Source organism: Bombina bombina, chromosome 1, assembly GCF_027579735.1.
Source record: "Bombina bombina isolate aBomBom1 chromosome 1, aBomBom1.pri, whole genome shotgun sequence".
Taxonomy (NCBI): Eukaryota; Metazoa; Chordata; class Amphibia; order Anura; family Bombinatoridae; genus Bombina; species Bombina bombina.
The window spans coordinates 1,119,293,011-1,119,437,189 of NC_069499.1; positions in this window are offsets into that span (position 1 = coordinate 1,119,293,011).

Sequence of the window (144,179 nt, forward strand, 5' to 3'; positions counted from 1 at the left end):
ATTCAACTCTCTCTGATTTGGTGGTTACACCATCAACGTTTAATTCAGGGTGCCTCTTTTGTTCATCCTACCTGGACTGTGATCACAACAGATGCAAGTCTTTCAGGTTGGGGAGCTGTCTGGATATCTGACAACACAAGGGGTTTGGAAACCTCAAGAGGCGAGGTTACCAATCAATATTTTAGAACTCTGTGCTATTTTCAGGGCTCTTCAGATTTGGCCTCTGTTAAAAAGAGAACCATTCATTTGTTTTCAGACGGACAATATCACAACTGTGGCATATGTCAATCATCAGGGTGGGACTTGCAGTCCCCTAGCTATGAAAGAAGTATCTCGGATACTTTCTTGAGCAGAATCCAGCTCTTGTCTAATTTCTGCAGTGCATATCCCAGGTGTAGACAATTGGGAAGCGGATTATCTCAGCCGTCAGACCTTACATCCGGGGAGTGGTCTCTCCATCCAGATGTATTTTGTCAGATTGTACAGATGTGGGGTCTTCCAGAAATAGATCTGATGGCTTCTTATCTAAACAAGAAACTTCCCAGGTACCTGTCCAGGTCCAGGGATCCTCAGGCGGAGATGGTGGATGCTTTAGCAGTTCCTTGGTTTTACCAACCTGTTAATATCTTTCTGCCTCTAGTTCTTCTTCCAAGAGTGATCTCCAAGATCATTATGGAACATTCGTATGTGTTTCTGATAGCACCAGCGTGGCCTCACAGGTTTTGGTATGCGGATCTTGTTCGGATGTCCAGTTGCCAGCCTTGGCCACTTCCTCTAAGACCAGACCTTCTGTCTCAAGGGCCGTTTTTCCATCAGGATCTCAAATCATTAAATTTGAAGGTATGGAAATTGAACGCTTAGTGCTTAGTCATAGAGGTTTCTCTGACTCAGTGATTAATACTATGCTACAGGCTCGTAAGTCTGTTTTAAGGAAGATTTATTATCGAGTTTGGAAGACCTATATTTCATGGTATTCTTCTCATAAATTCTCCTGGCATTCTTTTAGAATTCCTAGAATTTTACAGTTTACTCAGGATGGTTTGGATAAAGGTTTGTCTGCAAGTACTTTGAAGGGACACATCTCTGCTCTTTCTGTTTTTTCATAGAAAGATTGCTAAGCTTCCTGATATTCACTGTTTTGTCCAGCCTTTGGTTCGTATCAAGCCTGTTATTAAATCAATCTCTCCTCCTTGGAGTCTTAATTTGGTTTTGAAGACTTTGCAGGCTCCTCCTTTTGAGTCTATGGTTTTAAAGACTTTGCAGGATCCTCCTTTTGAGCCTATGCATTATTTGGATATTAACCCCTTAAGGACAAGGCCATTTTTCAATTTCTTACCCTTAAGGACCAGGGCTATTTTTACATTTCTGTGGTGTTTGTGTTTAGCTGTAATTTTCCTCTTACTCATTTACTGTACCCACACATATTATATACAATTTTTCTTGCCATTAAATTGACTTTTTAAAGATACCATTATTTTCATCATATCTTATAACTTACTTTAAATTTTTTTATAAAACATGATGAAAAAATGGAAAAAAACACACTTTTTCTAACTTTGACCCCCACAATCTGTTACACATCTACAACCACCAAAAAACAACCATGCTAAATAGCTTCTAAATTTTGTCCTGAGTTTAGAAATACACAAGGTTTACATGTTCTTTGCTTTTTTTCCAAGTTATAGGGCAATAAATACAAGTAGCACTTTGCTATTTCCAAACCATTTTTTTTTCAAAATTAGCGATAGTTACGTTGTAACACGGATATCTGTCAGGAATCCCTGAATATCCCTTGACATGTATATATATTTTTTTTAGTAGACAACCCAAAGTATTGATCTAGGCCCATTTTGGTATATTTCATGCCACCATTTCACCGCCAAATGCAATCAAATAAAAAAAATCGCTAACTTTTTCATAAACTTTAGGTTTCTCACTGAAATTATTTACAAACAACTTGTGCAATTATGACACAAATGGTTGTAAAATAGCAGACATATATGGCTTTGGCGTTGCTTTTTGGTAATTAGAATGCAGCTGCGCACCACACTTGTATTATGTCCAGCAGTGAAGGGGTTAATTAGGTAACTTGTAGGGAGCTTGCAGGGTTAATTTTAACTTTAGTGTAGTGTAGTAGACAACCCAAAGTATTGATCTAGTCCCATTTTGGTATATTTCATGCCACCATTTCACCTCCAAATGAGATCAAATAAAAAAAATCGTTCACTTTTTCACTAACTTTAGGTTTTTCACTGAAATTATTTACAAACAGCTTGTGCAATTATGGCACATATGGTTGTAAATGCTTCTCTGGGATCCCCTTTGTTCAGAAATAGCAGACATATATGGCTTTGGCATTGCTTTTTGGTAATTAGAAGGCCACTGAATGTAGCTGCGCACCACACTTGTATTATGCCCAGCATTTAGGGTAGAGATCAGCCTCCCACCTGACACATCCCACCCCTTTATCCCTCCCTGACCACTCTCAAACAGCTCTCTTCCCTCCCCCACCTCACTATTGTCACCGCCATCTTTAGTACTGGCAGACTACTTGTTTTGTTTTTTAAATTATATATTTTTTTGCAGTGTAGGATCCCCCCTTACCACCCAACCACCCTGAGCACCCCCAAAGAGCTCTCTAACCCTTCCCCCACTAACTTTTTGCCACCTTTTTGGGTACTGGCAGCTGTCTACCAGTACCCACTTTGCAAACAAATTTGTTTTTTTATAAAAAGAAACCCCACTTTTTCTGTAGTGTAGCTGCCCCCCCTCAGTACCCACCCCCACCCCCTCCCAGATCCCTTTCCAAATATTATTTCCCCCCTCTGCACCCACCATCTTCCAGTGCTCCCACCACGCTCTTCCAGAGACTATCTGAATTGAAGATCGCTTGTGCGTGCACGCGCGTGCGCGCACATGTCACGCCTGCCGCGCATGCTTCTGCGCGCACCCGGGAGTGATTTCCTACACCTGGCTGGAAACTCAACATCGATGGGCCGCCCACCCGCCTCCCTGCAATGGCTCCCACCCACCAACGATCTGCACCATTGCTGGCCGATGCAGAGAAGGCCACAGAGTACATCGCTCCAGTTTGGGTATGACGTACCCTGTACGACGTGTGTCATTAAGGGGTTAAACTACTTTCTTGGAAAGTGTTGTTTCTTTTGGCTATTTCTTCAGCTAGAAGAGTTTCCGAATTGCCTGCTCTCTCTTGTGAGTCTCCTTTTCTGATTTTCCTTCAGGATAAGGCTGTTTTGCGGACTTCTTTTACATTTCTTTCTGAGGTTGTGAATTCTAACAACATTAGTAGGGAAATTGTTGTTCCTTTCTTGTGTCCTAATCCCAAGAATGCTCTTGAAAGATCTTTGCATGCTTTGGATGTTGTAAGAGCTTTGAAATATTATGTTGAAGCTACTAAATATTTCAGGAAGACTTCTAGTCTATTTGTTGTCTTCTCTGGTTCTAGGAAGGGTCAGAAAGCTTCTGCTATTTCTTTGGCATCTTGGTTAAAGCTTTTGCTTCATAAAGCTTATTTGGAGGTGGGACATTCCCCACCTCAGAGGATCACAGCTCATTCTACTAGATCAGTCTCCACTTCTTGGGCTTTTAAGAATGAAGCTTCAGTTGATCAAATTTGCAAATCAGTAATTTGGTCTTCTTTGCATACTTTTATTGTTTTTACCATTTTAATGTATTTGCTTCTTCAGAAGCAGTCTTTGGTAGAAAAAGTTCTTCAGGCAGCTGTTTCAGTTTGATTCTACTGCTTTTGATTTAAGTTTTTTTGAGAAAAACTTAACTATTGTGTGGATTTAATTTCTCAGTGGAAATAGATGTTGTTATTGTATCCCTCCCTCTCTAGTGACTCTTCTGTGGACTTCCACATCTTGGGTATTTCCATCCCATACGTCACTAGCTCATAGACTCTTGCCAATTACATGAAAGACAACATAATTTATGTAAGAACTTACCTGATAAATTAATTTCTTTCATATTGGCAAGAGTCCATGAGGCCCACCCTTTTTATGGTGGTTATGATTTTTTGTAAAAAAGCACAATTATTTTTCCAGTTCCTCTTTTTTGTATGCTTTTCTACTCCTGATTTTATCACCCCACTACTTGGCTATTCGTTAAGACAAAATCCAAGATCTTTTTAATAGGTAGGAGCCTGCTGCTACACTAATTGTCTTCAGAGTACAGTACATGTTGCCTTTGAACTTAAAACATATGTTAATACTGCTCTCTCTTCTGTAACTCCACATATCAACCTACTTCTTTCAAGGGACTCTCAGATGACCTCTGGTGGTGTAGGGAGCATGTTTGTGACATCAAACTCACAATCCAAGATCAGTTCAGTTGTTGCTAGACATTGGACCTCTAATGATCATCTGAGAAACCCCACAGTGGATAGTTGGTATTAACCCCTATACATGGTTACAATTCGGTACCTTTGTTCGATTTGTGACAGTCTACTATTTTCTATGCAACACACAAGGTTAATACTTCTGATTGTGGTTGACTATGGGTTATTGTTTTCCTACATGTGGAGGGAAAGCAGTTATTATTACCTTATATCTGGCCCACAAAAGGTTAAAAAATTAAATGAGTGACCTTGACACATGCAGATAGACACAACTTATCACGACCCTTAACCCCATTTGAATCACAATGTTATCTACCATTCCCGACAACGGGTATCCTTTCCATATCCTATAAACTATTGCTCTCACACCGTTCAATACACCCCCCATCTTACAGCGCGAGCTGGGAGATGGAACTTAATGACCACCAGCCAATCAAAACGTGGACAATAATATATCTCCCTTCCACACACTCTGTGGACTTTTCTTTTTAACTACTTTCCTCAGCTAAACTGTGTGCTTAGACTTAAACTCCTCACTATCATGGTCAATACGGCCTAAAGGTATATCCCATATTATTGGAAACGACCAACCCTGCCAACAACACAGGGTGACCACCGCCATAGAACTAGAACAGTACCACTATTTGAAGCTGCACAAAATAGAGGATTACCTGTCAATCCTTCTTATTTGGGACAAATATATTCACTCCTCACAATCCTCCACTGATGGGACTGTCCAATCAGCAAAGCCCTACTTCCCCAGCGATAACAGTATAGAGTTATACATAGTATCCTAGACCTCTTTTTGAATTTATACTTACCAATTTTTATTCCTTATCTTTACTATCTGCACATAGTAATTTAGACTACCTGATTTACAATTTGTTGCACTGTGCAGCTGCATAAATGTTTTTAAATTTGTTATCTGTTTAACTGTTTATATGTTTACGCCAAACTGTATAAGAACTGCAGGGCAACTCCTAGATTGGAGTTACTATTATTAACCGCCAGGGGGCACTACTACCATTTCAGGAACTATGGGACGCGACATAACCAACTCTTAGATTTTACCCACAATTACTTGCTCTCTGGCGAAGCATATTTTGTTATATTCAATGTAACTGTCTATTAGTGCTCTGCTAATGTGAAATGTATGTTTAAACTTCGCATAATAAAGCTCTTTTGAAACAAAAAAAAATGATTTATAATGCAACATAAACAATTTTCCAGATTTATATAACAGCAATACATATAAGCAACCCATTGTTGCAATAAAACAATAGATTTGCAGGTTGGCCGAACAAAAGAGGCCCCTTGAACTAAACGCTGGTGATTTAACCACCACGACAGAGAGTGTCGAACATTGGGATTTAAGGATATTAATTGTGATATCTTTGTATAATCCCGGCACCATTGATTCAGCATACAAAGCTGGAGAGGTCTCATGTGAAAACGAGCAAAAGGAATCGCGTCCGATGCTGCAGTCATGAGGCCTAAAACTGCCATGCACATAGCCACTGAAGGCAATGACTGAGACTGAAGGTGCAGATATGCTGCAACCAATTTCCAACGTCTCTTGTCTGTTAGAGACAGAGTCATGGACACTGAATCCATCTGGAAACCTAAAAAGGTGACCCTTGTTTGAGGAATCAAGAAACTTTTTGGTAAAAGAAACAACACTGTGAGATTCTGCAGAACGTAAAGACTGAGCTAGTACCAAGATATCGTCCAAATAAGGAAACACTGCAATACCCTGTTCTCTGATTACAGAGAGTAGGGCACCCAGAACCTTTGAAAAGATTCTTGGAGCTGTTGCTAGGCCAAATGGAAGAGCAACAAATTGGTAATGCTTGTCTAGAAAAGAGAATCTCAGGAACTGATAATGTTCTGGATGAATCGAAATATGAAGGTAAGCATCCTGCAAGTCTATTGTAGACATATAATTTCCTTGCTGAACAAAAGGCAGAATAGTCCTTATAGTCACCATCTTGAAAGTTGGTACTCTTACATAACGATTCAAAATTTTCAGATCCAGAACTGGTCTGAAAGAATTTTCTTTCTTTAGGATAATGAATAGATTTGAATAAAACCCCAGACCTTGTTCCTGAAAAGGAACCGGCATGATTACCCCTGAAACCTCCAGGTCTGAAACACACTTCAGGAAAGCCTGAGCTTTTACTGGATTTACTGGGATGCATGAGAGAAAAAATCTTCTCACAGGAGGTCTTACTCTGAATCCTATTCGGTACCCCTGAGAGACAATGCTCTGAATCCATTGATTTTAGACAGAATTTGCCCAAACATCCATGAAAAACCTGGAATGAGGGCCGCACCTTCATGCGGACTTAGGGGCTGACTTTGGTTTCTTAAAAGGCTTGTATTTATTCCAATTTGAGGAAGGCTTCCAACTGGAAACAGTTTCCTTGGGGGAAGGATTAGGTTCCCCCCCCCCCCAGTAACAGTTGAAATAATAGAATCCAACTGAGAACCAAATAAATAATTACCTTGGAAAGAAAGAGATAGTAATCTAGACTTAGATGTCATATCAGCATTCCAAGATTTAAGCCACAAAGCTCTTCTAGCTAAAATAGCTAAAGACATGGATCTAACATCAATTTTGATAATATCAAAAATTGCATCACAAATAAAATGATTAGCATGTTGTAGTAAACGAACAATGCTATATAAGTCAAAATCCAATTCTTGCTGCGCTAAATTCTCCAACCAAAAAGTTGAAGCAGCTGCAACATCAGCCAAAGAAATTGCAGACCTAAGAAGATGACCTGAATATAAATAGGCTTTCCTTAGATAAGATTCAAGTTTCCTATCTAAAGGATCTTTAAAGGAAGTACTATCTTCCATAGGAATAGTGGTTCGTTTAGCAAGAGTAGAAATAGCCCCATCAACTTTGGGGATCTTTTCCCAAAACTCTATTGAAATTGCTGGTAAAGGATACAATTTTTTAAACCTTGCAGAAGGATTAAAAGGAGTACCCGGTTTATTCCATTCCTTAGAAATCATATCAGAAATACAGGGAGTGCAGAATTATTAGGCAAATGAGTATTTTGACCACATCATCCTCTTTATGCATGTTGTCTTACTCCAAGCTGTATAGGCTCGAAAGCCTACTACCAATTAAGCATATTAGGTGATGTGCATCTCTGTAATGAGAAGGGGTGTGGTCTAATGACATCAACACCCTATATCAGGTGTGCATAATTATTAGGCAACTTCCTTTCCTTTGGCAAAATGGGTCAAAAGAAGGACTTGATAGGCTCAGAAAAGTCAAAAATAGTGAGATATCTTGCAGAGGGATGCAGCACTCTTAAAATTGCAAAGCTTCTGAAGCGTGATCATCGAACAATCAAGCGTTTCATTCAAAATAGTCAACAGGGTCGCAAGAAGCGTGTGGAAAAACCAAGGCGCAAAATAACTGCCCATGAACTGAGAAAAGTCAAGCGTGCAGCTGCCAAGATGCCACTTGCCACCAGTTTGGCCATATTTCAGAGCTGCAACATCACTGGAGTGCCCAAAAGCACAAGGTGTGCAATACTCAGAGACATGGCCAAGGTAAGAAAGGCTGAAAGACGACCACCACTGAACAAGACACACAAGCTGAAACGTCAAGACTGGGCCAAGAAATATCTCAAGACTGATTTTTCTAAGGTTTTATGGACTGATGAAATGAGAGTGAGTCTTGATGGGCCAGATGGATGGGCCCGTGGCTGGATTGGTAAAGGGCAGAGAGCTCCAGTCCGACTCAGACGCCAGCAAGGTGGAGGTGGAGTACTGGTTTGGGCTGGTATCATCATAGATGAGCTTGTGGGGCCTTTTCGGGTTGAGGATGGAGTCAAGCTCAACTTCCAGTCCTACTGCCAGTTTCTGGAAGACACCTTCTTCAAGCAGTGGTACAGGAAGAAGTCTGCATCCTTCAAGAAAAACATGATTTTCATGCAGGACAATGCTCCATCACACGCGTCCAAGTACTCCACAGCGTGGCTGGCAAGAAAGGGTATAAAAGAAGAAAATCTAATGACATGGCCTCCTTGTTCACCTGATCTGAACCCCATTGAGAACCTGTGGCCCATCATCAAATGTGAGATTTACAAGGGGGGAAAACAGTACACCTCTCTGAACAGTGTCTGGGAGGCTGTGGTTGCTGCTGCACGCAATGTTGATGGTGAACAGATCAAAACACTGACATAATCCATGGATGGCAGGCTTTTGAGTGTCCTTGCAAAGAAAGGTGGCTATATTGGTCACTGATTTGTTTTTGTTTTGTTTTTGAATATCAGAAATGTATATTTGTGAATGTTGAGATGTTATATTGGTTTCACTGGTAAAAATAAATAATTGAAATGGGTATATATTTGTTTTTTGTTAAGTTGCCTAATAATTATGCACAGTAATAGTCACCTGCACACAAAGATATCCCCCTAAAATAGCTATAACTAAAAACAAACTAAAAAATACTTCCAAAACTATTCAGCTTTGATATTAATGAGTTTTTTGGGTACATTGAGAACATGGTTGTTGTTCAATAATAAAATTAATCCTCAAAAATACAACTTGCCTAATAATTCTGCACTCCCTGTAGTATCAGGAATAGGAAAAAGCTCTGGAGTAACCACAGGAGGTTTAAAAACAGAATTTAAACGTTTACTGGTTCTTATATCAAGAGGACTAGCTTGCTAAATATATAAAGTAATTAACACTTCTTTTAACAAAGAATGCATATACTCCATTTTAAATAAATAAGTAGATTTGTCAGTGTCAATATCTGAGGAAGGATCTTCTGAATCAGATAGATCCTCATCAGAGGTGGATAATTCATTATGTTTTCGGTCATTTGAAATTTCATCAACTTTATGAGAAGTTTTAAAAGACCTCTTACGCTTATTAGAAGGTGGAAATGCAGACAAAGCCTTCTGAATAGAATCAGTAACAAATTCTTTAAAATTCATAGGTATATCATGTACATTAGAAGTTGAAGGAACTGCAACCGGCAATGTACTATTACTGATGGACACACTATCTGCATGTAAAAGTTTATCACAACAACTAATACAAATGACATTAGGAGAAATAATCTCCACAATTTTACAACAAATGCACTTAGCTTTGGTAGAACCGATGTCAGGCAGCAAAGTTCCAACAGATACTTCTGAGGCAGGATCAGATTGAGACATCTTGCAGAATGTAAAAGAAAAAACAACATATAAAGCAAAATTATCAATTTCCTTATATGACTGTTTCAGGAATGGGAAAAAATGCAAATAGCATAGCCCTCTGACATAGAAAAAGGCAAGAGGCAAACAGCAATGGGGTAAATAAATAATAAAAACAATTTGGCGCCAAGTATGACGCACAACGTAACTTAAAATTTTTTTGGCGACAACCATGTCCAGAAATGACACACTTGCGTCACTAACGACGCAACCCTGTGTGAAACCTCTGCGTCAATTACGACGCCGGAAATGACAAATTTGCGTCAACGGACGCGTCTTTCGTGCCAAAAAATTCTCACACCAAGAATGACGCAATAAAGTGTAGCATTTGGCGCACCCACGAGCCTAAGTCAGCCCGCAATTTGAAACAAAGTAGTCAATTGAAAAAAAGACAAACCCCAGGTAAGAAAAATATTTCTTAATATTAACTTTCCCCAAATATGAAACTGGCAATCTGCAAAAGGAAATACATGAACCTGACTCATGGCAAATATAAGTACAATACATATATTTAGAACTTTATATAAAAGCATAAAGTGCCAAAACTATAGCTGAGGTGTCTTAAGTAAAAAAAACATACTTACCCAAAGACACCCATCCACATATAGCAGATAGCTAAACCAGTACTGAAACAGTTATCAGTAGAGGTAATGGTATATGAGAGTATATCGTCGATCTGAAAAGGGAGGTAGGAGATGAATCTCTACGACAGATAACAGAGAACCTATGAAAAAGACCCCTGTTAGGAAAATCATTGCATGCAATAGGTGATACTCTCCACATCCCTCTGACATTCGCTGTACTCTGAGAGGAATCGGGCTTCAAAATGCTGAGAAGCGCATGTCAACGTAGAAATCTTAGCACAAACTTACTTCATTACCTTCATTAGGAGGAAAAGTTTGTAAAACTGAATTGTGGGTGTGGTGAGGGGTGTATTTATAGGCATTTTGAGGTTTGGGAAACTTTGCCCCTCCTGGTAGGATTGTATATCCCATACGTCACTAGCTCATGGACTCTTGCCAATTACATGAAAGAAATATCTTTGTAACAATACTGCACCAAGCAGCACACAACAGCATTATAAAGAGTCCCAAACAGATCCATAACTTCTTTTCTTTGCTGCCTTTCAGACAGCAGTTCACGTATTATTTGTTTTTTTACTTACTATTTTAATTATCAGTGTGGCGTTAGTCATTTAGTCATTATTGTGAGTGGGCCCATGTGTGTGTGGCCAGTAGCCAGGCCCTTCCCCTAAAATAAAATCCAGATTTTCTTAACCTGAGGCCGGGATTTTCGGCTGCTTGGTTTCATGAGGATTGCGGCATACCTCCAGCCCCTAGCACATACTTCTACACCAGCCAAAAACAGGACATATCAAGAACTTGTACAGCTTAGGATTTACTTGCTGTTGCATTAAACACACAAGTTCAAACCTCACCCAGGGCAGTTTTTAATGATCATTAATAAAGACTTTTTATTGCGGCCTATCTCATAAGGTCATATTCTCTTGCAGCCTTTCCCTTGCCTCTCTTTCTATCCAGATCAGTTCAGTTTGTGAGAAAGCCTTTTACTAGCTAACCTTTTAATATTTAATACAAATTAAAAACACTTGTATTATGGTTTTATGCCCAGCATTGGGATTTAAATTACATTTACAATTGTTTTTGTTCTTTCTTTCTATCTCACCCCTCTTGGGTGTGCTTGACTTTTCCTTTAGGGCCTTTAGTTTTAAAGTTTTTATTATTTTATCCTTAGAGATTCCTGTTTCTCTCTAAAGGAAAGAACCATTACCCTGATAACTAATGACTTCCTTTTCCTAATGTTTCATATTGAAATTGAATTGAAACTCCCCAGCCTACTTCTAAAGATTTATACACCTATATTAATACCACCATAGCAAACGCATTAAAACAGGATCAACCCCCTCAATTTATTGAGACGAATCCAAACCCCAGACCGATACGCTCTAGATCTGTCAATCATATATAAGACTCTTCCAGCTCAGATTCTGAGTCCCATAACCCTCGTAAATGCCATTGGAAGGTTTAAGCCCGCCCAGTTACTCATAAAGGCAAAGCAGAGGACGAGTTAGTGGACCCTGCTGGGAACCATATTTTTAGCCCAAAGCATATTAAAAATCCTAGGTCCTCTGACTGGTCCCTGGATCCTCATCTCTCCTGTTATTTACAGAGGTGTCTTCGCAGACCCCTTGGTCGCTGGGATTGTAACAAGCTACAGGCAGTGTCGCAGACCCTCCCTTCCTGGAAGGTAATCGCTGGTGCCCAAGTTCAACCCAAAATTTGCTACTTTACTCATGAGAAAGGGTAAGGATCCAAGGAAGAGTTCTCAGAGGGTTGCAAGATAAATTGCTTGACATATTTGGCCCTTCGGCCCAAATTCTTCACCTCGCCTCCGGCTCCTTGGATCTTTGGGAATGGGCTTTTCAAACTTTTTGTTTCCTGGGTAATACAGATGTTGCCCTTTCTAGTGAACGCAGGAGGTCAGCCCTCCTGCGCATCAATCCTAGACTGGCTGTTTTGGCTGTTGAGGAGGGTCTTCTTTTTGGGGAACCTTTATTGCAGATCATGAGGCATTATGTCTCTACCTTTACTTCAATCGAAAATATCCAAGTTTCCCTCAGGAAAGTTTTCAACCCCACTCGTGTTTTTAGTAGGGCCAGCAGATCCAGGGGTAGTCTGCCTGGCCAACAAAAATTTCTGGTACAACAACATCGCAAAATGCATGGTTACCAGCATTACCCCTTTCAAAATCCTAGGACACTCTTACCTCCCCATATCCGAGCAACCAGAGCAAGACCTACTCCTCGAAGAGCCGCCTTACCTGCAGGACCAGCTACCACCTAGAGTGAGTATATCTATTTATCCCTTTCCTTTTATGGCCAGGCTCACCCATTTTTCCAAATATATGAGACCTGATCTCTCAAGATCCTTGGATGTCACAGACAGTACTAGGCTTCAACCTTTCCCTCAAATCCTCTGAAAATTTCCAAAGAGGCTTCTGCCCTTATCCAGTCAGAGGTTCAAAGAGTGCTATAGAACCAGTTTCAGATCCGGACCAGGGTTTTATCAGCAATCTTTTCAGAGTAGAGATGTCCTGGTGGCTCCTTCACATGGAGTTTTGGAATGACAAGGCTATTTTTGGTTCATCTCCAGACTTGTAATGTCCTCAGAGGCCAGTCTTTTGGGCTGGGGTGCTGCCTCCAGGTCAACAGCAACAGGGGGCACTTGGACATCTCAAGTTTGCTGCCATCACATCAACTGTTTAGAGCTTTTGGCGGGCTCCTTTCCAAACTGCTTTTCCAAACAGTCTAGGGATTGCTGTATTCTTCTCCGGATAGACAACATATCGGCTGTCCAAAAGATCAACTGCCTGGGTGGTACCAAATCCAAGGTCGACCTTACCTTTGACCTCTTCTGGTTTTGTATTTTCCCCAACATCTCCCCCCAGGCTTAGTAGATTCCCAGTATCTACAACACTGTGGCGACTAGTTCTCCCATTTTTGTAAAGACTCCAGAACTGGCGCCATTTCTGCCCAGCCTTTCTGTTGATTCTGAATTTTTTCACTCTTCTGTGGACCTGTTTGCCTCCTGTACCAACCATCAACTTCCTTGCTATTTCGATTGGCTTCATGGACCCTGGGAGAGAGGCCACAGATGCCTTTTCGTCAGTCTTGGCCTTGGAATGGAGCATATTTTTTTCCTCCATTCACTCTCATTACCAGGACCCTTTGGATGGTCCAGAGAACAGGTGTTGTCTGACAATACTTACCCCGTTTTGGCCATTGCAACCCTGGTTTCCTATACTGTTGGAGATGACCATCTCCCCTCAACTCCTGCTTCCTCAGCAGGAAGGCTGATCCCTCATTGGGAGATTTCCCAATTGATGTTAGCCCTGTGGGTAGACACCCTTTGGTGTGTCGTATTTTTAAAGCTATTTGTTTGAAGGTCCCTCCGCTTCCACGTTATTCATGTCTTTTGGATGTTTCCATCTTCCCTAATTTTTTATGTGGCTTGGCCCCCAATGATAGTCTTTCCCTCAAATAGTTGTCCGCTAAACTAGCTATGCTGCTTTGTTTAGACTCCTTTCGTAGAATTTCCGACATTTGCACACTGGATGTGGATGGTTTATCCTTTTCTCCGGAGGGAGTCTCTTTTGTGGTTTCTCGTCAAACTAAATCCATGTCCTCCTCTATATTTTATCTTTATTTCCCTGGGAACTCTCAACTTTGTGTGGCTCTTTGCCTAAAGACCTACTTACTTAAAACTGAGACCTCCCACGCTGTTTGGCAAGGTCAATTTCTCATCTCCTATGTTCCCCTTTTAGGGCAGTTTCTTCTCCCACACTAGCTAGGTGGTTCGTTGGTTTATGTCCTCTACGGGAATTGATTTGTCTTTTGGAGCTCACTCTGTGAGAGCGGCTGCAACTTCCAGAGATTTTTTGGATGGTGGTCAGCTCCAGGATATTTTGAAGACTGCTGATCTTATGTGGTTACTTTCTCTATTTTTTTTAAAAAACCTATTCAACATGCCGCAAATGTTCTTCTTTCTGTGCATTAAAAATGCACAATATGAAGCCTCCTGTCTTGCAATAAAATTCTGATTAGTTTAACCTTGGTGTCTAAATAATATAGATTTTATTAAAGACAGGAGGCAAATATTTTTCCCTCCCTTTTGTCTCCCTCCCTAAACAAAAAAATAAATAAATTAAGTATTTTTCGCAATGTTGATATGTCTTTGTTATATCTTTTATTTTCATATTTCTGGGTCAGTTGTTATTTTCTTTGTTTTCTCTTTCTAGTGTAACAGTCTCGTTGGAGTTTTCCTTTCCTGTCATGGGACCCATTTTGTTTGTTGACGGCTGGAGTTCACAGTCTTCATGTTTAGTTCCAGTGTCCACTCTTCAAAGAAAAGAAGAAGTTATGGATCTGTTTGGGACTCTTTATTATGCTGCGGTGTGCTGATTGGTGCAGTATTGCTACACAGTTATTTATTTCTTTACAGTTTTTTCTTTGCTGCTGTTTGGAATCAGTAAAGATTTGATGCAAAATATTCACCTCCTGTCTTTAATAAAATCTAGATTGTTTAGTCACCAAGGTTAGGTTATCATAATCCAAATTCTTATAATAGATTTCATATAATAATCCATAAACCACCAGAGTATCTGCAAAGCATGTAATGGCAGGAAGGCATATCTCCATCTAAATGACCAGTAGCTGGCACAGGCTATGCACAGGTCCCGAATCTGGTACTGAAAACAGAGTATGACAGGGGTTTAGTGCAACACATCTCATCATGAGCCTGGTCATTGATATGATGCTCACTGCCAGCTAAGCAAAGGGAGAAACTTAATAGCTGTTCTTGAGCTGCCCTCTGCTGGCTAACAGGGAAACTGTGTGATTATGAACAGAATATTGTGTGTATACTTTATATATGTTTATATTACTACAGATTACTAGTCAGTGAATCAGGAGACAAAAAGCTACTAGTTCACTCAATGTTAAATATGAGAACATTTCTCACTTGCCATTTGTTGGTATACTACTCACATCTGTATCCTGATTAACCAGTATCTTTGTTCTGCATTGAATAAATTATGTTTTGCTGAATAGTATATATAGGACAAAGCTCCCTGGCACTAGGGTCATTTTTCTTGTATTTAAAAGTCCCAATAAACTGACCCCAGATGATTTGGGACATCATGGGCAAGATTACATATGCGGCGTTGCCTGCAAAAACCGGTGATGCCGGTTTTTACGCGGTTTTGGTATCACATATACGGAGCCTATATTTCACCTGTCTCCCTCAATTTTTACTCCCATAAGCTAACATAAAACCGCGTTGCAAATCAGTATCACATATTCATTGCAAGGACTTACGCAGTGAAGATGGAAAAATTATACTCACGTCGCCACACATAGGCAGGCACAGCAAGGCAAGGCAGGCACGTTTGAGTATGAAAGTACCGTAACTCCCGTAAATGGCTAAAAATATTAACTAACACCTAATGCATGCGCAATATCTATCTACCTGTCAACCGCCAACCCCCACTGCAATAACTAATAAAGTATATTAACCCTTAATCCCCCATTAACCCACATTGCAATAAACCTAATAAATGTATTAACCCCTAATCTGCCATTAACCCACATTGCAATAAACCTAATAAATGTATTAACCCCTAATCCACCATTCACCCACATCGCAATTAACCTTATTAATCTAATAACCCCTAAACTACCAAACTCCCACATCGCAATATACCTACTTTAATTACTAAGCCCCCTAATTTAACACCCCATAAATTAACCCCAAATTACATCAAATAATAAACTACTAAATTACAATTAAAATAAAAAATCCTAACAGTACTTAAAAACAAACAAACCTAAGATTAAATTAAAATAATCTAAAATAAAAAATAAAAAAGTCTAACATTAAAGAAAATAATAAACCAAATTATCAAAAATAAAAAATTTAAACCTAATCCCTATGAAAATAAAAAAGTCCCCCAAAATAAAAACACCCCCTAATCTAATACTAAACTACCAATAGCCCTTAAAAAAATTTTTTGTAGGACATTGCCCTAAGTTAAACAGCTCTTTTGCATTAAAAAAATACTAAGTCTCCCCTCTAACAGTAAAAACCCCCAAAATAAAAAAAACTAACACTAAAAAATCCTAAACTACCCATTGCCCCTAAAGGGGCATTTGTATGGGCATTGCCCTTAAAAGGGCATTCAGTTCTTTTACTGTCCTTAAAAGGGCATTAAGCTCTTTTACAAGTGTCCAAAATCCCTTATCTAAAAAATAAAAACAAAAATAAAACAAATACTAACTCTAAGCCCCAAATAGTTAATCACCATTCCTGAAGTCCAGTGAAGAAGATCCTCTTCCAGGCAGCGGTGAAGTCTTCCTGGAACCGGCGACATCTTCCATCTTCATCCAGGCCCAAGCCGACGTGGAACGGAGATGACCTCGGAACTGAAGACCGGCGACCGCGGAGACATGGAGCGTGGAGGATTCTCTTTGTGCAATCACCGCCGTACACTGAATATTGAATTCAAGTTACGTGTTTAAATATGGCGTCACTTGCATTCCTATAGTCTGATTTGAATCTTCAAATTCAAATCAGCCAATAGGAGGAAAGCTACTGAAATCCTATTGAACAGTCAATAGGATTTCAGTAGCTCTCATCCTAAGAGAGTCTAACTTCAAAGTTTAACACAAATCCAGGTAAAATAGCTCACTGTGCAAATTCAACAAACCACATGAAGTTGCTAATATCCAAAAGACTTTATTTCCACATTTTAAAAACAAAGCGGTCAGTGATCAGAACATCTAAAATTCAACAGGTAAGGTGGACAGGTTCAAACTCATGTGTTGAATTTAAGATGTGCTGACCGCTGAACGCTTTGTTTTTAAAATGGGGAAATAAAGCCTTTTGGATATTAGCAACTTCATGTGTTTTTTTTAATCTGCACAGTGAGATACTTTACCTGGATTTGTGTTTATCCTGTTATCTCCTGGAGGGTCTAATAATTTTGTGGCACTTGCACATTTTGGACTAGATTACAAGTGGTGCTCTAACATTAGTGCGCAATTTAAGAATATTGTGGGTGCACTAATTTGCTTATGTATTACAAGTTGAAAGTAACCGTGTTCACTCGAGCATTATTGAATTTAACATGCATGGGTTTAGAGTGACTTAAATCCTCACATAAAGGGTTAAAAAAAGTTGCACCAAACACAACATAAATACATTAAAATAAACAGTTATACTCATATAAACACTATCTAATAAAAATTAGTCATAAATATTCATATTTTTTTTATAAGAATTCAAAGGTATATAGTATATGGCCATGTATTTGACTGCAAAGGACTATAAAAAATAAATATATATACAGTATATATATATATATATATATATATATATATATATATATATATATAAATAAATAAAACAGTCTCACTACTGCAAATCTGCTTCTCATCCCATGTCACTCTCCCTCTTGCTCATACTAGCTGCTGGCGACATCTCCCCTAATCCTGGCCCCTCACAACCTCCTAGCCTTTCACTTCCTTGTGTGCCTTTCAATAGACTTCATAAACTAAACTCTGGTAACCTTAATAGCATTCCTCTTACATCTAAAACCCCCTCCCTCTTCACTTGTGCACTCTGGAACTCTCGCTCTGTTTGCAACAAGCTCACTTCTATCCATGATCTCTTTATCTCCCACTCTCTTAACCTTCTGGCTCTTACAGAAACCTGGCTCTCTGCTTCAGACACAGCAACCACTGCTGCACTGTCACATGGGGGTCTCCATTTCAGCCACACTCCTAGGTCTGGCAATAGACAAGGAGGTGGTGTCTGTATTTTACTTTCCTCTCGTTGCACCTTCCAACAAATACAGCCCTTCTCTTCACTCACATTTTCTTCATTTGAAGCACACATGATTCGGTTATTCTCTCCCCTCTCTATACGTGTTGCAGTCATATACTGCCCCCCTGGCTCCCCAACTCAATTTTTAGATCACTTTGCTGCCTGGCTTCCTTATTTCCTTTCCTCAGACACCCCTGCCCTCATTCTCGGTGACTTTAACATCACTCTTGACAATCGCACTGCCTCCTCTGCAAAACAACTTCTTCAACTCACTTCCTCTTTCGGCCAGTCACAATGGACTGACTCTCCCACTCACAAAGATGGTCATTCCCTTGATCTGACTTTCACCTATCGATGCACTCTTTCAAATTTAACAAACTCCCCTTTTCCTCTCTCTGACCATCATCTCCTAACTTGCAACATCACTTCCCTACCTACAACTCCCCCTCCCTCTACCCCTCACACCAAACTTCACAGAAGCACTAAGTCACTAGATCTGCATCAGCTCACTAGCTCTCTCAAACCTCTCCTTTCATCCATCACCTCTTTTTCCTGCCCTGACCAATCTATCTGCCAGTATAATTCCACCCTTACATCGGTAATTGACACTCTGGCCCCTCCAACCTTAGCTCAGAAACCACACTCTCATCCTCAGCCCTGTCATACTCCTCTGACACGATACCTACGCCGATGCTCCCGTACTGCTGAGCGACATTGGAGGAAATCATCCTGAACTCCTACTATTCTGCCCTTAATCTTTATAAGCAACAATATTTTTCTAATCTCATCTCTACTCTTTCCTCTAACCCTAAACATCTGTTCTCCACATTCAACACTCTTCTCCGCCCACCCCCACCTCCTAACACAACCTCTCTCTCAGCTCAAGATTTTGCCAGCCACTTCAACAACAAAATTGACTCCATCAGAAGTGAAATCAGCTCTCAACATACTTCCAATCTCCCACCCCCCCAAAAGCTCACGATCACCCAAAACCCAAATATCCAAAAATGCAGCTCTTTTGCCCCTGATAATGAGGATGAAGTTTCTGCCCTTATACTGTCCTCCCACCTCACTACCTGTCCCCTTGACCCCATCCCCTCACAGCTACTCCCCTCCCTCTCTTCAACCCTCACCCCCATACTCACACACATTTTCAACCTCTCCCTCAGCACTGGTATATTTCCCTCATCTCTAAAACATGCACTGGTCCCACCTATCCTCAAAAAACCTTCCCTCAATCCAACCTCCCCTTCCAACTACCGCCCTATTTCCCTACTCCCTCTTGCCTCAAAGTTTACGCACGTCTATCCCATTTCCTTACACTAAACTCACTTCTTGACCCACTGCAATCTAGATTTCATTCCCATCACTCTACAGAGACAGCAATTGTCAAGGTTACCAATGACCTACTTACAGCAAAATCCAAAGGCCACTTCTCTCTGCTTATCCTCCTTGACCTGTCTGCAGCCTTTGACACTGTTGACCATCCTCTTCTGCTCCAAACCCTCCAATCCTTTGGCATCTGTGACACAGCTCTCTCGTGGTTCTCTTCCTATCTGACTAACCGTACATTTAGTGTAACCTTCTCCGGAGCATCCTCTGCCCCGTTACCACTTTCTGTTGGGGTACCTCCAGGCTCTGTCCTTGGTCCCCTTCTCTTTTCAATCTACACATCGTCACTAGAATCCTTAATAAAGTCCCATGGGTTTCAATACCATTTGTATGCCGATGACACCCAAATCTACCTCTCTGCACCAGACCTACCTCCTTCCTTACTAACCCGTGTCACTAACTGTCTTTCTCACATCTCATCTTGGATGTCCTCTCACTACCTTAAGCTAAATCTCTCCAAAACTGAACTCCTTATTTTTCCCCCTTCTTTCATTGTCTCCACCCCCAAAATTTATATAACTGTTGATAATTCCATCATTACCCCTACCCCGCACACCCGATGTCTTGGGGTCACACTTGACTCAGATCTTTCCTTCACTCCTCACATTCAGTCCTTGGCTAAAGCCTGCCGCTTCCACCTTAAAAACATCGCTAAAATTAGACATTAATCCACTCTCTCATCCTTTCCCGCCTCGACTACTGCAACTCCGTCCTCTCTGGTCTACCTAGCTGCCGCATAGCTCCTTTACAATCCATTATGAATGCCTCTGCTAGGCTCATCTTCCTTACTCGTCGCTCTTCATCTGCTGCACCTCTCTGCCAATCCCTTCACTGGCTTCCTCTTGCCTCTAGGATTAAACATTAAATCCTCACCCTGACATATAAAGCTCTCAACTGCACTGCTCCCCCCTACATCTCAGAACTTGTCTCTAGATACTCTCCCTCCCGTCCCCTTTGATCAGCTCAGGATCTCCTCCTCTCCTCCTCTCTTGTTACTTCCTCACATTCCCGTTTACAGGACTTTTCCAGACTGGCCCCCATCTTGTGGAATTCCCTGCCTCGCTCCATAAGACTCTCCCCTAGTTTTAACAGCTTCAAGCACTCCCTAAAAACTCTACTATTCAGGGATGCATACAACCAACACTAACCTTTCCTAACTCCATTGCTTTCCTCTTGAACCCCTTAGAATGTAAGCCTATGGGCCCAGCTGTTTACAGATCGCTTCATAAGAGCCGACTACAACAATGAAACTCTCGGCAGGGCCCTCTACCCACTTGACCCCTACAAAAACTATCCTGTATACTGACTATGTTTACAGCGCTGAGGAATCTGTTGGCACTCTAAAAATACCTGATAATAATATATATATATATATATATATATATATATATACAGTGTATATATATATATATATACACAGTATATATATATATATATATATATATATATATATACATATATAATTATATATATATATATGATGTGATGTGTGTATGTGTGTCTAAATAATAATTCCATAATAATATTTAGTAATGTGTTTTACTGTGTATTTACTGTAAGTATTTCAAATTGCAATGTTCTTCACATACAGGACAATGTTATAGCTGAATATACCTATACATATTAGCTATTCCTGTAGATATATAGGTATAGGTATATATTTAAATATTTTACATTAATATTATCATATATATATATATAGCAATATATATTTAATAATAAAAATAAAACACAATCTCTATGTGAAGAACATAGGAATGTAAAATATGCGTAACATGCTTCTGGTTTCGCACTTTAGGTCTAACATGGTGTCGGGTTAGCACACATGCAGGATTAGTTATCTTAAGGCGTGCTCTATATTCTATGGATCATTTAGAATTTTTTAGAACAGCTATAATAATTTTTTATAATAATAATTAATATTTTTTTAATATTTCCATAATGCGGCTTAAGATAACTAATTTTGCATGTGGTAACTCAACACCATGTTAGACCTAAAGCACAAAGCCCGAAGTGCATTACGCATATTTTACATTCCTATATTCTTGACATAGAATTTTTTGTTTTTTTATTATTAAATATACATTTTTGTATATATCTTATAATGTTAATGTAAAAGATCAATATTTACCTATATATCTGTAGGAATAATAATAATAATAATAATAATATAGATATATTCAGAAATATGTACTGAATATAAAAAATATTATATTAATAACGCCTTTTCAGCTTAGTGCGCAAGCGATGTATTAGGTTTTATTCTTCTGCATTCTCCATTAAAGTCTATAGGGGGAAAGTTAGCACAATATCCGAGGTCCTGAAGTTAGAGCGAGTTGGGTTTTGCTCACATGCAAAAAAAAATATCTTTAAACTTGTAAATGGCGAGCTAACCCGCGCGTGCAAAAAGATTACTTCTATAGGGCTCTTATATTCAAGCAAGAGCCCTAAATAGCACGCCACTTTCAATCTAGCCCTTATTTTATTTTTTATAACTTATTTATTTATATTTGCTTTGATTAATTAATTGTTCACCAACCCTGTAAATTAAAAGATTTCAACCTCACACCTCATTTGAAAAGGTGAAATCTAGGTTTCACTACAGGTATCTGAAGAAAATTGCTCATATGCAATGAATTCTGGTGAAATGCTTGTGGAATGCCGCTCACTGGCGACAGCCGCTAGCAGGGGATGTCAATCATCCCGATCGTATTGGATCAGGATGATTTCAGTCTGCCACGTAAAAGTTGGCGGAGAAGTTAAGAACCAACGACCACTGCTTCTTAAAGGGACAGTCTGCAATAAAAATTTTATTGTTTTAAAAAATGCATAATCCCTTTATTACCCATTCCCCAGTTTTGCATAACTAACACCGTTATATTAATATACGTTTTACCTCTGTAGTTACCTTGTATCTAAGCATCTTTTGACAGCCCCCTGATCACATGACTGTGACTATATAAAATCTATTGAGTTGCAGTTAGCATTGTGTTGTGCTAACTCTTAAATAACTCCCTGTGCCTGAACACAGTGTTATCTATATGGCCCACAATCTCTTGGTGTGAAAAGCAATTTAAAAGCATGTGACAAGAGGCAGCCCTCAAGGGCTTAGACATTAGCATATGAGCCTACCTAGGTTTTGTTTCATCTAAGAATACCAAGAAAAAAAAGCAAATTTGATCATAAAAGTAAATTGGAAAGTTGATTAAAATTACAATTCCTATCTGAATAATGCAAGTTTCATTTTGACTAGACTGTCCCTTTAAGTTCCTTTTCAGGTGGACCTGAAACAATGTGACTCCGAAGCTGCATTGCTTAATAAATGGACCCCTAAGTCTCTGTTCTTTTTGTTTCTGTTTGTTGGCTTTCGACAAAAAAAAGTGAACCTGTGCAAATTATGATTTGGGAATATGAATGCTCTTAGTATTTATATATAAAATTTTAGAACCCTTTTAAATGTTTTTTTTCTCTTGGTTTGGGCCACAAAAATATGATAATGATAAAAGCGAAAACAGAAAACATTTAAAACAACCAGGGTGTCTCATGGATACACAACAAGACTACAAAGCTGTATTTCTGCTCCCCCTGGGTGAAGCTAAAAACCCACCTGGGGTTACTTGGGACCTAGGACCAGCTATTCCCTATTCCCACGGCAAAAGGGCCTTACTCTGTCCTAGCAACAAGCCTGGCTAAGTAAGTAACATAACAACCTATAACCTAAAAGGGGACTTTTGTAGATAAGTGTGGAAGAGGCTGGAATATTAGACCGCAGGAGTCAATTAAAACACCTTCCTAGCATGTTAGTATTGGATGTGAAATAAGAGAGATTTAACTAGAGCGAAGCACAGTCTCAAGCAGAGACATGGGGGTCAATTTATCAAGCTCCGTACGGAGTTGATTGCCCCGTGAAGGCTCGCCGGAAACAGACCACTGCTCCATAACCAGTCCACCTGCTCTGAGGCGGCAGACAGAAATCAACCCGATCGAATACGATCGGGTTGATTGACACCCCCTGCTAGCGGCCGATTGCCCGCAAATTGGCAGAGGGCGATATTGCACCAGCAGTTCACAAGAACTGCTGGTGCAATGATAAATGCCGACAGCGTATGCTGTCAGCATTTATCGCTGTGCAGCAGACATGATACTCTACATCGTATCATGTCCGCTCGCACTATAATAAATTGACCCTATAGGGTTAGATGACAAGTGGATCGCTAAATTATCGAGCTCCCGCAAACAGGTAAATTTGTCCATTTTCAGGAGCAAGATAAGTAACCAGCCATTACAAGTGGCTGGTTATTGCTTCCGCAAGCTCACGGTAGCAATTAGAGCTTATAAAATTAACCAGAGATTGGATCTCTGGTTAATTTTATAAATCTGCCCCAAATGGTTCCAAAATACTATCTAGTGTAGTTTATTAAAAAATAAAGATGGCAGCAAGTTGGGGGAAGTAACGGCACTTAAATATTAACACATACATATATATATATATATATATATATATATATATACACATATTAACACATACATATATATATATATATATACACATATTAACACATACATATGTATATATATATACACATATTAACACATACATATATATATATATATATACACATATTAACACATACATATGTATATATATATATACATATTAACACATACATATATATATATATATATATATATATATATACACACACATTAACACATACATATATATATATATATATATATATATATATATACACATATTAACACATACATATATATATATACACATATTAACAGATACATATATATATATATATATATATATATATATATACACATATTAACACATACATATATATATATATATACACATATTAACACATACATATATATATATATATATATATATATAATATACACATATTAACACATACATATATATATATATATATATATATATATACACATATTAACACATACATATATATATATAATATATATACACATATTAACACATACATATATATATATATACACATATTATCACATACATATATATATATATATACACATATTAGCACATACATATATATCTATATATACACATATTAACACATACATATATATATATACACATATTAACACATACATATATATATATATATATATATATACACATATTAACACATACATATATATATATATATATATATATATACACATATTAACACATACATATAATATGAATATGAAATGAATTATATCTTGAGGTATATAGTCAGAAAGAAACTTTCTTGTTCCCAGTTTGATATCTGCTCGGCAGTTTGCCTTATATTTCTACAAGGTGCCGACTGCAGTAAGAAATAGCAGTCTGACTATAGCTTCCCAAGATATATACTGCATCTATAGCATTGTGAGTACAATGAGATACCCTTGTCTAATATTTAATAGAAGCTACGTCTTTTATTAATATATCCTGTTCATGCTTGAACACTTACCCCTGACCGGTCAGGTTTGTTAATTATTATGTTTTATGTTTCTATTACACACACTACTTGGTCATTTGTGTATTTACCTATTGCTAAGTACATTCCTAAGATAATTTTGTCCTAGGATTCAACTGTCAGAGATTGATCTCTCTTGAAACCACTACAGCTTTCATTTTGGATACACAGTATCATATATTTTTTTGAGCTTAATAAAACTTTTTTAAAAGAGTGCTGATTTCCCTGTCTTTTATCCTGGCTTCTATTTTATCCAGGATTTTCTCTTTCTTACTAAACCATGAAACTTATTTAAGGGTCTGCACCACAAACTCAATTGTAGCCATACTAGTATTTATTTTGGAACTATATGGCCCTTTTCTAGAAGCTCATAGCAATTGCGTCCCCTCCGTATCTTTTCTTCTATTTTTCAATTTCATTACCTATGTTACTGGGTTCTAGGACCAAATCATAGGTTTCCGGAGAGGTGACCCTATAGTGCTAATAATTAATTTCTCAAAGAGTTAACAACTCTTGGGTGTATCCGTTTTCTGGAGTGACAGCAAGAGACATAACAATCTTTGACACAAAAGCCCTATCTTGTCATATACACCTGCACAATGGCATTTACACTGTCTGATGAGAATTGGGAAGCTGAATTAACAGCGTCATTGTCAATGTCAGGCCTGGAAGAGAGCCAATTTGAGAATAATGCACCAGTTAACATATATGGGGCATTTAAAAACTATAAAAAACTTTTAGTTAAACAGGTCAAACTCAGGGCTGAGACATCAAGCCTAGAAAACTATATAAAAAATAACATCATACCTAGGGGGCTACGATTGAGACTAGACCCCGGAACTAACCTAAGGGAAGATGAAGGAGGGGAAGCATTTATGGAAGACTGGAATTCCAGTCTAACTGAGTGCTCCATCATTTTGATGGGAAAAATGGTTAAACGTAACAAAGAAAGACTGGATAAGACAATCACACAGGCAGAGGAATGCCTAAAGATGGTTAACACCTTTTCCAGCAACCCAAACTTTGCTAAACTTAATGAAGAAATTAAAGATCAGATTGCCAGACTACAGAATGACATAAAATTGAGGAAAGGTAGGAAACTGTCCAGAGACAATGATGACTATAAGAATAACAAGGTCTATAATTACTTGACAGCAAGGGGCACGTATGACTCTGGCACAGATGCGTCTGATATAGAATCAGAACATCAAAGACCTATCACAGAAAAGTCACACTCTTCTTTTTTAGGGGAAGGAGGAGAGGAGGCAGGAAGAGAAGGTGGAGTAGGGACAAATTCAGACTCACGAGAGAGGAGATATCCCTCCAGACAACGGAGACAAGAACAGAATCAAGGGAATTACACGAGGGGCAGACCCCGGCGATTCCGGGGACGCAGGGGATATTAAAGACAGCAGAAGAAGGGCTTCAGATAATTAATTTATCAACATTTAAGTTAAACCTCGCTCACATAGAGGTACTTAAGAAAGGCCTTTCCTTCTGCCCAACTAATCACCTTGACAAATTTAATTTCACAAAAGATCTCCATCTTTTTGCCCGTAAAATTGTGTTATCACAAATAATGAAGGGCAAAAGTAAACACCTAGTAGACGATGTCTCCATTACCCAGGATGACAAGTCCACAGTAGAAGATCTCCAAAGCCTCCTAGAAGAAAATGAAGGCAGCCAATATACTCCTACCCAAGTTAAGGATATCCCTTACCTTAACAAAACTACTTCCAATTTTAAAGCAAAATCTAACTACATGCCGCAACTCTCAATGGTGCCAGCAGTCAATATCTTTGTTAAACAGGTTGAGAAAGAGGTTAACCAAATGTCCTTTACAGGAGTAGTTGATGATAACCTAACAAAATCTGAACGTAAAGCACTCAATGACCTTATAAATGCAAAAGGATTTGTGATCAAGCCCGCGGACAAAGGTGGAAACCTAGTCCTTTGGGATGAGAACATGTACGTCCTGGAAGCAAAACGTCAACTTCTGAACAAGAAACATTACAAATCATTGACGTACAATCCAACATCTTCCCTACAATTTAAGCTTTTTAACATATTAAAAAAGGCTAAAAGTGAAGGCCTAATTACAAACTCAGAAAAGAAATATCTCTATTGTGAGTACCCAATAACACCTGTTTTTTTATTGTATCCCCAAAATACACAAAAATGCCAATCATCCACCAGGCCACCCAATAATTGCAGGCATTGGTAGCCTAACCGAAAATCTTGGTAATTATGTAGACTTTTTTCTTAGGCCATTCCTAAGTACACTACCATCAAATATTTTATATACGGCTGATTTTCTAAGGAAAATAGACAATCTTACAGTCTCACCAGGAGCCATCATGGCTTGTTTGGACGTGGAAGGATTATATTCATCTATCCCCCACAATGTTGGTCTAAAAGCATGTAATCACTTTCTTATGATGAGAGGTACACAATCACAACAGCACACGGATTTTGTCATGGAACTCTTAGAGTTCATATTGACAAATAACGTTTTTCTATTTGATAACAAGGTGTATGTACAGCAGCAAGGGACTGCCATGGGGGCAACTTGTGCCCCCACCTATGCCTGCTTACACTTGGGAGCCTGGGAGATGGAGGATGTCTATCAGAGCCCTATCTTTGAGGAAAACATCCACATATGGTTAAGATATGTGGATGACATTTTCCTCATATGGGAGGGCTCTGAAACAGGCCTTTTAGAGTTTGTTGAAACTCTAAATAAAAATGATAAAAACATCTTTCTCAGACTACAAAGTAGCAAGGAGGAAATATCCTTTTTGGATATTACAATTAAACTAAAACAAGGCTCTATTGTGACTGAGAATTTCCGTAAAACTACTGCAACTAATAGTTTGCTACTCGCCACAAGTCACCATCCTGACCATCTCAAGAAGGGGATACCAAAGGGGCAGTTCCTGAGACTACGTCGGAACTGCTCCACAAAAATTAAATATTACGAGCATGCCATGGAGATGCAAAAACGGTTTCTAGACAGAGGGTACTCCAAAAGAGTAGTGAATAGAGCTCTTAATGAAGCAGCTCATTCAGATCAAGAACAACTTTTAATACCGAAACAAAAGGATGTACAAAGTACAATCAGGTTGATAACAGATTACAACTGTCATTGGACAGCCCTGAGAGTGGTATTCTAAAGAAACTGGCATATTCTAACGAGTGATGAAGGGGTATCTAAGGAGGTAGGAGACCACCCCAACATCACTGCCAGAAGAGCCCCTAACCTCAGAGACAAGTTCGTGAGAAGCCAATACGTGTCACTCAAAAAACAAACATACTGGCTCACTACACACAGATCTACTGGGAATCACCCTTGTGGAAGATGTGTGGCCTGCAAGTATATGTCAAAAACTAAAACATTTTCAACACACACAGGCAAACTATACAAACTAAAACACCACATTACCTGTAGCACTGAAGGTGTTATCTACCTCCTCTCCTGCAGCTGCCCACGTTTTTAATATAAAAATCCCAAAAGTAATGTGGCTAAACACTTTGAAGAAATTCATGCCTGTAACCCTGACTCTCTCTCATTTGTTGGTATTGACAGAGGCATTACCAACAATAGAGGGGGTGATAACGATAGGGTTCTCCTCCAGAAAGAATGTAGGTGGATTACTATCCTACAAACCCAGATGCCTAATGGACTAAATGACAGAATAGACATGGCCTGCTTCCTATAAGGAACAGTTACTGTTATAACAGTACTCCTTTATTTCAGACATGTGCAAATTGCATTATAAAGTAACAATATTACTTAATTCAACAGTGATAAATTTTTAGCTATGTATATAATTAATTTGGTTTGTCACAAGTATTTAGAAGTTTTTCCTAAGCACTATAAATTTAGGGCTCCCATTGCCATAGGTACTTTTACACCTATAATAATGTCCGTTACTTTTATAAGTACATAAATGACCAAAATTAACCGGTGTGTATATATGTATCTTTCCATTAGGGCTTATTAGCCCGGTTTTGACAGGCTTGCATCACAATCATGTAAGCTATAGAGAGTTAAGTATTTACGCATTTATTCTCTCTAAATATGATTGGTTCTTAAGAAATTTGGAAAGAAGAGGCGTGTAACCTAGGAAGCTTAAAAGGGAGATGAGACGCTCCCTACGTCATCACACCCTGACGAAGCCCGACACACCCAACGGGTGAAACGCGCGTCGGCATTGGACGAGCCGACACGGTGCATGTGGTCAGTGTGAACGCCACTGAACGGAGATACAAGACAAGCATCGCATCTAGGAAAAGTTTGGAGGTCCCGGGAAAACCACTAATGACCATATAACAAGCATCAGCCTGAGGACTTGACAGGAGACAGGTCGTATGCAGCTATAACTTGGCCTGACAAATAGGCATATTGATGTTAGACTTGGATATCGTTACCCTGCAGAGAGGGTGGAAACAGAAGCCACTCTACATATAAGAGTCTGTTATTTCTATCTATCGCTTACAGCATACTAACATCTAGCATACTTGATCTGCAACTCTACATAATGCTTGTCATTTTTTCATGACTTTTCACCTTATGCATATATGACCTTAAGCTAAGGACCTCTGCAATGACTTTTCAAGCATCATGCTACTACTTGCTTATTACTAATCATTGCTGAGCATACTCCATCTCTGCTTTTTGATGCTTGCTTGTTTATGTACAGACATATGTAAATATTTTGAGGCACATTATCAGTAACTACTTAGATCCCATCACTATACCTGCCCGGCATTAAGCCTTATCTGATAAGGTGCCGTACGCAGCAGGGTGTAGTAGTTTGATAATTGTTCCTCACTAATATATCTCAGTAATACTTTGTACAATTATTACATTGCTTTTGCTCAAACTTGTATCATATATACCTGAATTATATCTTGAGGTATATAGTCAGAAAGAAACTTTCTTGTTCCCAGTTTGATATCTGCTCGGCAGTTTGCCTTATATTTCTACAAGGTGCCGACTGCAGTAAGAAATAGCAGTCTGACTATAGCTTCCCAAGATATATACTGCATCTATAGCATTGTGAGTACAATGAGATACCCTTGTCTAATATTTAATAGAAGCTACGTCTTTTATTAATATATCCTGTTCATGCTTGAACACTTACCCCTGACCGGTCAGGTTTGTTAATTATTATGTTTTATGTTTCTATTACACACACTACTTGGTCATTTGTGTATTTACCTATTGCTAAGTACATTCCTAAGATAATTTTGTCCTAGGATTCAACTGTCAGAGATTGATCTCTCTTGAAACCACTACAGCTTTCATTTTGGATACACAGTATCATATATTTTTTTGAGCTTAATAAAACTTTTTTAAAAGAGTGCTGATTTCCCTGTCTTTTATCCTGGCTTCTATTTTATCCAGGATTTTCTCTTTCTTACTAAACCATGAAACTTATTTAAGGGTCTGCACCACAAACTCAATTGTAGCCATACTAGTATTTATTTTGGAACTATATGGCCCTTTTCTAGAAGCTCATAGCAATTGCGTCCCCTCCGTATCTTTTCTTCTATTTTTCAATATATATATATATACACATATTAACACATACATATATATATATATATATATACACATATTATCACATACATATATATCTATATATACACATATTAACACATACATATATATATATATATACACATATTAACACATACATATATATATATATATACACATATTAGCACATACATATATATCTATATATACACATATTAACACATACATATATATATATATATACACATATTAACACATACATATATATATATATATACACATATTAACACATACATATATATATATATATACACATATTAACACATACATATATATATATATATACACATATTAACACATACATATACATATATATATATATACACATATTAACACATACATATATATATATATATACACATATTAACACATACATATACATATATATATATATACACATATTAACACATACATATACATATATATATATATACACATATTAACACATACATATACATATATATATATATACACATATTAACACATACATATATATATATATACACATATTAACACATACATATATATATATATATACACATATTAACACATACATATATATATATATATACACATATTAACACATACATATATATATATATATATATACACATATTAACACATACATATACATATATATAATATATATACACATATTAACACATACATATATATATATATACACATATTAACACATACATATATATATATATACACATATTAACACATACATATATATATATATATACACATATTAACACATACATATATATATATATATACACATATTATCACATACATATATATCTATATATACACATATTAGCACATACATATATATATATATATACACATATTATCACATACATATATATATATATATATACACATATTAACACATACATATATATATATATACACATATTAACACATACATATATATATATATATACACATATTAACACATACATATATATATATATATACACATATTAGCACATACATATATATATATATATACACATATTATCACATACATATATATATATATACACATATTAACACATACATATATATATATATACACATATTAACACATACATATACATATATATAATATATATACACATATTAACACATACATATATATATATATACACATATTAACACATACATATATATATATATACACATATTAACACATACATATATATATATATATATATACACATATTAACACATACATATATATATATATATATACACATATTAACACATACATATATATATATATATATACACATATTAACACATACATATACATATATATAATATATATACACATATTAACACATACATATATATATATATACACATATTAACACATACATATATATATATATACACATATTAACACATACATATATATATATATATATATACACATATTAACACATACATATATATATATATACACATATTAACACATACATATATATATATATATATACACATATTAACACATACATATATATATATATATACACATATTAACACATACATATATATATACACATATTAACACATACATATATATATATATACACATATTAACACATACATATATATATACACATATTAACACATACATATATATATATATACACATATTAACACATACATATATATATATATACACATATTAACACATACATATATATATATATACACATATTAACACATACATATATATATACACATATTAACACATACATATATATATATATACACATATTAACACATACATATATATATATATACACATATTAACACATACATATATATATATATACACATATTAACACATACATATATATATATATATACACATATTAACACATACATATATATGTTTATCAGCATATAGATATATGTTTGATTGCTGCCATCTCTATGCTACTTACCCCCTTCACTGACACTGCGGTTCTGATGCCGTATCTGATCAGAATGAGGCTCCCATAGGAGCCTATGGAAATACCGCTCTTGTGAGTATTACAAAGTGGAGCGCTAATATCGCTTTCATGTAATCTAGCCCACAGTTTCCTCCAGCATTCTTTACTACTTAACCTTGGCTTTATGAAGTGGCTCCAAAAATGCATTTTATGGTGTCCCAAGTTAAAGGGATATAAAACCCAAAAAAGAATATTTTGTGGTTCACACAGAGCATACAATTTTTAAAAAGTTTCCGATTTACTTCTGTTATCAGATTTGCTTTATTCCCATTATATACTTTGTTGAAGAGATACCTAGCTTGGCATCTGGAGCACTACATGGCAGGAAATAGTGCTGCCCTCTAGTGCTCTTGAAAATGTATAATATTTTGGAAAACTGCTGCCATATAGTGCTCCAGAAGTGGGCCGGCTCTTAAGCATTACGTCCCTGCTTTTAAACAAAAGATACCAAGAAAACAAATAAAAAAAAGTTCTATCTGAATCATGAATGAAAAATGTTGGGTTTCATATCCCTTTAAATAAATCCACATGGGGTTCTTACATGCATGGCAATAACAACGCTTCAACAACAGTAAGCAGGCGTCAAATCCCAAAAAATCCTTAGAAAACTCTACGGCAACAAGATTGTGTTTTGCTTTGTATTGGTGAGAGCCTTTAACAATATAAGTATCTACCATATATCATTAGGAAAAAAACACTGGAGAGACAGCTAACTTTTTGGGCATATCCCCGTTTTTCTCTAACACCCCACATCCCCTCACTTTAACCCCTTATAACTGCTTTGTGCAGCTACTTTTATAAAAATAAAGATGCTACCATTTTTTATTTTAATAAAAGAACCTCACACTTTATTTTGGGGGCAATTGGGGGACATTTTTTTTTTCATTAACCAGAGATCTGAACTCTGGTTAATGAATTGGAGTACAACATGCTACAGAGAGCTTGTGGTTGCATTAACCAGCCACTTGTAATGGCTGGTTATTAATGTGCGCCCATAAACAGGCAAAATTAGCGCTCCACTTGTAATCTAGCCCAATATCTTCTAACAGTGGACTTAATTTTCATGTGTTTTAAATTATTAATATGTAAATATGAGTGGTTGCTCACACTATTAATCAGGCTAGTAATCACAAATAACAATGTGCTGATAGTCACAAAATGTATTCAATAAGACGTAAAAAAGAGAAACGAGCAATTAACATTAAGGGGTCTATTTAACAAGGGCTGAATGGCCCCTGTTCTCCTTGTTTCCACATGAGCCTTCAAGCTCACTGGAAACAGGAGTTAAGAAGCAGCAATCTTAAGACCGCTGCTCCTTAACTTATACGTCGCCACTGAGGCGGCGTATAGCAATCCGCCCGATCATGTACGATCGGGCTGATTGACACTCCCTGCCAGCGGCCATCTGCAGGGGACGGTATTGCACCAGCAGTTCACAAGAACTGCTGGTGCAATGATAAATGCCGACAGCCTATGCTGTCTGCATTTATCAATGTGCGGCGGACATGGTTTGCTATAGCGGATCATGTCCGTCCGCACAATGATAAATGGACCCCTAATACTTAATTGCTAAAGAGTGACCAAGACTGCACTAAAGTACAAAAAAGTTATTTGTCTGCTTAGACATACTTAATACACCATAGTGATAAAACATAAAATCATACAAAAACATATGAAAGAGTGTCTCTTCAGTTCACTTCAGTGGCAAAATACCCAGATGCCTAGAAAGCAAGGGAGCACATAAGTGCAATCGCACACTCCAAGTCTTGGAGTCCAAGATACGTATCCCTTCTGGCTTGTAGGGTAATGGTTAAAGGAGGCACAACATTTCCATTTGCTGTATTCCAGGGTACTCTGGCATGCACACAGAGGTGGAAACCAACAGCATTTACCTCTTCAAGGTTACATGTACTCTTATCATAGAAGCAGGTATAGCACACTTTCCTTCTGGTTGTAGCTACTAATCCACTTAACACTTGCTCACCACAGATGCAATATACCTTCAAAGTGGGTACTTGACCGGCTTTCCATTCACCAATTGCAGCCACTGATAGGTATAGCGAAATAGGTAGCTCCGTCACACGCTGCCGCTCCACAACATGTGCCAAACAATTGCCAGAATGACACGTTTCACCCTTCTCACCCTTCTCACTTTGAGGCTGGCAGGGGCTTTGTCAGATGTCTTACTGTGTTGCTGAGCGGTTCTTTATCCCAATACTCAGTCACGCCTCTATTATGTTTAAAGGAGCCACACACTAAGAACCATGTAAGAGCAATTACATATTTGTAAGCATTGTATCAATGTTCTCTACCAGATCAGCACGGCATCCAATTAAATATTTTGCACAATAGCATCAATGTTACCATTTACTACTAGGTTGATACATAGTACAGCCATCTTACATTTTCAATTTATGCATTGTAAACCAGCACAACAATTGCTTGGTATAATTGATCATTTTGACTTATATACAAATTAAATCAAATGTAAATTTAGACAGAGGGGTTATTTATCCTATTTGCATATTGCACTATAGGAATAAACACATATTCAATTTTTTCATTTAACCCTTTTTGGAGCTAGGGTTTGCAATAGATACATCAAACGGGTCTCATTTTGTAGCAATATTTTATCTAAATTGCCACCTCTTCTTTTAGACTTCATATGCTCAATTCCAGTAACCCTCAATTCTGAGTGGTCTGCATTATGATATTTCCTAAAGTGTCTTGCTACAGGACTATCACATTCTTTACTTTTAATATCGCTTCTGTGTTCACTGACCCATTTTACCCACGTAGAACCTTTGGGCAAGAGCAGCATAAGAGGGAAAAGACACCAGAAGTGTTACAGGTGATCCATTGTTTTATTTTAAACACCTTATTTGGATCAGTACAGAAAGTTTTTGTTTTCACAAAATTACAACAATATGTTTACCCCACGGATGACATCCTGTTCTCTGTTGTCTTTTTTCAAACCAATTTTGTGCTGGTTTACTGCGCTCAAACTCTGAATGTACTAAGTTGTCTTTTGGGGTTGGTGCCAGCCTAGCTGTCATCAATGGAGTTTCAGATACAATATCTTTTAATGTTTTATCGGCTGACAAGATGTTTATGCATTATTGATTTGACTTTGTTCTAATGATTGTTATAGGAGGTAATAAGTCTGGTCTGATCTTGATCCTCTCTTGGCTCCCTTTGCTTTTTAAACAGTAAGGGGCTGAATTGTCAAGCTCCGAATGGCGCTTGATGGCCCTGTTTCCGTAATTATGAAGCAGCGGTCAAAAGACTGCTGCTCCATAACTTGTCTGCCTGCTCTGAGGCTGCGGTCTTCAATCCGCCCGATCCTATACGATCGGGCTGATTGACACCCCCTGCTAGCGGGCGATTGGCCGCGAATCTGCAGGGGGCGGCATTGCACAAGCAGTTCACCAGAACTGCTGGTGCAATGATAAATGTTGGCATTTATCGATGTGCGGCGGACATGATACTCTACATCGTATCATGTCCATCCGCACTTTAGTAAATCAGCCCCCATGTCTTGTCTTTTGGTCATTCTTGCTCTAGTCCAAGCTCTTCTAATTTGTCGCTTTGCATAACCTCTATCTCTAAGCTGCTGAGCCATTTCTTCAGCTTGCCTTTCAAAAGCAGTCTCAGTTGAGCAGTTCCTCTTAAGACATAGGAACTGTCCAACTGGTGATTTGGAGGTTGCCCACAAAGCAGCATTCAAATAACTGCTTTAATAACCTTTTGTAAATTAAATTGTTAATAGTCTATTCAATATTAAACTCTCATGATTCAGGTAGAGCATGCAATATTAAGCAACTTTCTAATTTACTCCTATTATCAATTTGTCTTTGTTCTTTTGCTATCTTTATTTGTATGTAAGCATATGAGCCTGCCCATTTTTGGTTAAGCACCTGGGTAGTGCTTGCTGATTGGTGGCTACATTTAGACACCAATCAGAAAGTGCTACCCAGGTGCTGAATTAAAAAATAGGCCCGCTCCTATGCTTATATTCTTTCTTTTTCTACTACAAATAGCAAGAGAACAAAGAAAAATTGATAATAGGAGTAAATTAGAAAGTTGCTTAAAATTGCATGCTCTATTTAAATCCTGAAAGTTTAATTTTGACTACGCTATCCCTTTAAGCAAAAAATTTAATCCATTACTGTGTCTGCTGCATGTAATGTGCTTAAAAAATAACTTGAAATTACAGCCTTTATTATGCAGCATTCTGATGCAAACGCAATGATTTCTACAAAATCACAGGGCTATTATTCATTCGTGTCTACAAAAATATTAGGCCTAGATTACGAGTTTTGCGTTAAAGGCTATGCGGGGCTAACGATCAGTTTTCTTTCACCGCTCACTTACATGCAGCGCTGGTATTACGAGTTTTCAGAAACTCGTCGTTAAAAGACAAGAAGTGAGCGTTGAGCAGAATTTTGCTCATTACTGCACTTCAATACCAGCGCTGCTTAAGTCAGTGGTGAGCTGGTCGTACGTGCTCGTGCATGTTTTCCCCATAGGAATCAACGGGGATAGCCGGGTGTGAAAAAGTATAACACCTGTTAAAAAGCAGCGTAAAGCTCCTTAACGCAGCCCCATTGATTCCTATGGGGAAATAAAAATTATGTCTACACCTAACACCCTAACATGAACCCCGAGTCTAAACACCCCTAATCTTACACTTATTAACACCTAATCTTCCACCCCTGACATCTTTGCGACCTACATTATATTTATTAACCCCTAATCTGCCGCCCCCAACGTCGCAGCCACTCGTGCATGTTTTCCCCATAGGAATCAACGGGGATAGCCGGGTGTGAAAAAGTATAACACCTGTTAAAAAGCAGCGTAAAGCTCCTTAACGCAGCCCCATTGATTCCTATGGGGAAATAAAAATTATGTCTACACCTAACACCCTAACATGAACCCCGAGTCTAAACACCCCTAATCTTACACTTATTAACACCTAATCTTCCACCCCTGACATCTTCGCGACCTACATTATATTTATTAACCCCTAATCTGCCGCCCCCAACGTCGCAGCCACTATAATAAACATATTAACCCCTAAACCGCCGCACTCCCGCCTCGCAAACATTAGTTGAATATTATTAACACCTAATCTGCCGTCCCTAACATCGCCGCCACCTACCTACATTTATTATCCCCTAATCTGCCTTCCCCAAATTCGCCGCCACTATACTAAATGTATTAACCCCAAAATCTAAGTCTAACCCTAACCCTAACACCCCCTAACTTAAATATAATTAAAATAAATGTAAATAAAAATTCCTATCATTATTAAATAATTCCTATTTAAAACTAAATACTTACCTATAAAATAAACCCTAAGATAGCTACAATATAACTAATAGTTACATTGTATCTATCTTAGGGTTTATTTTTATTTTACAGGCAAGTTTGTATTTATTTTAACTAGGTAGAATAGTTATTAAATAGTTATTAACTATTTAATAATAACTACCTAGCTATAAAAAAAATACAAAAGTACCTGTAAAATAAAACCTAACCTAAGTTACACTAACACCTAACACTACACTAAAATTAAATAAATTAACTAAATTAAATACAATTACCTAAATTAAATTAAATTAAAGTACAAAAAAAACACTAAATTCCAGAAAATAATAAACAAATTACAGATATTTAAACTAATTACACCTAATATAATAGCTCTATCAAAATAAAAAAGCCCCCCCAAAATAAAAAAAAAACCCTAGCCTAAACTAAACTACAAAAAACCCTAGCCTAAACTAAACTACCAATAGCCCTTGAAAGGATCTTTTGCGGGCATTGCCCCAAAGTAATCAGCTCTTTTACCTGTAAAAAAAATACAAACAACCCTGCAACAGTAAATCCACCACCCACACAACCAACCCCCCAAATAAAATACTATCTAAAAAAAAACTAAGCTCCCCATTGCCCAGAAAAGAGCATTTGGATGGGCATTGCCCTTAAAAGGGCAGTTAGCTCTTTTGCAGCCCAAAGCCCTAACCTAAAAAATAAACCCACCCAATACACTCTTAAAAAATCTAACACTAACCCCCTGAAGTTCGACTTACCAGGAGAAGTCTTCATCCAAGCAGGGCCGAAGTCCTCAACGAAGCCGGGAGAAGTCTTCATCCAAGCCGGGCGAAGTGGTCCTCCAGACGGGCAGAAGTCTTCATCCAGACGGCATCTTCTATCTTCATCCATCCGGCGCAGAGAGGGTCCATCTTCAAGACATCCGACGCGAAGCATCCTCTTCATCCAACGACTAAAGATGAATGAAGGTACCTTTAAGTGACGTCATCCAAGATGGCGTCCCTTAGATTCCAATTGGCTGATAGAATTCTATCAGCCAATCGGAATTAACGTAGAAAAAATCCTATTGGCTGATGCCATCAGCCAATAAGATTGAAGTTCAATCCTATTGGCTGATGCAATCAACCAATAGGATTGAGCTTGCATTCTATTGGCTGATTGAACTAGCCAATAGAATGCAAGCTCAATCCTATTGGCTGATTGGATCAGCCAATAGGATTGAACTTCAGCCAATCGGAATCTAAGGGACGCCATCTTAGATGACGTCACTTAAAGGTACCTTCATTCTGTGTTAGTCGTCGGATGAAGAGGATGCTCTGCGTTGGATGTCTTGAAGATGGACCAGCTCTGCGCCAGATGGATGAAGATGGAAGATGCCGTCTGGATGAAGACTTCTGCCCGTCTGGAGGACCACTTCGCCCGGCTTGGATGAAGACTTCTCCCAGCTGCGTTGAGGACTTCGGCCCGGCTTGGATGAAGACTTGTCCCCGTAAGTCGATCTTCAGGGGGTTAGTGTATTGGGTAGGTTTATTTTTTAGGTTAGGGCTTTGGGCTGCAAAAGAGCTATGCCCATCCAAATGCCCTTTTCAGGGCAATGGGGAGCTTAGTTTTTTTTAGATAGTATTTTATTTGGGGGGTTGGTTGTGTGGGTGGTGGGTTTTACTGTTGGGGGGTTGTTTGTATTTTTTTTTACAGGTAAAACAGCTGATTACTTTGGGGCAATGCCCCGCAAAAGGCCCTTTCAAGGGCTATTGGTAGTTTAGTTTAGGCTAGGTTTTTTTTTATTTTGATAGGGCTATTAGATTAGGTGTAATTAGTTTAAATATCTGTAATTTGTTTATTATTTTCTGTAATTTAGTGTTTTGTTTTGTTTTGTTTTGTACTTTAGCTAATTTAATTTAATTTAGATAATGGTATTTAATTTAGTTAATTTATTTAAATGTAGTGTAGTGTTAGGTGTTAGTGTAACTTAGGTTAGGTTTTATTTTACAGGTACTTTTGTATTTATTTTAGCTAGGTAGTTATTAAATAGTTAATAACTATTTAATAACTATTGTACATAGTTAAAATAAATACAAACTTGCCTTTAAAATAAAAATAAACCCTAAGATAGCTACAATGTAACTATTAGTTATATTGTAGCTAGCTTAGGGTTTATTTTACAGGTAAGTATTTAGTTTTAAATAGGAATAATTTAGTTATTTATAGGAATTTTTATTTAGATTTTTTTAAATTCTATTTAAGTTAGGGGGTGTTAGGGTTAGACTTAGGTTTAGGGGTTAATACATTTAGTATAGTGGGGGCGACATTGGGGACGGCAGATTAGGGGTTAATAAATGTAGGTAGGTGGCGGCGATGTTGGGGATGGCAGATTAGGGGTTAATAAATGTAGGTAGGTGGCGGCGATGTTAGGAACGGCAGATTAGGGGTTAATAATATGTAACTAATGTTTGCAAGATGGGAGTGCGGCAGTTTAGGGGTTAATATGTTTATTATAGTGTCTGCAACGTTAGGGGTGGCAGATTAGGGGTTAATAATGGTAGGTAGTTTGCGGCGACATTGGGGGCGGCTGATTAGGGGTTAATAAATATAATGTAGGTGTCAGCAATGTTGGGGGCAGCAGATTAGGGGTTCATAAATATAATGTAGGTGGCGGCGGTGTCCGGAGCGGCAGATTAGGGGTTACAAATTTTATTATACTGTTTGCCTCGGGCCTCGGTTTAGGGGTTAATAGGTCATTTATGGGTGTTAGTGTACTTTTTAGCACTTTAGTTATGAGTTTTATGTTACGGCGTTGTACCATAAAACTCTTAACTACTGACTTTTAAATGCGTTAGGACTCTTGGAGGTAGAGGGTGTTAACCGCTCACTTTTTGGCCTCCCAGGACAGACTCGTAATATCAGCGCTATGGAAGTCCCCTAGAAAAAAGACTTTACGAAGTTTACGTAAGTCGTTTTGCGGTAAGTCCAAAAAAGTGTGCGGTGACCCTAAACCTTCAAGACTCGTAATACCAGCGGGCGTAAAAAAGCAGTGTTAGGACCTCTTACCGCTGCTTTTTTACCCTAACGCACAACTCGTAATCTAGCCATTCGTTTTTAAAGGGACAGTCTAGGCCAAAATAAACTTTCATGATTCAGATAGAGCATGTAATTTTAAACAATTTTCCAATTTACTTTTATCACCAATTTTGCTTTGTTCTCTTGGTATTCTTAGTTGAAAGCTTAACCTATTAGGTTCATATGCTAATTTCTTAAACCTTGAAGCCCACCTCTTTCAGATTGCATTTTAACAGTTTTTCACCACTAGAGGGTGTTAGTTCACGTATTGCATACAGATAACACTGTGCTCGTGCACGTGAAGTTATCTGTGAGCAGGCACTGATTGGCTAGACTGCAAGTCTGTCAAAAGAACTGAAAAAAGGGGCAGTTTGCAGAGGCTTAGATACAAGATAATCACAGAGGTTAAAAGTATATTATTTTAACTGTGTTGGTTATACAAAACTGGGGAATGGGTAATAAAGGGATTATCTATCTTTTAAAACAATAAAAAATCTGGTGTAGACTGTCCCTTTAATGTATACACTTTAATAAAATGTTATTGTGTGTACATGGTATTCTGTTAAATTGCTTTTCATTTATTTATTTAGTTTGAGAAATAAAAATGGTTTATCTTCTTATTAAACTTAATAATTATGTACTAAGCATTAAAGGGACATTAAAGTAATTTTATTGCAGTTACTGCATCTCCATTTTAATATTAGTTTCTTTTTCCTGTGTTGAAAAATTAAACTATTTTATTTCTTATGTTTGTGGGGTTTTTCAATGTCCACTAGCAGAGCTGAGGCGGGTGTTCAAGTTACACAGACCATTAGTAGAGCTGAGGGGGCTAATGTTGCATAGACCACTAGTAGAGCTGAGGGCGCTCATGTTGCATAGACCACTAGTAGAGCTGAGGGTGCTCATGTTGCAAAGACCACTAGTAGTGCTGAGGGTGCTCATGTTGCATAGACCACTAGTAGTGCTGAGGGTGCTCATGTTGCATAGACCACTAGTAGTGCTGAGGGTGCTCATGTTGCATAGAACACTAGTAGAGCTGAGGGTGCTCATGTTGCATAGACCACTAGTAGAGCTGAGGGTGCTCATGTTGCATAGACCACTAGTAGAGCTGAGGGTGCTCATGTTGCATAGACCACTAGTAGAGCTGAGGGTGCTCATGTTACATAGACCACTAGTAGTGCTGATGGAGCTAATGTTGCATAGACAACTAGTAGAGCTGAGGGTGCTCATGTTGCATAGACCACTAGTAGAGCTGAGGGTGCTCATGTTCATAGACCACTAGCAGTGCTGAGGGGGCTAATGTTACATAGACCACTAGTAGATCTGAGGGTGGTCATGTAGCATAGACCACTAGCAGAGCTGAGTGTGCTCATGTTGCATAGACCACTAATAGAGCTGAGGGTGCTCATGTTACATAGACCACTAGTAGAGCTGAGGGGGCTCATGTTGCATAGACCACTAGTAGAGCTGAGGGTGCTCATGTAGCATAGACCCCTAGCAGAGCTGAGGGGGCTCATATTGCATAGACCACTAGTAGAGCTGAGGGGGCTCATGTTGCCTAGACCACTAGTAGAGCTAAGTGTGCTCATGTTGCATAGACCTCTAGTAGAGCTGAGGGTGCTCGTGTTATATAGACTACTAGTAGAGCTGTGGGTGCTCATGTTGCATAGACCATTAGTATGGCTGAGGGGGCTCATGTTGCATAGACCATTAGTATGGCTGAGGGGGCTCATGTTGCATTGACCACTAGTAGAGCTGAGGGTGTTCAAGTTCCATAGACCACTAGCAGACCTGAGGGTGCTCATGTTGCATATACCATTAGTATGGCTGAGGGGGCTCATGTTGCATAGACCATTAGTATGGCTGAGGGGGCTCATGATGCATTGACCACTAGTAGAGCTGAGGGTGTTCAAGTTACATAGACCACTAGCAGAGCTGAGTGTACTCATGTTGCATAGACCACTAGTAGCGCTGATGGTGCTCATGTTGTATAGACCTCTAGTAGAGCTGAGGGTGTTTGTGTTAGATAGATCACTAGTAGAGCTGAGGGGACTCCTGTTGCATAGACCACTAGTAGAGCTGAGGGGGCTCATGTTGCATAGACCATTAGTAGTGCTGAGGGTGCTCATGTTGCATAGACTACTAGTAGAGCTGAGGGTGCTCATGTTGCATAGACCACTAGTAGAGCTGAGGGGGCTCATGTTGCATAGACCACTAGTAGAACTAAGGGTGCTCATGTTGCATAGACCACTAGTAGAGCTGAGGGGGCTAATGTTGTATAGCCCACTAGTAGAGCTAAGGTGTGCTCATGTTGCATAGACCACTAGTACAGCTGTGGGGGCTCATGTTGCATTGACCATTATTAGTGCTGAGGGTGCTCATGTTGCATAGACCACTAGTTGTCAGGTTCCTTACCTGCACTGGGTCAGAGGGTGTTAGTTCACGTATTGCATATAGATAACACTGTGCTCGTGCATGTGAAGTTATCTGTGAGCAGGCACTGATTGGCTAGACTGCAAGTCTGTCAAAAGAACTGAAAAAAGGGGCAGTTTGCAGAGGCTTAGATACAAGATAATCACAGAGGTTAAAAGTATATTATTATAACTGTGTTGGTTATACAAAACTGGGGAATGGGTAATAAAGGGATTATCTATCTTTTAAAACAATAAAAATTCTGGTGTAGACTGTCCCTTTAATGTATACACTTTAATAAAATGTTATTGTGTGTACATGGTATTCTGTTAAATTGCTTTTCATTTATTTATTTAGTTTGAGAAATAAAAATGGTTTATCTTCTTATTAAACTTAATAATTATGTACTAAGCATTAAAGGGACATTAAAGTAATTTTATTGCAGTTACTGCATCTCCATTTTAATATTAGTTTCTTTTTCCTGTGTTGAAAAATTAAACTATTTTATTTCTTATGTTTGTGGGGTTTTTCAATGTCCACTAGCAGAGCTGAGGCGGGTGTTCAAGTTACACAGACCATTAGTAGAGCTGAGGGGGCTAATGTTGCATAGACCACTAGTAGAGCTGAGGGCGCTCATGTTGCATAGACCCCTAGTAGAGCTGAGGGTGCTCATGTTGCAAAGACCACTAGTAGTGCTGAGGGTGCTCATGTTGCATAGACCACTAGTAGTGCTGAGGGTGCTCATGTTGCATAGACCACTAGTAGTGCTGAGGGTGCTCATGTTGCATAGAACACTAGTAGAGCTGAGGGTGCTCATGTTGCATAGACCACTAGTAGAGCTGAGGGTGCTCATGTTGCATAGACCACTAGTAGAGCTGAGGGTGCTCATGTTGCATAGACCACTAGTAGAGCTGAGGGTGCTCATGTTACATAGACCACTAGTAGTGCTGATGGAGCTAATGTTGCATAGATCACTAGTAGAGCTGAGGGTGCTCATGTTGCATAGACCACTAGTAGAGCTGAGGGTGCTCATGTTCATAGACCACTAGCAGTGCTGAGGGGGCTAATGTTACATAGACCACTAGTAGAGCTGATGGTGCTCATGTAGCATAGACCACTAGCAGAGCTGAGTGTGCTCATGTTGCATAGACCACTAATAGAGCTGAGGGTGCTCATGTTACATAGACCACTAGTAGAGCTGAGGGGGCTCATTTTGCATAGACCACTAGTAGAGCTGAGGGTGCTCATGTAGCATAGACCACTAGCAGAGCTGAGGGGGCTCATATTGCATAGACCACTAGTAGAGCTGAGGGGGCTCATATTGCCTAGACCACTAGTAGAGCTAAGTGTGCTCATGTTGCATAGACCTCTAGTAGAGCTGAGGGTGCTCGTGTTATATAGACTACTAGTAGAGCTGTGGGTGCTCATGTTGCATAGACCATTAGTATGGCTGAGGGGGCTCATGTTGCATTGACCACTAGTAGAGCTGAGGGTGTTCAAGTTACATAGACCACTAGCAGACCTGAGGGTGCTCATGTTGCATATACCATTAATATGGCTGAGGGGGCTCATGTTGCATAGACCATTAGTATGGCTGAGGGGGCTCATGTTGCATTGACCACTAGTAGAGCTGAGGGTGTTCAAGTTACATAGACCACTAGCAGAGCTGAGTGTACTCATGTTGCATAGACCACTAGTAACGCTGATGGTGCTCATGTTATATAGACCTCTAGTAGAGCTGAGGGTGTTTGTGTTATATAGATCACTAGTAGAGCTGAGGGGACTCCTGTTGCATAGACCACTAGTAGAGCTGAGGGGGCTCATGTTGCATAGACCATTAGTAGTGCTGAGGGTGCTCATGTTGCATAGACTACTAGTAGAGCTGAGGGTGCTCATGTTGCATAGACTACTAGTAGAGCTGAGGGGGCTCATGTTGCATAGACCACTAGTAGAACTAAGGGTGCTCATGTTGCATAGACCACTAGTAGAGCTGAGGGGGCTAATGTTGTATAGCCCACTAGTAGAGCTAAGGTGTGCTCATGTTACATAGACCACTAGTAGAGCTGATGGTGCTCATGTAGCATAGACCACTAGCAGAGCTGAGTGTGCTCATGTTGCATAGACCACTAATAGAGCTGAGGGTGCTCATGTTACATAGACCACTAGTAGAGCTGAGGGGGCTCATTTTGCATAGACCACTAGTAGAGCTGAGGGTGCTCATGTAGCATAGACCACTAGCAGAGCTGAGGGGGCTCATATTGCATAGACCACTAGTAGAGCTGAGGGGGCTCATGTTGCCTAGACCACTAGTAGAGCTAAGTGTGCTCATGTTGCATAGACCTCTAGTAGAGCTGAGGGTGCTCGTGTTATATAGACTACTAGTAGAGCTGTGGGTGCTCATGTTGCATAGACCATTAGTATGGCTGAGGGGGCTCATGTTGCATTGACCACTAGTAGAGCTGAGGGTGTTCAAGTTACATAGACCACTAGCAGACCTGAGGGTGCTCATGTTGCATATACCATTAATATGGCTGAGGGGGCTCATGTTGCATAGACCATTAGTATGGCTGAGGGGGCTCATGTTGCATTGACCACTAGTAGAGCTGAGGGTGTTCAAGTTACATAGACCACTAGCAGAGCTGAGTGTACTCATGTTGCATAGACCACTAGTAGCGCTGATGGTGCTCATGTTATATAGACCTCTAGTAGAGCTGAGGGTGTTTGTGTTATATAGATCACTAGTAGAGCTGAGGGGACTCCTGTTGCATAGACCACTAGTAGAGCTGAGGGGGCTCATGTTGCATAGACCATTAGTAGTGCTGAGGGTGCTCATGTTGCATAGACTACTAGTAGAGCTGAGGGTGCTCATGTTGCATAGACTACTAGTAGAGCTGAGGGGGCTCATGTTGCATAGACCACTAGTAGAACTAAGGGTGCTCATGTTGCATAGACCACTAGTAGAGCTGAGGGGGCTAATGTTGTATAGCCCACTAGTAGAGCTAAGGTGTGCTCATGTTGCATAGACCACTAGTACAGCTGTGGGGGCTCATGTTGCATTGACCATTATTAGTGCTGAGGGTGCTCATGTTGCATAGACCACTAGTTGTCAGGTTCCTTACCTGCACCGGGTCAGGAAGACCCGGTCTCGGTGAACACCGAGAGTGCTGTGCTCCTTCTCAGAGTTCCACTAGTAGAACTGAGGGTGCTTATGTTGCATAGACCACTAGTAGAGCTAAGGGGGATAATGCTGCATAGACCACTAGTAGAGCTAAGGGTGCTCATGTTGCATAGACCACTAGTAGAGCTGAGTTTGCTCATGTTGCATAGACCACTAGTAGTGCTAAGGTTGCTTATGTTACATAGACCATTATAAGTGCTGAGGGTGATCATGCTGCATAGACCACTAGTAGAGCTGAGGGGGCTTATGTTCCATAGACCACTAGTAGTGTTAAGGTTGCTCATGTTACATAGACCACTAGAATTGCTGAGGGGGCTCATGTTGCAAAGACTACTAGTAGAGCTGAGGGTGCTCATGTTGCATAGATCTCTAATAGTGCTAAGGGTGCTCATGTTGCATAGACCACTAGTAGAGCTGAGGGGGCTCATATTGCTTAGGCCACTAGTAGAGCTGAGGGGGCTCATGTTGCCTAGACTACTACTAGAGCTAAGGGTGCTCATGTTGCATAGACCTCTAGTAGAGCTGAGGGTGCTCGTGTTATATAGACTACTAGTAAAGCTGTGGGTGCTCATGTTGCAAAGACCACAGTAGCAGAGCTGAGGGTGTTCAAGTTACCTAGGTCACTAGAAGTACTGAGGGTGCTTATGTTGCATAGACCACCAGTAGAACTGAGGGGGCTCATGTTACATACACCACTAGTAGAGCTGAGGATGTTCATGTTGCGTAGACCACTAGTAGTGCTAAGGGTGATCATGTTGCAAAGACTACACTAGTAGAGCTGAGGGTGTTCAAGTTACATAGGCCACTAGAAGAGCTGAGGGTGCTCATGTTTCATAGACAACTAGTAGAGCTGAGTGTGCTCATGTTGCATAGACCACTAGTAGAGCTAAGGGTGCTCATGTTCCATAGGCCACTAGTAGACCTCAGAGTGCTCATGTTGCATAGACCAGTACTAGAGCTGAGTGTGCTCAGGTCGCAAAGACCCCAAGTAGTGCTAAGGGTGCTCATGTTACATAAACCATAAGTAGGGCTGAGTGTGCTCCTGTTACATAGACCACTAGTAGAGCTAAGTGTGCTCATGTTACATAGACAACTAGTAGAACTAAGGGTGCTGATGTTGCATGGACCACTAGTAGGGCTAAGGGTGCTCATGATGCATAGACCACTAGTAGAGCTTAGGGAGCTCATGTTGCATAGACCACTAGTAGAGATGAGGGTGCTCATGTTGCATAAACCACTAGTAGAGCTGAGAGTGCTCATGCTGCAAAGACCAGTAGTAGAGTTGAGGGTGCTCATGTTGCATAGACCACTAGTAGAGCTGAGGGCGCTCATGTTCCATAGGCCACTAGTAGAGCTCAGAGTGCTCATGCTGCATAGACCAGTACTAGAGCTGAGGTCCTCATGTCGCAAAGACCCCAAGTAGTGCTAAGGGTGCTCATGTTACATAAACCATAAGTAGGGCTGAGTGTGCTCCTGTTACATAGACCACTAGTAGAGCTGAGTGTGTTCATGTTACATAGACCACTAGTAGAGCTGAGTGTGCTCATGTTACATAGACAACTAGTAGAGCTAAGGGTGCTGATGTTGCATAGACCACTAGTAGGGCTAAGGGTGCTCATGTTGCATAGACTACTAGTAGAGCTTAGGGTGCTCATGTCGCATAGACCACTAGTAGAGATGAGGTTGCTCATGTTGCATAAACCACTAGTAGAGCTGAGAGTGCTCATGCTGCAAATACCAGTAGTAGAGCTGAGGGTGCTCATGTTGCATAGACCAGTACTAGAGCTTAGGGGGTTCATGTTCCATAGACCACTGGTATAGCTGAAGGTGCTCATGTTGAAAAGACCAGTACTAGAGCTGAGGGGACTCATGTTGCATAGACCACTAGTAGAGCTGAGGGTGCTCATGTTGCATAGACCAGTACTAGAGCTGAGGGGGCTCATGTTGCATAGACTACTAGTAGAGCTTAGGGTGCTCATGTTGCATAGACCACTAATAGAGCTTAGGGTGCTTATGTTGCATAGACCACTAGTAGAGCTGAGAGTGCTCATGCTGCAAAGAGCAGTAGTAGAGCTGAGGGTGCTCATGTTGCATAGACCACTAGTAGAGCTGAGGGCGCTCATGTTCCATAGGCCACTAGTAGAGCTCAGAGTGCTCATGTTGCATAGACCAGTACTAGAGCTGAGGTCCTCATGTCGCAAAGACCCCAAGTAGTGCTAAGGGTGCTCATGTTACATAAACCATAAGTAGGGCTGAGTGTGCTCCTGTTACATAGACCACTAGTAGAGCTGAGTGTGTTCATGTTACATAGACCACTAGTAGAGCTGAGTGTGCTCATGTTACATAGACAACTAGTAGAGCTAAGGGTGCTGATGTTGCATAGACCACTAGTAGGGCTAAGGGTGCTCATGTTGCATAGACTACTAGTAGAGCTTAGGGTGCTCATGTCGCATAGACCACTAGTAGAGATGAGGTTGCTCATGTTGCATAAACCACTAGTAGAGCTGAGAGTGCTCATGCTGCAAATACCAGTAGTAGAGCTGAGGGTGCTCATGTTTCATAGACAACTAGTAGAGCTGAGTGTGCTCATGTTGCATAGACCACTAGTAGAGCTAAGGGTGCTCATGTTCCATAGGCCACTAGTAGACCTCAGAGTGCTCATGTTGCATAGACCAGTACTAGAGCTGAGTGTGCTCAGGTCGCAAAGACCCCAAGTAGTGCTAAGGGTGCTCATGTTACATAAACCATAAGTAGGGCTGAGTGTGCTCCTGTTACATAGACCACTAGTAGAGCTAAGTGTGCTCATGTTACATAGACAACTAGTAGAACTAAGGGTGCTGATGTTGCATGGACCACTAGTAGGGCTAAGGGTGCTCATGATGCATAGACCACTAGTAGAGCTTAGGGAGCTCATGTTGCATAGACCACTAGTAGAGATGAGGGTGCTCATGTTGCATAAACCACTAGTAGAGCTGAGAGTGCTCATGCTGCAAAGACCAGTAGTAGAGTTGAGGGTGCTCATGTTGCATAGACCACTAGTAGAGCTGAGGGCGCTCATGTTCCATAGGCCACTAGTAGAGCTCAGAGTGCTCATGCTGCATAGACCAGTACTAGAGCTGAGGTCCTCATGTCGCAAAGACCCCAAGTAGTGCTAAGGGTGCTCATGTTACATAAACCATAAGTAGGGCTGAGTGTGCTCCTGTTACATAGACCACTAGTAGAGCTGAGTGTGTTCATGTTACATAGACCACTAGTAGAGCTGAGTGTGCTCATGTTACATAGACAACTAGTAGAGCTAAGGGTGCTGATGTTGCATAGACCACTAGTAGGGCTAAGGGTGCTCATGTTGCATAGACTACTAGTAGAGCTTAGGGTGCTCATGTCGCATAGACCACTAGTAGAGATGAGGTTGCTCATGTTGCATAAACCACTAGTAGAGCTGAGAGTGCTCATGCTGCAAATACCAGTAGTAGAGCTGAGGGTGCTCATGTTGCATAGACCAGTACTAGAGCTTAGGGGGTTCATGTTCCATAGACCACTGGTATAGCTGAAGGTGCTCATGTTGAAAAGACCAGTACTAGAGCTGAGGGGACTCATGTTGCATAGACCACTAGTAGAGCTGAGGGTGCTCATGTTGCATAGACCAGTACTAGAGCTGAGGGGGCTCATGTTGCATAGACTACTAGTAGAGCTTAGGGTGCTCATGTTGCATAGACCACTAATAGAGCTTAGGGTGCTTATGTTGCATAGACCACTAGTAGAGCTGAGAGTGCTCATGCTGCAAAGAGCAGTAGTAGAGCTGAGGGTGCTCATGTTGCATAGACCACTAGTAGAGCTGAGGGCGCTCATGTTCCATAGGCCACTAGTAGAGCTCAGAGTGCTCATGCTGCATAGACCAGTACTAGAGCTGAGGTCCTCATGTCGCAAAGACCCCAAGTAGTGCTAAGGGTGCTCATGTTACATAAACCATAAGTAGGGCTGAGTGTGCTCCTGTTACATAGACCACTAGTAGAGCTGAGTGTGTTCATGTTACATAGACCACTAGTAGAGCTGAGTGTGCTCATGTTACATAGACAACTAGTAGAGCTAAGGGTGCTGATGTTGCATAGACCACTAGTAGGGCTAAGGGTGCTCATGTTGCATAGACTACTAGTAGAGCTTAGGGTGCTCATGTCGCATAGACCACTAGTAGAGATGAGGTTGCTCATGTTGCATAAACCACTAGTAGAGCTGAGAGTGCTCATGCTGCAAATACCAGTAGTAGAGCTGAGGGTGCTCATGTTTCATAGACAACTAGTAGAGCTGAGTGTGCTCATGTTGCATAGACCACTAGTAGAGCTAAGGGTGCTCATGTTCCATAGGCCACTAGTAGACCTCAGAGTGCTCGTGTTGCATAGACCAGTACTAGAGCTGAGTGTGCTCAGGTCGCAAAGACCCCAAGTAGTGCTAAGGGTGCTCATGTTACATAAACCATAAGTAGGGCTGAGTGTGCTCCTGTTACATAGACCACTAGTAGAGCTAAGTGTGCTCATGTTACATAGACAACTAGTAGAACTAAGGGTGCTGATGTTGCATGGACCACTAGTAGGGCTAAGGGTGCTCATGATGCATAGACCACTAGTAGAGCTTAGGGAGCTCATGTTGCATAGACCACTAGTAGAGATGAGGGTGCTCATGTTGCATAAACCACTAGTAGAGCTGAGAGTGCTCATGCTGCAAAGACCAGTAGTAGAGTTGAGGGTGCTCATGTTGCATAGACCACTAGTAGAGCTGAGGGCGCTCATGTTCCATAGGCCACTAGTAGAGCTCAGAGTGCTCATGCTGCATAGACCAGTACTAGAGCTGAGGTCCTCATGTCGCAAAGACCCCAAGTAGTGCTAAGGGTGCTCATGTTACATAAACCATAAGTAGGGCTGAGTGTGCTCCTGTTACATAGACCACTAGTAGAGCTGAGTGTGTTCATGTTACATAGACCACTAGTAGAGCTGAGTGTGCTCATGTTACATAGACAACTAGTAGAGCTAAGGGTGCTGATGTTGCATAGACCACTAGTAGGGCTAAGGGTGCTCATGTTGCATAGACCACTAGTAGAGATGAGGTTGCTAATGTTGCATAAACCACTAGTAGAGCTGAGAGTGCTCATGCTGCAAATACCAGTAGTAGAGCTGAGGGTGCTCATGTTGCATAGACCAGTACTAGAGCTTAGGGGGTTCATGTTCCATAGACCACTGGTATAGCTGAAGGTGCTCATGTTGAAAAGACCAGTACTAGAGCTGAGGGGACTCATGTTGCATAGACCACTAGTAGAGCTGAGGGTGCTCATGTTGCATAGACCAGTACTAGAGCTGAGGGGGCTCATGTTGCATAGACTACTAGTAGAGCTTAGGGTGCTCATGTTGCATAGACCACTAATAGAGCTTAGGGTGCTTATGTTGCATAGACCACTAGTAGAGCTGAGAGTGCTCATGCTGCAAAGAGCAGTAGTAGAGCTGAGGGTGCTCATGTTGCATAGACCACTAGTAGAGCTGAGGGCGCTCATGTTCCATAGGCCACTAGTAGAGCTCAGAGTGCTCATGCTGCATAGACCAGTACTAGAGCTGAGGTCCTCATGTCGCAAAGACCCCAAGTAGTGCTAAGGGTGCTCATGTTACATAAACCATAAGTAGGGCTGAGTGTGCTCCTGTTACATAGACCACTAGTAGAGCTGAGTGTGTTCATGTTACATAGACCACTAGTAGAGCTGAGTGTGCTCATGTTACATAGACAACTAGTAGAGCTAAGGGTGCTGATGTTGCATAGACCACTAGTAGGGCTAAGGGTGCTCATGTTGCATAGACTACTAGTAGAGCTTAGGGTGCTCATGTCGCATAGACCACTAGTAGAGATGAGGTTGCTCATGTTGCATAAACCACTAGTAGAGCTGAGAGTGCTCATGCTGCAAATACCAGTAGTAGAGCTGAGGGTGCTCATGTTGCAAAGAGCAGTACTAGAGCTTAGGGGGTTCATGTTCCATAGACCACTGGTATAGCTGAAGGTGCTCATGTTGAAAAGACCAGTACTAGAGCTGAGGGGACTCATGTTGCATAGACCACTAGTAGAGCTGAGGGTGCTCATGTTGCATAGACCAGTACTAGAGCTGAGGGGGCTCATGTTGCATAGACTACTAGTAGAGCTTAGTGTGCTCATGTTGCATAGACCACTAATAGAGCTTAGGGTGCTTATGTTGCATAGACCACTAGTAGAGCTGAGAGTGCTCATGCTGCAAAGAGCAGTAGTAGAGCTGAGGGTGCTCATGTTGCATAGACCAGTACTAGAGCTGAGGGGGCTCATGTTCCATAGACCACTGGTAGAGCTGAAGGTGCTCATGTTGCATAGACCACTAGTTGAGCTGAGGGTGCTCATGTTGCATAGACCAGTACTAGAGTTGAGGGGGATCATGTTCCATAGACAACTGGTAGAGCTGAGGGTGCTCATATTGCATAGACCAGTGCTAGAGCTGAGGGGGCTCATGTTGCATAGACTACTAGTAGAGCATAGGGTGCTCATGTCGCATAGACCAATAGTAGAGCTGAGGGTGGTCATGTTGCATAAACCACTAGTAGAGCTGAGAGTGCTCATGTTGCATAGACCACTAGTAGAGCTGAGGGTATTGAAGTTACATAGACCATAAGAAGAGCTGTGGGTGTTTATGTTGCACAGATCACTAGTAGAGCTGAGTGTACTCATGTTGTAAAGACCACAAGTAGTGCTAAGGATGCTCATGTGGCATAGACCTCTAGTAGTGCTAAGAAAGCTAAGGAGGCTTGTGTTGCATAGGGTATAATCATATAATCATATAAGTATATAATATTTAATTCATTAGGCATTCAGTATTTTGAAGGACGATTTATGTTTCATATGATGGTATCACCCTGTCCCTTTAAATAGAGTGTTCAGCTGCTTTTGTTTTTATTAGGTCTTCCAATTATAACCTGAAAGGAGAAGGTTATCTTTTATAGCAATTTGATTTACCTATGTCATTTATGTGTTTGATGTGAGAAATAGCTCCTCCCACCAACTGGTGATTGGATACCTGTTTTTGACATGTATTCTATAAAATGTATGTTAGTATCATTCGGCTAGATTACGAGTCTTGCGTTAGCCTTAAAAAGCAGCGCTGAGGGGTCCCAACGCTGCTTTTTAACGCCCGCTGGTATTACGAGTCAGGCAGGAAAGGGTCTACCGCTCACTTTTTTCCACGATTTTAGCTTACCGCAAATCCCCTTACGTCAATTGCATATCCTATGTTTTTAATGGGATTTGCCTAACGCCGGTATTACGATCGCCTGAAAAAGTTAGCGGTAGACCCACTCCTGTCCAGACTCCTACCGCATATAAAAGTCAGTAGTTAAGAGTTTTATGGGCTAACGCCGTAACATAAAGTTCTTAACTAAAGTGCTTCAAAGTACACTAATACCCATAAACTACCTATTAACCCCTAAACCGAGCCCCCCCCCCACATCGCAAACACTATAATAAAATTATTTAACTCCTAATCTGCCGACCGGACATCGACACCACTTTAATAAATGTATTAACCCCTAAACCGCCACACTCCTGCCTCGGAAACACTAGTTTAATTTTATTAACCCCTAATCTGCCATCCCTAACATCGCCGACACCTACCTACATTTATTAACCCCTAATCTGCCGCCCCCAACATCGCCGCTACTATATTAAATTTATTAACATCTAAATCTAACCCTAACCCCCCTAACTTAAATATAATTTAAATAAAATGAAATTAAATTACTACTATTAAATAAATTAATCCTATTTAAAACTAAATACTTACCTATAAAATAAACCCTAAGATAGCTACAATATAAATAATAATTACATTGTAGCCATTTTAGGGTTTATTTTTATTTTACAGGCAAGTTTGTATTTATTTTAACTAGGTGGAATAGTTATTAAATAGTTATTAACTATTTGATAACTACCTAGCTAAAATAAGTACAAAAATACCTGCAAAATAAACCCTAAACTAAGTTACAATTACACCTAACACTACACTATCATTAAACTAATTACCTAAACTACCTGCAATTAATTACAATTAAATTAAATAAACTAAATTATGAAAGAAAAAAAAACACTAAATTACAGAAAATAAAAAAAGAATTACAAGAATTTTAAATTAATTACACCTAATCTAATCCCCCTAGTAAAATAAAAAAGCCCCCCAAAATAATAAAATTCCCTACCCTATACTAAATTACAAATAACCCTTAAAAGGGCCTTTTGCGGGGCATTGCCCCAAAATAATCAGCTCTTTCACCTGTAAAAAAAAATACAATACCCCCCAACATTAAAACCCACCACCCACACACCCAACCCTACTCTAGAATCCTATCAGCCAATCGGAATTCAAGGGACGCCATCTTGGATGACGTCACTTAAAGGACCAGTCATTCAGTCGTCGGAAGGATGAAGATAGAAGATGCTGCCTGGATGAAGCTTTCTGCCGGTCTGGATGTCCTCTTCTGGCCGGATAGGATGAAGACTTCAGATCCTTTGGAGGACCACTTGTGCCTGGCTGGGTGAAGACGGCTCAAGGTAGGGTGATCTTCAAGGGGGTAGTGTTAGTTTTTTTTTTTGTTTAATCTTTTATTTGTGTCAAAATTTCACAATACAACAAAGAAAAATTTTCACATAAGATATCATCACATTGTCACAGTTTTGCTCATGTTATAATCTAAACAACTGTACACGTTTTAAAACAGGGCTTTCTTATGGCTTTCCGCATTTGCTAAAGGGGGACATTCAGACAGTTATCAAAAAAAAAAATTCTCGTTTACACGCCAGTCATGTATAAGTGATTCTAGCGAATGAGACTTTCACAGAGGCATTAGCCAGACAGAGTGTAGATTTAATTTGGGGAGATTAGCAGTCTAGTAGACTATACAGAGACATTAAAGCTTGATGTATTGGCCCCAGTCATCATAGTAACTGTTGTTTATTTCAAAAACATATTTGTCGTCATGGACAGGAGGGTGTGTCGTGGGACCACTGTAATAGGGAGTGGGAGGGGGATAATGCTGTGAAACACATTTTGGTAGGTAAGTAGTGTTAGGTTTTTTTAAGGGGGGATTGGGTGGGTTTTAGAGTAGGGTTGGGTGTGTGGGTGGTGGTTTTTAATGTTGGGGGGGTATTGTATTTTTTTTTACAGGTGAAATAGCTGATTACTTTGGGGCAATGCCCCGCAAAAACATAATTTATGCTTACCTGATAAATTTATTTCTCTTGTAGTGTATCCAGTCCACGGATCATCCATTACTTATGGGATATTAACTCCTCCCCAACAGGAAGTGCAAGAGGATTCACCCAGCAGAGCTGCTATATAGCTCCTCCCCTAACTGCCATTACCAGTCATTCGACCGAAAACATGCAGAGAAAGGAAAACCATAGGGTGCAGTGGTGACTGTAGTTTAATGGAAAAATTACCTGCCTTAAAGTGACAGGGCGGGCCGTGGACTGGATACACTACAAGAGAAATAAATTTATCAGGTAAGCATAAATTATGTTTTCTCTTGTTAAGTGTATCCAGTCCACGGATCATCAATTACTTATGGGATACCAATACCAAAGCTAAAGTACACGGATGACGGGAGGGACAGGCAGGCTCTTTATACGGAAGGAACCACTGCCTGAAGAACCTTTCTCCCAAAAACAGCCTCCGAAGAAGCAAAAGTGTCAAATTTGTAAAATTTTGAAAAAGTATGAAGAGAAGACCAAGTTGCAGCCTTGCAAATCTGTTCAACAGAAGCCTCATTCTTAAAGGCCCAAGTGGAAGCCACAGCTCTAGTAGAATGTGCTGTAATTCTTTCAGGAGGCTGCTGTCCAGCAGTCTCATAGGCTAACCGTATTATGCTACGAAGCCAAAAGGAGAGAGAGGTAGCCAAAGCTTTTTGACCTCTCCTCTGACCAGAATAAACGACAAACAGGGAAGACGTTTGTCGAAAATCCTTAGTTGCCTGTAGATAAAATTTCAGGGCACGGACTACATCTAGATTGTGTAGCAGACGTTCCTTTTTCGAAGAAGGATTAGGACACAAAGATGGAACCACAATCTCTTGATTGATATTCCTGTTAGTGACCACCTTAGGTAGGAACCCAGGTTTAGTACGCAGAAATACCTTGTCTGAATGAAAAATCAGATAAGGAGAATCACAATGTAAGGCAGATAACTCAGAGACTCTTCGAGCCGAGGAAATCGCCATTAAAAACAGAACTTTCCAAGATAACAACTTGATATCAATGGAATGAAGGGGTTCAAACGGAACCCCCTGTAAAACATTAAGAACTAAGTTCAAACTCCATGGTGGAGCAACAGTTTTAAACACAGGCTTGATCCTAGCTAAAGCCTGACAAAAAGCTTGAACGTCCGGAACTTCTGACAGACGTTTGTGTAAAAGAATGGACAGAGCTGAAATCTGTCCCTTTAAGGAACTAGCGGATAAACCCTTTTCTAAACCTTCTTGTAGAAAAGACAATATCCTCAGAATCCTAACCTTACTCCATGAGTAACTCTTGGATTCGCACCAATATAAGTATTTGCGCCATATCTTATGGTAAATCTTTCTGGTAACAGGCTTCCTAGCCTGTATTAAGGTATCAATAACTGACTCAGAAAAACCACGTTTTGATAAAATCAAGCGTTCAATTTCCAAGCAGTCAGCTTCAGAGAAATTAGATTTTGATGTTTGAAGGGACCCTGGATCAGAAGGTCCTGTTTCAGAGGTAGCGACCAAGGTGGACAGGATGACATGTCCACTAGATCTGCATACCAAGTCCTGCGTGGCCATGCAGGCGCTATTAGAATCACTGATGCTCTCTCCTGTTTGATTCTGGCAATCAATCGAGGAAGCATCGGGAAGGGTGGAAACACATAAGCCATCCCGAAGGTCCAAGGTGCTGTCAAAGCATCTATCAGAACTGCTCCCGGATCCCTGGATCTGGACCCGTAACGAGGAAGCTTGGCGTTCTGTCGAGACGCCATGAGATCTATCTCTGGTTTGCCCCAACGTCGAAGTATTTGGGCAAAGACCTCCGGATGAAGTTCCCACTCCCCCGGATGAAAAGTCTGACGACTTAAGAAATCCGCCTCCCAGTTCTCCACTCCCGGGATGTGGATTGCTGACAGGTGGCAAGAGTGAGACTCTGCCCAGCGAATTATCTTTGATACTTCCATCATTGCTAGGGAGCTTCTTGTCCCTCCCTGATGGTTGATGTAAGCTACAGTCGTGATTTTGTCCGACTGAAACCTGATGAACCCCCGAGTTGTTAACTGGGGCCAAGCCAGAAGGGCATTGAGAACTGCTCTCAATTCCAGAATGTTTATTGGTAGGAGACTCTCCTCCTGATTCCATTGTCCCTGAGCCTTCAGAGAATTCCAGACAGCGCCCCAACCTAGTAGGCTGGCGTCTGTTGTTACAATTGTCCAGTCTGGCCTGCTGAATGGCATCCCCCTGGACAGATGTGGCCGAGAAAGCCACCATAGAAGAGAATTTCTGGTCTCTTGATCCAGATTCAGAGTAGGGGACAAGTCTGAGTAATCCCCATTCCACTGACTTAGCATGCACAATTGCAGCGGTCTGAGATGTAGGCGTGCAAAGGGTACTATGTCCATTGCTGCTACCATTAAGCCGATCACCTCCATGCATTGAGCTACTGACGGGTGTTGAATGGAATGAAGGACACGGCATGCATTTTGAAGCTTTGTTAACCTGTCTTCTGTCAGGTAAATCTTCATTTCTACAGAATCTATAAGAGTCCCCAAGAAGGGAACTCTTGTGAGTGGAAAGAGAGAACTCTTCTTTTCGTTCACCTTCCATCCATGCGACCTTAGAAATGCCAGTACTAACTCTGTATGAGACTTGGCAGTTTGAAAGCTTGAAGCTTGTATCAGAATGTCGTCTAGGTACGGAGCTACCGCAATTCCTCGCGGTCTTAGTACCGCCAGAAGAGCACCCAGAACCTTTGTGAAGATTCTCGGAGCCGTAGCCAATCCGAATGGAAGAGCTACAAACTGGTAATGCCTGTCTAGAAAGGCAAACCTTAGATACCGGTAATGATCTTTGTGAATCGGTATGTGAAGGTAAGCATCCTTTAAATCCACTGTGGTCATGTACTGACCCTTTTGGATCATGGGTAAAATTGTCCGAATAGTTTCCATTTTGAACGATGGAACTCTTAGGAATTTGTTTAGGATCTTTAAATCCAAGATTGGCCTGAAAGTTCCCTCTTTTTTGGGAACCACAAACAGATTTGAGTAAAACCCTTGTCCTTGTTCAGACCGCGGAACCGGATGGATCACTCCCATTAATAAAAGATCTTGTACGCAGCGTAGAAACGCCTCTTTCTTTATTTGGTTTGTTGACAACCTTGACAGATGAAATCTCCCTCTTGGGGGAGAGAATTTGAAGTCTAGAAGGTATCCCTGAGATATGATCTCTAACGCCCAGGGATCCTGGACATCTCTTGCCCAAGCCTGGGCGAAGAGAGAAAGTCTGCCCCCCACTAGATCCATTCCCGGATCGGGGGCCCTCGATTCATGCTGTCTTAGGGGCAGCAGCAGGTTTCCTGGCCTGCTTGCCCTTGTTCCAGGACTGGTTAGGTCTCCAGCCTTGTCTGTAGCGAGCAACAGCTCCTTCCTGTTTTGGTGCAGAGGAAGTTGATGCTGCTCCTGCTTTGAAATTACGAAAGGAACGAAAATTAGACTGTCTAGCCTTAGGTTTGGCTCTGTCTTGAGGCAGGGCATGGCCTTTACCTCCTGTAATGTCAGCGATAATTTCTTTCAACCCGGGCCCGAATAAGGTCTGCCCTTTGAAAGGTATATTAAGCAATTTAGATTTAGAAGTAACGTCAGCTGACCAGGATTTTAGCCACAGTGCTCTGCGTGCCTGAATGGCGAATCCGGAATTCTTAGCCGTAAGTTTAGTTAAATGTACTACGGCATCTGAAATAAATGAGTTAGCTAACTTAAGGGCTTTAAGCTTGTGTGTAATCTCATCTAATGGAGCTGATTCAAGTGTCTCTTCCAGAGACTCAAACCAAAATGCTGCTGCAGCCGTGACAGGCGCAATGCATGCAAGAGGTTGCAATATAAAACCTTGTTGAACAAACATTTTCTTAAGGTAACCCTCTAACTTTTTATCCATTGGATCTGAAAAGGCACATCTATCCTCCACCGGGATAGTGGTACGCTTAGCTAAAGTAGAAACTGCTCCCTCCACCTTAGGGACCGTTTGCCATAAGTCCCGTGTGGTGGCGTCTATTGGAAACATCTTTCTAAATATCGGAGGGGGTGAGAACGGCACACCGGGTCTATCCCACTCCTTAGTAACAATTTCAGTAAGTCTCTTAGGTATAGGAAAAACGTCAGTACTCGCCGGTACCGCAAAATATTTATCCAACCTACACATTTTCTCTGGTATTGCAACTGTGTTACAATCATTCAGAGCCGCTAACACCTCCCCTAGTAATACACGGAGGTTTTCCAGCTTAAATTTAAAATTTGAAATATCTGAATCCAGTTTGTTTGGATCAGAACCGTCACCCGCAGAATGAAGCTCTCCGTCCTCATGTTCTGCAAATTGTGACGCAGTGTCTGACATGGCCCTAATATTATCAGCGCACTCTGTTCTCACCCCAGAGTGATCACGCTTACCTCTTAGTTCTGGTAATTTAGCCAAAACTTCAGTCATAACAGTAGCCATATCCTGTAATGTGATTTGTAATGGCCACCCAGATGTACTCGGCGCTACAATATCACGCACCTCCCGAGCGGGAGATGCAGGTACTGACACGTGAGGCGAGTTAGTCGGCATAACTCTCCCCTCGTTGTTTGGTGAAATATGTTCAATTTGTACAGATTGACTTTTATTTAAAGTAGCATCAATACAGTTAGTACATAAATTTCTATTGGGCTCCACTTTGGCTTTAGCACATATAGCACAGATATCTTCCTCTGAATCAGACATGTTTAACACACTAGCAAATAAACTAGCAACTTGGAAATACTTTTCAAGTAATTTACTATAATATGAAAACGTACTGTGCCTATAAGAAGCACAGAAAAAGTTATGACAGTTGAAAATTAATAAACTGAAAAGTTATAGCATCAAATCTTTGTAAAAAACACAATTTTAGCAAAGGATTGCTCCCATTAGCAAAGGATAACTAACCCTGATAGCAGAAAAAAAAAATAAAAAAAATACAGAAATAAACGTTTTTTTATCACAGTCAACTACAATCTCACAGCTCTGCTGTGAGTGATTACCTTCCTCAAAACAAGTTTTGAAGACCCCTGAGTTCTGTAGAGATGAACCGGATCATGCAGGGAAGACAATAAACTTCTGACTGAATTTTTTGATGCGTAGCAAAAGCGCCAAAAAAGGCCCCTCCCCCTCACACATAACAGTGAGAGAGATCAGTAAACTGTCATAAATTAAATAAAACGACTGCCAAGTGGAAAAAAATAGTGCCCAAAACATTTTTTCACCCAGTACCTCAGAAAATTAAACGATTTTACATGCCAGCAAAAAACTTTTAACATTAATAAATTGAGTGTTATTAAAAAGCCTGTTGCTAGTCCCTGCAAATTAGGCTAAAGTTTTATGCATACAGTATAATTCCAGTGAAGTGCCATTCCCCAGAATACTGAAGTGTAAAATATACATACATGACAGCCTGATACCAGTTGCTGCTACTGCATTTAAGGCTGAGTTTACATTATATCGGTATGGCAGAATTTTCTCATCAATTCCATTGTCAGAAAATAATAAGCTGCTACATACCTCTTTGCAGATTAATCTGCCCGCTGTCCCCTGATCTGAAGTTTACCTCTCCTCAGATGGCCGAGAAACAGCAATATGATCTTAACTACTCCGGCTAAAATCATAGAAAAACTCAGGTAGATTCTTCTTCAAATTCTACCAGAGAAGGAATAACACACTCCGGTGCTATTATAAAATAACAAACTTTTGATTGAAGGTATGAAACTAAGTATAATCACCACAGTCCTCTCACACATCCTATCTATTCGTTGGGTGCAAGAGAATGACTGGTAATGGCAGTTAGGGGAGGAGCTATATAGCAGCTCTGCTGGGTGAATCCTCTTGCACTTCCTGTTGGGGAGGAGTTAATATCCCATAAGTAATGGATGATCCGTGGACTGGATACACTTAACAAGAGAAAGGCCCTTTTAAGGGCTATTTGTAATTTAGTATAGGGTAGGGAATTTTATTATTTTGGGGGGCTTTTTTATTTTATTAGGGGGATTAGATTAGGTGTAATTAGTTTAAAATTCTTGTAATTCTTTTTTTATTTTCTGTAATTTAGTGGGTTTTTTCCGTAATTTAGTTTATTTAATTTAATTGTAATTAATTATTTTGAAAATTTTTTTATTGCGTTTTCATTTTTTTTTATTTTTTTTTTGACACTTTCAAACAAAAATACAAACAAAACATATCAGATATAGGCATGTAAATTCAGCATATTAATACTATTGGTAGATTTCTAGTATTGTCATAATTATTGGCATTTTAACAATTTTATAATCTATATCGTTATAGGCAGGTGGGGCTTGGCCCCGGCTCTCTCCCACGTCCCCCCAAGTCTAGAATGTGAACTCTATGGGGTTTCTGTACCTCTTTGTCTGTTAGCTTCATAATACATAATGAATGGTTCCCACTGGGTTATGAACTCTTCTTTCGTATTCAAGGTTTCTGCTGCTAGACTAGCCATTTCGTAATGGTAATTCATTTTTTCTTAATAGCTATAAAACTTGGTGGTGCAGTTTTCCAATGCTGCGCAATGCAGATTCTAGCCACTGTGCAAATAATCATTGCTATTTTCTGGTGCTGTTTTAGAATATTAGGAATCGGAAAGTGTAATAATGCCTGTTCAGGGGATAGTGTGATGTGTTTATGAAAAATTGAACTGAGGAGCTCTGAGGTTTTTCCCCATGTCTCTCTGGCCACATCACACTTCCACCACATGTGGATATATGTTCCCCTATCCTCACATCCTCTATAACAAGGATTCAATGATGGTCTTTCTGCATCTCCAAATCTTGTCGGATAAATGTACCATTTGAACGCTACCTTAAGGTAGTTTTCCTTCAGTATAGCATTATGCGTAAACGATAGACCTTTCACTAGATTAGTCTTCCAAGTCTCTAGAGACCAGGTCTTATCTAGGTCTTTTTCCCACTTCAGAATGTTTTTAGGTTTTGTTTCTCTAGTCTGGTTATTAAAGGTAGGATATAGCAGGGAGATGGTCCCGTGAGTCACCTCCTTGGATAAACAAATTGACTCAAAGGCTGTGTTCATTGGTAATCTCGAAAGCTCTGTAATCTCTCTAACTCTGGATTTTAGCTGTAAGTAGTGGTACCATATATTTCTATCTTGAGGGTCTATATCTCTATAATGTTCATATGAGAGGAAACCACTATCTGTGTATACATCCGCTATTCTATAGAGCCCTTTGTTGGCCCATTTTTTCTGTACGTTTGTGTCAATTGAGGTCTGTGGTAAAACTAATGGCGTCAATTTAGAACTACTTTGAATTAGGGGATAGAGGGGGGGCTATATTTTTTGGGGGTCCAAAGTAGTCTAGAGATGAGGTCCGTGTCAGCAATCTGTGATTCTATTTTAGTCCATAAAGGTTGTAAGGACTTGTTAAACCAGTGTGTTGTTTGGGCCATACGAGCCGCATAATAATATGATACCAGGTTGGGGAGACCCACTCCTCCCTCCCTTCTATGTGTGCTCATAAGTCTTTTATTTATTCTGGGGCGCTTTGCCTGCCAAATGAAACGCAGGATGTCCCTCTGCAGGGCGTTCAATTCTGACAAGGAGATAGAGATTGGTAGGGATCTGAATAGATATAAAATTTTCGGTAGTAGGGTCATTTTGGTGGAGACTATTCTTCCATAGAAGGAGATCTTGAGTTTTAGCCACTTCGTGATCAGATTTCTTAGGTGCGCAAACATAGGGAGATAGTTTGCCTGATATAAGGAGTGGCCATCTACTGTGAGATATATTCCAAGATATTTAAGTTTTTTTTGTGCCCATTTAAAAGAGAAGTTAATTTCTAGGAGCTTTTTGGTATGTTGGGGCAAGTTGATACTGAGTGCTTCGCATTTGTCACCATTTATTTTATATCCAGATAGGGTCCCATATTGATGGAGCATAGCATATAGGGGAGGAAGGGAGAGTAGTGGTTTGGTCAAGGATAGTATGATATCATCCGCGAATAGCGAGATTTTGTATTCGCTATCCCTCAAACAAATACCAGCAATGTCAGGGTTGTTTCTAATCTGAATGGCTAGTGACTCTATACATAAAGCAAATAAAAGTGGGGATAATGGGCATCCCTGTCTCGTCCCGTTTCTGATTTGTATATATTTAGATTGGTACCCTGAGAGTCTAACATAGGCTGAGGGATGGGAGTAGAGTGTCATAAGAGCGTCATAGAAAGCTCCTGTAATACCTGTTTGTTTCAATACCGCGAACATATATTTCCAATTGATTCTATCAAACGCCTTCTCCGCATCCAAAGAAAGGAGCAGAGAAGGCGTTTGCTCCACGGTGGCTATATTAATCAGATCAATAATTTTACGCGTGTTGTCTGGGGCCTCCCTATTTCTAATAAACCCCACCTGGTCCGGATGGATTAATCTTTCAAGAATAGGATTGAGTCTGTTTGCTAGGATCTTAGTGAAAATTTTAATGTCTTGATTTATCAATGAAATGGGTCTATAATTATGACAGTGTAGCTTGTTCTTCCCCGGTTTTGGGATTACTGCTATTCTTGCCATGAGCATTTCTTTGGGAATTTCTTTTTTTTGCATTATAGAATTAAACATTTGGGTAAGTAGGGGTGTTATTTAATCTTGGAATAGCTTATAAAAAGTACCCCGATATCCATCCGGACCCGGTGTTTTGGAGCTTTTTAAGGTTTTAATGGTATTCTTTATCTCTATCTCCGATATGGGGGCATTTAGTCTAGTGCGTTCCTCCTCAGTAATTGTCGGGAGAGTATTGGGGCTCAGAAATTTCTTTAATTTCTCGGAACTGTCGATGTCTCTGATGGGTGTTGGAAGGTTATATAGTTCACTATAAAAATCAGCAAAGGTATTAGCAATCTTGAGGGGGTCATTTGTATTTTTATTGTCGGGTAGTTGGAGTTGTGGGACCGTGGTGTTTCTGGTAATTTCTTTTAGTCTGTTGGCTAAAATTTTATCGGGTTTATTCCCATGTATATAGTAGTGGGTGTCTATATGTTTGATAGATCTAGCTGCTTCTTTATTTAGTATTTTGTCTATCTCTTCATTTAACGCTTTAAGTTTATTTCTCTTTTTTTTACTCATTTGCGTAGCAAGCTGAGCTCGCAACATATTAGCGTCTGAGTGTAGTTGTGAAAGTTTTGCTTTGTTTTGTTTATGTTGTTTACTGGCTTCTGCTATTAAATTACCCCTTACATAAGCTTTCAGTGCCCCCCAGACAAAGGTTGGATTAGATGCGCTACCTGAATTGAATCTTATAAATTCGCCTATCTGTTCTTTGGTTCTCTGTAATATTAGAGCGTCCTGAAGCAAGTTGGTATTGAGGGACCATGATTTAGTTCTTTTTGGGTTTAAAACTCCAGAGATGGTGGCCTCTACTATAGAATGATCGGACCAGGGGCAGTTTAAGATTTTAGCGGAGGATAGAAGGGGAAGGAGGATTTGGCTGAGGAAAATATAGTCTAGTCTGGATTGGGTTTGGTGCATTGGGGAAAAATACGTATAGTCTCTGGCTTTTTCATTTAGGGACCTCCAGCTATCGATTAGGTTATGGTCTAAGGAGAAGTCCTTTAGAATTCCTGCAGGAGATCTGGGGGAGCGGTGCTGCGTGTTTGTAGTTGTGGTTCTATCTAGAGCCTGGTCTAGTGAAAGGTTAAAGTCTCCCCCCATTATGATTTTGTGTCTTTTCCACTGGGTTATTAATTTGCTTAGTTTTGTTAGGAATGGTGTTTGGTGGTCATTGGGAGCATAGACATTAACAATGAGTATTGGGGTATTCTGGATTAATCCCTTAATTAGCAAGAACCTACCTCCCTCGTCTCTGATTATTTCTTCTTCTTTGAAATTCAAGGAGGAATGTAATAACACAGTTACCCCAGCTTTCTTTTTCCCACTTACCGCATGGTATTGTATTGGGTATGCTTTATCCCAATATCTAGGGACAAATTCTTTAGTAAAGTGGGTCTCCTGTATCATGACTACTTGGGCTTGTAGTGCTTTATAAGTGGTGATCGCTTTCCTCCTTTTGATGTCAGAGTTTAATTCTCTGGCATTGTGTGAGAGAATTTTTATAGACATTTGAGACTATTAAATGTGTCTATATCATCTGGAACATAAGGTACTATGTAAAGATCGAGGAGACTACAGTGTCTGAGATAGTGGGTGTTGTTGGTGGGCAGCAAGATAGCTATATACCAAGTGTAGTTCTGTAGGAGAGAGCCAGAACCTACCTCAGACTCAAGGAGAGTCGACAGTGTACTGCACGAGGCAGGGAGTGAGGAACCGATCCATTGGAGAGTTCCCTGAGAATCTGCACGACAGAAAATTTCTTTTATTACATAATGCAACTTCAGCAACTTGACAACAATTGACTGATGACATGCCTGATAAAATATAACATAGAAAACTATAAACAAAATGGTGTGTATCTTTGTGCTAGTATCTCCAGCCAGGGAGATATAAAACAACATAGCGGGTAATGGGGGGGGGGAAGGGGAAGGGTCCCTGAAGTAGCAGTAATTACATTAACAGTAATAATGGCCGCTTTAAGGATAAGTTCTTTTATATGAAAGTAGTGAAGTTTTAGGACAACGTCTCTTGTGGTAGATTGTTGTGGTTTGGTAAGGGCTCTGTGAACCCTGTCCATTAAAAACATGTCTGAATCTTCGTCTGGAACCAGTTGACGAAAGAGTGAGGTTATGGCTTCTGTCAGGTTTTTATAGGATTCTGGTAAATTTCTAATACGTAGATTGGATCTGCGGGACCTGTTCTCGAGGTCTTCAATTTGTTCCTCCAATTTGTGGATATATTCTTCATGCTCTGACATGACTTTCTGCATATTGGGGATTTCTTCTGCAATAACATCAGTTCTCTCCTCTAGCTCTGCAGTGCGGTTGCCTATTTCTTTGATATCTTGCCGTAGGTCATGCAGCTCAGATTTTAGTTCTTCCTGAAAGACAGATTTGATTTGGGAGAGTAGTTCTTTATTTTGTGTTTCAGAGGGGAGAGCTGCTGGTAATTCAATCATGCTGTTATCTGAAGTTTCTGCTTGAATCGGAGAGCCTTTGTTCAGTTGCTTTTGTTTAAGCTGGGATTTTGAGAGGCATTCCTTGACAGTTTGTGTTTTGTTTTTCATCATGAAACAATCAGGAGGAAGGACCAAATGAGCAAGAATAAGATAAAGCAGTAGATGGCTCTAGCTGGATTTTTCACTCAGGGGTTAGGCTGAAATAGACTATTTTCTAGTTATACATCTTTATCCTGGTTATGGACCCTATTTATGATCTAGGAGATAAATAAAAAGGAACATTTTTGGCCCACCTTATCCACTCCCATCTCACTTAATATTCAACCATCATCTGGACTGTGAAAAAGCTTTTGAAAAAAAAGGAGGGGGGTCTGGAACCCAAGTGGTAACATGCAACAGTTCCTCTGTCTGACGACTCAAACCCCTTTAATTGTACTCCTAAGTTGTGTCCCAAATCACAGCCTCATGTGCTGTCTTATTAGGCTCAGGAGGCAAGAATAATGTTCCTTGTAGGGGTTAATATATTGAGGAGCTGTGACTCTAAGTATATTTTAGATCATCAAGAGGTATATTTAAGTAGGGATTGCTGACACTAGGCCTTGCAGTTAAACAAGCCTCACACTCAAGTATGTTTGGTGCAAACAAAACACTTTCTTTTAAAGTCCAGTGCTTATGTAAGATGTGTTGCGTTGAGGCTCCTTGTGCTATTTGTTTATTGCAGTTGTTAGCAGCTGTTCATTAGGTGATGTCACCGCTTGATTAATGCTGGGTCTCAGTTATTATTTATTTTATTTTTTTTCCCTTCTTTCTTTATTTTAAGTGCAGGCACGATTGCCACGTGGTTGGTGGCCTAAATGTGTGGGTGTCTGGCCTGATGTTATGCGGAGGGAGGGGGATCAGGTCGGACCTCTTACCCGCTGCCAGGTATCCTTATTGCTGGTGGTGGATGTCTCTATCCGCGTTTGCACCCCAGCAGGCCGGTATCGCCAGATTTGGTTACAGGGGAGAGGCGTCAACAAGATGGCGAATTTTCGCGCCACCTACGTTCCGACCTGCCTCCGATGCAAGGAGCCCCACTCGAGCTACTGGGGTAGACTGCCCGGAGGCCCGGAGCCGCACAGGTAAGTCTCTGTATAAGGGGGTATCTTAGAGCAAGTCTCTACGGTTGTTGGTGACCCGATCTCATCAACCGGGTATTTGCAGTCTGTTATGGAGGCCGGAGCCTCCCTCTTCACCTCTGGACTTGCGCCTCTGTAAGTCTCCGGAGCGGAGCCCCGACCCTCTGGAGTAGGGTAAACTGCCAGCTGAGTAAGGGAGCAGAAGCTCCGTCCCGAGGTGCAAATGTTCCGATCCGGCTCTTCTCCTCCTCGGTATTAACAATTTTAGCGGCTCTCCAAATCTGACCAAAAGCTTCCCTTTGTCAAGTCGAATGATTATACAGCTGTGTAGCATGCAAATTGGCTAGGTTAGAATAGATAAACTTTGTGTTTTTAAATGTTTAATATGCCAAAGTCTGGGAGCTCTCTTCAGACACGTCTGTTCAGCTCAGATGCTGGCCCCGCCTCCTTAATTGTAATTAATTATATTGTAGTGTTAGGTGTAATTGTAACTTAGGTTAGGGTTTATTTTACAGGTACTTTTGTACCTATTTTAACTAGGAAGTTATTAAATAGTTAATAGCTATTTAATAACTATTCTACCTAGTTAAAATAAATACAAAGTTGCCTGTAAAATAAAAATAAAACCTAAGCTAGATACAATGTAACTATTAGTTATATTGTAGCTAGCTTAGGGTCTATTTTATCGGTAAGTAGTTTTAAATAGGAATAATTTATTTAATTGTAGTAAATTTATTTAGATGTATTTAAATTATATTTAAGTTAGGGGGGTGTTAGGGTTAGGTTTAGACTTAGGTTTAGGGGTTAATAAATTTAATATAGTTGCGGCGACGTTGGGGGGGCAGATTAGGGGTTAATAACTATAATGTAGGTTTCGGCGATGTTGGGGGCAGTAGATTAGGGGTTCGTAAGTATAATGTAGGTGGCGGCGGTGTCCGGAGCGGCAGATTAGGGGTTAATAATATAATGTAGGTGTCAGCGATAGCGGGGGCGGCAGATTAGGGGTTAATAATTGTAAGATTAGGGGTGTTTAGACTCGGGGTTCATGTTAGGGTGTTAGGTGCAGACATACATTTCATTTTCCTATAGGAATCAATGGGGCTGCGTTAGGAGCTGAATGCTGTTTTTTTCAGCCAACTCAGCCCTATTGTTTTCTATGAATACACATGAACAGTGTACAGCTCCACAGTATCACAGGTGCAGGTGGTGAGAGGGACTGTCAACCTCGATAAAATGTAGAAAAATAGAAAATCCACAGCACCACTGTAAGTTTTCAATGCTTTATTGAGACATCTTTATCCCATGCAGGTACAAAGTAGATAGGCAGCAACGTTTCGGGATGTTATCCCTTAATCATGCTAATGAGCCTCATCTGTTGAGGTACATTTATAGGCCTACATATTAACCCCATGTATAATGTTACAAAGTGATTTCTATCACCTAACACTACCACCTAGTGGTTACAAAAATTATTACAATGTTAAACACATAAGTAAAGTTAAAAACAATATACAATTTACCTATTCATATGTTGTTAAAATACATATAATTTCTTACCAATAATTGATTTTTACAAAGTAATTCATTATCTAAGGACTATTGCAATTTTTTATACTACATAAGTATATATTACAGAAATACTTTAAGGTCCAGTTCTCTATTAATGCCTTTAGGAATTAGAGCATCCAATTTATATATCCAGTATGACTCCTTTTGTTTTAATATGGTTTCCCTATTGCCCCCTCTTCTTAAATTATCCACTCCATCAATTATTTGCCACCTTAACTGACTTATATTGTGGCCTGCACTCAAGAAGTGACATGATACAGGGGCTTCTTGGTCCCCACATCTGATATTGGATCTGTGTTGACTCATCCTATCTCGTACCCTTCTGGTGGTCTCACCGATATAGATTTTGGAACACGGGCATTTAATGAGGTATACGACATAGGATGAGTCACACGTATAGAAATTGTTAATGCTAAAAAAAATTCCCGTTTGGGGATGTTGAAATTCTGTCCCTTTAATAACTGCACTACAGCTTGCACAGCCCAAACATGGAAAGGTTCCATAACTCTTTTTAGTTATGTATTTCTGTTTCTTCCTAGATCCTAAATCATTTCTAACTAGAATGTCCCCCAGGTTTTGAACCCTGCGGTATGCCATCATTGGTGGGTTTTTAAAGGATACAACATCCATATTGCAATTTTTCAAAATGTGCCAGTGTCTGGATATAATGTTTCTAATTTCTCTATTAATGGGGTTAAACTGTGTTACACACACTACCCTCTCTTCATTCTCTTTCTTAGAAACACTAATTCCTTTCTCCTCCGGCTCCTGAACCCTTTTAATCTCACTTTCAATCAATTTCACAGGGTATCCCCTTTGTATGAATTAATCCCCCATTTCTTGAAGTCTATTCTTGACTAGTGATTCTTCATTGACTATCCTTTTCACTCTTTTAAATTGGCTACGTGGTAGGGAATTTTTTAAGGGTTCATTATGGAAGCTCTCATACCTTAGTAAAGTATTTCTGTCTGTTTCCTTTCGGTGTAAATCAATCTTAAAATTACAAGTTTCCTTATCAATATGTATTACTGTGTCCAAGAATACCACCTTTTCTTCACTGAAGGTTAATGTGAATTTTAAATTATTAACAGCCAGATTTAGTTCATCAACAAATGCCACTAGGGTACCAACGTCACCCCACCATACGCCAAATATATCATCTATGAAGCGCCACCATGACGCTCCATACTTAATGAACAACTCATTTTCATATACAAATTTTTCTTCAACACTATTCATGAATATATTGGCGTATGCTGGGGCGACGTTGGACCCCATGGCTGTGCCTCTTATTTGGAGAAACCAGTCATCTTGAAACAGGAAGTAGTTATTATATAATACCATTCTTAACAAACTCTCAAAGAACAGTATTTGAGCCTCATTATATAATGTAGAATTTCTGAGTGCCAAAATGCATGCACCTATGCCACTTTCATGATTAATTACCGTATATAAACTACTTACATCAAGTGTATACAAAATACATTTTGCTTTATCCAATGGTAAACCTTTTAATTTTTCAATAAAATCATTTGTATCCTTAATGTATGATGTTATTTTCTGTACCTCTGGCTGCAAAATTCTATCCAGATAAGTAGCTATATTAGTAAAGACTGACTCAATTCCTGCCACAATTGGCCGCCCAGGGGGTTCTGATAAACTTTTATGTATTTTTGGGACTGTATAAAAGATTGGAGTTTTAGGCCAATCCACATATAGATATTCACATAATTTTTTGTCTATAATGCCAATCTTAGATGCCCAGTTTAACACTCTTTTTATTTCTGCCTGTATTTTAATCACTGGGTTACTCTGTAATGGCTTATAGGTATTAGCATCTCCCAATTGTTGTTTAATTTCTGTGACATAATAGTTGGTATCTAAAACTACGGTGGCTCCTCCCTTGTCTGCTCTCCTTATCAATATATCTTTTTCTTTAAGTGTATCTATGGCTTTCTTCTGAGATGCTGTTAAATTAGGTTTATATCTCTGGGGTTTTTTTTACTTAATGCTGTTATATTTAGCCTTTAATTTCATCATATCACATTTGACCAATTCAATGTAAGTTTCCACACTATTATTACCCTGGATTGGTATGTAAGTACTTTTCTTATATAAACCAGTAGATTTTAAAGTTAGCATATTCCCTCTAGGAGTAACAGTGTTATTAATCATTCGTGGACTCTCATTAAACATACATTTTAATCTTAGTGTCCGAAAAAATCTGTATAGGTCTTTCTCTAATTCAAAAAAATTAATGTCTTTTACCGGACAAAATGACAATCCTTTTTCTAATGTCTCGTACTCACTATCTTGCAGAGTCTTACTTGAGATATTAATCACTGTGGGCTCTTCTTTTTCGCCTTGTTGACTTTCCTCCTCGGCTGGTATCTGCGGTCTTTCTCCATGCCGCTTGTGTTTGCGGCCGCCTCTGTGGCGCTTCCTGATGACGTCAGCGATTCGTCGCTCGACTCTAAAAAACTTTGCCCATCTGACGATTCAGTGCTGCTGGCTCTGTTTCCACCATCTTTGAACTTCTCTTTGCCTTGATTTCGATTGGCCTTCTGCGTTTTACCGGCCCCTCTTCTCCTCCAATGTGTAGGCTCACATCTCCATCTGTAGACATGCCCCTGGAGGTAATCCATTTCGTCTCGCTGGAATTTTAACCTCTTCTGTTCCTGCAGCTCTTTCTTCAAGGTATTAATTTTATCATCAACCTCCTTTATTTTTTTATCAAAATCCTCCAATGCCAGCATTTGTTGTAAGTCCTCTTTTTTCTTGTCTATTTCCAGCTCTTGTTTATCGATCTCTTGTTGCAATGACTCCACTGTTAGCACAATAATGTCGTAAGAACATTTATTTAATATTGCCTCAAATTTCTCGCAATATTGTGGATTGTCCTTAAGTAGAGTAGGTTGTGTGGACATGCGTAATCCTCTTGGGATCCTTTTCACCCTAAAGTATTCAGCAAGGGTAATTGCATGTAATTCCCATATCATATTTTTTCTTTTTAATCTCTCATACTCTTGTCCGCTTTTTTCTTTTGGGGCTTCTTTAAGGAAATCCCTAGACCCCCGAATGAGTGTGGTAATCCTGGCCGCATCAACATCTGAATAGGTAAAAGTCTTTGTACCATCAACTTTGGGTATTGCATCCATAATATCCGGACACAACAATTACCTGGAGCAGGTAAACACCATAGACAGTCTGTAATATCACAGAATACACATGAACAGTGTACAGCTCCACAGTATCACAGGTGCAGGTGGTGAGAGGGACTGTCAACCTCGATAAAATGTAGAAAAATAGAAAATCCACAGCACCACTGTAAGTTTTCAATGCTTTATTGAGACATCTTTATCCCATGCAGGTACAAAGTAGATAGGCAGCAACGTTTCGGGATGTTATCCCTTAATCATGCTAATGAGCCTCATCTGTTGAGGTACATTTATAGGCCTACATATTAACCCCATGTATAATGTTACAAAGTGATTTCTATCACCTAACACTACCACCTAGTGGTTACAAAAATTATTACAATGTTAAACACATAAGTAAAGTTAAAAACAATATACCATTTACCTATTCATATGTTGTTAAAATACATATAATTTCTTACCAATAATTGATTTTTACAAAGTAATTCATTATCTAAGGACTATTGCAATTTTTTATACTACATAAGTATATATTACAGAAATACTTTAAGGTCCAGTTCTCTATTAATGCCTTTAGGAATTAGAGCATCCAATTTATATATCCAGTATGACTCCTTTTGTTTTAATATGGTTTCCCTATTGCCCCCTCTTCTTAAATTATCCACTCCATCAATTATTTGCCACCTTAACTGACTTATATTGTGGCCTGCACTCAAGAAGTGACATGATACAGGGGCTTCTTGGTCCCCACATCTGATATTGGATCTGTGTTGACTCATCCTATCTCGTACCCTTCTGGTGGTCTCACCGATATAGATTTTGGAACACGGGCATTTAATGAGGTATACGACATAGGATGAGTCACACGTATAGAAATTGTTAATGCTAAAAAAATTTCCCGTTTGGGGATGTTGAAATTCTGTCCCTTTAATAACTGCACTACAGCTTGCACAGCCCAAACATGGAAAGGTTCCATAACTCTTTTTAGTTATGTATTTCTGTTTCTTCCTAGATCCTAAATCATTTCTAACTAGAATGTCCCCCAGGTTTTGAACCCTGCGGTATGCCATCATTGGTGGGTTTTTAAAGGATACAACATCCATATTGCAATTTTTCAAAATGTGCCAGTGTCTGGATATAATGTTTCTAATTTCTCTATTAATGGGGTTAAACTGTGTTACACACACTACCCTCTCTTCATTCTCTTTCTTAGAAACACTAATTCCTTTCTCCTCCGGCTCCTGAACCCTTTTAATCTCACTTTCAATCAATTTCACAGGGTATCCCCTTTTCATACAAAGGGGATACCCTGTGAAATTGATTGAAAGTGAGATTAAAAGGGTTCAGGAGCCGGAGGAGAAAGGAATTAGTGTTTCTAAGAAAGAGAATGAAGAGAGGGTAGTGTGTGTAACACAGTTTAACCCCATTAATAGAGAAATTAGAAACATTATATCCAGACACTGGCACATTTTGAAAAATTGCAATATGGATGTTGTATCCTTTAAAAACCCACCAATGATGGCATACCGCAGGGTTCAAAACCTGGGGGACATTCGATTTAGGATCTAGGAAGAAACAGAAATACATAACTAAAAAGAGTTATGGAACCTTTCCATGTTTGGGCTGTGCAAGCTGTAGTGCAGTTATTAAAGGGACAGAATTTCAACATCCCCAAACGGGAAAAAAATTTAGCATTAACAATTTCTATACGTGTGACTCATCCTATGTCGTATACCTCATTAAATGCCCGTGTTCCAAAATCTATATCGGTGAGACCACCAGAAGGGTACGAGATAGGATGAATCAACACAGATCCAATATCAGATGTGGGGACCAAGAAGCCCCTGTATCATGTCACTTCTTGAGTGCAGGCCACAATATAAGTCAGTTAAGGTGGCAAATAATTGATGGAGTGGATAATTTAAGAAGAGGGGGCAATAGGGAAACCATATTAAAACAAAAGGAGTCATACTGGATATATAAATTGGATGCTCTAATTCCTAAAGGCATTAATAGAGAACTGGACCTTAAAGTATTTCTGTAATATATACTTATGTAGTATAAAAAATTGCAATAGTCCTTAGATAATGAATTACTTTGTAAAAATCAATTATTGGTAAGAAATTATATGTATTTTAACAACATATGAATAGGTAAATTGTATATTGTTTTTAACTTTACTTATGTGTTTAACATTGTAATATTGTTTTCTATGAGGAAATCGTACATGAGCACGTTTTGCCAGTTTACAGCTCCCGTAAGCAACGCTGGTATTACAGTGAGATGTGGAGCTAAATTTTGCTCAACACTCACTTTTCTGAGGCTAACGCCGGCTTGAAGACAACCTGTAATACCAGCATTGGCTTAAGTGAGCGTTAAGAAAAAAAGGCTTGTTAGCCCCGCACAGCCTTACCGACAAAAACTCGTAATCTAGGCGATTATTTGTTAGCTTTAGAATGGGGCAGGAGCCCTGAGATGTTGCTTGTTCCAATAAAGGTTTGCCTGTATTAAAGTGTGCCACCTTCGCTACTTTGTTTTGTTCATGTTGCATAGACCAATAGTAGAGCTGAGGGGACGCATTTTGCAAAGCCCACTAGTAGAACTGAGAATGCTAATGTTATATAGAACACAAGTAGTGCTGAGTGGGCTTATGATGCATAAACCACTTATAGAGTTGTGTAGTATAGGCATAACTGTGGGGGGATTTATTTTTGCTAGTGTGTTTTGTTTTTTTATAAAGTGTTTTTTTTTTCTTTTTGTAATTTTAGTGTTTGTTATTTTCTGTAACTTAGAGGGTGTTAGGTTAGAGGTGGGGGAGTTAGGTAGTTAAGTAGTGTAGGGGTCATTTGCATTAAGGCTTGTGATGGTGTTGGGTTTAATAGGTTAGGGGTTTTATTGCATTGTTTTTGACAGTGTAGGAATTAAGTAAAGTAGGGGATAATACATTGGGCTATTGGTGGTTTAGGGGTTCATAGGGTAGATGGTTTGTTGAAATTAGCTATTGGTGGTTAAAGGGTACATAGGAATAGTTGTTAGGCTTGGTGTAATATATTCCAAAGGGATCCTTTATTATACGTCTTCAATGTCAGCGCCGATGCTGGCTGGAATCTATCGCCAGTATCACCGCCCTTTGGGATGTATAGTAAAACACCTCTCGGCAATGCCGCCTGCTAACAGAGTTGTCTGCAGCGTGAAATATTTTGTTGGCTCGCCAGACGTCACAGCGGATCACCTTGGAATATTTTTCTGCCTCGCAGCACTTTTGATCATGAGGCCTTATACTCACTTATCTCTGTGTAGGGTCTGATACAATTCTCTCTACTCTCAGGAATTAGGATATAGGCACACTTCTAAAGACATTTGGAGGATGAAAACTTTGCCTATGTAATAAAGTGTTTTTATCAGTCTGTTTAACAAACAAATTTGTCTTAAAGGGACACTCTACATTAGAATTTTTATTGTTTTAAAAGGTAGATAATGCCTTTATTACTCTATTACGAGATTTGGAAAAGCCACCTTGTGCGTGCAATATGGTGGCGATGAGCTCCATATCGCACAAAATACAAGCGCTGCTTTGACGTGCTTGTGCACACTTTCCCCATTGACATCAATGGGGAGAAAGTGTTCGGAAAAAAAGACTAACACCTGCGGTTGCGGAATGAAAAACTCTGTAACGCAACCCCATTGATGTCTATGGGGGAAAAAAAGTTAACTTTAAACCTAACACCCTGATATAAACCCCACATCTAAACACCCCTAATCTGCTGCTCCCGACATCGTCAACACCTACATACATTTATTAATCCATAATCTGCCGCCCCAACATCGCTGCCACCGAAATAAATCTATTAACCCCTAATATGCCTCTCCCGATATCGCCGCCACTATAATAAAGTTATTAACCCATATTCCATCGCTCCCCGACATCGCTGCCACTAAATAAAGTTATTAACCCCTAAACCTCTGGCCTCCCACATCACTACCACTAAATAAACCTATTAACCCCTAAACCGCCAGCTCCCCACATCGCCAAAAACTAAATTAAACTATTAACCCCTAAACCTAATAACCCCCTAACTTTAAATTAAAATTACAAGCTCCATATCTTAAAATAAATAAAAACTTACCTTTGAAATAAAAAAAAACTAAATTTAAACTATAAATAAAACTAACATTACTATTATACTAAAATTAAAATAACTATATATTAAATTAATTAAATTACACATGAAAAAAACCTAACCTTACTAAAAAAAAATAATCTACAATTACAAAAAATACTAAATTGCAGAAAATAAAAAAATACTAAAGTACAAACAATAACAAACACTTAATTAAGAAAAATAACAAGTGAAATTATCCAAAATAAAAACAATTACACCAACAAAAAAAAACACCCCAAAAAAGTTTAAAAAATTTGAACAGCCAATAGGATTTCAGTAGCTCTCATCCTATTGGCTGATTTGAATTTCAAAAATCAAACCAGCCAATAGGGATGCAAGGGACGCCATTTTGAAACGGCTCCCTTGCATTGAAGATTCAATGTATGGCGGTGACCGTATGAAGAAGTTTCTCCGCTCCAGATGTTTTCAGGATGGAGCCGCTCCGTGCCGCCTGTATGAAGATAGAAGACGCCGCCTGGATGGATGAAGACCTCGCCGTCTGGATGAAGACTTCTCGGCGCTTGGATGAGGATGGATGCCCGGACTTCAGAAATTGTAAGTGGATCGTCCGGGGTTTTTTGGGTGGTTTTTTTTTTAGATTAGGGTTTGGGCTTGTGTTAAAAGAGCCCCTTTTAAGTGCAAGAAAAAGAGCTGAATACCTTATTAAGGGCAATGCCCATACAAATGCCCTTTTCAGGGCAATGGGTAGCCTAGGTTTTTTTTAGAGTTAGATTTTTTATTTTGGGGGGTTGGTTGGGTGGTGGGTTTTACTGTTGGGGGGGTCATTGTATTTTGTTTTCAGGGAAAAGAGCTGATTTCTTTAGGGTAATGCCCTAAAAAATGCCCTTTTAAGGGCTATTGGTACTTTATTGTAGGCTAGGGATTTTTTTGTATTTTTGTGGGGGCTTTTTTATTTTTATAGGATATTTATTTTGGATAATTTTGTTTGTTATTTTTTTCGTAATTTAGTATTTTTTTATTTTTTGTAAATTAGTATTTTTATTTTTTTGTAACTGTAGGTTTTTTTAATGATTAATTTCATTTATTTAATTGATTGTTATTTTAATTTTAGTATAATAGTAATGTTAGTTTAATTTATAGTTTAAACTTAGGCTTTTTAAATTTCCCAGGTAAGTTTTTATTTATTTTAAGATAGGGATATTGTAATTTTAATTTAAATTTAGGGGGGTTGTTAGGTTTAGGAGTTAATAGTTTAATTTAGTTTTTTGCGATGTGGGGGCCTGTCGGTTTAGGGGTTAATAGGTTTATTTAGTGGTAGTGATGTGGGAGGCCAGAGGTTTAAGGGTTAATAACTTTATTTAGTGGCGGCGATGTCGGAGAGCGGCGGAATAGGGGTTAATATCTTTATTATAGTTTGGATGATCACAGGGAGTGGCGGAATAGGGGTTAATAAATTGTATTAGTGGCAGCGAGGTCGGGAGCGGCAGATTAGGGGTTAATAAGTTTATTATAGTTTTTGCGATTAGGGGTTAATAGGTAGTTTATGGGTGTTAGTGTACTTTGTAACACTTTAGTTATGAGTTTTGTGTAACAGTTTTGTTGCGTAAAACTCATAACTGCTGGTCTTTTTTTTTTTTTTATTGAATATTTGAATGCTACAACAGTAATTTATACAAAAAAAAGACGTTACAGGTATCTTATCTGGAGACGCAGCTCCAAGTGGCTATACATCTGATAAATCTAATGGCATCTAAACAAAAAATGCCTAAACAGAATGGATATTGTCAGATACTGATTCCAATCTTCTTTAAAACTGAACAATTCTCATCAGGTACCTGACAGGTCATAATGTGATTTTATATTTCTACCTTATATACAGTACCTATAATAATAAACAATTATCAAGTTTCTTTATTACATTTTCCTACATTTTTTCCTTTTCGAGTTCCTTCCCTCACCATTCCCATAACCCTTTTCCTTCCTTCTCATCTTCATAACAAAATAACAGGGATCTTATGGAAAACAGAAGGTAGACGACGAGACAGACAAACAAACAACACAAAACAAAACAAAACCTAAAAAAAAAAAAAAAGGGGAAAATACCTGCATAAACATAAGTATTTCTCTCTCGAACCACCCCCCTACACCCCCACCCCACCCCCACCCCACCCTCCCAGAACGCCACCGACTAGGAATCCCCCATAGTAAAGTCAATCCATGTATGTGGAAAAACATTAAGTAGCGTTAGTTCCGCAAAACTCACTGACGAAAGGAAAGGAGACAGAATCCGCTTTTGCAAGGGATATGGATAAGACAGAATAACTGGCATCCATTTCCAGAGAAACTTCTTGATCCTTTTCTCCGACGCTTCATAAAGATGAAATGATTCGAAGACAATTTGATCTTATTAGGTTCTAAAGACCATAGCTAATCCCGGAATACGCCTAGCTTTCCAATTTTTAAGAATACAATATCTAACAGTGAGAATAATAGTATTTAAGCTATTTATGGTGTTAACATTAAAAGCCTCTTGTGGGGGAAATAGAAAGATGACATCCTCCACAGATAATCCAATTGATATTTTATATAGTTTATTGAACCAGAAGATAATCTTTAACCACAATTGTCTTACCATAGGGCATGTCCAAAACATATGAAGCAAATCTGCCCTATCATGTGAACAGCGAGGACATAAACTAACTGAAGTCGGAAAAAATCTGGAGACTTTCCACAGTGAAAGGTAAAAATTATTGATCAATTTCATGTGGGATTCGTTCCAAGATATCAGGACTTTACACTTACGTAAAGAGTCAAAGCTCTGAGTAATCTTATCATGGTTTACCGCGGGGATTAAAGGCAGCCAGGACTTACAAATGTTATCCCTAAATAGGAGACTCTGCTTGGTCAACATAATATCATACATCAAAGATATCGAGGAGTTTCCTGCCACAAATTTTTGTATAAAAAGCTTAATGTCCGCCCAAGCAGAGAAAGAAGAAGGGGGCCAGCTTTGTGATAGAACAAAATGGCGAATTTGAAAATAAGCAAATAGATTAGATCTAGCTAAATCATATTTGTTAAAAATAGTATCCGCCATTAATAATTGATCATTCTCATCAAATAACTGTTTTACATAGTGTAGTCCTTTATCAGACCAGACTTTAAAGACTTTTTGATAGAGACACTTTAGTTATGAGTTTTGTGTAACAGTTTTGTTGCGTAAAACTCATAACTACTGGTCTTAGATTGCAAAATGGATCGTGTCGTTATAGGGTGTAACGCAAGCTTTTTGGGCCTCACCGCAAAACTTGTAATGGCAGCGCTATTAAAATCCCATGCAAAAACGTCATTTTTTTGAGTGCGGGACTTACGCTGCGTTACAGGCTAAAAGGCTTGCGGTACAGTTATACTGACAAGACTCGTAATGGCTGCGTTGCTGGTTTTTTTTTATTTTTTAATTCTTTATTGAGGCATTTTACACATTACAACAATATTAAATTGAGTTACATCTTATGAAGTAGTGTATATATCCAAACACGCTCTTATTTATACAATGTATAGTTCTCGTTATTAACCAATACAAATCTTAACTTAAGACTAAATAACCTAACAATCTAATCTAAATTAACAAAAATATATCTATCCGACGGCGCTCACAAGACCTAAATAATAAACAACACGAAGAAAATCAATAAATTGCAAAAAACTCCAAAACCTGTGAAAGAAAGAAAAAGTACAACATAGAGCAGTATTGTTTAAAATAAACTCTAAGTGATAAGAATATAGCTCACCATATATGCCAATGCGTTTCGGCCCACCAATAGGGCCTTTTTCAAGACTGATACATGGTTGGTGATATATGGTATGGTTATTGATTTTCTTCGTGTTGTTTATTATTTTTCATCTGATAATCACCTTGATTATTTCTCCTATCACCTCTATTTTTCACATTATCACCAATTTTTTGGTGTTGTTGAAGTTTTTTGATTTTTGATTTTCTTTGTTTTTGTTCTTCCACATCTTGGATTACAAATCACTTATTTGGATCAGTTGGATCACCTGGATCGTTTGGATCAATAGAAACTTGACTATTTGGACTATTTTTTAATTTTTTCACAATGGATTAGTGAACTTGTTTCACACATTTATTTGGATTTTATTGACATTTTATTGACATTTTCGAAATTGTTGCACTTATTTGACTGTCTCTTGGTTTTTACTGATATTGTCACACATATTTAATCTAAATGAACCCTATATCATGGCAATATCAGACATTTGTGTACACCTTATGATAATAATTCCCTTCTGATAACCAGCTAAATAATGCTCAGTCCCTACTTGATCATATTTGTAAAAATAAGGCAAACCTATTCAATACACATAATGATATACATTATAGCAGAGTTCACACACATATTACATCCTACCTCACTAAAGGATGGCACCTACATAAGAGTCCCAGAAAAATAACATATCGTAATATTTTGGCAGCTGATTAGTTTTGAGGAAATTATACCTTTCCAAAATTAGGAGGCTATGTACTTTTGATCTCCAGTCTCTCACCGAGCGAACCACCTTGGATTTCCAGTTAGAGGCTATTAAAATTTTTGCTGCGTTGAATAAAATTTGTTCTAGGGATTTCTTTATTGAACAACGAATCTCACTGAAAGTGTTGAACAAGCATATTCTCGGTACCACTGGGAGATTGCTCGACAGGACTGTATTAATTTCCTTTAACATTAATTTCCAGAAGTCTTGAATAATTTGGCAAGACCACCAAATGTGACCCATTGTTCCCACTTCTAAATTACACTTCCAACATCTATCTGATGCTTTGCTAAACATATGTTTAAGCCTACATGGTGTTAAGTACCATCTCATCATGACCTTATAATTGGTTTCCAACCCCAGGGTGGAGTGTGCAGAGTGAGTTGTATTATAAAAAATAGCTGTCCAGTCTTTAGTGTTAAACGCACCCCCGAGATCTTTCTCCCATGCCTTTGTATAAGTATGTGGTTTTGGGGATGTGGCTTTCATTAATAATTTATAGATTTGTGAAATAAATCCTCTTGCTGGGAAAGTTGTGTAACACATTTTCTCATACACAGTAATTGGTCTAAAAAATTTGTCTCTTTCTTTATGAGTACTGAGGTAATGGTTTACTTGATGGTATCTTAACCAGGATATAAAAATACCTCCGATCTCCTTCTCCAGATCTGATCTAAGTTTCATTTTATTGCCACACACTAATGAGGCAATAGGCATCACTCTATTTATAGAAAGGTCTGTCTCTTGAGTAACTAAGTTCCCGAGTGGGAGGTTCGGATTTGCTAGAATTGGGGTAAGAGGTGAGAATCTACTTGAAATCTCCTCACTGAGAGTGCACACAGACTTCCAGTCACAAACCGTATTAGATACTGTCTGCATCTCTTCCCCTTGATCGAAATAAGTGGAGTTGGGTAACCAGGATGCTCCACCTAGTTGCTGGTTTCCAGTGATATCATGTTCAATTTGTATCCAGTGTTTAAAATTATCCCTATTAAATCTACACCATTCCACAATTCTCTGCATAGATATTGCTTTTTTATATAGCAATAGATTTGGGACCCCCAAACCCCCCATAATTTTTGGGGTGAACATAGTTGCTTTATTTATCCTTGAGGGTTTATCCCTCCAAATGTATTTGTTTATATTTTTTTGTAATTTGTTTATGTAGCTTTCAGTATGTGAAAGTGGGATCGTCTGAAATATATATAGGATCTTTGGCAGGATAACCAGTTTAGCAGCATGTATCCTGCCTATCCATGAAGTGTTTTTGGAATTCCATGAGGAAGTAAGCCTAGAAATATCCGTGATGAGTTTTGTGTAATTTGTTGACCTTAGGGATACAATATCGGGTGTTACATTGATTCCTAAGTATTTAATAGCTTTGAGTTGGACCTTGAATTTGCAGATTTCTCTAAAATTGTTTAATGTATGGTCGTTAATATTAATGGGAAGTATATCTGACTTTGCCATGTTTACAAGGAAATTCGATAATTTCCCATACTCTATAAGTTATTTCTGTACATTTGTAAGAGACTTTTGGTGAGGTTAGAGACATAAGAATGTCGTCCGCGAACATGGATAAGGCTGCGTTGCTGTTTTAACGCTGAAATGGACATTTTTTCAGTGTTAAAACACGAACGCAAAACTCGTAATCTAGGTGAATGTTATCTATATGGCCCACATGAACTAGCAGTCTATTGTTGTGAAAAGCAAATAAAAAAGCATGTGCTTAAGAGGCTGTCTATAGAGCCTTTGAAACAGGCAGACATTTAGAGGTTTAAATGTTATAAAGTATGTTAATATATTACTGTTGGTTGTGCGAAGCGGGGGAATGGGTAGTAAAGGCGTTATCTATCTTTTTAGACAATAACAATTTTAGTGTAGACGCTCCCTTTAAGCGTACCACCCTCTTTGTACAGTAAGGTATCTAAAAATTCAATATTATGATGATCATATTGAGTTGTAAACCTTTAAAAGGGATCCCTTTCTTTGAGCTCATCTCTGAGATGTATCAATAAACCCTAATGGCCCTCTCCACATAATAAATAGATTATATATATATATATATATATATATATATATATATATATATATATATATATTTATATATATATATATATATATATATATATATATATATATATATATATATATATATCAATACCAGGCACTCATAAGATGGGGCCACATTAGACCCCATCAGAGTGCCCATTTTTTGCATATAATAAATGCCATCATATACAAAATAATTATTCACCAAAAATAGTTTCAATAACTTCAGCAACGGAGACACCTGTTTGGTATTCTACTTGCCACATGCCACCAATACACTCTCAACACACTCAAGTCCCACATCATGGGGGATAACAGTGTATAAGCTGGTAACATCCCATGTGGTGAGTATAATATCATCTTATACATTCTGCAGAGTTAAAATTGTATTTAAAAAGTCACTAGTATCTCTAATATATGACTTGCCTATAGTGACTAGTGGTGACAGTACCCTGTCCATAAATTTAGCTGTGTTACTTAAAAAAGAGTCTATCCCAGTGACTATAGGGCATCCGGATGGCTTCATAGGGTACTTATGCACCTTAGGAGTTACAGAGAAAGCAGGAATTATAGCATGTTTTATTAAAATAAACTCATATAGTTTCTTACTAATAACTTGATCTTTTAATGCCTTATCTAATAACACCTTAAGATGATCTCTTATTTTAATAGGTAGATCTGATGGTAATACTTCATATATATCATGATCAGACAATTGACGGAGTACCTCAGTTTTATAATCAATGGTGTCCATTAGGACAATAGTACCACCCTTGTCTGCTTGCTTAATTGTGATAGAACTGCCATGCTCTAAGTAATGTAAAATAGAATTTTCAGTAAGTGTTAAATTATACTTCTTATGGGTCAATTGTTTTTGCATTTTTATCTTACAATTTCATAAGCTGTTGTTCAACAACCTTCATATAGGTTTTAACTCCTGAGTTATTGCTAGGAGGAAAGTCCATATACAGTAATATCAAGCATATCCACAGGTTTGCATGCAAGGTTTGTGAGAATGGTATACACACAAGCCCAGGACAATGATAAAACAATTTACATACATAGAAAAAATAACATTTCACATCCAGTGCCAGACCCCGACAATGCTTCTGTCCAAGTAACAATAGATTATAGTCCTGCATTAGTATGGCAAAGAGGTCATGGGTCATGCTTCTACCCCCTCACATTTTCCTATTTTCTTTATAACATTGATAACATATAACAACATAACTAAATAAAATAAAACAAAAAATAATAATGTGTACCAACAATGCGTGGTACTAATTCTACTTACCCGGAGCGCCCTCCAGCCAGCCAGCCCTTGACCAGTACTTCAAGACAGTGTGAATATAGAAGGATTGTGGTATAACCTTAAACATGCTATGTGTTAGCGTAGGAGAAACACCAGTTGCCCTTGAGATTCTCTTAGCCCACGCTCTCAAGGTGTCCTGAAATAGTACATGATGTTTGATTTCCTGGGGCAGGACATTTAATTTTGCATGTGGCAAAAAGGCCAGATTCAGTGGATGTGTAATGCCAGTCTCCAGGGTAGGGACCGTGAACTGTCCCCTCCCCACCAACCAGTCCAGCACAGTCTTTGTCAGTGCCCAATTGTACCAAATGATGTTTGGGAGGCGTAGTCCCCCCTTAATATATGGCATGGCCAGACCTTCTCTGCTGATCCTCTGTTTTTTGTCCCTCCATATAAAGCGGCCTAAAGCAGCATGTATTGTTCTGGAGTCCTTTTGTGTTAGCAACAAGGGGAGCATTTGTAATGGGTAGAGTATCTTGGGTAAGGCTATCATTTTGAAGAGGTGTATTCTGCCTGTCAAAGATAGGGGAAGTTTGTCCTACCCACGCAATGTTTCTTTAAAGGGACAGTATACACTCATTTTCATATAACTGCATGTAATAGACACTACTATAAAGAATAAGATGCACAGATATTGATATAAAAATCCAGTATAAAACTGTTTAAAAACTTACTTAGAAGCTGTCAGTTTGGCTCTGTTGAAAAGGTAGCTGGAAAGCCCACTGCAAGTGGGAAATAAGACACTCCCCCCCCTCCCCCTTCTTTTGCATATGAAAAGACCCTTTACACAAACAGGAGCAAGCTGGAGTAGGTAGCTGACGGTATTCACATAAAACTTTAAGGCTTGGTTAGGAGTCTGAAAATCAGAGCAATGTTATTTAAAAATAAGCAAAACTATACATTTTTTTTTTTTTTTAAACTTTATGGGCTATATAAATAGATCATCTACAAAACATTTATGCAAAGAAAAAATGAGTGTATAATGTCCCTTTAAGGTTTATTAATGCCTTACTTATGTTCAAGGAATATAATCTATTTGGGTCTACGTGTATGTGGATGCCCAGTTATTTGAATGCACCTTCTGTTATTTGGAGGCCAGTGTAATTAAGGGTGTTATGTTTTGTGTTTTTTAACCAAGTGACCTCCGATTTATCTTTGTTGATTTCGTATCCCGAGAAGGTTCTGAAAGTGTCTATAATATCAAGGAGTTAAGGTATATTTGATTGTCGATTTTCTATGAATAGGAGGAGGTCATCTGCATATAAAGATAAGTGCTGCCTGAGACCGTTAATATTAATCCCTTCACTATGCTGCCGAATGAAGCAGGCCAATAGCTCAATAGCCAGGTCAAAAAGGAGTGGGGATAGGGGGCAACCTTGTCTGGTCCCCCGCTGCAAACCGAAGGGAGTGGACAGTCCGCCATTTATGATTATCGATGCTCTAAGAGCTGTATATAAGTTTTGGATAAGATTAAAAAAGGTGATAGTAACACCGAATCGGCTCATGGATGTATATAGGTGGTCCCATTCAATTCTGTCGAAAGCTTTTCCGGCGTCTAGCGCCAAAAGACATGCATCCTGTAGGTCAGATTGTTTACCGGATTGGGTTTTATACCAATAGTGGGAGGTTATTGCTAAGGTTTTTCTGATTTTACCACGGAAGATCGTCCCATGACAAATCCAGTCTGATCTATATGAACCAGCGAGGGGAGGACCATAGCCAGTCCATCTGCTAGTATTTTTGTCAGTAATTTGTAGTCGCTGCTAAGCAGCGAAATCGGTCGGTAAGATGAAGTAAGTGTGGAATCTCTGTCAGGTTTAAGCAACGTACATTAGGTTGTAACTTATTTGTTAAATAGTCAGAGTTCTTGTGCATGAATTGGGGCATTCAACTGTTCCCTTTGATCATCTGTCAGAGTAGGAACCCTGACGGCTCTCCAGAACTTGTCTTTTTTCTCTTTGTCTATATGTTGCTGGGAGTATAGTGACTGGTAATATGTGACAAATTCCGCCATAATCTCCCTCGTCTGTGAAGTCATACCCGAATGTGTTTGCAGTGAGGCTATATATGATCTAGGATTATGAGCCCTGACCAAATTGGCCAACAGTTTGCCCGCTTTGTTGCCGTGTCTGTAAAAGTGTCCTTGTCTGTGAAGATTATATATATTATCCTGCTGGGCTAAAAAAGTGTCTCTGGTTTTTTTAAGTCGTAGTAAATTTGCCTCGTTAAACAGGAAGGAGTAGAAAGATAGTTATTATATGCTTCTGTTAGTTGGGATAGAAAATGTCTGTCTATTTTTTTGTACATTTTGTTATGGTGAGCCGTAAAAGATGTGATATGTCCCCTCATGACCGCCTTAGAGGCATGCCAAAACAGATCTTGCTCCTCCCGGTTTTGTGCATTATCTGTGGCGTACTGTGTCCATGCTTGCGTAAGACATTGTCGAAATTCTACATTATTATAGAGATAAGATGGAAATCTCCAGGTTTTGCTAGTGTGGTTCTGCACTACTGGTTGTTGCCTTAGATGTATTGGGACATGTTCATGGCCATTTGGGCATTTCAGTTTTAGGGATACGTGGACCATCAAACGTAGTGAAAATATGCAACCCTGCTCTATTATACTAAAGGCGTGTGTGTGGAAAGGGACGAAGGAGGTACTTACTGTACGGCTGTGCAGGTAGTCGCGGCTGGCGAGACTGTGAGCACCCGAGCCTTGTTTTTTATTTACCTAACAAAAATATATATTTTTATATATTGATCTAGGCCCATTTTGGTATATTTCATGCCACCATTTCACCGCCAAATGCAATCATATAAAAAACAAATTGTTAACTTTTTCACAAACTTGGGGTTTCTCACTGAAATGATTTACATACTGATTGTGCAGGTATAACACAAATGGTTGTAAAAGATTTTTTGAGATCCTTTTTGTTTAGAAATAGCAGACATGTATGGCTTTGCCATTGCTTTTTGGTAATTAGAAGCCTGGTAATCGCAGCTGTGCAGCACACTTCTGAAATTCACGGCAGACTGTGAAGGGGTAAATAAGTTAGCTGGTAAGAGTAAAAGTATAGTAATGTAGAAATTACCCTCGCACCTGACACTTCCCACTTCCCTTGATCCCTCCCAAACAGCTCTTTTCCCCCACACTCCACACCACCATCTTAGGTAGCTGCAGACATTCTGCTTTTATGTAGTTTAGGGCTTTTTTTTTGTTTTGTTATTTTTTTTTATTATTTTCTTTCTGCATTGTAGGGATCCCTCATCAACCCTCCCATCTCTCTGATCCCTCCCAAGCAGCTCTCTTACCCTATAAGTAGTGGCCGCTATCTTAGGTACTAGCAGCTGTCTGCTGGTACACTGTTTAGAATATTTTTTTTGTAATATTTATCCCTACCCCCACCCAAACCCCCAGATCATTTTGTAGGGCCCCCTGCTCTTATATGCCATTTTCTGTAGTGTAGCATCCCAACCCTCCCTCTACCATCTAAAACTCTTTCTGCCCCTCCCTCCACATCCCTCCCCCCTCCACCACAGGGTAGCCCACCCGCCATCCCTTGACAAACAAGACTGCTAGGGCTTCTAGCATTATGGATGTAGATCTATGTTAGGCAGTAAGATGGGCTATGTACCGCATGATGTACAATAGATCTATATCCATTTGGCTGAAGGGGTTAAATGATTGCTTGTTTACAATTAATTCCTATGCACTTAAAAGAAATGTAATCTTAACTGGAGCTTTATTTCTTTATTTTCATACTTCATTATCTACATGGACCTGAAGCTTAAATATATCAGCCATGTCAGTAAAACACGAGCTGGGTGACAGCCGTACACCCACTATGTCACATTAAAAAAAAAATGTTTTTAAAGATAGGCAGAGGATGGCGAGAGGGGGTAAAAAAGTTAACGTCTCATTATATTTATGCAGCTCTATATGTTCATTAGAAAATATATTAAATAATTTGACTTTAGTGACCTTTTTATGCCCCTTTAGGTGAATTGAAGTTGATGTCTAGTTGCATGGAATACATGTGTATTCTGAGAGAGAGAACATTATGTATGTCCAAGGAAGGAAGGAGTGGTGCCTAATCTGCAAGTATTTCATATACAAATAACCCAGGGGTGTATCTGATCCGGAATATATATGTGCATGGAGCGAGGCCAATAGTTTCTTAGTTATGCATGAATTGTAAACAAGGAATGTGTCATTATTGTTGTATATGTGCGTATAGTTATAAGCATATGGTTGTCAGCTGTCCACCACAAAAATACTGGGGAATCTCTGTGTAACTGGAACAATGCTAGATGGGGTCACACAATGCTCTCTCCCAAAAGGGAGCTTTGTGTATTTTTATATTTTTAATATATATGTATACAGTATAGAACATTTATATTTTTCACAACTAAGCAGTTATTTTATCCCATGGCTGCCAGTAATATGTAAAATCAACCATTTTATATTCTCAGCTACAGCATCACAAATAAACAGCAGTGATTTCACTGTCACTAATTTCTTTACTAGGTGATAAGCCTGCCCAGAGGGCAGTCTATTTAAAATACCCAAAATTATCAAAAATAAAAAAAATTAAACCTAATCTAATACCCCTATAAAATACCCCCCCCCCAATAAAAACACCCCCTAATCTAACAATAAACTAACAATAAAGGGCTTTTGTAGGGCATTGCCCTAAGTGAAACAGCTCTTTTACCTAAAAAATTACCAAGTAACCCCTAAAAGTAACCCCCCCACCCACACAACCCCCAAAATAAAAAACCTAAGTCTAAAAACCTAAGCTACCCATTGCCCCTAAAGGGGCATTTGTATGGGCATTGCCCTTAAAAGGGCAATCAGCTCTTTTGCTGCCCATAAAAAAACAACAACCTAATCTAGAAAAAAAAACTCCAAAAAAACAAACAACCTAAGTCTAACCCTGAAATAGGTACTCACAGTTCCTGATGTCCGGAAGTGAAAGTCTTCTTCCAGGCAGAGACATCTTCATCCAGCGCGGGACATCTTCTATCTTCATCCGGAGGGAAGACGACACGGAGCGGAAGTGACAGTGGACCGTGTATTAGATTAGGTTTCAGTTTTTAATTTTGATAATTTTTTTTATTTTTTTCTGTAATTTTAGACTTTTTTTATTTTTTGTAATTTTAGATTTATTTATTTTAATCTTAGTTTATTTTTTAAGTAATGTTATTTATTTTTTTAATTGTAACTTTTTATTTTATGTAATTAGGGTTAATTTAGGGGGTGTTAGGTTAGAGGGCTTAGTAATTAAATTAGTTATTTGCATTCTGGGGGGTTGGCGGTTTAGGAGTAAATAGGTTAATTAGGTTTATTGAGATGTGGGGGTTTGGCGGTTTAGGGGTTAATAGGTTAATTAGGTTTATTGCGATGTGGGGGTTGGTGGTGTAGGGGTTAATGGGTTAATAGGTTAATTAGGTTTATTGCAATGTGGGGGTTGGTGGTGTAGGGGTTAATAGGTTAATTAGGTTTATTGCAATGTGGTGGGTTGATGGTTTATTTAATTATTTTATTTTAATTATGTTATTTGCGTTGTTCTATAATTTGCAGATTAGGGGTTAATTACTTTATTATTTTGCAAAGTGGGGGTTGGCGGTTTAGGTGTTTATTAATATTTCTTGCGGACGCTTAGGTATTTTTTTGTTAATACTTCGTGCGGGCGGTTAGGTTTTTTTTGTTAATACTTTGTGCGGGCTGTGAGGTTTTTTATTATTTCTTGCGGGCGGTTACATGTTTTTTGATAATATTTTATGCAGGCGCTTAGCTGTTTTTTTCTTAATGCTTCATTTTGGCTACTCTGCATCCAGGTGGATTCTTTTGGCTGCGTGGCCAACTGACGACGGCAACGGACGCGTTACCTGCGGTGGATTCTTTTACCAACCTGCTATTTTTAGAATCCATCTGGATGCAGCGATTATTTTGGCTGCGCGCGCAACTGACGACGGCGACGGCCATATAGATGCTTCATATTTGTAATGCATTGAAGCACAGAAGGCCTTTTACATTCAACTTATGGACTTTAAAAAAACAGGACATTAAAATGCTAAAATACTGGACTGTCCGGTTAAATTGCGCTGCAGAACCTGTTGGTGCTCTAAAAAAAATTGATAATAATAATAATATTTATGGACACCTGGCAACCCTATATAAGCGTATGTCAGTTTTGTTGTATATTTGTGTAAAGAGATGGTCAGGCATATTAGATGTAGCTGCTCTGAAAAAAATATAATGTTTTCATGCTATTCCTCACCAGCAGAAAATGTGGGAGTTGTCTTTATCAGAAAGTGCCCAGTCTTTCCTAGAGATACAGGGGCAGATTTATTAAGCCCCATATGCATCTGTTTCCTCGCGAGCCTTCAGGCTCGCCAAAAACAGGAGTTAAGAAGCAGCGGTCTTAAGGCCAATGCTCCTTAACTCGTCCACCACCTTTGACACCCCCTGCTAGCGGCCGATTGGCCGCGAATGTGCAGGGGGCGGCATTGCACAAACATTTCACTATAAATGCTTGTGCAATGATAAATGCCGGCAGCGTTTGCTGTCGGCATTTATCGATGTGCGGCGGACACGATCTGCTACAGCGGATCATGTCCGCCCGCACATTAGTAAATCAGCCCCACAGTGTAAACAAACATGTTCTTCCTGTCACTTTTAAAATCAAGACAATTATTTTTACTTTAATAAAATAAATATCACTCTTTAATATGCTTTTTTTGGTTTAATGGCCCTTTAAACTGACGTAATAGAATGAGGTATAGCAGTATTTTTTTACATGGAGGAACAGAAGGGGTCATTATGCATAGGAATTATTTGTTGCAACATCTCAGCCTCATGCTGACTCTAAACCCAGTTAAAGGCTTTTGTTTTCTGTACTTTTGGTTACACATTAATGTCAGCTCAGGACACTGAGAAAGGAAAATATGTTAATCCAAGACTAAAATAAACAGCCAAACACGAGCAGAAAGCTGTACCTATTGTGAGACCCAGAGTAATCCCACCTGTGTCTCTGGATGTAAAACAATAATGGTTAGGTCACAATAAGAAGTAAATAGCTGCAGCAGCAAAATGACAGCCAGATATTCATAGCAATAGCTGTTAATTACTTTCAATAATAGACTCAACTGCATTTTAATGTTTTCAATTCTATCTCTATTAACTCCTGGCTGCCCTTGACAATATTTTTAATTTTAGCTCCTGAAACTAGAAACAATGGTCTGATGGCAGTTTTGTTTTGTTTTCCCTTAAGTATTAACCACTGTTAATAATGTAAAAAAACCAGGTGCCCACACTAGTGCCTATATCACAAGCTTCTTATTATGTGGCCAGGAACTTCTGCTATTTATTGACGTGCAAATAGCGCAATCTCTTTAAAAAAGTGAAGGGAGTCTGACTGTGGTATTCTAATTTATCAAAACAGCATTTCTATCTATCTATCTATCTATCTATCTATCTACTATCGATCTATCTTTTTATCTACCTACCTTCTATCAATCTACTATCTATTTATCTATCTGTCTACTATCTATTTATCTATCTATCTACCTACTATCTATCTATTTATCTATATATATATATATATATATCTACCTACTATATATCTATTTATCTATATATCTATCTACCTACTATCTATATAGCATCTTTATACCTATCTACCATCTATCTATTTATCTAACATCTATCTACCATATAGCTATCCATATATCTATTTACTATCTATCTATCATCTATCATCTATCTATCTATCTACTATCTATCATATTTCTATTTATCTACTATCTATCTATCTATCTATCTAGCTATCTATCTATCTAATATATACATTCAACTATACTGTGCAGTGGAAAAAAAGAGAAAGGGAATTGCACTCAGCACTGAGTAGGTATGTAGCATTCAAGATCCACTACAATATATATGTGGAGATTAAAAACATTAACACTATGCGCCGTCCAGTGTGCTGCCCGCAAACACAAACAGAAAATGACTGTCACATACGCAAATGGACAAGTAAGGATCTAGGCTATTTCCCATATTTAATATATAAAAATTATATATAACACATAAAATGTCTTTACTCACGCAGATGCAATGTACTGCAGTCAAACTGTTAAAATTACTCAAACACAGAACTCTGTATATAATACTGACACATGCATGTTGCATGAGCGTTGTCTTCTACGTTTAATATATAAAATGCATTGAGTGAGATTTAAACCTATAAACTTTAACATAGCAGTGTGGTATTTGAAAAGTATGAGATAAATATCTGAAATGGCTTTTTATTTAAACTTATTTACAATTCATTAACTATGACACCAAACAGGATTAGCATGTTTTGCACCTAAGACCTTATTCACAGCCCTTTGGTGCCATCTATTGGTCACACTATTTATAACCATTGAGGTTCTCTCAACTTCTGAGCAATTTAGACATTTTGGGCTAGAACCGTTTGATGGACAGCTTCTTAAAACATGGGGCTGCAGTTCAATAATTTAGAAGCCTTAAAGTGATAGTAAACTCTCCTCTTTTTAAAATCATGTCCGGAATGTTAGTGATATTTTAGATAGAATTTAATTAATCAGTTGTAATGAAGATGTTCTATAAAGTACTTTTAAAAAAACATATGAAATTCAAAGACCCTAATTTTTACATTTTTCTGTGAGATAACGGTTTGAATTGTTCTCCAATCAGCGCTCTAGCTAGGAAAAAAGTGCCATATGGGGAGAGTGCTGATTGGACAACAATTCAAACCTTTAGCTCACAGAAAAATTGACTTTTGAAGTGGGCAGCGGAGTTCGGGAAATTTGAATTATTAAAAAGTAAGTTATAGCGCATCTTCATTACAACTGATGAATTAAACTCCATCTAAAATATCACTAACATTCTAGATCTGATTTTAAAAAGGGGAGAGTTTTGCAATCACTTTAAGGGCTGCATATAAATTAATAGCTATTAAACACACAAATACTTTTATATTTCCTACATGTGTGAAGTGGCACAGGACTAGATTTAGGTTGCAGGGTACCCAATGTCTGCTGTTCTCCCCTTCTGAAGGCTATTTTAGTTTTGCTTTTTCCTATGGCCACAAACGACTATGGCACACGTTTGTAGTTCTGTCACATATAAATAGTGCAGAGGGCGGCAAATGGCCCTTGGGTTACCAGTTTGCCATCCCTGGGCTAATTTACTAGCGGCACACAACTAATAGCGCAGGGTGTCTTTTGCAAGACCTCACACAAAGAATATCGCACAATTTTGTATTCGTGGATGGTTAAAGGGACAGTCTAGTCAAAATAAAACTTTCACGATTCAGATAGGGCATTAAATTTTAAACAACTTTCCAATTTACTTTTATCATCAAATTTGCTTTGTTCACTTGGTGGTATTTTTGAAAAGCTAAACCTAGGTAGGCTCAAATTGATTTCTAAACCATTGAAAACTGCCTCTTTCATCAGAGCATTTTGAAAGTTTTTCACAGTTAGACAGTACTAGTTCATGTGTGTTATATAGATAACATTGTGCTCACTCCCGTTGAGTTATTTAGGAGTCTGCACTGATTGTCTAAACTGCATGTATGTCAAAAGCATTGAGATAAGGGGGCAGTCTGCAGAGGCTTAGATACAAGGTAATCACAGAGGTAAAAAGTATATTCATATGCAAAACTGGGGAATGGGTAATAAAGGGATTATCTATCTTTTTAAATAATACAAATTCTTGTGTATACTGTCCCTTCAAATATGTTAACTGAAGCATCTCAACGCAGGTGAATGTCCTATATGTTTAATTGGATACTGCAGGGAGTACTTTTAGCAAGCTTATTGCATATTTAAAATGGTTTACCACTGTAAAATGTAGTCATTTTTAAGACCAGAAGTAAACCATAATTATTAAAAGTATAGCACAGGACTACATGAAGAAATCACCTGCTTACACGCAATCGACTCAAGCGATATCCAACATGAATTTTACTGCTTGCCCCTATAGTAGTCTGTCATGCTAGGGATTTAGTGCACCTGTGCAATTCATCATTCAGATGTTAGTGCACCCTGGAGTATGTTTCGAGAGAGATAAAAATGTTAATTCATAGTAACACTAATATTCTTGTGCTCTACTTGTAATCTAGACCTTTACAAGTACATTAGCAGTTTTACATTTCTTAATGACATCACATGCAGAAGCAGACTGTAGGTCCATAACACAGAGAGAGGTTCAATATGTTTACAAACAAATTGTACAAATGATCTTCACTGCACGTTTGTTTGTCCTTAAAACATGCACGAACATTAGTTGTGAATGTCTTTGTGAGGTTATGACATTTAATTGTCAGTTCTAAGACATAGGCCTCTATTTATCAAAGGCCTTGCGGACCTGATCCGACAATGCGGATCAGGTCTGCAAGACCTCGCTTAATGCGGAGAGCAATACGCACTCCGCATTTAACATTGCACCAGCAGCTCACAAGAGCTGCTGGTGCAACGCCGCCCCCTGCTCACTCGCGGCCAATCGACCGCCAGCAGGGAGGTGTCAATTTCCAGCGATTCCTGTCCGCCTGCTCAGAGCAGGCGGACAGGGTTATGGAGCTGCGGTCTTTAGACCGCTGCTTCATATCTTGTGTTTCTGGCGAGTCTGAAGACTCGCCAGAAACACGGCCCTTCAAGCTCCGTACGGAGCTTGATAAATATGGGCCAGAGTGAATTAAATAAAATAAAAAATACTAAATATCTACTTCAAGTAGACATTGAAGTTGTGAAGTTCAGTGCTCCAGCAAGGTGCTTTATGCCTTTGTACTTCCTAAACGACCAACAGTTTAGTTTACAGTTTTCTAAATGACCATTACCTCACATAAATAAATTGAGTCTTGGTCCATCATTAACACATAACAAACAAACTATCTATGCAAAGTATCATTAGTAAAGATTTGTTTGTTGTTGAACCATGCATAAAAATGAACTGTTTATGTGTGGGTTTAGGACAGTAAAGTCTCAACTCTGAAACATGACTATTACATTTTTTTAAAATATACCATATGCTTTAAGAAGGACCTTGGATTCTAAAGTTCAGTAGAGCTGCAAAAAGCTTAAGTCCATGTGCCACCTCAACACTTGAAAAACTCCTTTGCAGTTTCCCATATTATGAATAGATCACATAAATAAGAGGGTCCATTATAGACACAGATTAAATGTGTTAACAAATAAGATGCCCATGCAAATTACCCTTTCAGTTCCCACAAAAGAGCATTTAATTGACTTGAAAGTAGGCTGATTTTTAAAAAATATTTGTTTAAACAGTGGATCTACTATTCAGTTTTATGAAACAAAGCCAAAAAGACTGCTCTATGGGCCAAACTGTGTAAACAATGCCAGCATTGTGAGAAATATCACTCAGGTCCTCGCATGGACAGCTTGCTTTGAATTCTCTACGAAAAGGGACTGATCCTGAATGTCCTGGCGAGCTGCAATCTGTCTTCCCTATAAAATAATGATACTCTCCGGAAATCAGAATCTTGGAGGAGATAGCAAATATGTGTCAGGGAGTACCCAGAACTGATAGCAACGTTTTTTAATGAACATTCAAATCAAGTACCTTGTTTTTTTTTCATCTAATTTCTTGATCAGTTTTTTAAGCACATTAGGTATTTTCAAACAAACTCACCGGCTTACATTTGACAAACAGTGAAACCTGCAGGGGTAACATTCTTAGAGAATACAATGAAAACTGTGAGAAAACTTCATATACACCCAAGGAATGTCCTTGTTCAGTAATTAAAATGTAAAGAATACTTTGAATTGTGACCTCTTGATAACAATTTCAACTTTGTTTTCAAAAGTTACCTTGTATGTTAAATCAAAGTTTCACCATTTACAGTAAATAGGATTTTACGTAAGTAAAAAAAAAAAATCATATGTTTATTTTAAATATCAAAAGAGGACAGCACATAGCGCTCAGGATAGTCGAATTTGGAGAGTACCGTAGGTATAAAAACGTGATGTCACCACTAGAGCAGTTATATAATATAATGTTCCCAAAGATATCTGAACTTCTACACAGTTCTTGCAGCTTTATCCAAAAACAAAAAACCAGAATGGCTTCTCTCAAAGTTTATGTAGACAGAGAAAAGAGGGTGAAAAGCGCACAAAATCGAAGAAGCTCCTAGTGCAATACGTTATATAACCAAGTTGGTGCAGTAAAACATAAGATAAATGCCTTCTCATGTGCTCTTAGCTAAACATTATGAAGTATGGTGAAAGCAGAGGTAAAGTTGGTTCTCCCCTCATGGCCCGAAATTTTTAAGTCACCATCGAGTGGTAGAGTTCCTGAATGTGATGATTACTGGTTTAAAAAATTGTCCTTAGGCAGACAATTTGTGTGTTAAGTTAAATCATTTTTTTGGATCCTTTTGTTTTTTCGGATCCATTCTTTATTCATATGCATATTTCTATTCTAAACTTTACAAAAGAATAATGAATATGAATAAAGAATGGATCCGAAATAACGAACAGATCCGAAAAACCGATTTAAATTAACATAACTAATTTGCAGAAACAAATTTTTTTTAAATTGAACTTAAACTAATATGCTGAAACAAAATTATTTATTTACCTAATGAAAACAAAACTAAATGAAATTTTTAGCGTTGCACAGTGGCAGTTAGCTAATCTTGCCCTCATGATATTTGATGCAGCTATGTACTATAGTTTTACTGTAGCTTTGTCTTTATATGGCTATATTGAGAAGTGTATATATTTTCAGGTTTTTGGTGACTGCTAGTACAGAGTAAACCACCACATTTTAGCTAGATTTGGTTAAAAGATTTTGTAAATGAGTTATAAACTTTTGAAAACCAGTGTTTAACAGGGAGTGCTTGTCTAGACTCTAAACTATGTTACATAATTAAATATTTTATTCTTACAAATATTCTGCAAAAAGTACATTGATAAAAGAAAATCTTTTCATTTTGAATTCCTAATGTTTGTATTGGAAAACACAGGTGTGGAAACATGCAGTGTGTTGGTCTCATGAATACGTCTTTCAATTATGTATCATAAATACAGTTAGACAGTGAGGAACTGTTGTTGGTAAGGGAGTATGTACTTGTTAGATTATTATTATTATCTTGGTTCAGTAACACTAGGTTGGTTTTTGATATATATGTTTCTGGATGAGGAGGGGTATAGTCAGAGTCTATAGTGTCAATGTCAGCTCTAGAATTATTTGAGCATAATGGGATCAATCTGTATAACAGTAAAAATTTTTCCTGGCTGGGCCCAAGTCTTTACCAGTGTCAGGTGGAATACTAATGTTCCAGAGTTTCACAAGCTGGAATCAATGGCCTTAGAGGCCCAACTCACCACAAACCCTTACTGAGACACTGCAAGTTAAACACAGTAACCAAGCAGAGACTAGGGGTAAGAGAGCAATGAGACTAAACTTAGTGGATGAACTCTCTCTAGTATTTTAATCAGCACCTATAAAGTAAAAGAACAAATAACATAGTAACATAGTAACATAGTAGATAAGGTTGAAAAAAGACTGAAGTCCATCGAGTTCAACCTATACAAATCTAAAATACTTACAAAAAGCTCCAGTTAAGCTTAAATAACCCCATTAAAATGTGACCCATTTAATACTAGCAATCATATCCATGAATTTTGTTTATATACAGAAATTTATCCAGACTATTTTTAAATGTATCTATGGTATTGGCATTCACTACCTCCTTTGGTAATGAGTTCCACAATTTTATTGCTCTTACAGTGAAAAAACGTTTCCGTTGCAGGAGATTAAATCTCCTTTCCTCCAACCTTAAATTATGACCTTTTGTCAGAACCAATTTTCTTGGAATAAAAAGAAGTAAGTAACAGTAAATTTATGAAAATAAATGCCAGATGTAAAAGTTTAGTCTTGCTATCCAAATAAAGACAAATAGGTGACTTTAATGCAGATCTCCTAATACCAGAATAATACAAGGTAATAGGACACTGTTGATTTAAGTAACAGCAGCAATAGTCAAGAAAAATAGTCAAATACAAAGCAAACTGCAAATCACTATGCTTAGGTAGAGAATAAGGAAATTCAAAGTCAGTCAGTCTGGGTCAAAGCCTCACAAACCTCACAAGCAATAAAAACAGCACAAAATCCATAAACAATTGAAAAGTTCAAAAACAAGCTAATTTAAATACCAAGTCAGTCGAAACCAAGGGGTGAAAACAGAAATAATGTCAGGTGAAGCCAAAAATCAAACCAGTATATCCAACTAACAACACACTGCCAGAGTAAGAGGTCATAATATTCAATACACAAGAAATATCATGCTGCAAACAGAGAGCTTTTAAAGGCTACTACAATTAAGGTCTAATTGATCTTCTAGGCCTCTTTAAAGGTACAGCACACCTTACAGCAGCAGGGACAGAAATCACTCTCTTAAACAAGTGCCTGTTTTAACAGTCTGTCTGTTAAGTTAGGTTTAAATGCATTGTTAGGACAGAATAATTATGTTTAATGCATATAGAAAATTTAAAAGGAGCAAACCCAGTAGCTCACAAAGCTTTGGTATGTAATGGGTTTTTATTATGTTTTGGAATTTCAATTACACCTGCCGATTTTGAACCTGTAAATACATAAATAATATTTGTGTTACTTTTTATTTCCAATATTAATGCTCTGTTTGTATGATCCACACGGCTGAGAATAATAACTAGGTGCTCTGATTGAAACTATATAATTTCCCCCCTAGCCAGCCTTCCTCATAAACTCTGTACCACAAATAACTTTGATTAATATATGGTACAATGTTATCTTTTAACATGTGTGTATATGCAGTTAAATTGACAGCAATACCCCATAGCAAAAATGTTGTTTATTAGTGTTGTATATTGCACACTTTTTAAATATATGATAATCACTGCAGGCAGGGATGCTCACTTAAAAGCCACCTGAAAGATATGTGACTTTTGTACACAATAACATTCACCTCTAAGTAAAATCTTGTGGTACACAAAATATTTATTCAGTTTTATTCTATACCAGGAGACATACAATTTGTTCTTAATGTATATTTGCAGTAAAGTAAAATAAACGTGTTTGCATCTAAACATCTAGACATTTATCTATTTATATATTAAGACACGCAAACACTACACATAAACATGCATACGACACACACACTAACAAACAGACATACACAAACACACACTACAAGCAGACATACACACACACACTACAGACATACACAAACCCACACACACTACAAGCAGACATACACAAACATACACACACACTACAAGCAGACATACACATACACACACTACAGACATACACACACACTACAAGCAGACATACACAAACATACACACACACACTACAAGCAGAAATACACAAACATACACACACACTACAAGCAGACATACACAAACATACACACACTACAAGCAGACACACACACACACAGTCCACACACACACACTGCAAGCAGACATACACAAACATACACACACACTACAGACATACACAAATACACACACTACAAACAGACATACACACACAATGGGCCCGATCCGATATGCAGCGTCGCCCGCAAAAGCAGGCAACGCTGTTTTTTGCGCTGTTTTGGTATCACACACCGTAGCATACAAGTTACGCCCGTATATTTCACCAGTCGCCCGCAATTTTTATTCCCATAGGCTAACATGGGACCGCGTCGTAAGTCGGTATCCAATATCCAGCGCAAGGCCTTTACGTGGCGAAAATTGAGAAATCTTACTCCATTTTCACCTCGCCATAAAATGCAGCCGTAGCAGGCCTTGCGCTGAGTATGGGAGCACCGTAACTCCCTAAAATGCCTTCCAAAAAAAACCTAACACCTAACGCATGCGCAATGTCTATCTACCTGTCAATCGCAATCCCCCACCGCAATAACTAATAAAGTGTATTAACCCCTAAACCGCCGCTCCCGGAGTCCACCGCCACCTACATTATATGTATCAACCCCTAAACCGCTGCTCCCGGACCCCGCCGCACCTAAATAAAGTGTTTAACCCCTAAACCGCCGCTCCCGGACCCCGCCGCCACCTACATTTAATTTATTAACCCCTAATCTGACCCCCCTACACCCCAGCCACCTACATTAAATTTATTAACCCCTAATCTCCCGTCCCCAACGTCGCCGCCACTATATTAAATTTATTAACCCCTAAACCGAAGTCTAACCCTAACACCCCCCTAACTTAATTATTATTTAAATAAATCAAAATAATATTACTATTATTAACTAAATTATTCCTATTTAAAACTAAATACTTACCTAGATAGCTACAATATAATTAATAATTACATTGTAGCTATTTTAGGATTTATTTTTATTTTACAGGCAACTTTGTATTTTTTTTTTTCTAGGTACAATAGCTATTAAATAGTTAATAACTATTTAATAGCTACCTAGTTAAAATAATTATAACATTACCTGTAAAATAAATCCTAACCTAAGTTACAAATACACCTAACACTACACTATCAATAAATAAATAAATTAAATTAATTAACTACAATTAGCTAAAATGAAATACAATTAACTAAAATAAACTAAAGTACAAAAAAAAAATACAGAAAATAAAAAAAATTACAAGAAGTTTAAACTAATTACACCTAATCTAAGCCCCCTAATAAAATAAAAAAGCCCCCCAAAATAATACATTTTTTATTAGGAGTGAGAGGGGGGATTGCGGATATAGGGGTATACGTATCTGGCTTATTTTTGGGAGGCAGGTTAGACAGTTACGGGAGATTGAATATTTTAGTTCGTTTTCTTAGGCACCGCCAATTTCTAAAGTGCCGTAAGTCACTAGCGACTCCAGAAATTTGTAGTTACGCTTATTTCTGGACGTCGCTAGTTTATCAGACTTACGCCACTTAGGAAATGCAGGCGCCCTATATGTAATACCCTGATGCGCAAGGTGAAACTACGGGCGGCGCGGGTCAGTGTTAATTTTGACGGCAAATTTCAATTTAGTCTTAGTTTTAGTCTTTTGACTAAAATGCCATTTTAGTTTTAGTCGTCTTTTAGTCATCTGAATTGTTTTAGTTTTAGTCTAGTTTTAGTCGACTGAATCTCCAGTAGATTTTAGTCGACTAAATCTCCAGTAGATTTTAGTCGACTAAAATCTAAGGGGTTTAGTTAAAGTGTAATGCATTATTTAAGCATTTATCTATAATTTGCAAACTGATTATATACTCCAGGAGTAAACATAACACCTGTTTATATTTATGGTATTAAGGCCGTTGTGATAGGTAACATCTTTATTAAACTTAAAATTAAATAAAACCAAGTTTCATAAACAAACAGACGTGCAACTTTAAAATATAAAAACAAAACTGTAAACTGTATTGGCTGTATTGAACAAATTACCCAATATAAAAACTTTAACAGTTCTCTGTTAATAATTAAAACAAGAATCAAGTAACTCAACACAGCAAAAAGTTTCTGCAGCTAGCACAGGCACAGCATAACTTAAACCATTATTCGTGGGTTATGCTTATTTCTATAGGAAGAATCAATTGATTGTACACAGATTTGAAAAATTTTCGGCAACGATATAAGCACTGCTCTAGAACTTCCAAACTCATTATATATTCCTGGAGTAAAGGTTTATTAACCTGATTTTATTTGTGGTATTAAGGTTTAAACATGCAATACAGATTTAACTGTTGTAGTATAGAACATGTCTTTATTTATCTTAAAATTTAATAAAATTAAGTTTCGTAAATTTTACAAAAGAGCAGTAATTGGATATGGATTGATTATAACACCTTGCATAAAATGTTTTTGTCAGCAAATTTTGATTTAGTTTTAGTCATAGTCTTTTGACTAAAATGTCATTTTAGTTTTAGTCGTATTTTAGTCATCAGAATTTCTTTAGTTTTATAGTCATTTTAGTCTAGTTTTAGTCGACAAAATTAACACTGGCGCGGGTTCCCTCACTTGCACCGAAACCTACGCCGTATATTGGATCGTGCCCAATGTATCTATGATACTGTAAGGACTATAATATGTAATTCCTCAGCTTTTGAGTCAGTTTGTATATTACAGAATTGTGGATCCCTTTATTATGATGGTATCAAAACTGATGTTAAATTTTAATATGCTGCTATTACTGTTGATCGCGTGCCCTCTTTGTTTAAAGAGACAGTCTAGGCAAAATTAAACTTTCATGATTGAGATAGGGCATGTCATTTTAAGCTACGTTCCAATTTGTTTTTATCATCAAACTTGCTTTGTTCTCTTGGTATTCTTAGTTTAACGCTAAACCCAGGAAGGGTCTAATTATTAATCCCTTGAAGGCCGCCTCTTATCGGAATGCATTTTGTAGGTTTTCACATCTAGAGGGCGTTAGTTCATGTGTGCCATATAGATAACATTGTGCTCATACCCGTGGTGTTACCTAGGAGCCAGCACTGATTGGCTAAAATACATGTCTATCAAAAGAACTGAAATAAAGGGGCAGTCTGCAGAGGCTTAGATGCAAGGTTATCACAAAGGTAAAAATTATATTAATATAACCGAGTTTGTTATGTAAAACTGGGGAATCGGTAAAAAAAGGTATTATCTTTCTTTTTAAACAATAACAATTCTGGAGTAGATTGTACCTTTAATGCTAAATTTAATCATTTATAGCCTATTCTGACCAGGGGTCATTATACAGTGAAGAAATGTATTTACTTATGATGATATTTCTGTTTGCTGACTAAACAAACTTTATAGATACCCCTCAACACATTACAATGTTGTTGTTCCAAGCCAAGTCTATAAATGTACTATACTTGTCTGACATGGTTAAGTATACGTTTTTTATAGTTACTCTAAAACACATATACCTTCTGACTGTTATAGACTAAAACAGGTTATTTGAAGGCCCTAAAACTATAGAGCTTGTGTATATTTCTTTCCCTATCTGTACATACTTGAAAGTAGAGAACTCTCTTTCATAGTTATACACCTTAATGGACATGGTACAGAGCTAGATATTATACACTAAGTTACTTCTGGGCCAAGGTTGGTAAACCTTATTAAGATTTTTCCAAAAATTTGTGATAATCTTCTAAAAAATGTACTCTCACAGCCAGTCTTAAATCTTCATGGCAGCAAAACAATGTTCCTTTCACTTTGGGTAATTATGGCATGGTTTGCCACCTCTGAGCAAGATCCTGATCTTCTAGCGTTCATAAACTCTTTCTTATATGTTTAAAATGCGTTGATAACTATTGTGATTTTGCATTGTGCTGAGAGCAAACAGGACTGGCATAAGATAAATACAGGGACAGTTTTTGCAAAAGTGCTTCTGCTAATTATAAAACGATGGATTGTATCTCATTATTTCTTAATCAATTTGGACGTATTCCTGGAATTGTACAACGTTTAATAAACAGGGATTTGCCAAATAGGAAAAAATATTAACAGATGTGTTTATTGGAAAAAGTGTAATCTAGGGCCTTATTTAAATAAGATGTTTCATTTCATTTCCCTGTAGCTATAAAAGCAAACTTGCAATCCCCAAGGCAGAACATGCAGTGATCTGAGATGTCATCGCAGAAAATGCAACATGTCTGCAGAAAGAACAGAACCCATGCAGGAACTAGACTTACGCCTAGATTTAGAGTTCTGCGTTAGCCGTCAAAACCAGCGTTAGGGGGTCCTAATGCTGGTTTTGGCCGCCCGCTGGTATTTAGAGTCAGTCAGGTAAGGGTCTAACGCTCACTTCCCAGCTGCGACTTTTCCATACCGCAGATCCCCTTACGTCAATTGCGTATCCTATCTTTTCAATGGGATCTTTCTAACCCCGGTATTTAGAGTCTTGGCTGAAGTGAGCGTTAGAAATCTAACGACAAGACACCAGCCGCAGAAAAAAGCCAGGAGTTAAGAGCTTTCTGGGCTAACGCCGGTTCATAAAGCTCTTAACTACTGTGCTCTAAAGTACACTAACACCCATAAACTACCTATGCACCCCTAAACCGAGGCCCCCCACATCGCCGCCACTCTATTAAATTTTTTTAACCTCTAATCTGCCGACCGCACACCGCCGCAACCTACATTATCCCTATGTAACCCTAATCTGCTGCCCCTAACACCGCCGACCCCTACATAATATTTATTACCCCCTAATCTGCCCCCCCCAACGTCGCCGCTACCTACCTACAATTATTAACCCCTAATCTGCCGACCGGACCTCACTGCTATTATAATAAATGTATTAACCCCTAATCCCCCTCACTCCCGCCTCGCAAACCCTATAATAAATAGTATTAAACCCTAATCTGCCCTCCCTAACATCGCAGACACCTAACTTCAAGTATTAACCCCTAATCTGCCGACCGGACCTCGCCGCTACTCTAATAAATGTATTCACCCCTAAAGCTAAGTCTAACCCTAACCCTAACACCCCCCCTAAATTAAATATAATTTAAATCTAACGAAATAAAATAAATCTTATTAAATAAATTATTCCTATTTAAAGCTAAATACTTACCTGTAAAATAAACCCAAATATAGCTACAATAAAAATAATAATTATATTGTAGCTATTTTAGGATTAATATTTATTTTACAGGCAACTTTGTATTTATTTTAACCAGGTACAATAGCTATTAAATAGTTAATAACTATTTAATAGTTACCTAGTTAAAATAATTAAAAAATTACCTGTAAAATAAATCCTAACCTAAGTTACAATTAAACCTAACACTACACTATCAATAAATTAATTAAATAAACTATCTACAATTATCTACAATTAAATCAACTAAACTAAATTAAAAAAAAAAACCTCTAAATTACAACAAAAAAAACACTAAATTACAAAAAATAAAAAAAGATTACAAGAATTTTAAACTAATTACATCTACTCTAAGCCCCCTAAAAAAATAACAAAGTCCCCCAAAATAAAAAAATGCCCTACCCTATTCTAAAATAAAAATGTAATAGCTCTTTTACCTTACCAGCCCTTAAAAGGGCCTTTTGCGGGGCATGCCCCAAAGAAAACAGCTCTTTTGCATTTAAATAAACATACAATACCCCCCCAACATTACAACCCACCACCCACATACCCCTAATCTAACCCAAACCCCTCTTAAAAAACCTAACACTAAGCCCCTGAAGATCTTCCTACCTTGTCTTCACAACGCTGGGTATCACCGATCCGTCCAGAAGAGGGTCTGAAGTCTTCCTCCTATCCGGCAAGAAGAGGTCCAAAAGAGGCTCCGAAGTCTTCATCCTATCCGGCAAGAAGAGGAGATCCGGACCGGCAAACATCTTCATCCAAGCAGCATCTTCTATCTTCTTCCATCCGGCGCGGAGCGGGACCATCTTGAAGCAGCCGACGCGGATACATCCTCTTCTAACAACGTCCTAAGTCCGAATGAAGGTTCCTTTAAATGACGTCATCCAAGATGACGTCCCTCGACTTCCGATTGGCTGATAGCATTCTATCACCCATTCGGAATTAAGGTAGGAAAAATCAGTTCCGATCAGCCAATAGAATGCGAGCTCAATCTGATTGGCTGATTGGATCAGTCAATCCGATTGAACTTGAATCTGATTGGCTGATTCAATCAGCCAATCAGATTTTTCCTACCTTAATTCCGATTGGCTGATAGAATCCTATCAGCCAATCGGAATTCGAGGGACGCCATCTTGGATGACGTCATTTAAAGGAACCTTCATTCAGACTTAGGACGTCATTAGAAGAGGATGGATCCGCATCGGCTGCTTCAAGATGGTCCAGCTCCGCGCCGGATGGAAGAAGATAGAAGATGTCGCTTGGATGAAGATGTTTGCCGGTCCGGATCTCCTCTTCTTGCCGGATAGGATGAAGACTTCGGAGCCTCTTCTGGACCTCTTCTTGCCGGATAGGAGGAAGACTTCGGACCCTCTTCTGGATGGATCGGTGATACCCGGCGTGGTGAAGACAAGTTAGGAAGATCTTCAGGGGCTTAGTGTTAGGTTTTTTTAAGGGGGGTTTGGGTTAGATTAGGGGTATGTGGGTGGTGGGTTGTAATGTTGGGGGGGTATTGTATGTTTATTTAAATGCAAAAGAGCTGTTTTCTTTGGGGCATGCCCCGCAAAAGGCCCTTTTAAGGGCTGGTAAGGTAAAAGAGTTGTTAAATTTTTATTTTAGAATAGGGTAGGGCATTTTTTTATTTTGGGGGGCTTTGTTATTTTTTAGGGGGCTTAGAGTAGGTGTAATTAGTTTAAAATTCTTGTAATCTTTTTTTATTTTTTGTAATTTAGTGTTTGTTTTTTTTGTAATTTAGAGTTTGTTTGTTTTTGTAATTTAGTTTAGTTGATTTAATTGTAGATAATTGTAGATAGTTTATTTAATTAATTTACTGATAGTGTAGTGTTAGGTTTAATTGTAACGTAGGTTAGGATTTATTTTACAGGTAATTTTGTACTTATTTTAACTAGGTAGCTATTAAATAGTTCTTAATTATTTAATAGCTATTGTACCTAGTTAAAATAAATACAAAGTTGCCTGTAAAATAAATATAAATCCTAAAATAGCTACAATATAATTATTATTTATATTGTAGCTATATTAGGGTTTATTTTACAGGTAAGTATTTAGCTTTAAATAGGATTAATTTATTTAATAAGAATTATTTTATTTCATTAGAATAAAATTACATTTAACTTAGGGGGGTGTTAGGGTTAGAGTTAGACTTAGCTTTAGGGGTTAATACATTTATTATAGTAGCGGTGAGGTCCGGTCGGTAGATTAGGGGTTAATAATTGTAGGTAGGTGGCGGCAACGTTGGGGGTGGCAGATTAGGGGTTAATAAATATAATATAGGGGTTGGCGGTGTTAGGGGCAGCAGATTAGGGTTACATAGGGATAACGTAGGTTGCGGCGGTGTACGGAGCGGCAGATTAGGGGTTAAAAATAATATGCAGGGGTCAGCGATAGCGGGGGTGGCAGATTAGGGGTTAATAAGTGTAAGGCTAGGGGTGTTTAGACTCGGGGTTCATGTTAGGGTGTTAGGTGCAGACTTAGGAAGTGTTTCCCCATAGGAAACAATGGGGCTGCGTTAGGAGCTGAACGCTGCTTTTTTGCAGGTGTTAGGCTTTTTTCAGCTCAAACTGCCCCATTGTTTCCTATGGGGGAATCGAGCACGTTTTTGAAGCTGGCCGCGTCCGTAAGCACCGCTGGTATTGAGAGTTGCAGTGGTGGTAAATATGCCTGTACGCTCCCTTTTTGGAGCCTAACGCAGCCATTCAGACAACTCTAAATACCAGCGTTGTTTTAAAGGTGCAGGGGAAAAAAAGCACGCGTAGCTAAGGCACCCCTTTGGCCGCAGAACTCTAAATCTAGGCGTTTGTGCTTTAACTTTGCAGCTCTACTCTTCAAACAGAGCTGTGCTCTGGCTGCACTGTTTAAGTGCTCCAGTGCATCAAGAGAAAAGTGCTGTTTGAACTTAACAGTCAATGCAGTAGCACTGTAAAGCAGCAGTGCTTTAATTATGAACTGGCTTTTTTCAAACACTCCCCTAGCCTTTCCCAGTCTGCAAAGCTGTTTGGTTCTTTCGTTCTTATGAGCATTGCACATTTTTATTACTACATTTCTATGTTAGACCAAGAGAAAAGGAAACACATTTATTATGACTATGAGGCCCATTTATCAAGCTCCAAATGGAGCTTGTGGGCCGTGTTTCTGGCGAGCCTGCAGGCTCGCCAGAAACAGCAGATATGAAGCAGCGGTCTAAAAAACGCTGCTCCATAACCCTGTCCGCCTGCTCTGAGCAAGTGGACAGAGATCGCCACAATTCTACCCGATCGAGTACGATCGGGTTGATTGACACCCCCTGCTGACGGCCGACTGGCCACGAATCTGCAGGGGGCGGCGTTGCTCCAGCAGCTCACAAGAGCTGCTGGTGCAATGCTGAATACGGAGAGCGTATTGCTCTCTGCATTCAGCGAGGTCTGTCGGGCCTGATCGCACTGTCGGATCAGGTCTGTCAGACCTTTAATAAATAGGCCTCATTATATCATTTAGTTTTTCTACAGCTAATTTGCAATGCAATTTTCATCTACTGCACTATATTATCAAACGTTAGAAATGGTTTTATTCTTTAGTTAACCAACATATTGCAATTGAACTGGTGCTTTAGTGTAACTACCTAATTTAAAATTACATTTTATTTAAAAATGGCCTGCAGAAAAATTTACACTAAAGAAATCTCATCGCAGAAAGTGAAAAATAATTCTGCCTCTGGGCTTGCAATTACCTGGCAACATCAGTTATCTGCATGTTTTGTGCTAGTATCTGCTTTCTCTAAGACAATGTTGAAACTGAATACTTTTATGCATATTGGAGCACAAAATGTCTCTTTTGCAAAAGCAATATATGCGCTACATTGAGTAATACCAGCACACGCAAATGTGCGCTGGTATTACAAGTTAGCCGCAAGGCGAGGTCGCGTTCGCATTGCTGGGAAGCATTGCTCCCACGAGACAACGAAGGGAGTAAGTTGCGCAGTGATGGCAGCACATTGTAACTATATATGTATATACAGTGGGGCAAAAAAGTATTTAGTCAGCCATCAATTGTGCAAGTTCTCCCACTTAAGAAGATGAGAGAGGCCTGTAATTTTCATCATAGGTATACCTCAACTATGAGAGACAAAATGTGGAAACAAATCCAGACAATCACATTGTCTGATTTGGAAAGAATTTATTTGCAAATTATGGTGGAAAATAAGTATTTAGTCAATATCAAAAGTTCATCTCAATACTTTGTTATATATCTTTTGTTGGCAATGACAGAGGTCAAACATTTTCTGTAAGTCTTCACAAGGTTGTCACACACTGTTGATGGTATGTTGGTCCATTCCTGCATGCAGATCTTCTCTAGAGCAGTGATGTTTTGGGGCAACATGGACTTTCTACTCCCTCCAAAGGTTTTCTATGGGGTTGAGATCTGGAGACTGGCTAGGCCACTCCAGGACCTTGAAATGCTTTTTACGAAGCCACTCCTTCATTGCCCGGGTGGTTTGTTTGGGATCATTGTCATGCTGAAAGACCCAGCCTCATTTCATCTTCAATGCCCTTGCTGATGGAAGGAGGTTTGCACTCAAAATCTCACGATACATGGCCCCATTCATTCTTTCATGTACACGGATCAGTCGTCCTGTTCCCTTTGCAGAGAAACAGCCCCAAAGCATGATGTTGCCACCCCCATGCTTCACAGTAGGTATGGTGTTTTTTGGTTGCAACTTGTGTTTCTTCCAAACAGTTCTACTTTGGTTTCATCTGACCATATGACATTCTCCCAATCCGCTTCTGGATCATCCAAATGCTCTCTAGTATACTTCAGACGGGCCCGGACATGTACTGGCTTAAGCAGGGGGACACGTCTGGCACTGCAGGATCTGAGTCCCTGGCGGGGTAGTGTGTTACTGATGGTAGTCTTTTTTATGTTGGTCCCAGCTCTCTGCAGGTCATTCACTAGGCCCCACAGTGTGGTTCTGGGATGTTTTCTCCCTGTTCTTGTGATCATTTTGACCCCACAGGGTGAGATCTTGCGTGTAGCCCCAGATCGAGGTAGATTATCAGTGGTCTTGTATGCCTTCAATTTTCTAATTATTGCTCCCACAATTGATTTCTTCACACCAAGCTGCTTGCCTATTGCAGATTCAGTCTTCCCAGCCTGGTGCAGGTCTACAATTTTGTTTCTGGTGTCCTTCGACAGCTCTTTGGTCTTCACCATAGTGGAGTTTGGAGTGTGACTGTTTGAGGTTATGGACAGGTGTCTTTTATACTGATAACAAGTTCAAACAGGTGCCATTAATACAGGTAATGAGTGGAGGACAGAGGAGCCTCTTAAAGAAGAAGATACAGGTCTGTGAAATCTTGCTTGTTTGTAGGTGACCAAATACTTATTTTCCACCATAATATGCAAATAAATTCTTTCCAAATCAGACAATGTGATTGTCTGGATTTGTTTCCACATTTTGTCTCTCATAGTTGAGGTATACTTATGATGAAAATTACAGGCCTCTCTCATCTTCTTAAGTGGGAGAACTTGTACAATTGGTGGCTGACTAAATACTTTTTTGCCCCACTGTATATATTAATGTGTTAATCTGTTTATATACACATATTAACACATAAATATATATGTATATAAGCATATACATATATATTTATAGGGAACACACAGTTCGCATGCACATGGTGTGCATGCGCAATTCACTTCTATATGCTCCATCACGGAGCGAGGTATCAGAAGAAAAATGAAGAGCATGCAGGGCGTTTTGTGTGGGGAGTTGGCCGCCTAAAGGCCAGAAAATCAATTAGGCAGATGAGGAACGTAAATAAAAATCATGAATGAAAGTGGGGGTTTATTATAATACTATTTACATGGATATGTTTCCTACCCATCGAGTTTACCATCACTTTAAGTGCAGTAACTTTATTAAAAAATAAAGATTCTACTATCTTTTGGCTAGATTACGAGTTTTGTGGTAAGAGCTGCTCGGTGCTAACTTGCAAGTTATTTCCACCGCTCACCTGCCTATAACGCTGCTGGGACGCCATCTTGGATGACGTCATTTAAAGGAACCTTCATTCGAGAAGAGCCGTCGGAAGAAGAGGATGCTCTGCGCCGGATGTCTTGAAGATGGAACCGCTCCGCGCCGGATGGCTGAAGATAGAAGATGCCGTCTGGATGAAGGCTTCTGCCCACTTGGATAAAGACTTCTGCCGGCTTCACTGAGGACTTTTGCCACTTCGTTGAGGATGGAAGTTGGGTCTTCAAAAACTGTAAGTGGATCTTCGTGAGTTAGTGTTAGGTTTTTTAAAAGGTTTTATTGGGTGGGTTATATTTTTAGATTTTAGGTTTGGGCAGAAAAAGAGCTAAATGCGCTTTTAAGGGCAATGCCCATCCAAATGCCCTTTTCAGGGCAATGGGGAGCTTAGGTTTTTTAGATAGGTTTTTATTTGGGGGGTTGGTTGTGTGGGTGGTGGGTTTTACTGTTGGGGGGTGTTTGTGGGGTTTTTTTACAGGTAAAAGAGCTGATTTCTTTGGGACAATGCCCCGCAAAGGGCCCTTTTAAGGGCTATTGGCAGTTAAGTTTAGGCTAGGGTTTTTTTTTTTATTTTGGGGGGCTTTTTTAATTTGATAGGGCTATTAGATTAGGTGTAATTAGTTTAAATATTTAATCATTTCTTTTTTATTTTGTTTAATTTAGTGTTTTGGTGTTTTTTGTAATTTAGTTAATTGTATTTAATAAATGTAATTTATTTAATTGTAGTGTAAGGTTAGGTTTTAGTGTAACTCAGGTTAGGTTTTATTTTACAGGTAAATTTATATTTATTTTAACTAGGTAGCTAGTAAATAGTTATTAACTATTTACTAACTATTCTAGTTAAAATAAATACAAACTTACATGTGAAATAAAAATAAAACCTTAGCTAGATACAATGTAACTATTAGTTATATTGTAGCTAGCTTAGGGTTTATTTTATAGGTAAGTATTTAGTCTTAAATAGGAATTATTTAGTTATTAATAGTAGGTTTTATTTAGATTTATTTTAATTACATTAAAGTTAGGGGTGTTAGGGTTACGGTTAGGTTTAGGGGTTAATAACGGGGTTAGGGGTTAATAACTTTAGTATAGTGGCGGCGATGTTAGGGACAGCAGATTAGGGGTTAATAACAGTAATGTAGGTTGCGGAGATGTTAGGGACGGCAGATTAGAGGTTACTAATATTTAACTAGTGTTTACTATGCGGGAGTGTGGTGGTTTAGGGGTTAATATGTTTATTATAGTGTCGGTGATGTCCGGAGCGGCAGATTAGGGGTTAATAATTTTATTTTAGTGTTTGCGATGCGGGAGGGCCTTGGTTTAGGGGTTAATAGGTAGTTTATGGGTGTTAGTGTACTTTTTAGCACTTTAGTTATGAGTTTTATGTTACGGCATTGTAGCATAAAACCCATAACTACTGACTTCCAGTTTACAGTACGGATCTTGATGGTATAGGCTGTACCGCTCACTTCTTGGCCTCCCAGGCAAACCCATAATACCGGCGCTATGGAAGTCCCATTGAAAAAGGACTTTTGGAAAGCTGCGGTAGTTATATTGCGTTACGGCCAAAAAAAGTGTGCAGCTAAACCTGCAAGACTCGTAATACCAGCGGTAGTGAAAAAGAGCCTTAAAGGATTCCAAAACTTTATTATTTTCAGCCCAACCTGACTATCGTTTTCAAACAACAAACGTTTATATAACATATCTTACCTATTTTTTCAGTAAAACGATTTTTCAGAAGACTTTAAAATTATAATTTATATTTAGAGCATGACGTCAGTACAGTCAACCCTCTAATATGGGCCGTGCACTACCAAACACAATCGCCAATCCGATTCCCATTTTATGCATATCATGCATATCATAAGTGACTATGTCGTCACCAGACGCATGCGCTTTGTGTTCCTTGACTCGCATATCCTATCTCGTCACCAGACGCATGCGCTTATTTCTAACCCTAATGCTCGTTATTGTTAGGGAGATTCTCTCAGCGCAGCGCTCAGTTCTTACCCGATACAGAGGTTCTGCTGGTGACGTATACTATGGACTGAATATCACGCATGCGCATAGCGGCATTTGTCATCCATTTTGATAACCTAGGTTATCGGTCCGGATTTGAAGATTGAAAAATACTAGCCGGCGGTGGGTTTGGAATTTGTTAAATTTTCAATCTTGATTTTATAAGAAATGGTATTAATTGGAAATACAAAGCCTATTACAAATATATGTAATCTATAATAAACTTGCAATTGAAGATTACTTTTTTTCATGGTTTAGTGTCCCTTTAATGCTGCTTTTTTACTCATACCGCAAAACTCGTAATCTAGCCGTTTATTTTTTAATAAAGTATATTACACTTGATTTTGGGGGCATTTGTTGGACATTTATAAAATTAACCAGAGATCTAGTTATTTATTGCTGGCATGCAAAGCAGACAAATTTGCCCGTTTGCCAGCATGCGATAAATTAGCACTCCACTTGTAATCTAGGCCTTTAATGGCGGAAATATTTTATCTATTGTTTTGTTTATGAGCGTGATTGACAAAATTAGGCCAGTTACCTCTCTTTGGAATCAGAATTTGTATATTATTATTATTACTATTACAAGGCGCTAAACCCGCCCAGAGGGCAGTCTATTTAACAACAAAAAAACCTACAACCTCCAAAGCTAAAATTAAAAAAAAAATAAAAAATGTAACATTACAGAAAAAAATAAACAAAGCTATCCAAAATAAAAAATTAAAACCTAAACTAATACCCCTATAAAAATAAAAAATCCCCCCAAAATAAAAACACTCCCTAATCTAATACTACCAATAGCCCTTAAAGGAATGCCAATAGGAATGCAAGGTACCCCAATAAATATAGAGTACTTTGCATTCAATCTTCATTGTGCGATGGATGATCGCATGAAGAGGAGCCTCCACGCCGCTGAGGACCCCCGCCACCGAGGACCGCCGCCGTTGAGGACCACCGCTGAGGATACACACATCGGGGAATCCAGCTCTGCACCTCTGCTCTGCGCTGCCTTCACTCCAGGTGGAGGTAGAAGATGATGGAGCTGTCTGGACGGCATTCACAGTGAGTATCTATTTGGGGCTTAGTGTTAGGATTTTTTCTTTTTCTTTTTTTTTAAGATTAGGGATTTAATGAACTGGAAAAGAGCTGATTGCCCTTTTAAGGACAGTAAAAGAGCTGAATGCCCTTTAAAGGGTAATGCCCATACAAATGCCCCTTTAGGGGCAATGGGTACTTTATTTTATTTTTGTGTTAGTTTTTTTTATTTGGGGTGTTTGCTGGGTGGGGGACTTTACTGTTAGGGTGGATTTCGTAATTTTTAAATGTAAAAGAGCTGTTTAACTTAGGACATTGCCCTACAAAAGGCCCTTTTAAGGGCTATTGGTAGTTTAGTTTAGAGATTGTTTTTATTTGGGGGGGGGGCTTTTTATTTTCATATGGATTAGGTTTAATTGTTTTTATTTTTGATAATTTTGTTTATTTTTTTCTGTAATCTTAGAGTTTTTTATTTATTAGTCATTTGAGAGAATTTTTTTTGTAACAATGTTTTATTTAAGTGTAATTTAATTAGGTGTTAATTAGATTTATTGCGGTGTTGGGGTTTGACAGTTTAGGGGTTAATGGGTTAATTAGGTTTATTGCAATGTGGGGGGTTTGTCGGTTTAGGGGTTAATATTTTAATTATGTTATTTGGTGTTTGTTAATGCTTCATGCGGGAGGTTAGTTTTTTTTATACTTCGTGCGGGCGGTTTCGTGTTTTTTATTTATTTCTTGCTGTCGGTTACGTGTTTTTTCAATATTCTGGGCGGTTGCGTGATTTTTTTTTTTTTTTTTTTTTTAAGGCTTCGGGTTTGCCAACGCTGCATCTAGGAGGATTTTGAAAATTGCAGGGTGCAGTGGATTCTTTCACCACCCTGCCATTTTCCGAATTATTTTGGCTGCGTGCATAACCAACATTCTTTTGGCCGCCTCGCCCAGCCAACATTCCTTTGAGGATGCGTGTGCAACTGGCATGCAATTTTAGACAACTTTCTATTTCACTTCAATTATCTAATTTCCATCATTCTTTTGGTGCTAGCTCCCAGTAATTCATTGCTTCTCCTCAGCCTACCTAAGTATGCTTTTAAACAGAGTTAAACAATGTAACGAAGCTAATTAGATGATATTTTCAGTGGCTATTTTCATTGGAAAAGACAGGTAAATCAATTAGCTGCGGTTGGTCATATGAAATGCTGTCAGGTATATGGCAAATACAACCTGCCTTGGTACATTGATGGTGAATCTGGAACAATGTTGTTCAGTGAGTGCTGCTGGTGAGGAGTATTGATTGTGAATCAATCAGGGGCGTATTTAGGTTTTGTGCTGCCCTAGGCACTCAAAATTCTGCTGCCCCCTATCCCCCCAACCCCCCACACACAGATTTTACGCTGTTTTTCAGCCACAATATTTTTTGGTCAGGGTATTGTGACTTTTTCTTAGGAAATGTTCACCAGGACTTGCATGTGTGTGTATATATATATATATATATATATATATATATATATATATATATATATATATATATATATATATATATAACCATACAATGCCCCATTCAAACCACTGCCTAGGATTGTTATCTATGTGCCCATACAGCCATCAAATAATTTGGTACTGACATAAACACAGCCTTTTGCCATTTTTCCATACATATATAAAATCCCATCATTTACTACATAGTTACTGTACCTTTACTGTATTCTGTGTGGTAAAGGCAATAAAGGGGTTACATAAATGCAGTATGTGGTTTGTTACTACATAAAGGCTACGTCACTGCTTTGGGGGTAAAGTGGGGGTTAAATTGCTGATCTTTGGATGTCACTGGGAATGTGAGAATTAAATGATTGTTATTTTTGAGTTACTGGTAATGAGTGAGTTAAATCACTTTGCTATGGTTAATGTAAAAAAGGAGATGTAGCACTGTTCTTGTACAGTAGTACAGATGATGAATTAAAATGTAACTGCTTTGCTGATATAGAAGTGAGGGTTCAGTGCATTCGTGTGTGTCTCATTTATTCTACATTTTAGTAATAAACACATTTAAACCTAAATGACAACAGTTGTGCACTAACAGGCAATCTATAGTGAATCAAGCAGTATGCACAGTTAATTAGATACTCACTGCTGCCGTTGGCTTGGCCCCACAGTCACACACTCATAAAGACCGCTGCTCTGAGCAGGCAGACAGACATCGCCGGAAATCAACCCGATTGAGTACGATCGGGTTAATTGACACCCACTGCTGGCGGCCCATTGGCCGTGAGTCTGCAGGGGGCGGCGTTGCACCATCAGCTCACAAGAGCTGCTGGTGCAATGCTGAATACAGAGAGTCAATTGCTCTCCGCATTCAGCGATGTCTTGCGGACCTGATCCGCACTGTCGGATCAGGTCCACAAGACATTTGATAATTCGGCCCCATTGGCAGGTACAGGACAGTGTTTGTTTCATAGTTGCTGGATAAAGAGGGGTAAGGCTGTTATATCATTATTTGTTAGCAGTATTAAAAATAGATTTGGGTGTGCAGAATGGGATGCATTTATTTAGTTAGTTGTGGGTGCAGTATCAGGACAGGAATTATATGTAACACAGAGTCAATAGCACCAACAAGGCAATTATAATTGTTATGACAGATTATGATCACCTACAATACAACGAGCCAAATATTCACTTCTAATATCTAAATTGGGCAATGATACATCTTTTGTTTCTGTGTCACAGCTGATGATCTGCAATGCGTGTAGAAGATTTTTTTTCCAAGATTGAAACGTCATCTTCATTGTGACGCTATTATTGAACAAGAACTTTTTAGGAAATAACTTTGCATAAATATCAGGAAAAAATACATTTAAAAAAATGGAAAAAAAGACAAAAAACCTGTTGCACTATTTTCCCTAATGTGCAGGGTCAACAGCATGGTGGTCATTATTTAAAAAATATTTTAAACACATATTCATTAAGTATTAGTTTACCAACCCAGAGCAGTACAATTTAGGATTCTATACCTATGTTATTGAATACATTAACTAATTGACAATGCTAAAATAAAGGGGTTAACCATAATCTTTTCACCACCTACAAGCACTTTTCCAATTCGAACTGATCACAACCAATGATTTTCAAGTGTTCTATGGACCCTATAATCCATTATCAGATCACCACTAAAAAGCCCCTATACAGTACATACATGTGACATTCCTGTTCAAGGTGATCACAATCCATTTTCTTGAAACTTTGTGACAGGTAGTGATGACCCTTTTTCACTTTTTCAAATTTGACAGTTACAGTTGCAAGAAAAAGTTTGAACCTTTGGAATTACACGCATTTCTGCATTGATTACTTTAGACAAACACAAAACTAATAACCTACAAACAGTTGTACTTTTCAAATTTTTCTTGAAGACATTGGAGTTGATTTATTAAATGTCGTGCAGACATGTTTTGCTTAGCGAATCATTTCCTCTCAACATCGCTAAATTTATAGTTTAATGTTAGGTTTATTTTTATTTCACAGTTAAGTTTTTATTTATTTTAAGAGAGTCATATTGTACTTTTAATTTTAAGTTAGGGTGTTAGGTTTAAGGGCTAATAGTTCAATTTAGTGTTTTGCGATGTGGGGGGGCTGGCGGTTTAGGGTTAACAGCTTTATTTAGTACCGGCGATGTGGGGGGGGCAGGAGGTTTAAGGGATAATAGGTTTATTTAGTTGCGAAGATGTGGGAGGCCAGAGGTTTAGGGGTTAATAGCTTTATTATAGTGTATGCAATGTCGGGGAGTAGCGGATTAGGGGTTAATAGATTTATTATAGTGTCAGTGATGTCGGGGAGCAGCGGATTAGGGGTTAATAGCTTTATTATAGTGTTGGCCATTTTGGGAAGCAGCCAATTAGGGGTTAATAGCTTTATTATAGTGTTTGTGATGCAGGGGGTGGCAGTTTAAGGGTTAATAGGTAGCTTATGGGTGTTAGTGTATTTTGTAACAGTTTAGTTATGAGTTCTGTGAAACATTTATGTTTCGCAAAATCCATAACTACTGCTCTCAGAAGGCGTTATGGATCGTGTCGGTATAGGCTGTAACGCAAGCATTTGAGCCGGACCGCACAACCTGTAATACCGGCGCTATAAAAAATACCACACACAAAAAAAAAATTTGAGTGTGGAATGGACGTTGCGTTACAGGCTAAAATGCTTGCGTTACAACTATACCATCACGACTCGTAATATGCGTTCCTGGCCATTACGCTGGCTGAATTGCCATTTTTTCAGCGTTAAAAGCCGCACTGCAACAGTAAACAAAAATATACAGTTATATCTTCTTTTTTTTTTCTGAAATAAATATTATAAATAAAAATAAAAAATAAAAACTTTGTTGCTTGGTAGGAGTCTGAAAAAAACATTTATGAAAGAAAAATCTAGTGTACAATGTCCTTTTAGCATCTGTGTTAATGACTTCTCCAGATGAGATTGGAAGTTTGGGTCGCACAGGTGCCCTCCCATTTAAATTTAACTTTTATGATTCAGATAGAGCATGCAGTATTAAGAGACTTTCCAATTTACTTATATAATCACATTTTGCACATTCTTTTTATATACCCACTTTTTGAGGTACCATCTCCTACTGAACATGTGCATAAGTTCATATTCATAGGGTATACATATACTAGTCTGTGATTGGCTGATGGCTATCACATGATGATGATACAGGGCACCGGCAAATGGGGGGGGATAAATTTGTCAGAATAAAATCTACTGCTTAGTTAAAATTCAGAGATAATGTTATTGTATTGTCTTTTTATTATGCATGTGTTAATTATTATTATTATTATTATTATCGGTTATTTGTAGAGCGACAACAGATTCCGCAGCGCTAACAGATTCCGCAACGCTGTTAATGATGCGATTCTACTGTATTGAGTCTTCCTTGGATGATGCCATGTTTTCACCTATGGGAAATCTATTCTAAGGCTCTCTGTAAATTCGGTCGTGGGGATTCCTCTGCCACCTCCATTTACAGATCGACATTATACTCCTCTACTGTTACCTCTGCTGATATGTTTCAGTAGTGGTTTGGCTGTCTGCTATATGTGGATGGGTGTCTTCAGGTAAGTATATATCATTTTTTAAGAAACTCTCAGCTATAATTGACACTTTATATTTTAAAGTTTTAATATATATTGCATATATTTGCCATGAGTCAGGTCTATGTATATTTCCCTTTGCAGTCTAACAGTTTCAGCTTGGAAATTATGTTTTTGGGAGGAATTTTGTAATTTTTTTCTTACCTGGGGTTCCAAGTAGTTGTTACTTCGGACTTATTTTTTCACATTTTCGCGGGCAAATTAGGCTCGCAATGGCGCAAAATGCTTCTATGTATTGCGTCATTCTTGGCACAAATATTTTTGGCGCGGAGGTTGCGTTTGTTGTGACGCGAGTCACGTCATTTCTTGCGTCTTTGTTGACACAATTTTTTTGGCCACAAAGTCGCACTTGTTATGACGCGAGTCGTGTCATTTCTTGTTAACTTTGGCACCAAAAGTTTTTTCTCTGCATTTGCGTCATCTTTGTTTGCGTCATTATTGGCGCCAACAAAAAATTGTTATATTAAGTCTCTCCCTCTTTTGCTCTCTGCTCTCATTTGTTTACAGAGGGCTATGATGCTTGCTTTTTTATTTTATTTTCCTTTAAGTATTTTAGCATAAGCATTTTTTCCCATTCCTGAAACTGCTATTTTAGTCTCAAACTAATCCTGCCTCTGATGTTACTGTAGAAACTAAGCTGCCTGTACATAATTTCTACCAAAGCTAAGTGTGTATATTGTTTATTTAGCTGATTTTATTTCTTCAGCTCAAATATGTAGCACTTGTTATGTTTTATTATTTCATACTGATAATGTTTCTATAGTACAAATACATCTACTGTTAAACCTTCACAGTCTAATGTACATGATATTACTATAGATATTAAGGATTATATTGCTACAGACATAGAGAAGGCTATGACTGCTATTCCGCCTTCAAATTAATGTAAACAATCTCTCCTAACTTCTCAAAAAAATCTAATGAAGTTTGTATTGATTGACAGCATACTGTAGTATTTCTGCTGATGTGGTTTTATCTGACTCAGAGGATCCTATTTCAGAGACTGATATTGATAAATCAACCTTTCCATTGAATGTATTCATTCTTTATTAAGGAAGTATTGTTTACTTTGAGTATTGAGGAATCTAGCCCTCTTGATAACAAGAATAGCAAATGTTTGAATTCTGTTTTTTTTAAGCTTCTGAGGTTACTCTTGAAATTTTTCTTATTCCAGATGCTATATATCATATGTTTAGTAAGAAACCTAACTTAGTGCTTCTTTTTAACTTTTTTCTAGGTTTAAAAAGCTATATCATTTACCTATGGCTAATTTAGAGTTTCTGGGTAAAAATCCCTAAGGTGGGGCTATTTCTTCTCTTGCCGAACGTACTTCTATCCTATGGAAGATATTTCTTCTTTTTAGATGCTATATTTTATGTAATTTAAATTTTTATTAAATCTTTGTTTTTAGCTATTTTTACTAGAAAAGTTTTATGGCTTTAATATCTGATATGCCTGAGGAAACGGCCCTTCAGTGCCGAGAAATGTGTTGCATTAGAGGGGATTATCCCCTTGACCACTACTTGTTGTTATTAATTTATATTCTTTTAATATTTTAATTTTTTATTTCAATTTTTGTTTTCAGTCTTTTAATAAAAATGTTTTTTACTATAAAACAAGTATAGTGGTTTCTACCTTACCTCTCATTTCCCAATATTGGGCTGTTTGTGCATTTATCCTGTTTTTGGACCATATCATTGGTAACACCTGGAGTGGGTGAGCTGATACGCCCTAACCTAAAATGATCAGTCTGCATCTACCAGCACATAGGTGTGCTATTGGACATTGTGAGTACCCATCTGGCATAATTATCTCCATTGTTCCATCTATTTGGTTGATCTGCACATGTGGTTTCCTTTGTTGTCTTGGCTCTCCATTACAGACACACCTGGCAGGGATATCCTGGAGTGGGTGTACTGACAAACCATATTATGTCAGTCTGCTTTCATTAGCACATTGGGGTGCTTATTTTAAATGTGAGCACCAATTTGGCTGGAGTGCATAAGCTTTGGCTTTTTTGATTTGGGGATTCTACACATGAGGTGCCCCTCTCTTTCTTCTATTTTACAGTTTTTCCAGTATCTTCTGTGAAGAGGAGTGCAGCCATCATTCACACTGAGGACATACCTGATTTTTTGCACTATCATAGTGACTTTCAACATGGGACTTTGATATAATTGTATGTTAATAGGTACAAGTGCCATATATTGAATGAACTATGTATGTTGTTTTTTGAAGTTGTACAGTGTAAATATAGTGTATGCGCCCTCTCTTATTTTTGATATTTTTAATCTCTGATATGGTGTTTAAATTTAGATTACTATCTTATTATTTTAGGATAGTAATTTTTTAGGTTTTCTATTGGATTTTATTATCTCCTCTATTACTGGGGGGGAAATTAAGTCTTTTCTGCCCCGATATAAGAAATCTAAGGGTAATTTTAAAGCTCCCAATTGTTTTTTAATTCTCCTAAGGCCTCTGGCTCTAATTTGAGATTTTCTCCGAATTTGAAAAAATCCAAGCCTTATAATTAAACTAATGTCAGCCCCTAAGACTGCAGGAAGGTGCGGCCTTTAAACCAGTTCAACTGGTGGGGGGGCAGATTGAATTTATTTCTACACATTTGGACAGTTTCTGTTCAAAATCAGTGGATTCAGAATATTGTTTTCTCAGGGGTATTGAATAGGTTGCAGTATAAAAACCTCCCATGGTAAGATTCTTTCCCATGTTACAACAAACCCTGTGAAAGCTCAGGTTTTTCAGAAATGTGTTTCAGATTTAGAGTTTTCAGGGGTGATGGTTCCAGTTCCTCTGCAGGAACGGAGTTTGGGTTTCTGTTCAAATCTATTCATTGTCCCAAAGAAAGAATTCGTTGAGACCAATTCTGGATCTGAAATTTTTAAATCGTTTTGTAAGAGTCCCAACTTTCAAGATGTTGACTATAGGGACTATTTCTAGATGAGCATTACCAATTTGTTGCTCGTCCTTTTGGATTAGCGACAGCTCAGAGATTCTTTTCAAAGATTCTTGGTGCCCTTCTATCTGTAATCAGAGAGCAGGGTATTGCGGGGTTTCCTTATTTGGATGATATTTTGGTACTAACTTTAATCTTTTCATTTAGCAGAATCTCACTTGAAACAACTAGTGTGGTTTCTTCAAGACATGGTTGGAAGATCAATTTACAATAGAGTTTCTTGATTCCTTAGACAATGGTCACCTTTTTTAGGTTTCCAGATAAGATTTAGTGTGTATGATTATTTCTCTGATAGACAAGAGACGAATTAAGTTAATTTTAGTTTGTCTAAACCTTCAGTCTCTATTATTTCCTTCAGTGGTTTTGTGCATGGAGGTTTTAGGTCTCATGACTGCAGCATCAGGTGCGATCCTCTTTGCTCGTTTTCATTTGAGGCCTCTATAGCTTTGCATGTTGCACCATAGGTGCAGGGATTATTTTCAGATATCACAACTGATATACTTAAATCCCAACAACCTTTGCTCTCTGATTTGGTGGTTGGATTATCACCTTATTGTTCAGGGGGCCTCATTTGTTCATCCTACCACGACTGTATTCTCAACAGATGCAAGTTTTTCATGTGGGGGGGCTGTCTGAGAGTCCCTGACAGCACTAAGGGTTTGGAAACCTCCGGAGGCGAGGATACCAATCAATATTTTAGAATTCCATGCTATTTTCAGGGCTCTTCAGACATGGCCTCTATTGAAGAGACAACTTTTACATTTGTTTTTAAACAGACAATATCACAACAGTGGCATATGTCAATCATCAAGGAGAGACGCGCAGTCCTTCAGTTTTGGAGGAAGTATCTTGGATACTTTCTTGGACAGAATCCAACTCTTGTCTAATTTCTGTGATTCATATCCCAGGTGTAGACAATTGGGAAGGGGATTATCTCAGCCATCAGACTTTATATCCAGGGGAGTGCTCTCCATCCAGATGTGTTTCTTTCATCTTGTACAGATGTGGGGTCTTCCAGAAATAGATCTGATGGTCTCTTGTCTGAACAAGAAACTTTCCAGATACCTTTCCAGGTCCAAGGATCCTTAGGCGGAGATGGTGGATGCTCTAGCAGTTCCTTGGTTTTTACCAACCTGCTTACATTTTTCCGCCTCTCGTTCTTTTTTCAATGGTGATCTCCAAGATCATAATGGAACGATCTTATGTGTTTCTGATAGCACCAGCTTAGCCTCTCAGGTTTTGGTATGCAGACCTTGTCAGGATGTCCAGTTGCCAGCCTTGGCCACTTTCTTTAAGGCCAGACCTTCTGTTTTATGGGCCATTTTTCCATCAGGATCTCAAATCTCTAAATTTGAAGTCATGGAAATTTAACGCTTAAGTGCTTAGTCATAGAGGTTTCTCTGACTCAGTTATTAGCACTATGATACAGGCTCGTAAGTCTGTTTCAAGGATAATTTATTTTCGGGTTTGGAAAACCTATATTTCATTATGTTCAACTCATGATTATTCTTGGCATTCTTTTAGAATTCCTAGGATTTTACAGTTTATTCAGGATGTTTTGGATAAAGGTTTTGTCTGCAAATACATTGAAAGGACAAATTTCTGCTCTTTCTGTCTTATTTCATAGAAAGATTGCCAAAACCTCCTGATATTCACTATTTTGTCAAGGCTTTGATTCAGATTTTTAAATCTATTTCTCCTCCTTGGCATCTCAATTTTGGTTTGAAGAGTTTACAGGCTCCTCCTTTTTGAGCCTATGCTTTCTCTGGACATTAAATTACTTTCTTGGAAAGTGTTATTTCTTTTGACTATCTCTTCTGCTTGAGGAGTTTCTGTATTCTTTGCTCTTTCTTGTGAGTCTCTTTATCTGATTTTCCATCAAGATAAAGCTGTTTTGTGGACTTTTTTTTAAATGTTTGACTTAAGTTGTGGATTCTAACAACATCAATAAGGAAATTGTTGTTCCTTCTTTGTGTCTTTACATTCTTTAAATGTGGTAAGAGCTTTGAAATATTATGTTGAGGCTACTTAAGATTTCAGACAGACTTCTAGTCTATTTGTTATTTTTTTTTTATATTCTTCGGAAGCAGCCTTTGGTAGAAAGGTTCTTCAAGCAGTTGTCTCAGCTTGATTCTAATGCCTTTTTGATTTGAGTTTTTTAAAATTTTTAAGAAAACAATTATTTTTTGGGATTTAATTTCTCAGCAGAAATAGCTGTTTTTATTTTATCCCTCCCTCTCTAGTGACTCATGGACTTCCATAGCTTGAGTATTATATCCCATACATCACTAGCTCATGGACTCTTGCCACTTACATGAAAGAAAACATAATTTATGTAAGAACTTACCTGATAAATTCATTTCTTTCGTAGTGGCAAAAGTCCATGAGACCCACCCTATTTTTTATGGTTATAATTTTTTTGTATAAAGCACATTATTTTTTCCAGTTTTTCCTCTTTTTCTATGCTTTTTACTCCTTTTTATACACCTCACTTTTGGCTATATGTTAAACTGAGGTATGAGTGAGGTGGGAGGTGTATTTATAGGCATTTTGAGGTTTGCCCCCTCTTGGTAGGAATGCATATTCCATATGTCACTAGCTCATGGACTCTTGCCACTATGAAAGAAATTAATTTATCAGGTAAGTTCCGTCATAAATTATGTTTTATTAGCCATCTATGTGATATCTCGTACAGTAAACAAGAACTGATAGAAACGTGAAAAAAATGAAATCTTGAAAAAATCTTGACCTTTAACGTCTAGAAATGGTGTTTAGCGATTGTGTTTAAAAATATTGCTATTTAGTTTAATAATTTAATGATCACATTTTCATAATGTTAAATCATAGTATTTTATTTTTTTCAAATGAGATCTAGAATCACATTGGCTCTTAAAAGATCAGACTCTTTGCTATTCTGTCTTGTTTTGTGGCATTCCATAGAAACATATATTTTTGGCAACAGATAAGAACCATAAGCCCAACAAGTCTGCCTAAATTTCCTACAATGTGTAGTAAGCCTTATTAATTCTTAGGATAGTCTTATGTTTATCATTTACCCAGAGTGTTTATCTTTATCACCTCTAATGAAAGATTATTCCATGAATCAACCACAGCTATAAGGAAAAACGATCCTGAGTAGTTGCCAGAACTTTGTGATTGCAGTCAGCTGACGTTTTTCTCTCTGTATTTTGGGTGGCAGGAGAGGCGATACCAGTCCCCATGATTTTGTTCCATGTACCTATCAGTTGGCTTTAGGCCCCAAAACCTTTTTCCAGTCCGTATTTCAGCCCACCCTAAAAGAAATGTTGGCTGTAGCGCTGTGTGAGTATTAATGTAAACTATGGGCAGTTCGGTGCATGTTGTAGCACTGAGGGTAGTGCTGCTTCTGAGGAGAGGTGTGCTAAGGATAGTGCAATGCGCATCTGTGGTAGCACAAAACATAGAGCAGGATGTGAGTTGTTCAGTGAGCGCAGCACTATTTGTAACCTCCACGCTATAAGTGACTCTGCGGCTCACTGCCATTCCAAGGCATTAGACAACCATTAGAAAACTAATTAGTTGTGTGTTTTTCCAGTGGCTTCTTTTTCTTTAAGGGATTAAATGCCTAGTCCTATAATTTTCTCCTGGCAACCCTTCCATATAAACCATACTTGGCTAGATTACAAGTGGAGCGCTATATATATCGCTTTTATGAAAGTGATATTAACGCTCCACTTTGTAATACCAGCACACGATTCTTTTCTAAGTCAATTCTATCAAGCTCAGAATCTGTGAATATACACATAATATACATTATATGCATTAATTAGAAAGAGGTCAGAAATCTCACATAAACATTAATACTAGGTTATTTTGTGTATCATTGTATGTTACCTACATACCACCCAATATCCCTATAACGGCTATGTTGTTATACTCAACCAGTTATAATGATGACACCTACTAATTATATAGTGTAGGCGTTCCAGTCCATAATACAAAATATCAAAACAGATTCATAGAAAGAACCGATTATATCCTCAGTGACCCTTATATATTAAATGATGTGCGGTGCCAACACACACCACAAAGAAAGTAACGGTGTATGCTGGCACAACACAACATAGTATCAAATAACCAATAACATGTAGGAGTATCACACCTTCAGGACCTGCTACATATTGCAAAAGGTATTTACTTGTAAATCCCATTAGCTGACTACTCCCAGTAGTTGATAAGGTCAAATTCAGAATTTAAGCCTAAAGGCACCCTAGTTGAAAGTTTAAAGATCCACAGGATCTCTCTTTTGTTCAACAACCTATCCCGATCTCCACGTCTTTTGGGGCAATATACCATATCAATAGGTTGCCATCTAAAGTTTGTTAGTTCTTATGGTGTCTTGTTACAAAGTGCTGTACCAAATGAGTTGATGCTTTACCTACATGTATGGTGGATAAATGTTCCCTGGATCGAATACCTCTGGTCGTTAAATCTACATACTGAATTCTGCACATTGTGCATGTGATCAAATAGACCCCATAACTAGTACAATTTAGACAAAAATGAATGTAATAAATCTTGTTAGTAACTATAGAGCGTAATGTATCAGACACTGTAAGATATTCACAAGCTCTACATCTTGTGCTGCCACATCTATATGATTATTATTATTAGTTATTTGTAGAGTGCCAACAGATTCTGCAGCGCTATAGCGATATATATGATCCTTTGCAAGAAAGCCAGGAGCTACTCTGTGTCACAGCTTTGTTCAGAACAGTAGGAAAAAGATAATTCCCCAGTGTTTTGTTTCTTTAATAGGAACATCGAATCCCCTTTTGTACACAATCAACCAGTGTGTCATCAGCTATCAATAATTTAAAGTGTTGTTTGACTATTTTTCAAATGCTGCCATATTGAGCACTATACTCTGTGACAAAAGAAACACTATTATGATTTCTCCATATCTTTCTGTCTGTGTCTTCAAGTAGAGAAAACCTATCTATTGATCTGACTTCCTTACTAGCAGGTTTTATCACTTGGGTCGGATATCCTCTATGTGAAAAGCGTTGTTCCATATCATGCATCAGTATACTGCAGGTATCCGGATCAGAGCACCGGATCACTCTAACCAGCTGTCCCTTGGTAATCGCATAGGGTACATGTCTAGGATGACAACTCTGGGCAGTAACAAGAAATTGCCTGAAATAGGTTTTCTGTATACACTGGTGCTTATAGTTCCATTACCCTTGCTACTTAATGTTAAATCCAATACATTTTTGGAATGTTTATTTACTAATGGGTGAAAGCAAGGCCTAAATCATTTGTGTTTATCCATGTTTAGAATTCATTAATTTGATTGTCAAATCACCAATAGGTCATCAATAAAACGCCTATAGAACGCAATAATAAGTTTGTATGGATTTGCATAGGAGCCTATGGAAACGTTCGCATTGTGGATAACTTGTAATACCAATGCAGATGATCGTGCTTAGGTTTGCAAAGTTGCATCTGACCAAACTCCAAGACTTTTGGAACAATCCCTTTGAGACAGATGAGCCCAAACTGGAGATATTTGGCCATAATGCACAGAGCCATGTTTTGCAAAAACCAAACACAGCATATCAATACAGACACCCCATACCAATTGTCAAGCAGAGTGGTGGTGGGGTGATGATTTGGAATTGTTTTGCAGCCACAGGACCTGGGCACTTTGCAGTCATTGAGTCGACCATGAACTCCTCTGTATACCAAAGTATTCTAGAGTCAAATATAAGGCCATCGGTCCGACAGCTAAAGCTTGGCTGAAATTGGGTCATGCAACAGGACAATGATCCCAAGCACACCAGCAAATCTACAACACAATGGCTGCAAAAGAAAAGAATTAAGGTATTGCAATGGCCCAGTCAAAGTCCAGACCTCAACCCAACTGAAATGCTGTGCATAAATAAATGCCTGCAAACCTCAATGAACTGAAGCACGTTGTAAAGAATAGTGGGCCAAAATTCCTCCACAACAATGTGAGAGACTGATAAAGTCACAGAAAACAATTATTTCAAGTTATTGCTGCTAAAGGTGGTTCTACAAACTATTGAATCATAAGGTGTACTTAGTTTTTCACACATGGCTTCTCCATTTTAGCTTTATTTTTGTTAAATAAATCATTACATGGTGTAATATGCCTTGTCTTGTTGTTTGCCTGAGGTTGTATTAACTTAATTTTAAGATCTGCTAAGGATCAGGTGATTGTTATTATGTCCTGATACGTAAAACCATAGAAATCAAAGAGGGTGTACTTTCTTTTTCGCATAAATTTATATTTATGTGTTTATATGAGTATGTATCAGCATATACATATATATTTATAGACAAAACACAGTCTCTCATTGACCTCCATGTAAAGGCACAAACGCATAAGTCTACCAGCCAGAGGTTTTATTCTTGTCTGTCCGTGGAACTTTTACTGTTTGATGTTTCAATAAATGCTACGTTTTATCAAGACAGTTACTGCTAGCACTTTTCTTTTTTGGATTTATGTTATTGCTTGAATAGCATCAACACACCCCTGTTTCATAACCCCTGCAGAGACTCTGAGAAGCGATCCAACTTTGTAATATGACGTGACGTCAGCTGATGATGTGACCTAAGAGCCCGACCGCAGAAGTGAGCGGCATGAATCTCTCCTCGGCGTGCAGTATCTGCAGCACTGTGGTGGCTGAAACAGAGCAGAGAGGCCTGAATAGCCGAGTGACTAGGTAGATATGAACTGCACAGCACTGGTGAGTTGAGATAGAATAGGAGCCATGGGAATGCATCACAGACTGATTGGAGTTTACGCAGGGGTCAAGTCCAGTGGGAACACATGGGAACAGAGTTCCTGCACTATTTTTGCAGTTGGAACTAAGTTCCCCCTGGACAGAGAACAGAAACACTTCAGTAAACACTGCTACTGCTGGTGGGAGGAGCTGGAGCACAGGCTGGTTAGAGGGATAGTGAGATCCTCTAGTAATAGGTAGTAACACTTTATACAATACACTAAATGCAAGCCTGTCAAACGGTCCTGCTGTGTGATCACTCCGGACTGTGTGGCTTGCTCTAGGTTTATTTAGCTTTTCTCAGTAGAAATAGGACTATTGCATCTTAAGTGGGTGAGATTCTGTGACAGTGTAGTCTCGAGTTGCTGTCAGACACAAAGGTCTCTGCCCACCCTGGAAAGGAAGGAGGGTGTGAGGAACTGAAGCTAAGCTGGCTATGCACCATGTGCAAAATGTGCTCACCAAGCAGGGAAGATTCATGTCCTTCCAACTTTCTTTCTTTTACTTCTTCCAGAGATAGCTGGGATGAGTTTTGCTAGGTAAATACATGTGTAGTCCTTGCAATTAAAGCTGTTTGTGAAACATATTGGTAGAAAGATAAGCCTAATTACTATATTTTATACACCAATAGTATGTGCTGGCTGTTTAACTATGTTGGTGTCTGTATGTCTATCAATTTATGGTCAGCAGACCAGGTTCTCTGCAGAATGCTGACCTGTGCAAGATAATATATTTGCTGCAAATTCAACCATACCAGTTTCATCCCAAAGTGAAAGGTGACCTGTTTTGCTTTCAATGTTACTGTGACCTCATGCCTCCTGTTTCATCTACTAGTGTTACTTGCTTCACATTTACTTGGTATACGTCTAAATAAAGAAAATGACACTCAGATGCCTTGTGACCATAATTTTACTTTAAATTACATCATTGTTTCTTACTGCAGAGTGCACACACAAACCTTATCAGGATCATGATATCAGATGTTTACATTACAGAGCCTTACACATCCTGAGAGCCAGAGAGTAACATCTCCTAAAATTTTACTAAGGCTCTTAGCTTTTTTGATTATTCAACATCATCTATATACAAATGCCCCTTCATGTGTTCTAAAAAGTGTGTGTCTGGCTTCTTACGATTCAGTATCAGTTGAATCCTTACTTAAAAATTAAAAGGTCACCCCTGCCCTGTAAAAATGTAACCGTGGGTGTCCATCTTTAGGCCCAAAGGCACCCATTCATTCCTTCATTGGATCTAATTTTCTTTCATTAACCAGAGTCTATAGATATAAATACAGTGTGTGTATAAAACAATATTAATTGTGAGGGGGTGGAGGTCTTGGTAAGTTCCCACACTTTTTTTTGTAGGATTTGACCCTGAGTTTACGTCTAACGACTGGATATCCAGACGCCAGGTACACCTATTATATCTGTTAGATTACGAGTTTTGTCGGTAAAAACTTGCGTTGCTAACGAGCCTTTTTTTCCCAGCGCACACTTTAAACAACGCTGGTATTACAAGTTTTCTGAATGGCTGCGTTAGCCTCAGAAAAGTGAGCGTTGAGCAAATTTAAAAAAACCTAACACCTGCAAAAAAGCAGCGTTCAGCTCCTAACGCAGCCCCATTGTTTCCTATGGGAAAATACTTTCCAAGTCTACACCTAACACCCTAACATGAACCCCAAGTCTAAACACCCCTAACCTTACACTTATTGACCCCTAATCTGCCGCCCCCGACATCCTCGCCACCTGCATTATATTATTAACCCCTAATCTGAGGCCCCTAATCTAATGCCCCCAACATCGCCGACACCTACATTATAGTTATTAACCCCTAATCTGCCACCCCCAACGTCGCCGCCACTTAACTACAATTATTAACCCCTAATCTGCCGACCGGACATCGCTGCCACTATAATAAATGTATTAACCTCTAAACTGCCGCACTCCCGCCTTGCAAACACTATAAAATTTGTTATTAACCCCTAATCTGCCATCCCTAACATCGCTGCCACCTACCTACAATTATTAACCCCTAATCTGCCGCCCCCAACGTCGCCGCTACTATATTAAATGTATTAACCCCTAAACCTAAGTCTAACCCTAACCCTAACACTTCACTTAAATCTATTTTTAATAAATCTAAATAAAATTACTATAATTAAATAAATTATTCCTATTTAAAACTAAATACTTACCTATAAAATAAACCCTAATATAGCTGCAATATATCTAATAGTTACATTGTAGCTATTTTAGGATTTATTTTTATTTTACAGGCAAGTTTGTATTTATTTTAACTAGGTACAATAGTTATTAAATAGTTATTAACTATTTAATAGCTACCTAGCTAAAATAAATACAAAATTACCTGTAAAATAAACCCTAACCTAAGTTACAATTACACCTAACACTACTCTACAATTAGGGTGTTAGGGTTAGGGTTAGACTTAGGTTTAGGGGTTAATACATTTATTATAGTGGTGTCCGGTCGGCAGATTAGGGGTTAATAATCGTAGTTAGGTGGCGGCGACGTTGGGGGCGGCAGATTAGGGGTTAATAACTATAATGTAGGTGTCCGCAATGTTGGGGGAAGCAGATTAGGGGTTCATAGGTATAATGTAGGTGGCGGCAATGTCCGGTCGGCAGATTAGGGGTTAAATAATTTTATTATAGTTTTTGCGATGTGGGGGGGCCTCGGTTTAGGGGTTAATAGGTAGTTTATGGGTGTTAGTGTACTTTTTAGCACTTTAGTTAAGAGCTTTATGTTCCGGCGTTAGCCCATAAAACTCTTAACTACTGACTTTTATATGCGGTAGGAGTCTTGGAGGTAGAGGCTGTACCGCTCACTTCTTCCAAGAGTTGTAATACCAGAATTAGGAAAATCCCATTAAAAAGATAGGATACGCAATTGACGTAAGGGGATTTGCGGTATGGAAAAGTTGCGGAAGAAAAGTGAGCGGTACAACTCTACCTGCCAAACTTGTAATACCAGCGGGCGTTAAAAAGCAGCGTTAGGACCCCTTAACGCTGCTTTTTAAGGCTGATGCCAAACTCGTAATCTAGCCGTATGTTTTTTAAGATTGTGCTACTATTTGAATTTTGGATCCTATTGTGTCCTTATATAGTAGCTCCTGGCAATATAGGACTGTATTACTGGACACAGTTTCTAGTCGGATATTGCTCTTCTTTCTTAACACATAAATATACAGGTAGCCCTCAGTTTACGCCGGGATTAGGGTCCAGAAGGAATGGTTGTAAATCGAAACCGTTGTAAATTGAAACCCAGTTTATAATGTAAGTCAAAGGGAAGTGAGGGAGTTAGGTTCCAGGCCCCTCTCAAAATTGTCATAAATAACACCTAATACATTATTTTTAAAGCTTTGAAATGAAGACTTTAAATGCTAAACAGCATTATAAACCTAACAAAATAGATTGTATCATCATCAAACTAAGTTTAATGAACAAAAACATTTGCTAACTGCACCTAATAAAATGATCACACAAACACAGACTGTATCATCATCAATCTAAGTTTAATGAACAAAAACATTTGCTAAACAACACCTAATAACATAATTACACAACACGCTGTATTATCTTCATCAAACTAAGTTTAATGAACAAAAACATTTGCTAACAGCATCTAATAAAATTATCACACAAACACAGACTTTATCATCATCAATCTAAGTTTAATGAACAAAAACATTTGCTAAACAGCACCTAATAACATAATTACACAAAAGACTGTATTATCATCATCAAACTAAGTTTAATGAACAAAAACTTTTTTTTTACTTGCCTTTTTCTGCAAACACTTCTCTGCATTGAGTCTGCAGCTAAGGGAAGTGGCTGCTAGATCTTGTTCCTTTGAAAGCTGATCCATTGATCACGTCTGGCTTGCTTAGCTTTGCATCTCTTTGCTGCAACACAAGTGGACAGCTCCACCTACTGGCTATTTTAATGAATGCACTGCTTCTCAATGCTTTTCAATAGCAGTCAATGCTTTTCAATAGCAGTCACATGACTGTAAGAAAAGGGCGTTATTCTGAAATGGCGCAAATTGAACCATTGTAAACCGAGGGCCACCTGTGTATGTATATAAGCATATACATATATATTTACTGGAAACACACAGTTCCCATTGACCCACACCATCCAACTTTAACCCCAAAACATTGCCTAGTGCAGTAAGTTTATTAAAAAATAAAGATGCTCCCATCTTTATTTTTTAATAAACTACACTAGACAGTATTTTCATGGCATTTTGGGTCAGATTTATAAAATTAACCAGAGATCCAAAGCTTGCAGTAGCAATAACCAGCCACTTGTAATAGCTGGTTAATCATCTTGCTTACAATGATATAACGCTCTACTTGTAATCTAGCTCTTAGTGTTTGGTGCACTTTTTTTTTTAACTCTTACCCTTTTTGCTAGGTCTCCACTTGTGCAAACCAGACATATGCTAAATTTGTTTGTGCTTGAGAGAACGTGTTTACTTTCAACTTGTAATATGTGCGCAAGGGGGGGGGGGGCGATATTGTTTATCGCAACCCATGCTAACAATAGCTTGCTACTTATAATCTAGCCCATAGTGTTTTCAATAACTTATGTCAGATGCAGAAAATTACATGTATGATAAATAGATTATTATATTTATTGTTGTATTTTAAATAGATTGCTTTGCTTAATGATGCTGATTCAAATTTTCTGAAACTGCAGGAACAGCAGATCTGGTTATCTCATCTGTCTTCTCTATACATAAGGGCCAGTAATTAGGTAATGTAATGCTCACTGTGTGTCATGATATCAATGAAACAAAACCAGCTAATTCAATTACATTTAGTTGTAAACATTTTTTTTTTTATTGTCAAAGAAGTCTCAACATTTGCCAAACAAGACATTTGCAACAAATAGTTAGGTTACATCACATAATTGAGCAATACATATTAGCCGCCCACCACATAACAGACATGGAATGGTGGTACTGTATACAATATTGTTGCTAAAAGACAATACATATTGGCCTTCTGGCTTTTTATGATAAGCATGAAAAGACCTCCCCAACAATCAATCACATTTATAATATAAAGGAGAAGAGACGTAGTGGTAGGAGGACCTCTGGAGAAGAGGAGAAGAGAAGAGAGAGAGAGAGGAGGAAAAGAAGTTTGAGCACCTGTGGGGTAGTTTTCTTAGAGAGTCTGGTATTTTATAGTACTAGGGATCTCCTGGTTTGCATTCTGACTGAATCTTCCCATACTGTCCACTCCTCCCATATCTGCAGGAATTCCTGCCTTTTATCTAATAAATTAGATGCTATGCTTTCCATCTGGTGATAGAATCTGATTTTATTTAATATGATATCATAGTGGGGTACAGTTGTTTTCCAATATTTCGCTATTACCGTTCTAGCAGCCGTACATATAATATTCACTAGTTTTAAGGAGTGTTTGTGTAATCCTGGAATAGGAGCATGTAAGAGAGCCTGCTCCATATTCAGTGTAATCTGCCTATTAAAAATCTTACTCAATAAATCTGAAGTCGCCTCCCAAATTTTAGCACTTTCAGGACACTCCCACCACATATGGGTATATGTGCCCTCTGATGGGCAGCCTCGGTAGCACCTAGGTATACCTTCTAGTTCTGTTACCGATTGAAGATGATGTAATCTACCCGGGTAATTGTACCATCTGTATGTTACCTTAATATAGTTCTCCTTTAAGTTTGCGCTAATGGAGCAGGCTAAACCTTTTTGGATTATGCTTGCCCATTCTGTTAAGTCCCAAGAAAGGTTAGCTTCTTTTTCCCATTTTTTAATGTAGTAAGGTTTCTCTGACCTTTGTTTAGTGAATAAAAACTGATATAGTCTAGATATAGTACCTCTAGTCCTAGTGGTTGAACTGCAGAGTTTCTCATATAATGTAGTGCCGCTTGAAACTCGCGATCTATTTGCTTCTTCTATCTTAGCTCTTAATTGGAAGTAGTGAAACCAGGAATGTGGTGTAGAGGGTGGAAGAGAGTTATATTGTTGGAACGAGATCGTCTCAGAGTTACAGGATGTGTCAGCTATCCTATATAGGCCTTTGTTAGCCCAAATCGTGCTAACTTTATCTTTGTTGTTATGTTTGTCTAGAGGTAGGGATAATGGCGTGAGAGGTGAACCCACGGGAATTAATTTATACTTATTTTGTGACCTATCCCAGATCCCTAACGTATGCGCAATTGAAATAAATCTTTTCCATGAGTCTGGTCTGTCTTTTTTTGAGGTCCAGAAAATCTGATAAACCGGGTATAAATTTAACATGTCACTCTCTATCTGAACCCATGCTAAGTCGCTCTTAGAGTTGTGTAGGAGTGCTGTTTGGGCTAGTCTAGCGGCCTTAAAATAAATTTGTAAGTCAGGGACTCCCAATCCTCCTTCAGTTTTAGGCAGCAATAAAGTCCTCCTATTTATTCTAGCTTTTTTATTAGCCCATATAAACTCCAACATCTGTTTTTGGACTTTCTCAAGATCCTTTGAGGGGATAACTATAGGCAGAGATCTAAAGAGATATAATAATTTTGGGAGTATCACCATTTTACTAACTACCATCATACCATAGAATGAAATTTTATATGTGCTCCATATCTTCATTTCTTTATGTAGGTATTTGTATAAAGGGGGGTAGTTGAGTTTGTATAAGTCATCAAGGTTATAAGGGATTAAGACTCCTAAATATTTAATTGCATTGGGGGCCCATTTGAAATCGAAGTTTATCTCCAATAACTTTTTAGTGTGGGGAGGGAGGTGCACTTCTATGGCTTCACATTTGTCATTAATTTTGTACCCAGACAAATTGCCAAAGTTAGATAGGAGGTCGTATAGGATTGGGAGGGATAGCAGGGGTTTACTTATTGTTAATATGATGTCATCTGCAAACAACGAGAGTTTGTGTTCTGTTTTGCCTACCATTATTCCAGCTATATTGCTCTGGTTTCTGATGCTTGCTGCTAAGGGCTCAATGCATATGGCAAAGAGCAAGGGTGACAGGGGACAACCCTGTCTGGTGCCATTATGAATATGTATTCTTTTAGATTGGTATCCTGCTATCCTAAGATACGCCGTTGGGCTGGTGTATATGGCTTGAATTGCTTTAACAAAGGAGCCCGATATGCCGAACTGCGAAAGAGTCTCAAGCATATAGTCCCAATGGATCCTATCAAAGGCCTTCTCTGCATCTAAAGAGAGGAACAGAGAAGGCACTTTTTCGTTTGTTGCAAAACTGATAAGATCAATAACCTTCCGCACATTGTCAGGAGCCTCCCTCCCCATAATGAATCCCACTTGGTCATTTACTATTAGTTTGGGTATATGTGAGTTTAGTCTCGTGGCCATAATTTTAGTAAGGAGTTTGAGGTCTAAGTTTATGAGTGATATTGGTCTATAGTTTTTACAATGGAACTTGTCTTTCCCTGGTTTAGGAACCACGCAAATTCTAGCCGTTAATAAATCATTTGGGATTGTGCCTCCCTGCATTATATAGTTAAACATCTCCGCTAAGTGGGGGACAAGATCCATTGAGAATTTTTTGTAGAAGCTACCTGAATATCCATCAGGTCCAGGAGCTTTGTTGCTTTTAAGTTGTTTGATAGCTATAAGAATTTCTTGGGTTGTAATGGGAGCATTCAACTGATCTAATGCTGTTGAATCAAGGGTGGGTAAATGGCATTCTTTTAAAAACTCCCGTATTTTATTACTTCTAGATTCTGTATGGCACTTTGGTAATTGGTATAGAGACTGGTAAAAGTCCGCAAAGGAGTTGGCGATGCGCTGGGGATCATTAGTTATGGAGCCTGATTTAGTCTGTATCTGAGGAATGGAAGACGCTCTAGTAATATTTCTAATTTTTCTGGCAAGCATTCGGTCAGGTTTATTCGCATATATAAAATACTGAGCATCAACCATCCTCAGATTTGCTATTGCTTCTTCATCAAGTAATTTATTTAATTCTGCCTTTTTGGATGCAATTAATTTAATTAAGTTGGGGTTTCTATCCGCTATTACTTGTGTATTAAGCTTCTCGAGCTCTTGTTTTCTCTCTATAATTATTTGTTTTTTCTGCTTATTTAGGTTAGCTTTCTCATGAATTAATACACCTCTAAGGAAGGCCTTGAATGCACCCCAAATATACAGAGGGTTCGGGGTTGAATTTTTGTTATCTGTCCAAAAGTGACTAATTTGTTGGGTGAGTTTTTGACATATAATTTCATTCCTTAATAGTGAGGGGTCCAAGGACCAAGATCTGTCTCTAGAGGGGTCGAACAGGCCTTTAATTGACATTTCCACAATAGAGTGGTCGGACCAGCTAGTTTGCGCTATATTTGCATTGGTTATTAGTGGACATAGGATCTGACTGGCAAAAATATAATCAATTCTGGAAAAAGAATTGTGGGCTGCAGAATAGTATGTGTAGTTCCTAACCCCTAGATTACGGATTCTCCAAGTATCTAACAAGTTGTGATCTAGGATAAAATCACTTAATATTTTTTTTGAAGATAGTCCAGTGGTAGGGGATCTGTCCAATCTGCCATTTAGAGTGAGATTAAAGTCCCCCCCAATAATAATTTTGTGTTTTTTCCATGAGGTTAAGAGTTTACTGATTTTAGCTAGGAAATGACCCTGGTTATCGTTCGGGGCATATATATTTCCCAATACTATTGAGTTCCCATGAATTTTCCCCCTAAGTATTATAAATCTACCCTCAGGATCTCTAATTACTTCTTCTTCCTGGAAGTTTAGGGATGCGTGCAGAATAATAGAGACTCCTCTTTTTTTCTGTTGACCGAATGAATGGTATTGTATCGGAAAGGCCTTGTCCCAGTATTTTGGGTTTTGTGTGGAAGTGAAGTGGGTTTCCTGTAATAGTATTATATGTGCCTGTTTGCTTTTGTATTCTGCAATAGCTTTTTTTCTTTTGACGTGTGAGTGAAGCCCTCGCACATTATGAGATAGTATGTTAATTGACATTATGTAGTAGGGTCGTTAAGCTAATATGTAATCTAATAGTGACATGAAAAGGCCAGAACAAATGCTGTTTGTGATACGTCTCAGTCCTACCTTGTAGTATCAGTGCGTTATACCACCACCTTTGTCTCGTAGACTTGATCCCCCAGATGCTCAAAGAAGGATAGAAAAGAACTGAAGAGAAGAGAAAAACATAAACTGTGAACAAAACATTGCGTATAAATATAAACATTAGTATCGGTGCGAGATACCTAGTTTCCCTATATATAGGAACATTGGCTACAAGGTGTATGCATAATATCAGTAACAGCGACAGATGATTTAGTTCTATATGGAACAAGAACGACAAACCAGGATAATTTAGATAAAGTCTATTAAAGTAATCAGGGAACAGTGTTTAGTCTATACTCGCCTTGGTTTTCAAACTAACTGCTCTATCAGTGGCTAATTGGATTAACTGATAGCAAATGAATGTGGCATGGATGTATTTTAGTGAGGCCAGGAGGGGCCGCCTATTACCAGTGATGAAAGTATTGTGCCACTTAGCATTAAGCTGAGCTATTGTAAATAGACTAGTGTAAGTAAACTAAGCTAAATAGAACTATAACTCTAAGGAAGCTGCCTCTCTGCTAGGCAACTATTTGACCATGAGAACAGTAGTCATACAGTTTATATATAGAACCCGGACTTTCATAATTTAGATGTTTCTCATAAGTTCTGCAACTTGGTGTGGAACACACGACACTCACTAGTGTCCAGCTTACAGTGTCTAAGGAGCACCTGAGGCAGGAACTTTTATCGGTTAGCTACAGCCTGCGATTGATGGGTTGGTTCTGTATTTACAGTATCATCAGGTCTGTTGTGTGGGTTTGAGCTTCTAGGAACTTTGTTCCACATTTGTTGTATCTGTTTCCTTGGCGTCCTAGGTGGTAATGGCATGGGAGAGTCCACATCTCTAAGTTGTAATCGTCGGAGCAGGTCTGTTCCCTCCTCAACGGAGGTGCAGGAGTAGGTTGATTTATTAAACAGAAACACAAGTCTGAATGGGAAAGACCACCTGTATCTAATTTTTGCTTTTGTGAGAGCCATGGTGATTGGCTTGAGTTCCCTTCTCTTGCGCAGTGTGATGGGAGATAAGTCGGCAAAAAATTGAAGGTGGTGCCCCTCAAATTCAATATGTTGTTGAGTTCTGGTGACCTGGAGGAGTTGCTCTTTGGTAGTATAGTAGTGGAACTTGAGGATCACATCCCTAGGTGTGTTTGGGATATTAGGTTTATTCAAGGCTCTATGAATTCTGTCAGTTATAAACATATTCTCTTCTACTTCTGGTAGCAGATGTCGTAAGATTCTAAGTAGAACCTCGTTGAGCTTATCGTATGTTTCGGGTAGGTTTCTGATTCTGACATTAGACCTCCTAGATCTATTTTCCAGGTCTTCGAGTTGGGATTCTATTTGCTCTATTTTATCATGTTGAGTCTGCACAGAATTCTGTATGATTGGGAGTTCTTCAATGATTTCTGTAACTTTGTCCTCCAACTCAGAGGTTCTCTGGCCAATTTCTTTTATATCGTTTCTGATATCTAGTATTGCAGCTTTTAATTCTATCTGAAATACCTCTTTAATTTGCTGTACCAGGGAGTTATTTGAGGGTTGCTGCGGCTCTTCAGAACTGGTGTCTAGTGTATGATCCGACATTTCCCCCTCTTGAGTAATACTTTTGGTTTGACTTGTAGACTTCTTTTTCGCTTGTGCCTTAGATAGACAATCTTTGACTGATTGTGTTTTTCCTTTCATTGTATGCGAGGAGATAGGTGCTAGTAGTGTCTCCTGTCTGAGTACTGGGTGATTCTAGCATGCCATTAAGACCGAAACTGATGAGTCGTCTTTTGTTGCTGTCAGTGAGTCGCTGTATTTTAAAGCATATTTAACACCTTGTGCACCAACATGTATGACCTAAGTGAACATATTTCTAATTGGTACACCTACCCACCAAGCATTATTTCCTCTGGATTGTTTGATAATGGATAGGGCATTCAGCTTGTGAAGGCCTGCTTGTATCTCAGAGCCCGTAGTTTACCATCTTGGATCTGAGACAGGAGCCTTAGTTATTTCCTCTAATGTGGAATAAAGCAGCCAAATCCTCTATTTAGCAGTGCAGACACCTTTTAAATCGCTACTTCCAGACGCAGGTACATGCCCTGGAAGTGCGCAGTACATACAGATAGTTATTATGTCTTTTACTGGGTGTAGTTGTTTCTGCTTCCCATACAAGATAAAATAAGTCTTTCTACCTCTCCCAGTAGGCTTATATTGTGACCTTCCCCAGTGTGCTAAAGCTTTAGTGACCCTTTTCAAAGTGCGGCTCGTGCTGTCTCCTCTTGGGGCCTAGGGGGGTAACTTGTATAAGGGCCCACTGAGGAAGGGGCTGTGAATCCTGGTTGCCTTTGCAGTTTATTTGTATAGCTGAGTATTGCAGCGCTGTGGGATACTACTGGTACTCGTAGATGTCAGCTGAGAGATTGCAGTGTGGATAAGGGCTTAAAGACACAATATGGCGTCTTTTCCCGCCAAGTGCTGTCCGCTACTGTGATGTAAGTTAGATGGCCCCCAAACCCTCTCCGGGCTCAATGACTGTAGGCTGTTATTTATTCTAATAAAGTCCCCAGCCTATCATATGTGTATCTGTGCCTTGGAGTGATAAGTTGTTACCTCCTTGCAGCGTTGGCACCCTTCGGCAACTTGCGTGGCTTTCTGTCCGACAGTGATGGCAGCCGCTTTCTGTGTTCGGCGATCCTGTTCACCTCTCCTGAGGAATATCAATTGCGGATGCCGCGTTATGTCTCACCATCTTCTGTATCAATAATGTAGAGTTTGCGGCTCTGTTCAGCCGCCGGAGCAGAGCCCCGACCCTCCGGCAGCTGAAGTTGTAGGCAGTGTCAGCCGGGCTGTGAGTCCCTCCGGTTACGTTGAAAGAAAACGTTTTGCTGGACTAACAAATCAGGCTCTGGTCTTCCTATTATCTAATGAGATTGATTTCAGATAAAAGTCTCTTAATAATAGGGTATATTTTGTGCACAATCTTTTGGCTGCACAGGAGCTCCCTAAAAACACGTCCAGCTTCTATGGCTGCTGGCCACGCCCCCCTAATTCAATTACATTTAATACAAACTTTACTGTACAGTGTCCCTTTAATTTCTTCCCCCACCTATCTCAATAGCTAACTTACATTTTTTCTATACATGCTCTGGAGAATCATGTCACACAATAGATCACTATACAGGAGAGATGTGCATTGCCAAAAAATGTGGTTTGTCTGAATATTTTGTAACAAATATTCTGGGAAATTAGCTTCCCTGAATATTTGTTGGCTGCACTATTTGGTATGTGTTTAATTTAAAACTAAATGAATACTGAATATTTGTAAAACATTTATATTAATTTTAGTTAAACAAATATAAATGTTCCAAAGCTGCATGTGAAAAAGTTTGACTGTAGCTTTATACTTACCTTTAGCTCGCTGGAAAGCAGCGCTAACTGCTCCTCTTATTCACAGAGTGCCAGCCGCACTAACAGGAGGCTTAGCGTGGCGGCTCCTAGGGCCTGCGCTAAAGGAGAAGGCCCTGGGAGTCGCCGCGCTAAGCCTCCTATTTTAGCACAGCCGGGGCTCTGTCAAGAAAAGGAGCGGGTTAGTGCGGCTCTCCAGCGAGCTAAAGGCAAGTATTTAACCCCTTAAAGGTAAGTTAAAGAAAACAAATGAATGATTTTGTTTAGTTTACTTTATGTTTAAATAATTTTGATTGGCTATTGTAACAAATAAGAAAAATAAACATATGAACCTTGGTTACAATGTAAAGAGTTATGCTGATTATTACAAACGTTTCCAGCCCCTTCCCAGGAGTTGACTGGGTAGGTTGAGATCACCTGACCTCTAGAGTACAATTCGGGATAGGAGTTCAATAAAACTCTAAGAGTCTCTTTTACCTTGGTCTCACCTGTTGACTTCTATTCTTTGGTTGCCTTTAGAAGTCTCTAGGTTATGGCTTCATGATTGCTCTCCTCCCTGTTTCTATCCTTCAATGGATATGTTAGTATCAGCTAAAACAAAGTCTTGAACAAGAAAGAATTAACAATAATAAAAAAAGACGGGGTGGTAAGGATAAGAGGAGGGATAGGGAAAGACCTAGTGAGGTACAAATGTCATGTATTGTAAATTTGTATATCTTGTTTAATTGAGTCTTTTAGGGTGTAATCATTTGAGTTAAGGGATATCTTGCACCTTCCTTTAAGCTAAATAAACCAACCTTTTTGTGTTAGTTAGTGTTATTCCCTGTAGGTACTCCTCTAGTCTCATTATCTCCCTTCATAATCCAGTAAAACCAGACTTTCTGGAAAGATTCCCTTGTATCCAGTATCCAGGATAATCCACAATATTTTAATAAACGTGTTAATAGAACTATTGAATATGCTAATTTGCTCATGTAGTAACACCTGACCAATACTAAGTTTGATATATTCATCTAGTAGTGTACTAATTAGATTTGACAATAGTCGCCAAAGCTCCTGGATATCCCTACACTCCCACCACATATGTTTGTAAGTACCGTTTGCCCCACATCCTCTGTAGCACAGTTTGGTGTTCCCTTGAGATGTGTGTGATGTCCTTTCTGGTGTAAGATACCATCTAAAAGCAGTCTTAATCACATTTTCCCTTAAATCAGCGCTGAGTAGTCCCTTAGTAATTGACCCAAGTATTTTATCCCATGTTTGTTTTTCTATGTAAATATTAAAATCCTTCTCCCATTTGAGTATCATTGGAGATTTTACTCTATTGTTAGATAATTGGATAGCTAAGTATACTCTGGATATGGTCTGTTTTTGTCTAGTGTGTGAACGATACATGTGTTCTAGTATAGATTTTGGTTGGGATACTACTTCTCTACAGTATTTTTGTAGTGATGATATTAGTTGAAGATATAAATACCAATGGAGTTTTTACGAGGCTATTTTATCTTGTAGTTAAGTGTAGGTCAATATAATTTAATTAGTTAGAAGAAGAATAAAAAGCCAAGCACCCAGATGAATGTACTTTTATCTCTGATCTTGTGGTTACCTAGTTAACCAAGGGGAAGATATAAAAGTGTGAGTATTGAACAAAGCGCCTATAAATACATTCAATATTTATTTTTAAAAATTTATTTTAAAATTGTCTGTGTAGTTATCCCGTGTACTATTGAGGCCCATAATTTCCCAGGGTTTCGTCTATAATTGTGATTGACCTTGGGATTATGTGATAGAGGTCTTACAAATTCCAGCAAGCAAAAGTCTATAAAACCTTTATCACATAATCCCAAGGTCAATCACAATTATAGACAAACCCCCGGGAAATTATGGGCCTCATTAGTACATGGGATAACTACACAGACAATTATAAAATAACATTTTAAAATAAATTTTACAAATAAATATTGAATGTATTTACATCTAGGGGCATATTTATCAAGCTCCGATTGGAACATGATGCCCCGTGTTTCTGGCGAGCCTACAGGCTCGCCAGAAACAGCAGTTATGAAGCAACGGTCACAAAGACCGAAGCTCCATAACCTGTCTGCCTGCTCTGAGCAGGCGGACACACATCGCCGGAAATCAACCCGATTGGCTGCGAGTCAGCAGGGGGCGGAATTGCACCAGCAGCTCTTGTGAGCTGCTGGTGCAATGCTGAATACGGCGAGCGTATTGCTCGCCGTATTCAGCGAGGTCTGGCGGACCTGATCCGCAGTGTCGGATCAGGTCCGCCAGACCTTGATAACTTGGGGCCCTAGTGTTTACTATTGAATATATAACAACTGTGGTTCACCATATGTATATATGGAATCGCTATATCTCCATCATTATTAAT